This window comes from Sorex araneus, chromosome 8 (assembly GCF_027595985.1).
Source record: "Sorex araneus isolate mSorAra2 chromosome 8, mSorAra2.pri, whole genome shotgun sequence".
NCBI classification, from domain to species: domain Eukaryota; kingdom Metazoa; phylum Chordata; class Mammalia; order Eulipotyphla; family Soricidae; genus Sorex; species Sorex araneus.
In genome coordinates this window covers 14,806,955-14,951,133 of record NC_073309.1, presented here as the reverse complement: position 1 = coordinate 14,951,133, position 144,179 = coordinate 14,806,955, and positions in this window count along the sequence as shown.

The window sequence follows — 144,179 nt, the reverse complement described above, 5'->3', positions numbered from 1 at the left end:
CTGCTTCCTCACTTGCTCTCAGCTGGGCACCCACAAGCTTTGGGTTGGGCAGAGGAAATTTGACGTATTCCTTTCATGATCTGAGTCACTCACCCCTCTTTTTATGAAGATGGAAAAGATCAAACACCATTTTGTTCAATCCAAGAATTCACTCAATGAACCTTGAAAAGAAAAGCAAGACCTTGGTTTAGCTATAATCCCTGAATCCTGGTTGTTCCCCCAGGGAGATGAGGGGCAGCCAGCATGGCCAGTCCAGAGAAAGAACTTTGTGCTCAGATTTCAGAGAAGGCAAAAAAGACTTCCAGCTCATCCCCTAGGACCCTAACTTTCTGCGGTCACTCTGAAATCCAGTGCCTCCTCTAGGGTAAGGTAGCAACAATATCCATCTCAAGATTTTAAGGCTCAAAATGCAAAACTGCTTCTAAGATGTCAGATAGTCCATCAATGTTTTCCTCCTCTTTGCCCTCTTATGCAAGATCTATCTTCAAAACAGTCCTTGGATTTCCCTCCCCATCCTCTACTTCCACTTCTTCAAAGTACCACTTTCTAAATCAGAAAATGCAAATTAGTAATGCTGGCTCCCTTCTGAAGTTCAGGAGGCCAGGGATAGTTGTTCAGGCAGTGTACTGCAATTGTCCAGTTGCCCCAAACCTAAGAAGCACCCCTAGGGCTGAGCTGAGCTGCAACTATTTACCATTCAAATTACTATGAGAATTCTGTGTGTTTTGTTAGCTAGGTTTAGAAAAATCCCAGACTGTGGGGAGGTTAGCCGTCATGACAGCTAGCAAAATCACGTATTATGGCTCTCTTTTCTCTGCTAATCTTTTCTCTGTGGTCTGAGCTTTGGTAGTACTCATTGTGAGTTTAACTATTAGCTTTAACAACACAAAACACACACACACACAAGCAAACACACACACAGTGTTTGGACACTGTGTAGAGATCATAACCCCAAGGTAGCTTTTTGTCTTTACAACCCAGTATTTTTCCAATTTGCAAGTGTGTGTGAAGCTAGTGCTCTGGTAGCAGTTCACATGCTAATGAGCGAAGTAGAGGCATTTAGGGAGCAGAGGAGAAAGAGATGCACACCCTGATTGGTTTTTCTGGCCTTGTGCATACCTGGGTTCTAGCGAGGAGGATGCTGACTCACAGCTGCAGAGGCAGGAGCAAGCTTACGGGCTACAGCTCTGAGTGTTTGTAGAGGCTGTTGCTAGAAGGGTAGCCATGATTTCTCTTCATAAATGCAGTTTCCATGCCCATTCATTTACATATTACCTGCAGCCTGAACTGTGTATGTCCCCTGTGTTTACAAGATAGCCCCCCGCCCCCACCCTTTCTCTGCATCTCCCCCCCGGCTGCTGTGCTTGCCAGCTGCAGAACTGAGCAGTTTTGACGGAGACGGGAAAGCCAGGCAACGTGGAAATATTTACTCTCTGTTGGTTTAAGAAAAAGCTTTCTGACCCTTGAATGAGATGACCCAGAAGTGAAGGAAGGCACGTTCTTGCTAAGTGGGAGCAGGGGGCGCCGGGAAGAGAGAACAAGGAGAAATACACTGAATTGAACATCACACCCACTTCATCTCAGCCCCTTTGGTTTCAAAGGAGAGTCACTAACTGTTAACCCTTCTCCCCTGCACCAATTTAGTCAGTGTCCTGAGGTTTCCCTGTGGGGAGAGAAGCCACCCCAGGGAACCCTCAAGCCCTCCGTGATATCCATCACAGATGCCTCATGTGATTGATGGGCAGAAATCAGCAAATACAGAATGCGATCGATCTGGTGCCATTTATTGTGATCCAAATGTTTTGGAAAACCCAACTGGCCCAGGCTCTGCCCAGAGCTGCAGGGGGCTTCCAGACACTCAGCCACTGAGCAATGGGCCCGTGGTTCAGGGGTGGTCCACAGGTTCTAGAAACTCTGATGCTCCCTGAAGCTTCAGTTCCTGAATCTCTCCTTTGCCCAAACCCCAAACCTTAGGGGCCCCACACTCAGACCTCGCCTGGCACTCATAAATCCTCCTACTAGGAGACACTAGGTTCTCTTTGAACACATCCAGTTGATAGCAGATCAGTCGCACACACTGGCATTCTCTGTGCCTCCATCTGCAAGACTTTTCCTCTAAGTCAAGTTCAGCCCTGCTTCCTTGGAGTCCCACCATGGCTGGAGGGTTGGGTTTGGGACCGCAGAAGTCTCACTGGGATAGCACTTCCAGGACGTTGGACCTTCTCCCGTGAGACTTGGGATAGTTTCTAAGGTCTGAGAAGCCTCTATTCCCTTGCACTGAAACCAGGTACTCCTAGCTGCACCTGCAGATGGTGCATGAGGGACCAAGAAACTCAACACACACAGCTTTTCACATCCCGCACATGCCCATCCCCGGAGGTGAAAGTCACTTCCGTTTCCAAATGAGGAAACTGGTTCAGAGGAGGCACACGTGGCTCATTAGAGGAGAGGTGTGGAGGGTTTCAACTCCACACAGCCTGTACTAATCTCCTTTTTCCGGGGGGCCCATCACCCCCTCAGGAGAACAGGGCAGCCCTCTGGGGACATAGAAACCCTCAAGCCTCCCACATCTGCACTTTAGGATCTAAAGTGGGTCCCCAGAGGCTTGAAATAAATCCATTTAATCCCAAACTCTTTGTTTCAAGAGTGAAATGCTTTATCAATTCCTCCACCAGGAAATCTGATTCCCATCCTTGTTGCCGCTTTATCATTTCCCCCAGCTGCTATCGAGATCAGAGTTTCAGAGATGGCTAAATGTTGGTCACATTAAATATGACCGTCCCCATTTTTCACAGACAGGCAGTTGACTGATGCTTTTTGCAAAGGCCAGGATGCAAACTCAGTCTCTGGGGCAACCGCATGGCCTGGCTGGGGGTCCACACTGCTGTGTTCTGAAGTGTCTTTTTGGAGGCACACAAGGGTCAGGGTTCACTCAGGGGCAGGACATGCAGGAGAGAGGTTGAGCTGCCAGAGATGGCAGGGTAAAGGTGGCCATATACCTGTCCTCCACTTCCTTAAAACCCCCACCCCAACCTTCTAGTTCTGCCATCAATCACCCCATACTTTGTGGATGGCATCAACATTTCTCTTTTTTTTTCTTTTTGGGTCACACCTGGCAATGCACAGGGGTTACTCCTGGCTCTGCACTCAGGAATTACTCCTGGCAGTGCTTAGGGGACCATATTGGATGCTGGGAATCAAACCTGGGTTGGCTGCATGCAAGGCAAATGCCCTAACCGCTGTGCTATCGCTCCAGCCCCCCAATGTTTCTCTCTTGACCGTTTCACCGCCGTCCTGAGGGCAGAGCCTGGCTCCAATAACCAAGAACATTCCCCACAAGGCCCCCAACAACAGAGGCCTGCCAGCAAACCCAAGCGTGTCACATCCTTACTCATATGAGAACGGGGCAACTGGAGAGAGCCTGAGGCTAGAAGGAAGAAGCTGGTTCCCAGCTTCACCCCCTTAGCCCTCTGGAACCCATGCTGGCACCCAGCTTAATCTCATCAAGTGACTTTAATGTCAAGGAGTAGAAGACCCTCCCGCCTGAGAAGCCCTGGTGGACAGGAGTAGGAGATGTAACCAAGAGTGGCTGTCTGAAACCCTAGGTGTGGGGGCAGCTTGTCACATGACATTAGATCCTTCAAGGCTTTTTTCTCAATTTCTTTGTTGCTGGTTCATGCGCCTCCCTCAGCTCACAGCTACTTCTCGGGAAAACCTTTTAAGTTCTCCTCTGGGGCTCAGCCCCCACATCCACTGTACCTGGCTGTTCGTCCCAGACAGCGCAAGGACCCCGTGTCTCTATATCTTGGCTCTGAGTCTGCAGCAGAGACAAGAGTTGCTGCTTGATAACTATTTCATGAGTGAGAGAGTGGACGGATATGAAATCACTTGGGGATTAGCTAAGAAACCTCGAATAAGGGATGATAAGGAAAATGGGGACATGGACCCCAACTGCTGAAACCATCCCAAAATACAGGGTTAAAAGACTCATGAGCATGTGGGGAGGGAAGGGGTGGGAGGATGCCCTCCACCCCAGGGCGGCTGGCAACATAAACATGCTCTGTGACCACCAGACAGCTTAAAACATCTTCATATGTGAAAAACACTTAATAGCACTGTGGACTAAGGTAGTTGATAATTTTATACTCCCAGCACCCCAAGACCTGCCCTCACCTGAGCTCCAGACCTCATTTGATTGTTCACTCATCCCTTTCTGCTTCCACTTGCTCAAGAAGGCAAGAAGATACTAAGTGTCTCCTGTGTGACAGTTATTTTGCTGGGTGCTGGGCACACAGAACCCCAAAGCCCAGAGTAACAGGAGCTCTGGGAGCCAGACAGGAAGCACCCCATAAAGGGAGGGCTGCATCAGGCTGCCCCCTATGGTGGAAGGAAAGGCTCCAGGTAATGTCCCCAGCACCCCTAGCTGCTAAAGCCAAGTAAGCTAGTGCCGAGGCTGGTGACGATGAAATGAAAATGAACTGAGGAATAGGGGAGGAATAGCTGCTTCTTCGAAGGAACACATGCCAGGCAGTGAAGGCAAGAGCTGTGGTGCTAGAGGAAGGCTGAATCCAGTTAAAGAGGAGGGGGAAAGGGAAAAGCTCCAGGCAGAACCCAGACTGGAAGCTTAATTAGAAAACAAGCGTCTTGGGTTCACACAAATAAGCTAACTGAATCCCCCGCCCCAGCTCCTCCAGATCGTCAGCACGTAATTGCTGAAAGGCTGGGGTTTGCACTGCTTGGATGATCTTTAAATGCATGTTGATAAAAAGGAAGGAGAAGCTGAGGCGGGAATCAGGGCTCCAGGTTCACCTGGTTCCAGGGCTATCCCTGGCTGTATGACCTCCACACAGGTCACTGAGGATTCAGAAGCCTATCTTTCCTCCACACCCCAAAATATCATCAACCATGGGTACTCCGTAAATGAATCTGGACTCTCCTTGTTCTTTGTGGCCCCTTTCTAAAACTAGGAACAGCCTTTATTGACCCCTGAGGCTCACCTGTGACCTTCATTTTCTTAAAAAAAAAGATGGGTGGGATGGGAAATTGGGCCCACATATGGCAATGCTCAGGGCTTATTCCTGCCTCTATGCTCAAGGACCACTCCTCGCAGTACTTGGGGGATCATATGTGGTGCCGGAGATCAAACCAGAGTTGGCCACATGCAAGGCAAGTGCCTTGGCCACTGTACTATGTCTCCAACCTACCTCTGACATTTTCCACCAGCAGGACCTTGCATGAAGCAGGTTAGTATTTTAAGACCCTTGTTTTCCTTTGAGCCCGGGATTGAAACAGCTTGGCCGCATGTAAGGCAAGTGCCTTGATCTCTTAACTATCTCTCTATCCCCAGTGCAACATTCTTAAGGGAATCCATGAGAAAAACAGAAGGCATCTTTGCAAGGATTTAATCTAGCTTTGCAAGGAGGCTGCCCTTAGCTGTTATTGACATCTGCTTTCAAAACATTGATAAGTTCTTCTGATTTGCCAAGGCTGGATCCCTTTTCCTGCCGAGTAGCTTCCACCTATAGGATTTTCTGAGTTGCTGACCCCTGGTGTTGGCCCATACAAAGGCATGGAAAGTACTTCCTGAGGCTGTAGGACCTTAGCAACACATGAATCCAGTGTCATGGCATAGCCCAACAAAGCATTACTAATTCGTGAAAAGATATGCATCTCAAAACTGATGAATTATTTAATTAATTAATTAATTTTTTAATTAGTGAGTCGCTGTGAGGATGCAGTTACAGATTTACACATTTTCGTGCTTGTGTTTCCCTCATACAATGTTCAAGAGCCCATCCCTCCACCAGTGTCCATTCTCCACCACCAATGATCCTGTATCCCTCCCATTCCCCAAACTCATTCCCCCCACCCCACCCCACTTTTGTGGCAGGGCATTCCAATTTGTTTTCTCTCTCTCCTTTTTGGTGTTGTGGTTTGCAATAGGGGTATTGAGTGGCCATCATGTTCAGTCTCTAGTCTACTTTCAGCACACATCTCCCTTCCTGTGCAGGATCTCCAATCACATTATACTTGGTGTTTCCTTCTCTATATGGGCTGCCTTCCCCCAGTGTGTGAGGCCAGCTTCCAAGCCATGGAGCCAACCTCCTGGTATTATAAACTACTATTCTTGGGTGTTAGTCTCCTACTCTGTTATTTTATATTCCACAGATCAGTGTAATCTTTCTATGTCTGTCCCTCTATTTCTGGCTCATTTCACTTAGTATGATACTTTCCATGTTGATCCACTTATATGCAAAGTTCATGACTTCATCTTTTCTAATAGCTGCATAGTATTCCATTATATACATGTACCAAAATTTCTTTAACCAGTCATCTGTTCTCGGGCACTAGGGTTTTTTCCAGATTCTGGCTATTGTAAACAGTGCTGCAATGAACATATAAGTGCAGATGTCATTTTGACTATACTATATGTCATTTGCTTCTCCGAGAAATATTCCCAGAAGTGGTATTGCTGGATCAAATGGAAGCTCAATTTCTAATTTTTTGAGAAGTGTCCATATTGTTTTCCAAAGGGACTGGACCAGTCGGCATTCCCACCAGCAGTGTAGAAGGGTCCCTTTCTCTCCACATCCTCTCCAACAGCGGTTGCTTTTGTTCTTTTGGATGTGTGCCATTCTCTGTGGTGTGAGGTGGTATCTCATAGTTGTTTTGATCTGCATCTCCCTGATGATTAGTGATGCAGAGCATTTGTTCATGTACCTTTTAGCCATTCTTGGGAAAATTACTGTTCATTTCTTCGGCCCATTTTCTGATAGGGTTGGATGTTTTCTTCTTGTAGAGTTCAACCAGTGCTTTATATACTCTTCATATCAACCCTTTATCAGATGGGTATTGGGTGAATATCCTTTCCCATTCTGTAGATTATCTTTGTATTCTGATCACTGTATCTTTTGAGGTGCAGAAGCTTCTTAGTTTAAGGTTGTCCCATTTGTTTATCTCTATTTCTACTTGGTTGGTCAGTGGCATGTCATCTTTGAAGATACCTTTATCTTCAATATCGTGGAGGGTTTTGCCAACCTTGTCTTTGATGTACCTTATGGATTGTGGTCTGATGTTGAGGTCTTTAATCCATTTTGATCTGACTTTTATGCATGGTGTCAGGTAGAGGTCTAAGCCCATTCTTTTGCATGTGGTTGTCCAATTATGCCAGCACCATTTGTTGAAGAGGCTTACCTTCATTTCTTACCTTACATTTCTTGCCCCCTTATCAAAGATTAGATGATTATACATTTGGGGTTGTGTGTAGGGATATTCCACTCTGTTCCATTGGTCTGCTGCTCTGCCTTTGTTCCAGTACCATGCTGTTTTAATTGTCACCACTTTGTACTAAAGTTTAAGGTTGGGGAGGGTGATGCCTCCCATCATCTTTTTCCCAAGAATTGTTTTAGCTATCTGTGGGCATTTATTGTTCAATATGAATTTCAGGATTGCTTGATCCATTTGAAGAATTTCATGGGTATCTTTATAGGGATCGCGTTAAATCTGTATAATACTTTGGGGAGTATTTCCATTTTCACAATGTTGATTCTCCCTACCCATGAGCAGGGGGTATGTTTCCATTTCCTCATGTCCTCTTTTATTTCACGGAGTAACTCAAAACTAATGAATTATAGAAACTTTTTTTTCTGGAAGAATGATATCACCTCATTTTTTTTTTAATTTTTTAATTTTATTTATTTTTAATTAGAGAATCACCGTGAGGGTACAGTTACAGATTTATACACTTTTGTGCTTATACTTCCCTCATACAAAGTTCGGGAACCCATCCCTTCACCAGTGCCCATTCTCCACCACCCGTAAACCCAGCGTCCCTCCCACCCTCCCCAATCCCATCTCCCCCCCACCCCACCCTGCCACTGTGGCAAGGCATTCCCTTCTGTTCTCTCTCTCTAATTAGCTGTTGTGGTTTGCAATAAAGGTGTTGAGTGGCCGCTGTGCTCAGTCTCTAGCCCTCATTCAGCCCGCAACTCCCTTCCCCCACATGGCCTTCGACTACAATGTAGTTGGTGATCGCTTCTCTGAGTTGACCTTTCCCGGAACGTGAGGCCAGCCTCGAAGCCATGGAGTCAACCTCCTGGTACTTATTTCTACAGTTCTTGGGTGATAGTCTCCCACTCTGTTATTCTATATACCATAGATGAGTGCAATCTTTCTATGTCTGTCTCTCTCTTCCTGACTCATTTCACTCAGCATGAAACTTTTCATGCCCATCCACTTAACTACAAAATTCTTGACCTCCTTTTTTCTAACAGCTGCATAGTATTCCATTGTATAGATGTACCAAAGTTTCCTCAACCAGTCATCCGTTCTGGGGCATTCGGGTTTTTTCCAGATTCTGGCTATTGTAAACAGTGCTGCGATAAACATACATGTGCAGATGTTGTTTCGATTGTACTTTTTTGCCTCTCTGGGATATATTCCCAGCAGTGGTATTGCTGGGTCAAATGGGAATTCAATATCTAATTTTTTGAGAATCGTCCAAATTGTTTTCCAGAAGGGCTGAACCAGTCGGCATTCCCACCAGCAGTGAAGAAGGGTCCCTTTCTCCCCACATCCTCTCCAACAGCGGTTGCTTTTGTTCTTTTGGATGTGTGCTAGTCTCTGTGGTGTGAGGTGGTATCTCATGGTTGTTTTGATCTGCATCTCTCTGATGATTAGTGATGCAGAGCACTTTTTCATGTGCCTTTTGGCCATTCGTATTTCTTCCTTGGTAAAGTTTCTGTTCATTTCTTCGCCCCATTTTTTGATGGGGTTGGATGTTTTCTTCTTGTAGAGTTCAACCAGTGCTTTATATACCATTGATATCAACCCCTTATCTGATGGGTATTGTGTAAATATCCTTTCCCATTCTGTGGATAGTCTTTGGATTCTGGTCAATGTATCTCTTGCGGTGCAGAAGCTTTTTAGTTTAATGTAGTCCCATTTGTTGATCTCTGTTTTTACTAGATTGCTTAGTTCCGTGCCACCTTTGAAGATACCTTTATCTTCAATATCGTGGAGGGTTTCGCCGACCTTGTCTTCAATGTACCTTATGGTTTGTGGTCTAATGTTGAGGTCTTTAATCCATTTTGATCTGACTTTTGTGCATGGTGTCAGGTCAAGGTCTAAACCCATTTTTTTGCATGTGGTTGTCCAGTTGTGCCAGCACCATTTGTTAAAGAGGCTTTCCTTGCTCCACTTCACATCTCTTGCTCCCTTATCAAAGATTAGATGGTCATACATTTGGGGTTGTGTGTAGGGATATTCCACCCTGTTCCATTGGTCTACGGCTCTGCCTTTGTTCCAGTACCATGCTGTTTTAATTGTTACTGCTTTGTAGTAAAGTTTGAGGTTGGGGATGGTGATGCCTCCCATCATCTTTTTCCCAAGAATTGTTTTAGCTATCCTTGGACGTTTGTTATTCCATATGAATTTTAGGATTGCTTGATCCATTTCTTTGAAGAGTGTCATGGGTATATTTATAGGGATCGCATTGAATCTGTATAATGCTTTAGGGAGTATTGCCATTTTGACAACATTGATTCTCCCTATCCACGAGCAGGGTATATGTTTCCATTTCCTCATGTCCTCTTTGATTTCATGGAGTAGCGTTATGTAGTTTTCTTTGTAAAGGTCTTTTACTTCCTTGGTTAAGCTGATTCCGAGGTACTTGATTTTCTGGGGCACGATTGTGAATGGGATTGCTTTTTTCATGTCCCTTTCCTCTGCCTCATTGTTTGCATATATGAAGGCCATGGATTTTTGGGTATTGATTTTGTAGCCTGCAACTTTACTGTATAAGTCTATTGTTTCTAAGAGTTTCTTAGTAGAGGTTTTAGGCTTCTCTAGATATAGTATCATGTCGTCTGCAAATAGTGAGAGTTTGATTTCTTCCCTTCCTATCTGGATGCCCTTAATCTCTTTTTCTTGTCTAATAGCTATCGCAAGTACTTCCAGTACTATATTGAAGAGGAGTGGTGAGAGTGGGCATCCTTGTCTTGTGCCTGATCTCAGAGGAAAGGCCCTTAGTTTTTCCCCGTTGAGGATAATGCTTGCCGTAGGCTTGTGATAGATGGCTTCGACTATCTTGAGGAAAGTTCCTCCAAACCCCATTTTGGCGAGGGTTTTCATCATGAAAGGATGCTGGATCTTGTCAAATGCTTTCTCTGCATCTATTGATATGATCATATGGTTTTTATCTTTACTTTTGTTGATATGCTGGATTATGTTGATTGATTTCCGAATGTTAAACCATCCTTGCATCCCTGGGATGAATCCCACTTGGTCGTGATGTATAATCTTTTTGATGAGTTGTTGGATCCTATTTGCCAGTATTTTGTTGAGGATCTTCGCATCAGTGTTCATCAGGGATATTGGTCTGTAATTTTCTTTCTTAGTGATGTCTTTGTTTGCTTTTGGTATTAGGGAGATGTGTGCTTCATAGAAACTGTTTGGGAGATTTCCTGTTTTTTCAATTTCCTGGAAAAGTTTGAGGAAAACAGGCAGCAGGTCTTCTTTAAATGTTTGGAAGAATTCGCCAGTGAAGCCATCTGGGCCTGGGCTTTTGTTTTTGGGGAGGTTTTTGATCACAGCTTCAATTTCCTTAACATTGATGGGTCTATTCAGGTATTCCAAGTCTTCTTTGTTCAGTCTTGGGAGATTGTAAGAATCGAGGAATCCATCCATTTCTTTTAGGTTCTCCTGTTTTGTGGCATATAGACTTTCGAAGTAGTCTCTAATGATCTTTTGAATCTCACTGGTTTCTGTTATGATGTCCCCCTTTTCATTTCTGATTCGATTTATTAGGGTTCTTTCTCTTTCTTTCTTTGTGAGTCTTGCTAGCGGTTTATCAATCTTGTTTATTTTCTCGAAGAACCAGCTCTTTGTTTCATTGATCTTTCGGATTGTCTTTTTGGTTTCCATGTCATTAATTTCTGCTCTAATTTTTATTATTTCTTTCCTTCGATCTGGTTTGGGTTCCCTTTTCTGGTCCTTTTCTAAGGTCTTGAGTCGTGAAGTCAAGCTGTCTATGTGGGCCCTTTCTTCCTTCCTGAGGAATGCTTGGAGAGCTATAAATTTTCCCCTTAACACGGCTTTAGCTGCGTCCCATAGGTTTTGGCAGCTCGTGTCTTCATTCTCATTTGTTTCTAAGTATTTTTTGATTTCTTCCTTGATTTCCTTCCTGACCCACTCATTGTTCAACATTGAATTGTTTAATTTCCAAGTGTTTGACTTGATTCTCCATGTCAGTGAGTGGTTAGCTTCTATCTTCAGCGCATCGTGGTCTGAAAAGATGGTTGATACAATTTCTATTTTTCCGATTCTATTGAGGTATGTTCTGGGGCCCAGTACATGGTCTATTTTAGAAAATGTTCCGTGTGCACTGGAAAAGAATGTGTATTCTTTCTTTTGGGGGTGTAAGGCCCTGTATAGGTCTATTAGGCCTCTCTCTTCAATTTCTTCTTTCAGAGTCAGTGTTTCCTTGTTGAGTTTTGTTCTTGTCGATCTATCTAGAGGCGATAAGGCCATATTGAAGTCTCCGACTACTATTGTGCTGTTAGTGATGTCCTCTTTGAAGTCTGCTAGGAGTTGTTTTAAATATTTAGCTGGTCGCTCATTAGGTGCATATATGTTTAAGAGTGTGATTTCTTCCTGTTGAACATATCCCTTGATAAACAGAAAATGACCTTCGCTGTCCCTTTTAATCTTTTTCAACCTGAAATCTATGTTGTCGGATATTAGGATGGCCACTCCAGCTTTTTTACGGGGGTTGTTTGCTTGCAGGATTGTTTTCCATCCTTTGACTTTGAGTCTATGTTTACTCTGTTTGTTCAGGTGTGTTTCTTGCAGGCAGCAGAATGATGGGTTTAATTTCTGGATCCATTTTGCCACTCTGTGTCTCTTGATGGGTGCATTTAGGCCGTTGACGTTGAGAGAGATTATTGTGATAGGATTTTGTGTCATATTTCTGAATCACCTCATTTTTTAAAATCAAGGTAGCATGATTTACAAAAGCATTTATGTTTATGCTTTTAGCATACAAAGTTACTGTCCCCTGGCCCCACCGCTGTCCCTAGGTCCTTTCTGGTTGATCCCTCCCTCATCATCCTTTTCCCCAACTTATAACCTAAGTTCCATTGCTAGAATCCAGTGGTCACTGTCTATTTCTTACTTTTTATTCTTTATATTCTAGATACAAGAGATATCCAATATTTGTTCTCTCCCTCTGATGTATTTCACTTTACATGACCATCCCTAGGTCCAACCTATTTGTAACAAAAGCAAGATTTGTCATTTCATATAGCTGAGTAATATTCCACAGATTCTCTATCCATTCATCTGTTTTAGGACAGTTAGGTAGTTTCCATATCCGGAATATTGTGAACAACACTGCAATGAACATAGCTGTGTGTATATCCTTTTGGTTAATATTTTTCTATTTGTGAAGAGATGCCCAGAAGTGGAATTGCTGCTGGTTCTTATCATACCTTTGTGAGAAGTCTCAGTACTATTCTCCATAGAGGCTGAGCAGTTAACATTCCCACCAACTGAGTGAGGGTTCCTTTTCTTTTCACTAGACATGAGATCTAAAAATAAAAGCATGAATCTGTTGGAAAGAGTCTGGTATTATGCCCTACAGATGGTGGGAACTAAGCCTCTTTTTTCCAACCTGAAGATGTGACCTCTGGTTATAAGTCTCCTCACCATGACTGATGGGTAATGGGAAAAGAAGTTTCCATGCATAGAGTGGTGGGGAAGGGCAAAACACAACAAACAGCAGCCTGGGGTGTCCTGCTTGTAAGCCAACATTGTAATGAGCATCTGATTGATCATCTCAACTGGGACACTTTCAAAAGTACAAGAAGTCACACTTAATGATTTCACTGGGAACAGAAGTATAAAGTCAACCAACCCCTCACTATGAAGGACCAAGATGTGTAACAACCGCTGCAATCTTCTATTTCATCCAGAGAGTGATACAAATTTCTGTATGCTCAGACTCAAAGTGCCTTTGCCCGGAAGCAGGAAAGTCATGGGATAATTGATTGGCATCCAGTGCTTTTGGTTCCTCTCCTAAGAAGTCCTAACAGTAAATTCTCAAATGGGTTAAAATCTTATGCCTCTCTGTTGTGGGGAGCCCCCCTCCCCCAGCTGTTATTTATGGTGCAGAGAAAAGGAACCACATCGATGATGGATCTGCTTTTATCAGATACAAATGGGGAGAACAGCGCAAGATCATGATGAGGTATCGTGCAGAATTTCAGCAGGACACTTTAAAAACGTATATTAGAGAAAATGAATTTTTCACTGGCTAAAATGTATCCATTTACAGAGGGAGCATCCATATATTTATGAGTGTTTTTAGCCCTTAAAATAGTAACCCGAGACAGAATAACAAACAGTCTCTTAATAGCCCTAATTTATCAGACTCAGCAGTTTAAGAAAAATAAATAAAAGGGAATAGGAATGCGTGTGAGTGTGAGAAAGAGAGGGAATCTGAAATATTGGAGATGGTATGGCCCAAATAGTGACAGCACGTCTGTCTTCTCGGGAGAATGAATCTTAGAGAGACGCTGACCCAAAGAAAGATAAGAGTGGTTATAACGTTCTCACAGTGTCATGAAGGGGGTTAAAGAACTGAACAGGGTGTCAGGACCAAAGAAACTCATTTCACATTTACAACTGAATGTCGAATGTCTATTAGCATCACTGAATGTGTTTGAGGACCCCCATTCTCAGAACTCCTCATTTTCTTCATTCTCTCTTCTCTTCTCTGACACTCCCCATGCCCTGCTTAACCACTAATTTATATATCCAGCAGCCTCCTCCCTCTTCTTCCCATTCTGGATGTTGCTATATGCTTGACCAGAAAGAACCAGAATCGGAAGATGTAACAGAACACTTGTCTTATTTCTGGTACTTTCCACTGTATGATCCCTGAGAGTCACTGGTGCTCTCTGAGTCTTGGCTGACCTCTCCATAAAAATGGGGGCATCACAAAGTAAAAAATATTTTTCTGCCTAACTCTTATTTATGGCTAGAAATTTCTTCTTAACCCTCCCAGAAGCCTCTCTCCTTGAAGTATCCCTTGTTGATTGAAACATGGATTTCAGGATTTAATTCATTAGGATTTAAGTTCAGGGGTCACACACATCTGTTTCTTTAGTACATTTCGGTTTCTAAGACATTAAAACAAAAACAGAGGCCTTGGCTTTTTTTTTAATAAAATAAAATAAATGGGGTGGTGGGGGGGTGAGCAGGAAATTGACCAAAGAAATTAAAATTAAAAGAATTCAAAGAATGGTATTTAAAAATAGTTTGTAAAAAAGTGAGTTTCTTGCCCGAGCACCTGGCTGTCTTCCCTGAGGCCCCTCCGAGGAGGTGGCCTCCAGCTTCCTTCCCCACCCCAAGCAGTGCTCCCACGGCTGAAGACCTCTGGAGCCTAGCCACAGCCATGCTCAAGGCCCCTCTCCACATGTTCAGATGAGCCTCACGCATGAAGGTACCAGCAGAGGACCCAGGTGTGTGGGACTCGGGGCTGAGACCTCCAAGCCTGCTCATATCGGGACTGGGCCTCCTCCGCCCAGATTTCCCATTTTCTAGTAGCTAGGTGGTCACACCCAGGAACTGCCTCCCAGCGCCATGTAATCCCACCAACAGCTCACACCGAGAGACTTAAAACCAAGCTCCCGGAAGCATGCAGCCACACGATATCTTATTGCCTAGTTCTCCCTCTGGGAGAACCTGGCTAGCTACCGAGAGTTTCCTGCCCACATGGGAGAACCTGGCAAACTCCCCATGGTGTATTCATATGCCCAAACCAGTAACAATGCTGGGTCTCATTCCCCTGACCCAAAAGAGCCTCCAGTGCAGCATTGTTGGGAAGGACGAATAAAGAGAGGCTTCTAAAATCTCAGGGCTAGGACAAATAGAGACCTTACTGAGACTGCTCGAGAAATTCGACTACCAACGGGATGATGATGATGATGATGATGGTGATGATGATGATGATGATGATGATGATGATGATGATGATGATGATTTTTAAAAAGTAAATCACCCAAACTGGTGGTTAAAAACTAAGATTAAGATGTGCTTGTGAAAATGGAGGGGAGCGTCCTGTGCTGAGTCAGAGGGAGAAGGACTAATAGTGAATTGTGGCTCTCATATGTGGAATATAAGGAAACATACAAAGAGAATAAACAATCACCAATGGTAACAGACCCTGAGAATCAACTGCAAAACTAAGCTTGCTAAGTAAAGACTGAGAGAAGCCCTGGAGGCAGTGGCAAAGGGACACTGACACTTGTGGTAAGTGTGGAGTAGCAACACCATATAGCTGAGACATCACTATTAACAGCTTTGCAAGTTATAGTAGCACTGTAACACTGTTGTCACATTGTTCATCAATTTGCTGGAGCAGGCACCAGTAACGTCTCCATTGTGAGACTTGTTGTTACTGTTTTTGGCATATCAAATACAAGTGTGGGTGGGATACTGTCGGTAGTAAATAAGTCAAAATAAGTAAATGAAACAAGAACAGTGCCTGTGGATATACAAAGGAAGAAAATATAATATTAAATGTTGAAGATAGTTGCTTGTGGAACTGAAATTGGTGAGACTTCCCTAGGTGGCAACCTGGAATAGCTGTCAAAGGTCATAAATACCAGACAAACCTTGGATTTCACTCAAGTGATAAATCTCAAGGACTTTTGTAAAGTACATAAGATTTACGTGTAATGGTTCTATTTAAGTTACATTAAATTTAAATGTTTAAATATTTAAATATCAAATTCAAATGTGTTATTTAAGTAACAGAAAATATGGAAACATTCTTTGTGTCTGACAACAAAAGATGGGTTATGTAAAGTAAGATATAATGTAATTATTTGCAGACATTGAAAATTCAGCTTTGGAGTAAATGGAATATAGATCAAAGTGATGAAAACAATTGCATGAAGCAAATGCACAGTAGTTCTCTCTGGATAGTGGGGGTTATGGCTAACTGTTCTCTTCAAGTATTTCTGTCTCACGTAATTTTCACATTAAAGCAAGGAAGGAAGAATGGAGGTAGAAAAGGAAAAGAAAGCAGACACTAGCAAGATAACGCTTGTTCTTACATGGTCACTAATGAATATTGAACCTAATATTAGGAAGAATTAGGGAAGAGGACGGGGAGCAGGAGAAGGCTGACTTGCCACATGCTGTGCGAGTTTTTGCTTTATCCTTAACCCTTCCGTGTGGTGCCTTTCAGCTTTGTCAGATGAGGTTAAGAACTGCCAGTTCTGGTTGTGCTTTGGGTTGCTATGTTAATTCAAAGGGTTGCCAGGTGTAATAGGACTCATGACTCATGAAAGGCACAGTGGCCTCCAAGTGCTGGGTAGTGGTGGTGGTGGTGGTGGTGGCCTGATGATGGCCTTTGTTAGTGAGATCACTCACTCGGGCTCTATTATCCCAGCCCAGAGAGCTGCTAGTCAGGCTGTGAAGAACTCTCAGTATTTCCATATACACAAAGAGAAGTAGTAGTGGCTGCCCAGTCTGATGTCAATCGGATCTGGCAACAAAAGACTATCAAGCGGACATCAGAAGCAGCTGTGGTGGCAAGATGAAGGCTGCATGCATGGTTCTAGGAAAATTCACTTGACATTGGCCAAACTAGATGGGAGGTTCACCTAGACAGAGTAAAATACTCAAACTTAGAACAAGTTCTCAACCTGTCTGAGTCCTGGTCACTCCTCCTTGACATGGAAATCCTGACCCCAGGCCTAATGCTACCCCTAGGGCATTGGGAGTAGACATGCTTTGTCTGCGGTTCCTGAGGATCACCAACCCACCAAATGCACATAACATCAGAAATGCTGTGTAATCTTGATGATTGTGTATGAAATGCAAATCCTACAGAAGATTGGCATCATCTTGCCTCCAAACCCCTCACGCTCTCCGGAACCTGGCTCACCATCTCGCTCTGGTTGACGCGCAACAGCACACCAGGCATGGAATTCCGCGTGTGATCCTTGCTGGAACTCTGCATGATTCCGGCTGGACATCATTAGCTGCTTTGTGGGATTAAGATAAAATGGCGTCGGCAGGGCGAGGAAAAACTGAGGCAGCGGCCACAGCATCACCACCACCCTGGCCGGGCCTAGTCACAACACCATTGAGCATGGAACAGTGACAGTTGCGCATGCAATGGCTTATCCACTGCAGGAAGCTGTCCACCAACCACCGAGTGACTTGCGACTCGGCACAGGTGTTCGGCCTGGCACAGATCCTATGTGATGGGGTCTTGCTCTGCCAGTTATTCAATGACCTTCAGGCTCACTCCGTCCGCCTCAAGGAGATCAACCTGAGGCCACATCCTCGGAGAGAGGGTATAAAGTTTACGATGCTAAAATCTCAGGGCTGGGACAAATGGAGACACTACTGGCACCCACTCAAGTAAATGGATGATTAACGGGATAACAGTGCTACAGTGCTATAGAAGGTACTTCCCAAGGACAGTAGACACAAGGGCCAGAAAGATTGCTCCATAGTTGGAAACCTGCTTCATGAGCTGGAAGAGAAGGCAGCTGGAATAGAGAAGGGATCACTAAGACAATGATGGTCAGAGGGATAGATCGGGGATGGGAGATGTGTGCTGAAAGTAGATAAAAGACCAAACGTGATAACCTCTCAGTATCTGTATTCCAAACCATAATACCCAAAAGTAGAGAGATAGTATGGGGTAAATTATCTGCCATGGAGGAAGGGGGAGGGTTGGATGTGGGGGTGGGGGGTATACTGGGGACATTGGTGGTGGAGAATGTACACTGGTGGAGGGATGGATATTGGATCATTGTATGATTGTAACTCAAACACGAAAGCTTGTAACTGTATTCCATGGTGATTCAATTAGAAAAAGCAAAAGAAGAAGAAATATAGGCTTGGGGGCAAACTGACCAGAATCATTGGTTTTTTAATCTGTGTTATGATGATGAGAATGAGGGTGAGGATGATGATAAAACGCATTTTGTAAGACTTAACAAAGGCACTGCTAACATCTATGTATGTGAACCTCCAGGAAGAAGTTAAATTTTCTGTATATTTTCTATTATGGAAACCTGACTTTATGGAGGGTCTGGGTAATGCCACATAGTACAAATGTAGTACATGTTGACCTGAGGTAACATTAATGGCAAATGCCCCTTCAGACAGATCCCACCCTTGCTCCTGATGCTTTTCACCTCCTGCTTCTGAGCCTATGTACCTTATTTTCTAGAAAAGAGCCATGGCTCTTATCCACACATGCATGTGAATTCCAACTTGTCTTTCCATCCCATCATCACCCTTCTAATTACTGGTTCTGGATTATTAATCATTCCATGTATCCATCCATTCATTCAAGTACCCACAGTCTGTATTCATGTATACACCTCACTTAAGATAGAAAACGTGGAAAGTTAAGAAGCTGAGGTTATTTGCCTCAGACTGAGATAGAGCTTCCCTCCATCTTCATTTCGTTGAATCAGAGTCTCTTCCCCCTCCCTTCTGACTCCCCACCGTGATTGTGAGCTCTGCCTGGAAATCAAGTAAAGAAACAGCAGAGGAAATGAAGCTTCTTCAAGACTGACCTCCAAGAGCAGCTGAATCCTGGAGGAAAAAAAAATCTGAGAAAGGAAGATTGGAGCTCCCCAAGTCTGAGGGTGAGAGCTGAGCTGTCAAAGGTTGGTCAACACTCCCGTATACTGAAGTCATCCCTAGACCATAAAATTTAAAGTCAATAAAATCTAAGTTTGAAGCCATATTTCAAGTATCCTCTCCAGACTCAGTTTTCTTTATAGCAAACTATGATCATGGAACCCATTCTTTTCTTAGCCCTCGAAGAATTTAGATGCTGACATGAATCCAGTCCTAGGGATGCTCAGGGAGCAAAAGGCCTCTATTTTCTCCCACACTGATACAGCCAAGGTAAGTCTAGGTTCCCTCTCAGGGAGCTGCCACTGTCCAGACCTTAGCACCTGCCTGGGCGTTCATGGACAGAAACCAGATTCCCACTCTGGAGGAGACTGAGCCTGTGGGGTCTCACTCACCTCTGTTATTCGGACTTTACAAGCCCCGACACATCAATGGGACTTTCTGAGTCTTGCCCAGGTTTCTCGAGAGGACTGTCAGAGAGCAAGTGGATGAACTCGGAGAAAAACAACAACCAAGTTCCCTGAAATCATCACCGTCACTGTCACTGTCATCCTGTTGCTCATCGATTTGCTCGTGCGGGCACCAGTAACATCTCCGTGGTGAGACTTGTTGTTACTGTTTTTGGCATATTTAATACGCCACGGGTAGCTTGCCAGGCTCTACCGTGCATGCGGGCGTGATACTCTAGGTAGCTTGCTGGGCTCTTCGAGAGGGGTGGAGGAATCGAACACGGGTCAGCCACATGAAAGGTGAATGCCCTACCGCTATGCTATCGCTCCAGCCCCCCTGAAATCATACAACAGCTAATGCTGCCACAGCTATGAACAACAGCAACAATAGCTGCAGCCCTCACCTGAACCACAGTCACATCCTCTCATATGCCTCAGGTATGGTTGCTACCTGTTAGCTGACCCCAAACAAACTGGCGGTGGGATGCCAAGCATATGTTATTATTGCTGGCAGTGATGGTGCTGGACACAGAACCCAGAGTTTCCCATTGGCAAGGCCCTTGCTCCACCACAGAGCAGCCTTCCCAGCCTGGATGGCCTGAGCATATGTTTTCCTTTCCTCTCCTTGTTCATGGAAAGAATAAGAAGAACGCCATCCACTTGAAAAATCATCCCGTGCAGCAAAGGGCATGGGTACAAGGCCTGTGTTTCCGCGGAGGACACAGGAAGCAGAAAGGCTTGACTAATTATGTTACTAATTACTTGAAGCATCTTCGAGTTGACAATATAATTATTCCAGGGTGAGGTGAGATGTATCAATTCCCCAGAAAAGAAAGCAAGCAGCAGCCTCATTGCGTGGCTGCTTTTCTGCTAAGACTAGGTGTCTAATAATTTCTCTCTATTCACTGTTCATTTTGTTATTTTTTTTATTTATTTATGAGATGATGCTATACCTGATAGTGCTTGAGGACTAATCCTGGCCCCTTGCTCAGCACTTGTTCCCGACAGTGCTCAGGGGATCATTTGGTGCCAGCGCTTGAACTGGGGTCAACGGCATGCAAAGAGAGTGCCTTAACCCTGCACTATCTTTCTAGTTCTCAGGATTTCTTTAATTAATTAATATTACTTTTTTATGGGGGGAAGAGAGTCACACAGTGATACTCAGGGGCCAGTTCTGGCCCTCCACTCAGGAGTGACCCCTGGCTGTGCTCAGGGGACCATACGGTGCTGGGGATCAAACCAGAGTAGAGTGCATGCAAAGCAAGTACTTTAACTCCTGTGCTATCTTCCCAACCCCCAGAGACCATTTTAAAATGAGGCCCACCTGCCCTCTCTCTTCCACTGTGACTGGTCACATAAAGTCTATGTGTGCCCCCTCCCCCAGCAAGGCATATGCATTTTCATAAATAAAGAAGGCTTGTTTATAGTAAATTGACTTCTCAGTGACAGTCCACTCACCCTGTCCTCCTTGGTTCAGCTCTCATCAAGGTGTGACCACCAGTGGAAGCTTTAAGAATGTTCCAGAGAGAGCAGAAATATGTCAGCAACTAGCATGAACGTGGAATTCCATCCTGAGATGCCCAAGTGGCCCTGATGGGTCTAGGTGTGACTGACTGGGGGTAAAGAGACCGACCAGAAAAAGTCAATAGCCAAATCTGCAGAAGAAGAAGCAGCAGGCTCCTGGATCTGCTCTGAGCCCCGTGTCCACGGAGGATGAAGAAGTGCTGCCTCTTTCCCTTGTCCTCTTCAAACCAGTTTTCTGAAAAGTAAAACAGCCAGTTGAGCAAACGCTTTACTACTCTGGGTCTGTTCTGTAGGAATGGCTGCATGAGCATCACTGCAGGGCTTTTCAGTAGGGCAGAGCCCCAGACCTTTCCCCAGAAAGCTCTAAGAGTAATGCCTGCAACTCACAAAAGCATCAGAAGCCCCCAGGGTAGCATCCACTCGTAACACACTCGTGACCCTCTCTAAAGACAATCTGCGCAAATTCCTCCAGGCCTTTGCTTCCCAACACTTCTAGAAAGCCTGGCAGATGGACTCTCCGGCAGGTATGGCAAGTCCTCGTCACCTCTGATTGATTGTCTATCTCCCTGGAGTGCTGATGGATAAAGGATTATTAGGAAGCAGCATCGCATCAAGACCCAGCAGGGAAGAACTAAAGGTGATCAATTAGTGATGTCTGCCACAGGCACAGGCTAGAGAGGCCAGCAGTGTTCGCTTGTATTGTGTCTTAATGAGTTTACGACTTACAAGAGGACATAGAAGCAGGGGATAATAGGCCACAGCCCTGAGAATGAGCGATTTTGGATTCCTGGACTCCATTGTTAAGATTTCCATGGTCTTAAGTGGTTTAGAATATGAATTACAAGAGAACACTATTACCCTACTCACCTGTCTATGATCCCGTGCTTAGATACTCATATTGATACAGCAGGAGCAGAAGGGTGGAGCATCGGGTCACTTTAAATCTCGCCCATGGAACAGGTAGCCAATCAGAAATAGTCAATCAGAATAGATAATGGGATGGCTGGGGGTTAGGATATGGCAATAGACAAAAGGAGCCCCCAGCCCTCTCTCTGTCTGAGCACATACTCTCTGGACTCTCTCCTTTCTTTCTTTCTTTTTAAATTTTTTTAATAAAACACTGTGAGATAAAATTACAGACTCACACACTTTTCATGATTACATTTCAGTCATACATACAATAGTAGAGTACCCATCCCTCCACCAGTGCCCATTCTCCACCACCAATGCTCCCAGTATCCCTCCCGCCACCCTTACCCTATTCCCCCCTACTCAACTCTGTGACAGGTGCACTCTCTTTTACTCTCTCTCTCTCTCTCTCTCTCTCTCTCTCTCTCTCTCTCTCTCTCTCTCTCTCCCCTTTTGGGTGTTATGGTTTGCAATACAGGTAGTAAGTGGCCATCATGTTCAGTCTATAGTCTACTTTCAGCACACATCTCCCATCTTTTTTTTCTTTTTTTGTTTTTTGGGTCACACCCAGAAATGCACAGGGGTCACTCCTGGCTCGTGCACTCAGGAATCACCCCTGGCAGTGCTCAGGGGACCATATGGGATGCTGGGATTTGAACCCGGGTCGGCCGCGTGCAAGGCAAACGCCCTACCTGCTGTGCTATCACTCCAGCCCCTTCATCTCCCATCTTGAGTGAGCCCTCCAAGCATTCTTTGCTTGGTGGTCCCTTCTCTATCTCAGCTGCCTTTTCCCCCAGCATGCAAGGCAAGCTTCCAAGCCATGGAGGAATCCTCCTGGCCCTTACCTCCTTTATCCTGGATCTCCAGGCTCAGGCAGGGCTGTGTGCCCAGACACTTGGCCCAGCCATGTCAGCCCAGACAGGGGAAAAACATAGGCTCAGATGCCCAGGAAAGCTCAGGTTCAGACAGGGTTTGGACACTCAGATGCTGAGCACAGGTTTCTCACCCATGCACTTGTGACTGTGTCCAGAGACTAGGGAAGCCAGAACAGAACAACAGGAGCTGCTGGGTCACAGTTGGGAGCCCCCACGACAGGTACAGTGCACAGGGATCTCACCCTCACACATGTGGTCGTGGATGGAGACTGTGGAGACTGAGAAAAGTGTACACGGGACAGAGTGATGTTGAGATAGCACCCGGCCATCATTCACGGGGAATGAGTAGACGGCATGGGAAGAGACAGGGAGGTCGTTCACGGGACAGGACAGCATAGGGGACAAGACAGGTGACATCATTCCCAGGTAAAGGAGTGACATAGATACCTGGGGAGGGACCCATACCCATCTATTTTATCTTACAATAAACTCTAACTTTGAATCTTCCAAGCTTTGTGTGTAAGTCTTTGATACAATTCTCATTATCCCACCAGCACAGGAAAATCCACTTTCGCACTATCACATACGCTCACATGCCCATGAAGGAAGATTTTGTTCCTGTGTCAACTCCAGCACCCCTTCAACCAGAGCCCTCTTCTTTACAGTCAGATGGTGCTTGCAGCAGTGCGGAGGGAGAAGTCTGGGCAGGGGAGGAGAGGCTTCCAGGCATGCTGGCCTGAGACAGAAATCTAGCCCTCCACAACGAGGCATCTGTTTCCAATGAGGCTCAGGAAATTCCTACCCTCGCCCCTGCTTTCTCCCCTTGCACCCCCTCTTGTCTCCACACTGGCCCTTCCCCTGAGTGGGCTCTGAGCCAAGCCCACAGTCCCAAGGCGCTCTCGGGGGCTAGGAAACAGAACCAGGCCTATTGGCCTGATACTGCGGGCAGAGGCTAGCTGCCAGCCTTGATTCTCAGAGGCTAAAGGTGTCTACAAGGAGAGTCCAGAGTCCAGCCTTGCAGAGGGTGGAAGTCAGCCAGAGGCCAGCCAGCCAGATCTCTCTCACCCCTCAGGACTGAGAATGGGAAAGGAGTTCTAAAGTTCTAACTTGAACTCTTGGAGACGTGGCTTTTTGTCAGAACTGCTGTCCGTGGGTATGCAGAAATGACCTGCTACTCTCCAACACTATGAAATGAAGGTTAAGTGCATCTAGAAAATGAAGGGGCTGGCTTTGCCTTTGGTCATGTCTAGAGACCTTTTTGGTTGTCACAATGGAAGGTAAGGGGTGCCACCAAAGAGTCTAGATGGAATGGTACAGGATGTTGCAATTAATTATCCAGCCTCAGCTCTTGACAGGTGGGAAAGTCTTGCTGTAAGGAAACATCCCTGTTTTATAGACTAAACCTCTGCAATCTACAGAGGACACACACACACACACACACACACACACACACACACACACACACACACACATACACACTTGTTCTGAATGGTGCAGGGCTAGACCAGCTTCTCTGGCATCATTGCCCACACATATTTATGGTCATTTTCATGACTTGAGACATGACTTCAAATCAACGGGTCAGGCTGATAAAAATATTGGGAACCACTGTGCCAAATACAAAGACTGAAATGTGTGTTCATCGGACTATCTTGATAAAATGAGTGGAATAATTTTTTTCTGCTGATATTTTGGAGGTTAAGGTCTAATTCTGGTCTGAAAGCTTATATCTTACCCTATATTACAGTTTTAACCTGCAATTCTGTAATTAGCCATCAGTAGCTATTCCTTGACTTTGGAGGACGAGAACAAAGACTAAGTTATCCAATACTGTATATCCACAATCAGCATAACATTTATTATGGCATTGTGATCAATGCTTGTTTAAAATTCCAGTTTTGCTCATCAGATTTGAAACCATGGGGGGATCCACCTATCTAAAGTTCAGAAAGACCAAAGCTAAGCAAAGTTTCTGCCACATAGAGCATATTTATTTTAAAGGTTGGCAAGTTGCTATCAACAACTAAAATAAAACCTCAATAAAGTGCATAAGTTAAGGTATCACTATGATCCACCCAAGTGAAAACATGCCTAATTAATAAAGAGAGGCTGGGGCTGGAGTGATAGCACAGTGGGTAGGGCGTTTGCCTTGCACGCGGCCGACACGGGTTTGATTCCTACCATCCCATATGGTCCCCTGAGCACTGCCAGGGTAATTCCTGAGTGCAGAGCCAGAAGTGACCTTTGTGCATCGCCAGGTGTGAACCCCCCCACCAAATAAAAGCTTTGTGCCAGTCCAGGAATAAGTGGATTTTCCCATTCTCTAACAGAGAGAATGTGTTTTTTAAGGAAGTACTTAGAAGAAGATATAATTTACAGCATAGAAAGATAATAAAGAGAAGGGAGATTGTGGTACTTTAGGATTATCAGCCAAAGGATGACATTTCTCTCCTGGTTCCCAGTGCATATTTCTGGGAACAGATGAATCTACAAATGGAAATAAACGTGTGTGTCTTTCCAGGTCCCAGAAAACAGACGGTGAGAGGCAAGTTGGTTCATTTTAAAAACAGAGGGTCTGACTCTGAACTGCTTGATGGTAGATGAACCAACCTTCCCTGCAATGTCTGGCTGTGGTTTGTGTCTACAGTGAATGCCAAGGACATTTAAATGTGTGATATTTGATTTGCTGGGTGCAAAGCTCAGATGGGGCCTAGAAAATCCATCTGTACTCTCTTAGCTTTTCAAAGGAAAAATAAGGTTATTAACATTTGTACCAGCTTTAATATCATGGATCAGACAGCAGGAATGGAAGAACTGATCCAGTCACTGGGTTCCTTCCTGTGATCAGCTCTCAGAAAAGTCCAGAAGGTGATGAATGTTTGGCCAGGATAGGAAGGCACATCAGAAACAAATACTTTAACATGGAAAATGTAAGCTCCAATATCACTAGTTAGTTAGAATCTAGCCAAAGCAAACAAATGAACAAAATACCTGGTTTTCGATAATTTCCTCTCAACTTGTTTTGTCTTTTGTCTCCTTGTGTGTTTCATTTCATAGAAACATGAAAATTGGCGATAAATTAGAGCATTCATGCCTGGCTAAGCATCATTTTCTACAGGCTAAGTGACATGCTCCAAGAGGTCTTAAAAGAACAATAATATTTAAGATCTAGTAGACAATATTACAGATGATAATGATAATAATGGCAAGGGATATATTTTGGAAGAAGAAGACAATTACAATTCTGGGTATGATTTGGTTAAGTCAATTTCTAAACCTCCTTTCCTACAGCCCTGAGTAAATACCCTTATTTAGACCTTCACATATTGTACACATTCAAATTCAAGACTTCTGGGGCTGAAGTGATAGCACAGTGAGTAGGGCATTTGCCTTGGATGCGGCCGACCAGGGTTCAATTCCCAGCATCCCATAAGGTCTCCCGAGCACCGCTAGGAGTAATTCCTGAATGCATGAGCCAGGAATAACCTTGTGCAATGCCGGTGTGATCCAAAAAGGAAAAAAAAAGGCTTCTGTCTTCATGAGGTTCAAATAGAAGACAAAATCGCACCCCAAGTTTTTAAACCAAGGGGGAGCTTGTTAATAATGTAAGACTGACTGATTCATTCTCCCATACAAAGAAACTGTCTGGGGGAAGGTCCTGAGGAGTATGTATGCAAAGTAGGACAGTCGTGTATAAGCAAGCAATAGGGAAAATAAATAATACTACATGGGAGGCAAGACCAGAGAGCACCAATCCCTGTCTGCTGAGAATTCACCTTGCACCAGGCTCCTTGGGTGCACAAGCTCATTGAATGTTTGTACCAGCCTTCTGAGGTGGTGATATAATAAGGGCAGACAGAAACATAAGTTACAGGTAACTAAAGGTTCTTCTGGTTACTTATGCTTGATTCATTCAACAAATACTTCTCAAATGACTCTGGGTGACAAGCATCCGTCCATGTGCTGGGAACCAGAAGCAGATACATCATTCTTTTCCTCAAAGATCTTTCTATCACGTGTTGGAAACAGACAAACAAAACAGAGCTTTTTTCTGGTGCATTAACTTTCATACACATTTCTGCTTGAGCACCTTTCGAAAGCTAGCTTTCAGTGCTCAAGAAACTTACCAAATATCTTTAAAAAGATGACAACTCTTTCTTTTTTATTTTGTTATATTTTTAAAAACTGGATGCATCTTACAACTGATACAAGAAATTAATGAGGTCGATTTCTTCCTTAAAAACAAAAAAGCAGGTCTAACCGGATAGTCTTAAATCTAAGTAAACATAGAAAATCTATTTAATCAAGATAGTGGTACCTCCCCTTTAGAGGCCCTTTATTGAATGCTTTGGGAAAAAAGAAAAAAAGGTGGGGGTGACAAATTTACATCCCTTTTATCTGACAATAATTGATGCATGATTATTTCATAGACATGATCTTAGCCAATATCCTATGTTAGTCAATTAGTGTCACCAAGAAAAGCAAGCCAAAAATGGAAATAAGCCTTAAAATGTCACTTAAAATGTAATTCTCATTTATTTAATTTCCATTATCATGGTTTTGGGGGTGGATCAGTGGTATTTTGAGTATATTGCTGGCTCTATGCTTAGGGATCACTCCTGGAGGTGCTTGGGGGACCATACAGGGTGCTGGGGATTGAACTCAGGTCAGTCTTGTGCATGACAAATGTCCTACCTATTGGATTATCTCTCTAGCCCCCATGAAAATTCAATCATTTTTTGTTGTTATTGTTGTTTGTTTATTTATTTATTTATGGGTCACACCCAGTGATGCACAGCGGTTACCCCTGGCTCTGCTCTCAGGAATTACTCCTGGCGGTGCTCAGGGGACCATATGGGTTTCCAGGGATTGAACCCAGGGCGTTTGCCTTGCATGCAGCTGACCTGGGTTTGATTCCTCCGTCTCTCTCAGAGAGCCTGGCAAGTTACCAAGAGAATCCCACCCGCACAGCAGAGCCTGGCAAGCTACCCGTGGCATATTCGATATGCCAAAAACAGTAATAACAAGTCTCACAATGGAGACGCTACTGGTGCCCACTCGAGCAAATTGATGAACAATGGGAGGACAGTGCTACATTGTTGTTTGTTTAGAAGCCACACCTAGTGATTATCAGGGGTTATGCCTAAATGTGTGTTCAGGGATCACAGGAAGGATCAAATCCAAGTCAGACATGTGCAAGGCAAGTGACTTACTCCCTCTATTCTCTCTGGCTCCAAAAATACAATTCTTTTTTCTTTTGTTTTTTTGTTTTTGTTTGGGGCAGTGCTCAGAGCCTACTCCTGGCTGGGGGATCATATGGAATGCCAGGGATCGAGCCCGAGTACTCTGCATGCAAGGCATGCACCCTATCAGTGGTACTATCTTTCCAGCACAAAAGGAAGCTATCTTAAAAGTTGGATGACATGGCTTCATACGCTTTACATGCAAGTTTCATGTGCAAGGGACTCACCCAGGCTAGAGAGGCAGGAGATATGGGAGCTGAGAAGGTTCTTGAAGCAGAGGTCTCCCTTCTGCTTCTAAATGAGACAAGAGAAAATGTGGTTTAAAAGAGGAAAAAATTCTTAGCTCTTGGGGTCTCCAGGGGACATTTGTTTTGATGAGATTTCAGGCCTGATTATCAAGAATAAGGAGGTGCCAACTGTTTGTAAAAGCTCCTAAAACAGCATGGTCTCTGGCCCTTAGGAGATTTATCTTTTATTTATACAGAATCATTTTAAAAGCCTGTTACTGTAACAAAGAAGTAACAGAGGCATGGAGTAAAAGGCAACATGGTGTTTTTAGAGCTGGCATTTACAGAAAATAGTTCCATAATATTATAGAGCACATCAGTATTGGGGTGAGTTTCAAGGTTTCTGTCATTCCCGCAAATACTCACTTCATTCAGGCCTGTTCAACAAAAGAGAGAAGAATTTAGCATGAGATAGTATCATGGGGAAAGGCACTGTCTGAACCAGGAAGGTCGTATATAAAAAATATCTGTTTTGAGTCACACAGGGTAGCATCCAGGACCAGGACACGGCAGAAAGAAGAAGAGCTACTTCTCTGGGGAAATCAGTTCAGATTTTTCTGAGGAGGTGGTTTATGTTTGGTTTTAAAAAAAGAAAAATCTCCTGTCCTAGCATGCATACAAATACATTAGTAGTAATCTGGAACTATAGAACAAATTATCACAAAAACAAGTGGTCTAAAATAAAAATAATCACTTTGCATCCCTGATTGTTTCTGTAAGTTGGGGAGTTGGATGCAATTTTGGTCAGAGCTCTGATTTGGGGCCTCGCAAGGAGTTGTGATCAAGACAACACTAAGGCGCCATTGCCTGGTAGGCTCGACCGGGGCTGTAGGCTCTGTCTCCTCAACTCACTCACACAGACAGAGATTGGTGCTAGGGCCAGTAGGAAGCCATGATTCCTTACCATGGACAAGCCTGAAGAGCTTGTTTGAATGTTTAACAATATGGCGACCACCCTCCTCAGAGCAAGAGATGGAAGAAAGAGCAAAGTAGAAATGATGGCATCTGTGGAGACATGGTCTCCTCAAAAGTAATGTCTAATGATGGTACCTAAGATGGCAGCAGCTTCCTGACATTCTATTTGGTCTGTAGTGATGGAAGAGTCATGGAGGGAGTTTGCTCAGTGATTAGTTAAGATCAGACTACCTAATCACATAAGAGTTCATTCAAATCTGGGTTCCACCTTTTGCTCACTGAGTTCTCAACTGGATTTGGAGATAATAAAACCAGGAAAAATGGCCACAAGTTGAAACAAGCCCAGTCATGCCATGCAATTCTGGAATTCCTTTCTGTGGATGAATACGTGAGGGAAGAAATAATCTCACTGTACCGATAACATTGCATTCTAGGATTCTTTTGCTGTAAGAGCTCTGCCTATATTTAAATGTATCTATCTGTAGACACAAAAAACGTTTATCCCCTAAAACTGATTTTCCTGTCTGTAAAATGGGAATAGAAAAACTTCCAGTTTTTGAAGAAAAAGAAGTAAAAACATGAAGACAAATGAAAGAATGTGAGAAAGTGTTTATCCAGTGTCTGGCCCAGAATTCACACACTCATCATTATAACTCTTGTCCTGTTTTGAATTTATGATCAGTGTCGACAGGTCAGATGAAAGAGAAACATTCAGCAAATTCACCAAATGTGTGTATCCATCCACGGAAGGTGGTGTTCCCAGAAATGTAAAGCAATTTGCTCTGGAGACCTTTCTTATGGGAACTTGTGGAAGGGAAATAAACAAAGCAAAGGTTTTAGAGGACGATTATATAGGAACTGATTTGGAGCCAAGGTCTACCATGAATATTTTGTCTAATCCTTAACTTTTCATTCTGGACAATTTAAAGGAAAGGGGAAAAAGAAAGAAACTTAGAGAAAGAAAGGAAGAAGGAAAGAAAGAAAAGGTCAAAAATCTAATGTTTCTCAAATCCCAAGAGTTTCGGGAAGCAACCACAGTAACTGTGTTTTTCCCCACATTACTTACTTGGTTCTGCATACTATTTTGCTGAGGAAGTGTTTTACTCTACAAAAAAAAAGCCTGGAAGCCGCAAGATGGACAAGATCAACTATGCGCCGCCGTCTGGTTATGTTAATCTTTCTTAGTCCAGTTGTAGACACTCCACCTCCAGGAATTAATCTTGCTTCAAATCAAAGAATCCCCTACTTCCTGTTTTCCTAGGATCCCACACACCAATTTGTCCCAAATAAAATTGCCAAAGAGGAGCTTGTGTTTGACATGATCCAATGAGAACTTCCATAGCCCAATTTGTGCACGTGAGTCCGTCTGAGCCCTGCCATCTATTGAACAAAGCGGGCTGTGAAGGCACTTCCAGTTCAAGCACGTTTCAAGACAGAGCAAAAATCCCCCTTCTGGATGCAATGGCAATTTAAATCAAGAAGTAAAATGAGGAAATGAATTAGAACGCTAAAATGTCATCGCCATCCAATGCCCTGGGCCTGAAATCATCAAACTGTCATTTTATTTTCTCCTCTCTTAAAATGACTACTTTTAATTTCCCTACAGAAGTTTCTCTGGCCAACTCATCAAATTTTCTATCAAAATTGCCTGTGGAATTGATTTGTACACATTGGCACAAAAGAATGGGCTTACGGGATGGGATACAACCAAACTAAAATGTTAAAATACACACACACACATACACACATAAGCACGCATAATAATACCAACCCAATTTCCTAAGGAATATGGTAAGTGAAATTGTAGGGTGATTTCCAAAAATTCCTCCCCAGGTTGACGGCATTATCACATCCCTTTTCAAGGTAAGTGCTTGTATCTAAACTCTCAAGCGACTTTAAGCTCTTTCTCACAAGAGCTTTTCCCTGGAAGACAAACCAGGACCATCTCTTTGGTGGTGTCCCTGGGTGTTCCTCTGTAGCTAGAATTTGGACTATGAAGGATCACCCATTGTGGCTTTGAATGAAGAGGAATTCCCAAAGGGTATGACAACCAACAGAAAAGAGAGTGTGAAAGCACAGAGCTAAGTCCCAGATGTCCCTTCAGTTAGGACAATATACAAAGGGTCAGGTATCTCTTTCCTCAAATTAAGGAAGGACATTTCTGTACCATCAGACATAGAGTGGGCGGTGTAAGGGGTGAATAAGGATGGTCATTACCCAGGGAGATATGTAGAGGCTTCCAGAAATAATTGGGGTTGGTTTCTAGTCATTTCTAGACAGTGAGGATATGGATGACTTCAGGCCAACAACAATGTTGTTAAACCTCAGTTTCCTCGGTTTTTTGGTGTAATAAAATTTAGAACATGTGCCACGTTGGTTGTGAGGAGACATGACCGTAGCTACTATCAATCTTTTCTGGAATAGCATGAGGCTTTTAAAACAAGAGATTTTTGTCTAATCTATGTGGCTGTCCTTTCAGACTTCAACAAGTTGAAAACCCAATAAGCCATTGCCTGAGCCCAATTAACACTAAGTTAGATTTCCCTCCCTTATATAACCAGGTCCTTGCCTTTTTCCAGCAAGGAAATGAGCCTTCTGCCCTACACCCATATAAGATTTACAGCGGTGAAAACTAGGAGGAAAAGTTTCAGGCAGACATATATGGTGGGGAGGCTACTAATGAATTTTTTGTAGATTATAGAACTAAAAAGAAATTTCTTAGCACTGAAGTAGTCTGAAAACATGAGGACCACATCCTTGAGATGCAAATATCAGACTCTTTGCAGATAGAGAAACTGAAGCACCACCCAGAGAAGTGTTACAGTTCAGAGAATGAGATGTTTCAAGAGAACTAAAGGCCATAGTAGGAATATGAAAGGGTCATCAAGAGTCCAAGGCTGTTTCTCTGTGACAAAACCCAGAATAACTCTCTAACATACAGAGAACTCCTGGCCACAGCAATTTGGAAAAAGTTCTACAGTAGAACCAGACTTGTAAAGGCATGTGGGGCTCATTCTTCACCTAGGAGATTGGCCCACATCTTGCCATTAGATGTGTAATTCCTTTCTTTTTCTTTCATGACTCATTCTGTACCCTGGATATTGGCCACGTCTCAACCTGAGATGTGTATCCTAGACTATTTTTACCTCTGGAGAAGCCCACATTCTCTCTTCAACACACGAATATCTCTCTCTCTCTCTCTCTCTCTCTCTCTCTCTCTCTCTCTCTCTCTCTCTCTCTCTCTCTCTCTTTCCTCACAGTACTCTAAGTAAATTTCTTTAAATGAAACTATTTTATTTCACCAAAAATAGGACAACAGCAAGATGACAACGTAGCAGGCCTGAGACATGGCAGACACTTCGCAAATTGCCAAACCTTTCCCCTAAATGCCCTCTTTGGGCAAAATCTCTGGACTGTGAACCCCAAACTCCCCGTGAACCCCCCTTTCCACCATCCACTGCCTTAATGTCGTCATGATATTCTATTGTGTCACGCTGTGCCTGGGCATACACTCAGTAACCACTTGTAGAATTCCTGAGAAGAGGCTGTTCTTTGTGAACCTGGCCCTTATGGAGAGTTTAGTCTTTCTCTACAAAGCATCTCCATCCTCTTGGAGGTTGTTTCTTAGGCAATCATGCAGGCCATAGGCAAGCACTGTGCAAAGCTGATGAGGCGTCAGGACCCTGAAAAGTTGTTGGCTGGTTGGGAGAATATAACTGCGGAAATCAAGTTCTCCTGGGCAGGGAAGAGAGCACAGGGGTCAGGGCATGCACAGGACCCAGGTTCTATCCTTGACCTGCATATGCCCCTGAACACTGCAGAATGAAGCTCTAGAGACCCCAGAGAAGTGGTCTCTGGTCTGGCAAGGCCTCCTGAGAAACTGCAAATCGTCAGGCCTTAACATCGAGCCTGGTGGGCCAAGTATTTCCTAGTACCACTTAAGAGACCCCCAACAATTTTTAAAAAAGGTGAAGGGGGAGGAATCTTAGTACAATACCTTACGACTCTATGGTTATGGAGGACAGAGCCTGGATGGAAAGAATCCTGCTCGCAGCTAATGCAGAAAACCTTCTGGGATTGTGAGCTTTGAGAAAAGTGACACAAAAGTGTAGCTGGAAAAAGGGTTGGTCACAGAACAGACCCAGGCAGGGCAGAGTGAATGTGTCTGGCCCGCTGGGAGGAGAACTGGGAACTCAGAGGAACTGACTCAGCAAGGCAAGAAGAGAGCTGGAGGCAGACAAGACAGACAGGATGCCGAATTGGGGAGAGAGCCCCACAGGAGAGTCCAGGTGACCCACCTGCTATGTGTCCTGCTCCTGGGCAGAGAAGGGCAGCTTCCGGGGCAACTTGGGCTGAACTGCATTCCACGAGGGCTGGATCCTCAGTGTTCCGTAACAGCAGCTGAATCCATGTAAGTGTAATCCATGGACTAAGTCTGTGCCAGAGAGAGAGAGAAACTGTCAACCAATTTATACAAACTTACATCCACATGCACAAGGGTTTTAGTGGAAGAATGTGCAATCCTGAGACATTTTTTTCACCCCATGCAAAAACAAAAACAAAAACAAAAACCAAGTTACACTGCAACACTCGAATGCTTATTTCAGAGAAACTAAAGGTGACCCCCAGGGGTCTGAAGCTCTGGGTCTTGGTGAGAGAGTGAAGGGAAACGTGGTCGCTGAGTGCCTCCTCTCCAATTCAAATGGCTCACATGTGCCCCTTCCTTAGGCCTGGCGCTGGCCAGTGCACGCAGGGTCCAGCACAGGCATGGGGGTGAGGGTGGGGCTGCCACAGGCCACGTGGATTCCTGGAGCCTGAGCATTCTCTGCTTCTCAGAGAATCCATCTTGAGAAAGAGGCACATTCCTTCTGGGTTCAGCCCAAGATTAGCATTTTAGAAAAAAAAAGAAAAGAAAAACCCACCTCAGAGCTGAAATTTTTTCCTCCTGCCTCTGCCCAACTCAGCTCCAGTTGGTTTTCATTTATTTCAGTGTGTGCTTTGGAACCAGAGCCGGGCATGTTCCCAGCTAACTCCCACCACCTGGGGGTTGTTATTTTCAGGGGGGCAGGACAGTGGCTCATCCCACGCACCCGTCTCTTTCTTTGCATTGTAAAAAAGGAATGCTGGGAAAGGTGGTCTCAGCCCTTAGGGGGTGAGAGGAATGGGGGAGCCCTTTCAGCCAGACCCTGACCATTTGCAGCCAGGCATGGCACAGCCTGGAGGAGGAGGCAGGCCAGGGAACAGGTCCATGAATCCGCGCCCTCTCTTTGGATGGCTTTGGGTGGTGGGTCTAATTAAGATGGGATGTGGGCCTTCAAAACATCTGGGATGCATTACAGGTCAAAAGTTTAAATCAAATTAAGACCCATTGGAATGTGCAAGGCCGTTGTTTAGAATCTCTGTCCCTGATTCTAATCTGGTCATTGTGAAATGTGCACGCATTGACTTGGGCGAGGCTGGGGTAGACACAAGAGCCCAGGAGGGCATATGGGCAGAGGTGGCGAGTCAGAATACTGTAGTTGAGAAGACCATTGCGAATCCTTCAAACCTCTTCATTGAAAATGAGAGAGACCCAGAGAGGTATATATCTGGTCCAAAGTCACACAGCACGTAATGTCATAATGGCTCATGCAATGAAAGGATAAACCTCATTTAGATCCCTGTTCCCACTGCACTGGCTTGTGTTTACACAAGTTAAATAGAATTGTTCTAGAGGTCTTGGGAAATCTGGCTCCCGCCCACTGCTCTATGTGCTGGAACCACATCTCATTTTTCCCATCATCCTCTAGGCACGTGGGTCTTTTCTGTGCTCCACAGATTCATGAATCCTTTTTGAGTTTGGGTACTTGACATTTCTCCTTTCCAGATATATACCCCCACCCCCTATGTGAAATACTCCTTCAGCCAGTCTCCCGCATGAAGCCAATAGGGTCCACCTCCCCAGCGGCCCAGAGTCCCATCAGCTAGCCCATGTTCTGCTAGTACTTCATCTCCCATGACCCCATCTCTTTGTTACTCAGATTCTATACCTTTATTGCTAGTGGACAAGTACCTGGGTGAATACAGAGTACAAGAGGGTAGGACCTGGTCCACTTTACCATTATATCCTAGAGTATCTCACATGAGACAGAGTTCAGTATGTGACTCATTAGCAGATTCATCCACCAACCAGTTAAGACGATCTGTGGATTCAAAGACAGCTTTTTACAATCTCCTTAGTAGCTAAGCATTATGACAAGTGGTCAATTAGGTGTATCCATGGAATACCTGAGTCAGACTGGTCTATATTTCTGTCTTGATTCTCAATTCTGATTAGATTATGTGAAAAATATAATCAATGGCCTAGGCTTTTCCACAATATTTAAGTTTCTGGTAATCTGTCAGAGCCCTGACCTATGCTGAAGGGTCTGGCTACTCTGAGGTGTCTGTCATCCAGGGCAGGCCATGGGAATGAGTTCTAGTCAATAATTCCAGCTTACCTCACTCTCTCAGCAAATCCCCATAAGGCACCAAGTAAGAAGTAAGTGAATGAAAGTATTTGGGGCCCTCATCTCCCTCCCCAAAGAAACCCAAACTTACTGAAGAGCCTCAAGTGACCTTAACTAATGCCACATGAAGCAGAAGAAACACCCAGCTGAGCCCTGCCTGACCCATGCAATTATACAATATAATAAAATGGGGGTTGCTAAATTTCCAGCTGATTCATTATACAGTAAGAGATCATTGCAACGGAGCTCTCGAGCCACATGGTTTGGATTCTATCCTAATTCGACCATTTGTTAGCTAGCTGGAAAACCAGCTGTATATTGACTTATATTCTTTGCGCATTCATAAATCACCTGCAAAAGGTGTAGAGTGGGAATCACCACACAAAGCACAGTTACAGGAATAAACAAAATCCTAATCATGTGCTTAGCACAGAGCCTGGCTGGTGGTATCAAATGATCAATAGACCTTCAGCTAATAATATGTTGGCATGCTCTTTAACATTCCCTTTCAGCTAAGGAAAGTTTCTCTTTCATATGTGAGTCAGGAGAAGTATCCCAGGCATTCAGGTGACACCATTCACTTGTTCTTAATTCATCTTTGCTCCCTGTCCCCAAAGGGAAAGAAACAAAACCCATTTTAATTTGCAGAGCTCTCATCCTACTTATGCACCAAATGTTGTCTTTGGTTCTCCCTCCTCTCAAGCCCAGTTCCTAATCTGACCTTCACTACCCAACACACACACACTCACACACACACACACACACACACACACCCCTAAACAACAAGACAGAAATGAACAAACTCTCTGAAAGTGAGTTTTTCTGAGGAGGAAGAGGGAGGTTGAGGGCATGTTTGTTTACTTTCTGTGATATATATTCCAGTTTTATCTGTTTTAGTATGCGTATTTTATGTTTTGTTTTAGGACCACAACCACAAGTTCTCAGGGGTTACTCCTGGCTCTGTGCTCAAGGATCACTCCTGGCAGGGCCAGCAAAACCATACGGAATGCTGAGGATCAAACCTAGATTAGCCTCATACAAGTTCCCTACCTGCTGGACTATCATTCTGGCAATATTCTAAATCTTGTATAGCATGCACTTATTTTTCATAAAATGTAGAGAAACTTACAAAAAGAATGTAGCGACAATTTCTTCTCCTTAAAGAGCAGGTAATACCCTATTATTTTTCTCTGCCTTTCTCCTAGAATCTATAGGAATATCTCTATTATAGTGGATTAAATGAGTAAATGATTCAAAGTAGTGCAAACTCCATGTGTGTATGTAGGCAGAGAAGCCATGGTTTATACATCAAATATATTTTTTAAAAAAACATATAACGTTGAAAGCTCCTGGGTGGTTTTGTGGCTGTTGTTATTGTTGTTTTCTTGGTGGGGCGGGGGAAGTTGTTCCCACACTCAGCTTTGCATGGAGTTACTTCTAGCTTACGCTCTAGCCGTTGGAGTTATCGACCATACCCTGCAAAGTCCTGTTTTAAAATTTTGGTTTCAGTTCTGTTTTTAAATTTTGGGTTGTCATTTTATACTTTTTCAAAGATACTCAAAATGAAGCCATTTTTTAAGTGAAGAGATCCTTGTGTGATGTGAACAATCATTTTGTCATTGTTTTTAAAGACCTAAACATTTGAGTTTCTGAAAATGAGATTTTTTTCCCTTCACGATCTATGTTTTCTATGTTTATAAACAAATGACAGGCTCTTAAACATTCATCTAGCAACGAAAAAAATCCAAGGCAGTGCACTACGTCCTGGTTAGAAGAATTCAGTGGAACCAAATGTATATAAATTGCTCCTCCACCAAAGGGAGGCGAGTTCTCGGGGAAAATTCATCTGCAAAGTGTGGATTTGTGGCTGTGAATGAGTCTTTTCTGGAGATAGCAAGTGATCTGAATCCACCATGATGCCCTTGGCTTTGGGGCTGTGTCCAGGCCTGACATAGACACACTCAATTTCAGAAGTTCCTTTTCTACTTTGGTGCCTCTGAAAGATAAAAGGGCTAAGGCAGCGCCATGACAGACTCAATAAGGAACCAGGGGGCTGGAGTGATAGCACAGTGGGTAGGGCATTTGACTTGCACTCAGCCAACCCGGGTTCGATTCCCAGCATCCCATAGGGTCCCCTGAGCATTGCCAGGGGTAATTCCTGAGTACAAAGCCAGGAGTAACCCCTGTGCATCACCAGGTGTGACCCAAAAAGAAAAAAAAAAAGGAGCCAGGCCTAAGTTTCAGTTTCCTAGGCTTAAGTTATGGTTTCCCCGAGTTACAGTTTTCCCGTTTCCTGAAGTGATGTGGCCATCCAGGACAACTAAACAGAAACAACCGCCAAGACAACTAAACAGAAATAGCTACCAGGACAACCAAACAGAAACGATCAGAAAAGTCCGCAGCAACAACCTCAACCTGCCTCCAGACACTCAGAAGTTACCAAGTAGTTGGAAAGCCCCCTAGACCATTGCCAAAGACAAGCCCCCATTATGTTATGCTGGAAGATAAAAATCCTGTGCACCCATGGCAAGGGACTGCTGGCTCCAAGGAAGCTGCCGCCCACCGTGTCAGTGAGCCAAAGGGGGGCCCTAGCTAGCCAATAAAGACCCTCTGCTTATTGCATCACAACTTGTCTTCATGTGATTCCTCTGGGGAGATTTTGGCCCAGTTTAACACCTCATGCAGTGGCCTTGCTTGTTGAACGTAAAGGCCTTGTGTCTTTGATTGTGTTCATGCCTTGAATTTATGCCATCTTGTTGCTTCATCAGCTCCTTAATAACCCCAGTTATTAACCCCATCTCAGTGTGACATGGAGCCAATAAAGTTGACATTGCCTCTAACTCCAGCCCCCAATGCTCACAGAGAATCTCCCAGGATCCTGCTGGGCATTTCTTGGACATTAGCATCTAAAGACAACCTCTCTGAAAATGCTAGAACCCCCGCCCCCACCACCTCACCCTTATCTCAGGGGACTTTAGACTCTAAGTCAGCCCTACAGGCATCGCTTTTTTTGTCATTTCTCATCACTTAGCTCTATAAATATTAATTACAAGACTCATATTTTAAAACCCCTTTGAGCATAGGAACTATTTAGCCACATAAATCAATCCTAAACTAATCTGAGTGGTTCATCAGACTTTCACAAGTTCCAGAACTTTCTATTTCAGCTACTACATCCTAGATTTGGAGCTGAAGTTATTTGATACTATTTTGATACATTTGGCCTTTCTTTTAATGAAAGAAAATGGAAGGAAAATGCAGAGAAGAGAGGGAAATAAATGGGAAGATGATTCAAAGAGAAAAAATGGAGAGAAAAGGAAGGAGATGAAGAGACAGGGAGAAGGATAGTAAAACCCTACAGACTGAAACACGTAGGACCTAGTTTGGGTTCTGCAACTGTCCTCACAGAAGAGCAAACCCTTCACCTCATTGGGGTTGGTTTAGAAGATGGTGCTAGTAGGAAGCTATCTTCCTACTGGCTGTCTCTAGTCTTATAAAGTAAAATCTAACATTCTCTCTCTTCATTATCAGAATAGCTTTCTAAAAGGACACCAGGGAGCACAGAGGTTGCTTGAACCTCTTCTAAGTACTCAGCAGAGCAGATCAAAGATGTCAAGATCACTGATCAAGATGGGTCCCCAATTGTCATGACTGTCTTTGCACTGTATTTCCAGGTAGCACACTTTCAGGGTCAATTAGCTCTCAAGATGTGCCTCCTCATTCCCTGAAAACCACGTCACCTCCCCAGGAGTACCCGAAGAAATCCAAATAGCATCGATTGCTTTGTGCCAGCTGCATCCTAAGGGTATCAGAAAGTAGAGGAGGCAGTCAGGGCAGCTGGGAGCCAGGGAGAAGGGTGGAGGGAAGTGGAGTGGAGGGAGGGGGAGAAATAGTCTACAGGGCTAGAGCACACACTCGGCATGCAGAGGGCCCTGAAACTGCATGGCTTCCTGAGCACTGTGGGTGTAGCCCTGATGGCCTCCAGTGCTTCTGATGAGGTGAGGAAAGACAGAGGACTCAGACCAGTCAAGTTCAAAAAATGAACTTCGCAGTGTCGAACGTGCCACCACGTGCCTCACCTCCCTGAAATGCATTTCCTTCCTTTTCCAAGTAGAAAGTCTTCTGTGGGTTTTATCTGGTTTTATGCCAGAATAAAATAAACAATGCTACAATTCAAACTGCTCAGCATCTGACTCATAGTTAGGGTTCAATAAATGTGAGCTTTTATTATTTACCATATTTCCTCCATTCTGAGACACTATCGATTGGAAGTCAACGCATCAGTTTAATAACTTCTCAGGGGGGAAAACAATATATTAAGTGCACATTCCCATTTGAAGACATCACAATTCCAGCAATATGAAAAGGTGAAAAGAAATGTATCTCAAAAATCAATGAAATGGGGCCTTATTGTCACATTGTGGAACCATTTAAAGTCATTTGCTTATCTCCATGCGTTTTTCTCATTTTGTCTAGAGACGTACAAGTTCCATGGGAATAAAGAAACAGCTCTTCAGCACTGGAATGTCAAGTACCTAGGACAAGTGGCTTGATCAGATAGTTTAGTGCCATCTTAACACATGAGGGCTGTGAAAGAAAACCTCATGCATGCCAGCATGGAGAGCAACGAGCCACATGCAACCTGTCCTTCTGTTCCCCTTACCTCATACATCTTGGCATGTCTCCTGGCCTGGGAAAGGGTTTTGTTTATGGATTTGCTGAGGATTTGTATTTCCCCTGAACTGTGTACTCAGGGAATCAGGATGAAAGCAGACAACAATAGTAAATCATCCTCCATAACCTCTACTCAGAGGAAACACCCATGAGTCACAGTTTAAATCATACGTAGATCAAAGGTATGTATTGGTCCTAGTAGGTTTATCACATACCACTGGCTTGAAAGACATTAGGATCTACAGATAGGCAGTAGACATTAGTGAAAACTTACTTAGAAAACCAACTCAAATTTCTCTCCTTAATTGGAATTGTAAGCCAGAAAAAAATATTGAAGTAACCTCACAGTGCAAATGACTTTATGTTTCCATATATGTGCATATATATGTATTACATATATACATATATATACATCCACATATATATGTACATTTACATATACAAAGAGGGAGAGAGGTTGAAATTTCAATGGCAATCACATGAATTTTATAATGTTATAATATTACTTTTAAAAATTTTATTCAAGTACCATGGCTTACAAAGTTGTTTGTAGTACAGTTGCTATAGGCTTTTGATGTTCCAACACCAATCTTACCACCTGGGTCATGTTAATGGTGTTTGAGAACCTTCAGGGCTACACCCTGTGGATCATGGGATTAAAGGGTCATGTAGCATTATAGTATAAGCTTGGGTCTTGGAACTTGAAAATTGTTACCCCAAATCACTGAATTATCTCCCTACTCATTATGTTTATTTGTGAGGAAATGAAGAAGTGATTACACAAATAAAAGTGACTTTTAACTTACCATGCAATTTCCAGGGCTAAAGAGATAGTTCAGTGGGCAGGGCACTTGCCTATCACATGACAAACCCAGATTCATTCCCTGGCACCACGTATAGTTATCTGAGCACAGTCAGGAGTGATCCAGTAGAGCCAGGAGTAATCCCTGATTCACTTTTAGTGTGACCTATAACCAAGAAGACAAAAAGCAAGAGTATTTCCCAAATAATAGCATAAGCCAAACATTGGGTCTACTTAGCGTAATCATGAAGGATTTGTTTGTCAAGAACAGATTCCAAAGCACACTCTTCTTCAATGAGGATAAGGATGATTCATTAGAGAATCAAGTCATCTTTTGTTTGCTTAAAGGACTGTGCTGGAACACTTAACAGCGAAACTCTCCACAATGGCCACACGGAAATTACCCAACATCTACAACATGACAGAATGTGATGGGGAGAAGGAAAGATCTTAAACAGAATATTCAACAAGGGAGAAATGCACAAACAACACTTCATACACTCAGCAGAAAAACAAACAGCACAATCCAGACTGTGCCCCAGAATCATTCCACTCACAATAAGTTCAAAACCATGCAAATGAGAAATGATGATACAGGTTACACTCTGGTGGGGCAGGGTAGCAGGCTGTGATCCATGGAACACAAGCTCTGAAGAGTGAGTTTCTCTGGTGTTCCTGTTTCAAGGTCTGGTTCCTTTAGTATGTAACATCCCTCTCACTATCCACATATGATCTGTGTTCCTTTTATATTTTATATTAAGACAAATAGTCTTGAATTCAAAGTTAACACCCCACACAGAAATATCTTTATTTTTTGGGCTCCTTGTGTATAATTTAAGGAATCCCAATGCCAATAGCAATGAAAGCAAGGATGCTAATCCAGAATGCTAATCCTGTGTAGTAGAAACTACTTTGGGATGCTAGGGACCTTGTGAGATTGATATTAATGCCTCATTTTACATATAAGATGCAGAAGGATTATAAGAGCTATGAAATTGTAAGAGCTTCACAATCATTCTTGAAGAAAAAAAAACTAAAGTCTTTATTGGACTCCCTCGTGATCCCCTAAGATGGTTTCAAGGACCATGACTGAGATTTACTTCATTTTAGGCTTTGAATCTGCTCTAACCTTGTTTTATCAGAATAAGCCAGAATTGTCACCCAGAGTCTTCCAAACATTTGTGTTATCAACGAAATATTTTGTGAGTCTACATTGTTCTTATTTCCACAATCCCACATCTCTCCAACAGACATTTTCCTTATGAAATTTTCAATCAAACAAATGAATTCAACCCAGAAAAGCAAACACATTTTGGATAGAACAGTTATCTTTTTTAATCAATTTGTGTGTGTGTTACCTATATAAACCAGCAGCCCAGAGGTACCATTTCTGAAAGCATTTTGTAATGGAAAATTTTACCTGAGTGCTATTTTGTATAATCATTATTATCCTTGTTATTAATAATAATGATTTATACAGCAGTTTGAGGAGGCACTGCTATTTCAAGACTAGGGATATCAAGTTTGATTTGAAACTTAAGTCAGCCAATGCAATAGCAAAGGAGAAAGCAAGGGGGAAAATTTAAATAGACAGCTTTATCTTGGGCAGAAGTCTAGCTTCAGGGACCAATAAGCAGGTAATATGAAGGTAGGAATTCAGCAGAAACAGAACTCAAGGACAAACATTTCCTCTGCTATGTCATTGCAAGAAGAGTGGCTCACTGAGTCTCACGAGTTCATTTGTAGCACCTTGACAAATTAACTTCCCACATGGAGATGTCCCAGGTTGATTTTCAAAACAGCATCACAAACAAGATGGCACAGGGCACATGACATTGCAAGAAAGCTGGAGCGAGACACAGAGAGGCGCTGCTTCACACCTCTGCCGCTGTCCTGCTGCGGGAGGGAGAGAAACTTCCTTGCACACAGCGGCATGTGACAAAAATCACAGATTGCCACCGTGGCCCTTCTACTATGGAGAGGGACCAGAGTTCTGCTCTGGGACCCGCTTGTCAAGCAGCTCAGAGACCAGCTGAATTAATAAAGCCATTAAGGAATTCTGTCAAAGATCTGAATTCCTGGGCCTTCTAACCCAAGGGGAAGTCAGGGATTTATGTTTGAAAAATACAGTTCCCAAGGAAATAATCACAGAAGTCAAAGAAAAACCTCCTGTCTTCTGAGCCATAGGTGATCTGATAGGGGCTTCTACCTTGCTTCCTGGTAAGCACCTGCAAGAGCTAAGTTGAAGAGCTGACAGCTTAAGGAGAAGAAAGGCTTTGGCTCCTATGGGACATTCATCAGATTCTCATCCATTCTCACCCACGGAGCAAAGTATTTCAGTTCTGTACCCAGCCAACATACATGCAAGGACACTAAAGTTTCTTTTAAAAAAGAAATGCATTTTCTGTAAGGCAACAATAAAAATAGAAATATACTTCAAGGAAAGACAAGGAAATTCAAGACACATTTGTAAAAAGCAATCTGGGAAAATGCAAGGGAAAGTGGAAACTCAGAGAGGAATACTGACACTCCAGGAGGAGCCGTCAGCCCTAGCATGGGGAGGTCTGGGCCTGGCAGGTGCCTGAGGTTCAATTTTCAGAGGAGACAGAGATGCTGCTGACCCGTTTGTACAATGAAGACACCCCAGTGTCTTACTGAGACAATGAAGGAGAAGGATCTTCTTTGTCAATAAGAGAACTAACCACCAAAGTATAGACTGACTAAAGGAAAAACTAAAATACCGACTGTTTTTATATTTAATTTTGAGTTTTGGGCCACTCCTGACAGGGCTTACTCTTGGCTCTGTGCTCAGAGATCACTTCTGACAATGCTTAGGAAACTTGGGTGTGCCACACGCAAATCGAGTGCCCTGCCCACTGTACTATCGCTGACTCCCACAGCCCATTTTGAAAGAACATGTTAGGTATATGGGGGAAAGTTTTGTTCCCCCCCTGCCCCTATGCCTACACAGGGTATGCACTTAGAGGCTCAGGCTTGTGTTTCTACTCTGTGTCCACAAAGATCATGGGAGTGTAGAGAGTCACGTGGACGGAGTAGACAGAGAGAAACGGGATGAGCTGGCTCTGAGCCAAAGTTCTGAGGTCATAGACTGGTTTCATTCTGACATTTTTCAGGTCTATGGCCCTGGAAAAGTTATTTTACCTTTATGTGCCTCCATTTTCTTCTCTGTAAAATGTCCTCTATCTTGGGGCTGGAGGGATAGTAGAATAGGTAAGGCACTTGCCTTGCATGCAGCTGACCAAGATTTGATCCCTGGCATCCCACTGGTCCCCTGAGCACTGCCAGGAGTGATTCCTGAGTGCAGAACCAAGAGTGACCCCTGAACATTACCAGGTATGGCCTCAAACAAACCCAAACAAACACATGAATAAATAAAATATCATTTTATCTCATAGATCTGTTAGAGTTTTGATAAACTGCCGTATTTTTTGCACTTAGTGTGGAAATTGATTTACAGTTCCCATGCAAATAGTAGGTATTATCACATTAGTCGGTATTACACTATTAAAAGTCTAGGAAAATAGCTGATTTTCAATGAAAGCTATTATTAAAATTTGCCCCTTAACAAAACAAAGACTAAATCAAAATGAAATTATGAAATACATATAAACATCAAAATAGAGGAAAATAAACATGGTTTGCAAAACAGGAAGAGGCAGGAAGAGGTGAAGAGAAGCAGAAAAGAACTGATTATGTCCTTGAACTTAGATGGAAGTTTCTAGCTAGTGCACAAAATAGATTAACTATAAAAGAGTTTTAAGCATTAATATGATGCTGAAAACAATTTTATTTACTTGTTTCATCATTAACTAAAAATATAAGCATTATGTCTATTGTTGTAAGCATTGATGTAACTTATATTATAAATATTGATTATATATACAATGGCTAAATCATCAATTAATGTAAATGTAATTTAAAATAATAAACACTCAGCATAATCTTTGTTTTTACGCATTATCATGGACAGGTGAATCATAAAGAGAGAAAGCGAGGGAATAGAGGGGACAGTGATGACCCTTGACCTTTGGTTATTGAGTGCTTCTCAAAGAGTCACTAAACACCCTAAAAGATGACTGACGATGCTGCTGCTGTTGATCAAGATGGCGATGATGATGAGTATTTTATAAGTTGAGGAACTGAGGCAGAGCTTCTGCTCTAGTGGAATTCTAGTCAGGGAAGAGCCAATCCGAATTCCTGTCTTCTGCTCCCACCAAGCCTCCTCATCACTCACACTGGGCATGTGCAAAGCTGGGCAGACAGGGAGAATTTAGCATGAGGGGGGCAAAGGTCAGAGGGAAAACTAGCAACCGTAGTAGGATAAAGAGCACCCCACAAAAATAATGCTCTGACTCCTGAGAGCCTCAGAATTGTGGCTTTATTTGGAAATAGGTCTTCATATATCTCATAAGTTTAGTGGTGACCAAACTACGTGGGCTGGGTCCTGAGCTTACAGGGATGCCATTTCCTAGGCAGACTTTGGGGAAACAGAGATGAAGGGGGAGGAATCCATGTGCAGCTCTGAGGCAGGTTAGCAGGACAAAGCTGCAAGTCGAGATGCAGAGACTGAGATTGGGATCCTTTCCAGAGCCTGGCAGGAAGATAGTCCTGTCAGCATCCAGATTCCATATGTAGCCACCAGAACTGCCTAAGTGTCCATTTCCATGGCTGGGTATCCCCCGGTTTGTGTTAATTTGCTCTGGAATTCTTAAGGGTCCTAAATAACCATTATGAAATGGTCAAAGAGAGTGATAATGTGTTACTCTCTATGATGGATAGATGGGACCCCGTCCTCCTGGCATCCACACTAGTGTGTAATCTGCTGCTGGGGTGTGAACCCCACTGAGGGCAGGCTCCCAGTGCAAACAGGCTGTCCATGCATGGTGACTGTTCTCTTAGAGTCTCTAGCTGGTTTTTATGAAGCAGGTGACACTGGGCAAGGGATGGAGGGATATCTTGGGCCAACAGCCACCTTTTGAACTAAGATGGGTGGGGGTTGGGGTGTCTCCAAACCAGCAAGCAATAGAGACTCTCAGTTCCACCTAAAACACAGCCTTCCCAGGCCCAGCCTTGGGGGGAGGCCAGTGCCCAAGAACTACTTTGCTTGTATCCTTGGGAGACCATGACATTGTGACATGGAAGACACAACTAAACTGCACTCAGATCCCAGCACATTGACTGGAGAGATAGGGCAGGTAGGATACTTCCTTCGTACAATGGCCAGCCAGGACAACCAAGCATCTCTGGGTATGGCTCCCAAATCATAAACCAAACAAACAGAAAAACCTGATATAATAAAGTTGCGCTAAGGGTACACTTTTAAATGACTAGATTTGTGCAAACATTGTTATGCATCCAGACATAATTCATATTTGCCTATAATTAAAGGAAGTAATAATAATAATCATACCTTAGAGCTTCTCTTTTTTCCAATTAGCCACGGTTAGACACAACCAAAACTAAATCCCAGATGGCAAATGACTCTGAGGTTCAGTCAGGTCTGGGAAAAGCTCCCTAATTAAATGAATGAGGAAGCCCCGGCACCAAGAAGCAAAGCATAGTCAGTTTCTGGATTTCCAAGATTGTGGACAGCTCAGAGTGGGTGTTCGTAAGCCGAAATCTCAGCAGAAAAGCACATCCCTTTTGACTCAGTCTTTTGCACCCCATGGCCAACTGCAGAACGACAACAGGAATCAGAAATGCAAGGTAATGGCTCAAATTCAGGGCAAAGATGCCAGCTCATCCCAGATTATATTCCTGGCAAGCCCAAATCCCCAAGTGGAAACCAGCCCCACCAAGGGTAGCTGTATTAAACAGGCACTTACTAGACAATTTTCTTGACAGCTGCTGCCTTTGCAATTACTGTAGGATGATTTTTTGTCTTCTGAATAGCTCCAGATTTGTTTTTGTCTGAGCTGAGGTGGAAAATTGAGAAATAACGGATTCCACAATAATTGACTTTATTAGGAATATGAATGGATTCCACGCGCCATATATTAAAAACTCATTGCTTTTATATTGGCCGCACACTCTCTGCACTACTTTTATGGTTCCCTGGTCTCTGGCTCTCCCACTTTTGTAACTGTTCCCCTCAGTTTTATGCGCCTCATTCCCTGTCAGGAGGTGGAAATAAATGGTTAAAAATCTAAGTGCTCATCAAACGCGAGTCAGGGTTCATAAATGAAAGTAGGCAGGCTTGGGTAATTTAAGATATTGCTGTGAGCTGGTGTTGCCAAAAACTGATGCACTTATTGAACCATAAACAAAAGTGAATAAGATCTGTGGGTAACTGTGCTGAGCAGTTCCCCAATAACACAGAGAAGAGGGGTATGCAGGGCTCTTTTCTGCAAATATATCTTTGGTACCCTGGGATGTCACAGGAGGCTGCAGTAGGATCCCCCTTTGCAAAAGCACATCCTTCTGTCTCCAGGAAAGTCTCCTGAGAAAGCACCTGGAAGGAAGGACATCATCACCCTGAGCCACGGAAGACAGAAGACACAGGATACAGCCCAGTGGACAGGATCGCTGGTACCCTGAAAATCACTGTCTTGCCCAACTCGTGGGAGAATGCTGCAAACCCCAGAAAGAGACCTCTGTTTTATGGCTGCTCGCTCCCAACCGGCATTTCTGATTTGCAGCATTGTGCAACAAAGGCCTGGAGAGCTCAGGCTACCGTGGGGCTGGCTAGAGAAGTGGCCAGAGCCAGAGTAAGGACTAGGAGTCATTGCTAAAGAGGGCAGGATGCAAGGATGGTCAGAAATCTGGAAACAAGTAGATGGTGGGTCTGGATAAACACATTTCAACAGACAACCTGAACCCATAACTCCATCGCAGGCCCAGCCAGCCTTGGGCCCTCCAACTGGAGAGGCACAGACAAGCCGTGATTGCCATACATGCTTTAGGACACTCTGATGAGATGGTATCACTCTCTTGAACTCGACCATGGATGGTGATATCTGAAAAGACCGAGTCCCTTGAGATACGTATGCTCAACACCTGATTATCAAGAAACAGAGAAAACCAGACCAGTGCTGAATGGGTGAGCAGACCCAGCAAAGGAGCAAACGCCTCTTGGAGACCAAAGATCAGACCAGGACTGACATGCAGAATGGCCTGGGGAAGCGGCACATACGGGAAGAGTGAGCTGAGGCCAAGCACCCCGAGACACATCTTAAGCAACAAGCAGGAGCCAGACAGGCAGGAGAAGAAAAATGAGCGTCCAGACAGACAGATGATGTTGGGTCAACACAATCCTTCCCCTCCTGTCTGGAGAATGTCTGTAGGCACATGTGGCCGCATGCCGATCAGCTTCGGGGAGCTGTGATTGGCAGTTGTGAGCCGGCTCCAGCCAGAAGACTGACATTCAGGCAGACGGGTCCAAATGTCACCAGCCAAAGGGCACAGCTCCTCAGAGCTAGGCTGGGGCCTCTGACAGGTGAGGTGGCCCTGGGACCAAGGCTGTTCCCTGAAGGAGTCGTTTGAAAGTCACTGCCAGGGTCACTTCATGACCCAGGAGGCTTAGAGTCGGCGGGAGTGTTGATGGGGTTTATTAAGGTGTGGGCACCTGAGAAAAGAAACAGTGCTGGAGAAGTCGTCTATTGGGCAAGGCTCGCCATGAAGAGGGCAGCGCTGCTTTGTCAAGTTGTCAGCAGAACCCAAGTTCAGGTGATTAGTCCAAAGTTCAGAGACAGCAGCCCCAGTTCCTGATAATTCACCCGGGCAAGAAGAGGCAGAACCAGGATGGTATCTTGATTTCCTGAGCCGGGCCTGCTGTGTTCTTTCTCCCATTCTGCGCCTGATACAGGCAGGCAGGACCCTGCGAGATGGGAGATTTTCCATGGAAAAAGAAGCAGGGGTGGAGGAATTTCCAGAGTGTTTCTTTGAACAGTGTGGTTGCTTTTCTGTAACTAAAAGAGATGTTACTTATGAAGCCAGTGAAGAAAATGAAGCTGCGAGGATAGTGAGGAGAAGATAACCAAAGTGGGTCTGTGCTCAGTTTGGGCTCTGCCCAGAACCTTAAGACAGAGAAAATGGAGACCGAGGCCCAAGCATCATTTTGGGCAGATTGAGACTCCTGGGGCAGCTGCTCAAGGATCAAGAGCCAGGTTGGGTTACGGACAGGAGCATATGCCAGGGACTCAGGCCTGGGTTCATTCAGCGGGTATGGCTGGCTGGAACCCTGCTCCCCTCATCCATCCCAGGAGCCCTGACCGTCCAGCAATCAGAATGAAGGCAGAGACACGAGCAGGGTGATGAGACGATGTTCTCTTTAGGAGAACAATTCCAAGGCCAAGTGTGTAGACTCTGCATTTCATCCATGTATTTAATAAACACTTTATTTTGACTCTTAGAGTCACACCCAGTGATGCTCAGGGGTTACTCCTGGCTCTGCATTCAGGAATTACTCCTGGTGTTACGCAGAGAACCATATGGGATGCTGGGGACAGAACTCAGATCGGCTGCATACGAGGCTAATGCCCAACACGTTGTATTATTACTCCAGTCCCTTAATAAGCATTTATTGACGGACCCCTTTGGGACATAAATTGTGGGGGATACCTACGTGGACAAATAGATTATTTTAAAAACCTCTGGACTCCTTGGGCTTGATTGTATAGAGGCACATATTCTGTTTCTGTCCAACCTGACATCTCCCCTCCGCGGGGGAAGCAGACCACGTGAGGGAACGTGAGGTTTTTAAGCACAGGGATCTTGGATGGTCCCACTCTAACTCAGAGATCAATGAACGAAAGTTGATATGGAAGGGTGTGTGTGTGTGTGTGTGTGTGTGTGTAGGGAAAGGGGTAGGGGATCCTACCTCACAACACTGGGAATGGAAGTCTTCCTAGGGGGGATTTGGGAAGAGTCCTCTGAGTCTGCAAAATCATGTCCTACCCCAATCACACTGTGCACACATGCACAGAGGCATCGCCTTCCTTCCTCGAGACTTCCCTCCCTGAGTCTGACTTGCCGGAGCTCAGCAGAGCGCAAGCCACGTCGCTCCACTTCCCGTTTCTAACTCAGGCCTGCAGCTGCTCCCGCAGACCGCGGACATCTGCGCCGTGCGGAAATACGACCGCCGAGATGCCACCCTGGCACAGAGCTATCTCAGGATATCAACGGGAAGCGAGGGGGAGGGAAGCCCCGGAGAGACGGCGAGCCGCCCCTTCTCTGGGAGAGAGATCTGGCAGGCTGGAGCGCGTGTTGGAGAGGTTCCTGGGAAGGTCCCCGCCAGGCCAGGCCGGCGGCTGAGCCATCCGGAGGAAGCACACGGCGCCCGCGCGGCTCTGCCTGCAAGGCTCAGAGCAAGACCCGACTCAGGCTGAGCCCCTGCTCTTTGGTGGAGCGGTCTGGGCAAGGGGTCCAACTGGTGGAGCACAGGGAGGAAACTGCACTTGTTAGCACGAGAGGAAATGACATGATTGGTCAAGAGTGGAGAGAGAAAGAGGACGGCTTTGGGGGATGGAGATCAGGGAAGCAGGATGTCAAGTCCCAACCGACAGGAGGCAACAACGGCCAAGGTGTGAATACAGAAGAGGCGAGGTAAGCTGGTAAGCAAGAGAAAGAGAGCTGGCCACCAACTGTGATGTAGACCAGCTCCCTTCACTACCCCCTTGCAGGCAAATGTGTGTCCCCACAGCCCCAGAGCAACAAGCCCTTCGCCAAGGAGAGAGAGAAGACTCTGGAAACGACCAAATCTGCATGGAGCAGGAGCTAAAGAAAGGTCGCCTCAGAGGGCCACTGGCTCCAGCAAGGCTGCTCCCTAAGCAGCCAGGAACCATGATGGAAGGTTCTGAAAAGGGTTCATTTGGTTTTTCTGGGACTTTCTGGATGATTCATCCTTTCCTCTTCTGTGAGGTGGAAAGGCTTTAGAAAGAAGTCTTCCCTGCCTATAAATTCTCCTCATTCCTTCTTAACCCATCAGGCAAGATTGATGGGCCCAGCCCGTTGACACAGAAACAATTGGGAATAGCATTATTTGCTTGTATTTATCTGCATTTATGTTAATGGCTTTGTCTTGATCAGAGAAACTACTAAACTAGGGGAAGTGTTTATTGCACTCAGAGTTTTCCTGTGATGAATTATGTGGGAGGCAGAGAATAGCCAATGCACTTAAATGTGGAGGAAACAGTTCTTTTCTTTTTTTTGGAGGAGGGGAACTTATTTCACTGTTTCTCGATCTCAGCAGCATAGGCTTTCTGCATACTTGGGACTGAATCAAGTCAATCTTTCATATTCTGCTTTGTCATCAGATTGATTTAATGCATCTTGTGGTCAGACTTCGCAGAGGGAAAGAACATGCATATAATTTCCTCTATGGCAAGCTCGCTCTCTCTTTCTCTCTCTCTCTCTCCCCCCTCTCTCTCTCTTTCTCTCTCTCTCCCTCTCTCTCTCTCTCTCTTTCTCTCTCACTCATTCTTTGATGGGCAACATCAGAAAGTTACAGGACTGAGAGGATGTATGCATCTCCTCCCCCGCTGCTTTGTTCAGAAGCACTTGAGGAAAGAAAAACAGAAAGAATGAAAGAAGCAACTTTTTGGAGACCACATCAGAGCAGGCTGCATATTGGGCTGCATCCCTTGCACTACCTGTCTCCATAAACTCTGAATCCCATGTGGAAGCTAAGAGATGAATGAGTGATGAGTCTGTTGAGGCCGAGAAGATTTAAACTGTGGCTGACCAGTGACTGCTTCTAGCCCCAGACGACTTTGCCTCCATTTTTATAAGTATAAAACACAACCCAAAACTAACCATGCTCACTCAGTCATTTACATATTATCTATCACTACTTCCAAACCACTGTGGCAAAGTTGAAAGGTTGCAACCAAGCCTACAGGGTCAGAAAACTCAACATATAGTAACTGGATCTGACTCCAAACACTCAGTCTTTCTTCCTTATTAGTGCTGCAGCTATCACAGTGTCCACTCCCACAGAGGGTAGAACAAATTAAGTGTCTGCTTAGTGTTCTAGGCAAAAAAAAAAAAAAATAGTGCTCATGTGATTTGGAGAGTTACCTCAAAAATCTAGAGTACATGCCTAGCATACACAGTGTTCTTGGTTTTGATCCCCAACACTATACAATATCCAAAGCACTGGAGAGCACCCCAAAAGGTGTCGTTCATTTCATTATAAACTAGTAAGCCTCCTTGCAACAAATGGGATGAATGTGCTTAAGAAGCGTTTGAGAAACAGGAATTCAAATTCTATATGACTCTTCATGGCACAGTTGGTTTCCTTTTCGGTTTGCAGCAAAAAAGAAAAAAATTAAGATCATTTTAGTATCGTTCAATGGGGATTTTGTTATCCTTGCTACTTTTCTTTCCTAGACAAGACTTCCTGGAAGAGGTACAATCAGATCTAAGATTGCATGTCACGCCAAACATCGTGTAAGATCCTCAATGATCTTCAGGAAATGAGTGAAAACAACTCTGAGGCCTACAAGCCATTCAGAAAGGTGAGCTGAGGAGGTCAGGTAAAGTGACAGTGTGCTGGCGCCTGGAACTCTAACCAGAGTGCAGTCTCTGTCCAGGCGGGAAGACTGTCGAGTCAGGATATCTGGACATGAAGCACTAAACGAGGTGATGGGTCATCTGCTCTGACCTTCCGTCTCACTCTGATCCTCTCCCAGTACTCAGCTATATGGATACCCAGGCCTCCTGGGTGACAGGTTGAACTCTGTGAGAACCTTGAACCCACAGGCCCTCGGCAACTCTGAAAAGTGATTTCCCTGAGATTCCACTGAGCAGCCCAATTTGGTCCTCAGGGGACAATTAGAACAAACCTGCCTATTCTTTCACAGTAAATACAAAGACGGTTGCTGGATATTGTACAACTGTCTCTCCCAATTGATGGTTAAAACCATCATTTATCAATGCCATGTGCGTATGACCAAGTCATTTATGTCCCTAAGAGGTTTGCAATAGCACCTCCACTTTATGTGAGAGAAACTGAGAGTCAGAGCACAGGAGCTTGCTGACATCCTAAGGATGCAAGATAGATTTCCCTGCAGAGCCTTCTCTGAACTCCATGCGGCTCCTGACACCAGGATTCACCTCTTGAGCTTTCTGGCATCATTGTCATTGCTCTGGATTTAAAAATTATCATCATCATCATCATCATCATCATCATCATCATCATCATCATCATCATCATCATCATCCTGTTGATTGTCGAATTTCTCTAGTGGTCTCAGTAATGTCTCCATTCATCCTAGCCCTGAGATTTTAGAAGACTCTCCTTACTTGTCCTTCCCAACGATGCCACATTGGAAGCTCTTTCAGGGTCAGGGGAATGAGACCCAGCATTGTTACTGTTTTTGACATATGAATACACCACTGGGAGTTTGAGAGGCTCTCCCATATGGGCAGGAAACTCTCAGTAACCTGCTGGTTCTCCCAGAGGGAGAAGTAGGCTATAAGATATCACTTGCTTTTAAGTAAAAACTATAAAAGCAAATAAAAATTATAGAAAAGGGTAAATGGGCATGTTTTTACTTACTTTTCTATTATATTGACAAGGTGCGGGGGTGGGGACATAAGTTTTAAGTTGAGTTGACTGACCAGTAGAAGAATGTCTTTGCATGAAATACCCCCTTTTGGGGGGAGCTGAAGATAATAGAGGTTAAGGCCTTGTATGCAAGAGACCCAGTTCAATCACCAGCACCATATGATTCCCTGAGCATCACTACATGTATCCCTGGAGGCCCCAAGAACTACCATAGTGGCCCAGATAATACAGTGTTAGTTGGTTATCACAAGAATGAGTCACACTATATTCTTGGGCCCTTGCATTGAGACATTGACCTGGTTGTCCAAGAATCAATGGGGAAGAACCAACCCTGATCTCCTGTGTACCACATGGTAGACCCCAGAGAATATAAAAGCAAAAAAAAAAAATAAACAGTGTCTTGATTTTTTCTGGTTTTTACTATAATAGGTGGGGTATGTCTCGAGAAATTTAAGTAAGAAATCTATTAATTTCCCAAGAATTTCCCAGTCACTAAAATAAAATCTGGTAACATTTATCAAATAGTTTTTGTATATTTGTAGATTGCTAATCTACTTCTCTTTATCACTTAAAATAAATAACATCTTTTTAATTGAATCACCATGAGATACACAGTTACAAATTTTTCATGATTGGCTTTCAGTCATAAAATATCCCAACACCCTTCCCTTCCCCAGAGTACATTTCCCGTCATCACCAATGTCCCCAGTTTCCTTCCTGCCCCTACTCAGCCTGCCTCCTCTCCTCTCTTTCTCTCTCTCTCTCTCACCCCAGTTTTTCCTTTAAGTCCTGCAGTATGCAATCACTTGTATCACTTCTCCTCCTATTGCTCATCGATTTGCTCCAGTTGGGCTCCAGTAACGTCTCCATCCGTCCCTGTCGCATACTAGTGTAGCCCAATGGCATCTGCTCACCCCAGGAACACGAAGAGCATCAAACCATTCATTCAGGATCCAGACAAAGAGCAGTTTGCAATACTGTTACTGAAAGGTCAATAACATCTTAAAAATAGACTTTTGTGCTAATTTCCAATTAAAAAATCACAAGTGGTCAAAGAAGATAACTGTGGACAATGAGGTTAATCACAGTGAATATGTTGTCTAAATAACTTGAAGTCACAAGTCTTCAAAGCTGAAAGATGAGTTGAAGATATAGTACAGTGAATAGCCTTGCATGCTGCTGACCCAGGTTTAATCCCAATAGCCCATATAGTCCCCCAAGGCCCACCAGGAGTGATCTCAGAGCATAGAGCCAGGCGTAAGCCTTGAACACCACTGAGGATAGCCCCCAAACAAACAAATAAAAACAAAGGTGAAAGACAGAAATTAACTGTAAAATTGTGTTTTCACGGCAGAACTTGAGCCTAAGGCCCATTACAGCTGCCGTGAGGGCGAAACTGATACCATGGCAAGCTACAGCTAACATTAAGTCTCAGCTAGGCCTCAGTTTCTCTTTCCCCAAAGTAGGACTTGCAGTTGCTGGTAAACTCCCAGTTGAGTCATTTGCCAAGATAAGGAATTGGGCTGTTGGGTCTGGCCAGACCATGATCATGGAGGGTCACTGTCCCCTCCTTAGAAACTGTTACTAACCTTTGCTTAATTGCTGACCACCATTGTAATAGGGTCAATGCTAAAAATAGACCAGTATATAAATTGCCTCTGAACTCTGAACTCTATATAAATTACTTGTGATGTGGAGTTGGGGTCCTTGTCAAGACTCCAATGTGTTGGATGAGACTTGGACTCTAGCTGGCTCGGGCTAGTAATAACGTTTCTTTGCTTTCGCACTATCGTGTGCGGACTTGGTCTCTCTGCAATTGCGGATCTGAAACTTGGGTACAACACTGCTGGTTCTCTTCCCTCTGTTCTCTAACCAGGACAATAGTGAATCTGAAACTGGCCTTCTATGAGTGCCTCCGTGAAGTTGAAGCTCCCACGATTTCTTGCTCTGAAACAACCAATGCATCTGAGAAGCCAGACACAGTCACAGGAGCTGGAAATCTGATTGCCAGGGGCCCCGAGCCTGCACTGTCTGACATGCACTTTTTATTTTTCAATATTTTAAAGACAAGCAGATTAAACACTTCAAAAGTAACAGATTCTGCTTTGCATGAAAATATAATATGTTTCCATCTTAATGATGTAAAAGAATAGCTTGTTACCAGGGTGCATCTAAAAAAAAACAAATTACACGTGCAAATGTTTTTAGGCTAATTAATTCAATTCTGGAGATAAAATTGGGACAGTACAGAATTTCAAACAGATTCCTAATAAGATCTGGAATCTAGCAATTTTAAGCTAAGTTACCAGACCATCTATTTCCAGGAGATGAAGCTTCTACCAACGCCCCTCCGGGGAGTGTCTGGTTCATTGCAGGTTTGCAAAGAGCCTTAATCCACTGATGACTTATGTGTCTTGTCACTCCTGCAGTGTGAAAAAACAAATCGGACTCAATAGGTTACCTTTTTAGATGAAATAGGAAATTCTAGTTCTCTTAAACAAATTAATATACCACCCAGAACATTAGAAGTCATTTGCAGTGCCCAAGATAGCTTTCATCATTGATAAAAACATCATAAAATCTATATCAGTGATGGATAAAACCAGCATTTGAGTCTTCAGGCTCCACCCATTTTAAATTAGTAAAAAAGACCAGGGGTCTGGAATCATCCAGATCTGAATTTGAACAATGAATATGCCAGCCATTTGCTGGCACGAAAGAAACACAGTTAACATCCCTAACTCATGCCCAGTTTTTTTTTTGCTTCTGTAACGTGGGATAAAAAATGTCTGCCCTGGGCTTATTTCTTTTCTTTTAATGAGAATTAGAACCAATAATATATTTGTGTTGGAGAAAAACAAGCCCTGCTATCTTTTGCGTGCGATTTCTCTTCATATAAGAAGGATACTTTGTTTTTTGTCATTAGACCAAGATCCCTAAAAAAAAAAAAAAAAAGTTCTTAAAGAAGCCTTTGGACTTTAATCTGGCCTGGATACAAGAGGTAATGAAGCTCATCCTACTGAAAATTCTGTAATCACACAAATACTCAGGATTACACAGTAAAGAAATGATGGGATCAGGAGACTGACAATAAAACATGTTTCTTTGCATCTAGAGACATTGTTCCTGGACAATCACATCTCAATTTTTGAGAAGAACCAACAAGTTCCCTGTCTTCTTAGAATAGGCCAAATCCTATCAGATCAAGAACATAAAGAATATTTCACTCTGTACGTGGGGGAGGTTTACAGATCAAAACTCTAGAAGGAGAAACGGATGCACCATGGGGAGGTGGAGAGTATGTGTCACATAGGTAACACCCTCTCTCTGTGGTCTAGCAAGGACACTGCTGGTGTCAGCAGAACTGCACATGGAGAGGGACTGGAGTCAGGAGAAATGAAACAAATTTCCCATTATTCATGCATTCCAGTAAAAGGGGGGATTTCTGGACCCTTTGCCAAGGTCACCAGTCTGAATATCCCTGCCAGTAAGGAGCAGAAATTATTGAGGTTCAATTGGTTGAGAAACTTGCACCAGACAGACTTGTCTAGACCACAGAAGTCAAGGATTTGGCTTGAAGACAGAGGGAATAAGAACCACCTGAGCAGAAATGTCGCAGAAAATTGCTAAAAAACAAGGCGGAGAAAGACAAAAACCAAGGAATGGGTCAGTTCAAAGAAGAACCAATGATTTGTGGATGGATAGTCAAAACAGGGCATTATGCCCAGAAAGTGTCTGACAGGGGCACCGGGCCACATGTTGGAATTTCCAATATTTTCCAGCCTTTAAGCACTTGGACCAAGAAGGAGAGGCTGACAGGAAGAAACTTGAAGCAGAAGACATAAATGGAAGACGTGGGTCTGGGACACTAGGAAAGGGTCACAGACATGATCTGCCATCACTAAGAGCTTGGGCCTGGGGCAGGCCCCATGAGACTTGGGGAGGGACAAAGGAGTTTTCATCTCTAAGGAATCCCTTCGATCCTGTAAAATATCCAGGAAAATCCCAAGGACAGACCCAAATCCCTATTTCCAAGTAGTTCACTTTGATCTTCCTGTTAGTATAAATGAACCACAAATTCCTGCAAGTCGTGATGAACAAATCCAACCCAAGTACGGGACCTACATTTCCTCCTCTCCAAAACACACCATCAGCATCTTTTCTCTTAAACATGCACTAAGGTTTTCCCACTGACAATTCCTCTGAGGATCAGCCAAATCAGCTAATAGTGAGAGTAATATGTAGATGGTAGCCAGTCTGAAGAACGGATTTTAGTACAAATGAAGCAAACCCTCCTGGTTCTCTGGTTAAGAAACCACTTTCTAGAGTTAAATCTGCCTCCATGTTTTTGTCTTTTTGGTTTTGGGGCCATGGCCCAAGTGCTTAGGGTTTACTCCAGGCTCTACACTCACTCCTGGCGATGCAGTGAGTCTTATGTGGTGCAAGAGATTGAAACAGGGTTGGCCAAGTGCAAGGCAAGCACCCTACCCACTGTACTTTCTCTCCAGCTCTGCCAGTGTCTTTGTCCTTGTTTCATATTTTATGTAACTTAATAACACAGCAGGTAAAGCATTTGGCTTGCAAACTACCTGTGGCGTATTCAATATGCCAAAAACACTAACAAGTCTCAAAATGGAGACATTACTGGTGCCTGCTAGAGCAAATCAATGAACAACGGGACAACAGTGCTACGACAGTGCTACAGTACAATCTTCAAAACAACCTAATCCAGAAAAGGAGGTGACCTGTGGTTGGCCTGAATCTCCTCTTCATCGAACCCTTTTCGTCCACCATTCATGAGGAGCAGAATTACTCACACTTTTGACACCCGATGTGTGCGTGGTAGTTGAGGGGGTTGTTTTCCCACACCAACCAATTCTCTGAATACGAACTGAGAATTCTGCCATTCAGTTATGACACTAGCTACGAAGAACCCCAAACATAGAGGCTAAGGGGTCCAGTTCCACAAAACTTTCCCCACTTTCCACCTGCCCAGGTTACCCTACTTCTGTCCAACTTGCCTACAAATGGGACATTCCTGCAACCTTCTTCTCAGACTCAATAATAACATATCCCAGCTCTCCTATCTCAGGAAAGTACTATGTTCACCAATTTATTTTCAGGAATATAATCAAGAAAACAGATGTGCAGGCAAGTTCCAAGACCAAAGCTTGTGTCCCCAAGGAGTTGAAGGACCACATCCGCCCAACACATGGGCATGGTCACCATTCCAGAACTCTCCAACTCCTGTACTACAAGGATGTTAATGGTGGTTTCAGCATGACGTCATTTTTATGGTTGGCTTCATTTTCAGCCCCCTGCTCTCTAGGTTCAAGTTCCTAATGATGCCTGAGTCTTTGTGACAAATGCCCTGCAGAAGCTCAAGGAGAGTCTCCTGATTTAAACAATTGACACTACCACCCAGGAAATGTCAAAGTGTTAGGAACTCAGGATGAGGAACTGGAGTCAAAGTTTCTATATTAGAACAAAAGATGCTCCCAGTAATTCAATCACTTAGAAAATTACCTGGGTTTTAGAAATTCTATCTGAATAAAGATGCAGTCCAAATATGTATTATTATGCCACAAAGGGTAGTTGCATTGTTTCCTCTAAGTAAGTTATTGACAAAGGACTTGGGAAAATACTTGACCCCTCCCCTCCTTTCCTATCCTTTTCACTCTTCAGTATCATGACACACAGTCTCAAAGGGAATAATAATAATAAGCAGCATTCATTGAGTGTTTATAGGTAGTATAATTAAGGGTATTGGATAACTTACCTCTTTATAACAATACTATGAGATGCATCCTCTGGCTTATTCTCATTTTAATAATAAGGCAATTGAGAGACTGAGAGGGAACAGAGAGTAAGCTGGCTTGCCCAAAGGCCACATTGTTTTATAAAGTAGTAAAGCTAGTGTTTTAAAACCTAATTTTCAAAATTCAAGCTGTAAGCCTGAGTGTGTGTGTGCGTGTGTGTGTGCGTATATATATATACTATTTCCAGAATTCAATGAGATGAATGATTTTGAAAGAACTTTTCAGCAGAGGAGGGGAGGGAAACTCTATAAGCATGAGATACAAAGTTCGAACCCTTTGGGTGGAAGGAGGGTCTAACATGGTGGTGTTCAGGGCTTGTTCCTGCCTCTGCACTCAGAGAGCACTCCTGGTGATATTTGGAAGATCAAATGGGGTGCTAAGATTGAACTGGGGATGGCCCCAAGCAATTCTGGCCCCGCAATATTTTCCTTGATGCTGAAATTTGTCACTGTAATGCCAGAGGGCATGACAAATTAGAAGCATTGACTCAATGTGAATCAGACCAGTTTGTACCTTCTCAGGACTCCAGACCCCAAGAAGGAACTAGAGGAAAAAAACAGGCAGACTGAACAGTTGACAGGCAGGCCGAGTCCCCCTGTAGAGTGAGGGCTTAGATGGTCCAGCTCTCGTTCCTACACTATCAAATCGTCCATTCGTGTTGATTTTCAAATTCTAAAATCTCTACCCCCACTGCCTGGTGAAGAAAAGGAAAGCACGTCATCTTTACTTTTTAATTCTTTTTTTTCCCCCTTTTTCATCTTCTTATCAGAAGTTTCCTTGGTAATTTTCCGATTTCAAAGGAAATATTTGGAAGGGTATCTGAAGACGGGATGTGTTCATGTTTTACACAAAATGCTTTCAAGATGAGAACCCGCCCAGTCGTATCTAATAAAAATATCCTTCCTGAGCTGGTACCAGGAGGTTTCATTAAAATAGCAGTCGATAAGCAGAGCTGATTTGGCACCAAGAAGGAGGAAAAAAAAATAAAACCCATGAGCATATCAGGTCTTTGGAATTCAGGAGTATAGCGAATCCAGGCCTTTTTTTTTTAGTTGTCTTAGACCATATTCTAATTTTTGCCTCATCAGATATGGAGACAAGAGCGTACCATACTGTATTGAACTGCCACCTTGAGAAAAATATTGGAGATTTTTCTCTATCCCTCAGGCTTGCAGAAGAGAAGCCATAAATGGACCACGGCTGACGCTCAGGTGCAGCCTCTGTCCTGCCCCTGCACTGAAGAATCTTCGAGCACCCGAAGGGCTTCTACCTCAGACATTCATTTTCTTAAACTTAATTGCTTTATTAGTGAAAATTCCAAAGGGGTGCCTAGCTGTGTGGGTCCTAAAAGGTTTGTTGCTGTATCTTTAGCTGCTTGCTGTGTGTCCGCCTAGGCTAGGTGGGCTGGGTCAGGGGAAGCTCATGGCACAAGCATCCCGGCGTCCAGAGCTTTGCCATCTGATGGAGGAGGAGAGTGAGTTCACAAGCAAGAGAACAACTCACCGCCATCACCTCTACCACCACCACCACTACAACAGAAAGGAAAGGAGAAAGGATGGCTCTGACCTGAAGGGCCAGGGATTCGAGAACTGAAAATCAAAGCTCTACCAAAGATTCCCTCCCGATAGCACAGCGGGTAGGGCATTTGCCTCACGGCGCGGCCGACCCGGGTTCGATTCCCAGCATCCCATATGGTCCCTGAGCACCACCAGGAGTAATTCCTGAGTGCAGAGCCAGGAGTAACCCCTGTGCATTGCCAGGTGTGACCCAAAAAGCAAAAAAAAAAAAAAAGATTCCCTCCCGACCTTGGTTATCCCAATTCCCCTGTCTCAGGGGGAAAAAAAAAACCCATGACCCTCCTATTGTTCCAGCGCCCCCTGGTGGTGCGGGTATGGCCCACTTGGGAAAGATTAATTTGATTCTACTGATGAAATTTGGGCATTCAAGAGGGGAATTGTTATGCTTGGGATGATTTCTTTAACCGAAGGAATGCGGGACCAGGCTGTGGGTGGAGGCGGTGGCACTAGGGAATTTAGAAGTTCAGGTATCAGAGGTCGGATCGTTTCTATTTCTGTCTGTATCATCTGAGGCCGCAAATATCGGAGTGTCTGTAAGGGTGAGTGGATAAGAAACGCCTGAGCTGAACTCTGGCCTATGAAGGGACCGGAAATTCCTCTCACACGTGTCATGGCCGTCTAAGCCGATGCTTTGTACAAGGCTTTGCTGCCTGACTGCTGGCTCCATGCCCTTCCCTGCGGTTCTAGACACTCTGCCCAAATGTTGCCTCTTCCGTAACTCCAGGCTGCCCCTTCCTGGCTGTCTGCAGCATGAACTCCAGGTGACTGCTTAAGTAATAATGGCAAGAGTTCTAATCTGAGGTTCTGCCACTTTTTTAGAAAAAGAAAAAATATACAAAAAGATCATTCACTGTTTGCCCTGGAAATTGACTTTCTTCAAGTCAGCAACCAAAAAGTGTCCCCTTATTGCACCAGAAGCTACTACTGCCCCTTGGACCTGTGTGTGTGTGTGTGTGTGTGTGTGTGTGTGTGTGTGTGTGTGTGTGCGCGCGCGCGGGGGGGGGGGTGGGGAGGAAGAAGGGGGATGTTGTTATTGCCCATTTTGTTCATCCCTGGGTCTGAGGGACATGGACCTTCCCCCAAACAGTGAAGCACGTGACTGTGAATTCAGTCTGATTGTCACTTAGCTGTGTATGAACTAGAACAAGTTTTCCATCTCTCTGGGCTGAGATGTGTGGGGCACTAGCCTGACATCCAAAGAACGTCAAGACAGACATAAATCAATCTAGAGAAAAGCGAGCCCCCAAAGTGGAGGTCTAAGGATCTGCAGGGTGGGGTGCCTCGGCTTGGCACAGGGGAGATTTTCCAAACAGGGATGTTTATTTGCATGTGTTTATTTTGAAACTCCACGGTTCCCAGCATCTAGCAACTGTGTTGAACACAGAAGCCAAATCCCCCCAAGGCCCCTCCCAGGCCCAGCTGCCGTTCCAGGGCTTCAGGACAGAGCACAGAGACCTGGTTATCCCCCCCCCCCCACATCTGGGCCTCCTCCCAGAGCCGCTGAGCCTGGCACCCAGAGCACAGATGTTTCAGGTTATGCCTGAGATTTAAGAGAGCTGGAGAAACATCATCTTTCACAACATCTGACGTTCTTGTTTCTAGAACATGAATTCGGTCTTTAAACAAACAGAGGGAAAAAAAAAAAGAAGAAGAAAAGAAAAGTAACAGAAGTCTTTTGTGCCCAAGAGCCCCGTCTGATGACTCCAAACACTTAATCCGGCAGCTCTCATTGTCTGGGATCAAAGCGCCTCCCTGTGCGCCGCCTTTGTTCTGCTGGGAGCCCAGGAACTGGCTCAAAGGATTCCTCCAGACTTCCTGCCCTCCCTCCTCCCCAACTGCCAGAGAACAAAGAGATTCGCAAGGCCTGGCTCCCAGGCCTGGGGGGCTCAGGATCTGAACCACAGCCTCCGGGGCTGCAGGAGTATTCCTCAATCCCAGGAGCTCCCTGGAGGGGGGCCAGGCCCCTGGGAAGCCAGACCCCCCAGAACTCTGACTTGGCTTCTCCTCCGAATGCAACCCTCGCCTCCACAGAGGCAAAGCCTCCTGCAGGCAGGATGCCTTCTCTCCCAGAGCCCTGAGGGTGCTGAGTTTTCCAGGTACTGGCAGGCTCCCGGCAGCCCTGTCCTCTCCCTCACAGCACCACCTAGATGATGCAGTGGCATCTGGGATCAGCCAGCTAACAGGTTTGACACAACTTTGCAAAGAGAAGGAGAACAAGGGAGGGAGGAGACCAAATCTGTATTACCTCTGGGGCTGGTCAAAACACACTGGCCCCAGACTCAGAGTTCAGGGTGTCCAGGCCGGAAGGAGGAGAGTTTGCACTAACCATCAGGTCCCAGCTGCTGCCTGTTCAGACTGTCCTTTGACAGCGGCTGCGCTGCACGATTCACTCCCCAGCTGCTCTAGGATCCAGCACAATCGTGCCAGAACTATGCCAGGCTCCATCGTGTCTTCCAGGGAGGGGCTCCTTCCCCAGGACCTGGAGACTCCGTAGCTCTGGAGCTGAGAGTGTTTGCCCGCCGGCCTCACAGACCCTCTGCCCTCTTGCGGGCAACCCATCTTTTTGTTTGCAGTCTCCAAACTGGCTGGAAACATGCGTGTCCTTGCTTAAAATGTCTTAAGAGAAATCAGCACCATCCAGTAACTGCTTTCGCGGCAGCCACGCGCATGAGGCAGAGCAGGGGAGGAAGGAGGGCAGAAAGACTCCCTTTGTACAAGGTGACCGTGACCCCCACCTCACCTAAACTCCATCAGGCTGTCTCCTCCCTGCAAACAGCATAAAGGATGGCCCCTGGCAGCACTGTTAGGACTGAAGCCCCACGAAACCTCAGCTCAGACTCTGTGATGGCGTAAACGTCCTATTAAGCTGGACCGGCTGCTCTCTCCCTCCCTGGGGCTCCGCTGTTGCCTGCACCCCAGCTAGTAAAAGGTCTGGTTTCGAACTTCGCACAATAAACGCCTTCCCTCTTGACATCTCCAACAGCAGAAACTGGCTCCGAGCACTGGGATGCTAAGAGTAGATGCAGCCCTGAAGGCGCGCACGCACACACACACACACACACACACACACACACACACAAAACACACACACCCCAGGGCAGGGGCGCACGGGGAGCCCCCTAAATGTGGCCATGCCCAGGTAGTCACAGGTACTGCAGAAGGGAGTTGAGGTTGATGGCTTTTCACTGGAGGTGCTGGAAAGGCTTCATTTGGCAGAACAAATAGATTCCTGGTATTTTCTATTGGAAATGTGAAAAGTAAAAGCCAGGAAGGACTTTATTGTGTGATGCGGTGAATATTGAGAGGTGCTGCCTCGGGCTAGACACCCCATCCCAACTCAGTTCAGGGGAAATACAGAATAGACCCAAATGTTGCAGGGGATGTATGGAGGGCCAGGAAGAATGAGGGGGCAGCCGCCTTTGAGAGAGGGCCTCCTGCCTGCCCCCACACACACCCTCACAGGGGAAGCCAGCCTGGGCAGGTCGGCAGGAAGTTCTGCCTGATATGGACACAAAGGGGGCCCCCTGCTCAGCCAAGAGTGTCGGGTATTTCAGCAAAGAACACCGCAAAGAACACCGGGAGAAGAGAGCTCGTGGTGTGAAGTACTTTTATTTAGAAACTAGCAGAGAAGAAAGAGATACAGACTCCCAAAAAGTAAAAGAAAGGAATTATCACACATCCCAAGTTGAGCGTACAGGTGACCCCAGAATTGGAATGCTTACTGCTTGCTTTTGCAAAGCTGGTTTTCCAAACTACCCCAGCTTGGGGACCTACAGTAGAGGTCAGATATTGACCTTCTTTTTATGTCCTTGCCAGGATATTGTTAAAGGCATAAAAAAGTTTAAAGGGCTTAAAAGTGCCTTTGGTTCCTACAGAAGCTTCTCTTTGTACCTTCTGGGTGGCAATGGAGCGGTTCCTTCCCGGATCCTCTCCTGATTGGATCCTCTCCTGATTGGATCCTCTCCTGATTGGATCCTCTCCTCACTGGATTCCTTCCTCCAATGTACAGCCAAGGATGTGCCCCAAGTCGCCTACCTACTTCCAAATCAGACCAGATGCCGCGTGGCTGAAGCTCCCACAAGGGGCAAGGCCAGAGTGGCTGCCAGTGGTGGCTCAAAGTCCTGTTCTCAGGCAAGGCATGGCCATGGCCGTGGCCAGCAGTTTCGATGCAGTGGCGGGGAGGTGGAGAGGGGCTCCAGCCCCTGGGAGGAGGAATGTAGAACACAATAGTACAAAAGTCCCAGCTGCTCGTGTCACTCTTTCAAATGTCAGTGACATGAATGGTATTTCCAGTGGTATTTCCAAAGAAACATGTGTCTACAGCCACTTGAGGCGATCTTTCCTTTGGAGTGCCTACCCACGGGGCTATTTCAAGGGCTCAGCACCAGGCTTGGTGAGGTGGTGTGCCCCAGAGCTGGAAGGAGAGACCTATTCCCTGGGCCACACCAGTGCACACAAAATCAACCTAGAAATTTCCCTTCAGAAGGACACTAGGCACATAAGCCATTGCTTTCCACTGCCTGCCATCTCCCTCTGCCCCTGTGCTCCATATCAGAGCAGGGGACAAGCTGAGTAGGCCACAGGTGTGACAGAGTCCAAGGACACTGGGCAGCCTGTACTTCGGATCCAGCTGGAGCTTCTTGGCTGCTGCTGACAGTCTGATCATTGATTCTCACCCCTCTTCCCACAAGACATGTCGGTCCTTGGCCCAGAAGGGTGCCAATGGTGCTTTGAGTGCCCAAGGAGGAGAGTGTTGAAGATCTGATTACATTCAAAATCTTGTCGTAGGGAGATTGTCTTGGATTATGCAGACAGGCCTCAGTTTCGATCTATAATTGGAAGTGGAGAAGATTCCACTGCAGAGACCTATGGGCGTAGAAGAAACAAGATTCTGAGCTGTCAGGGCCTGAAGGTAAAGGAAGGGGCAGGAACAAAGGAAGGCCAGGCAAGAGGCTCTGGAATCTGGAGGAGGCAGGAGGAAAAATCTTTTCCCAGGGTTCTTAGGGAAGATAGCACGGAATAGGTGTGTTGCTTTGAAGCTTAAGATGATGTCAATAGGTCCAGCAGCCCCAGGGCACAAATACGCCATTGCTTCACTGCACCCTGCTTTCTCTGCTCCCACCACTCAGCCCCCTCCTGCTGCTGGTCGCTTTCCCCAGGGAAACCCCACAACCCAATGGTGCTGGGTGCACTTCCGGAGGGAGGTGTGGTTCTCAGGCTAAAGCCAGAGTTTGCTCTTTGCAGAATAAGGAAAGTGCTGATCTCCGCCTGCTGCCCAGTTTCCCCGGGATTCTTGTCTATACTCTTGGAAAGGAATTTTAGAAGACAAAGAAACCCATCCCTATGAGGCCATAAGAGAAAAGAGGCCCAGAAAGGAAAAGGAAATAATGTCACACCCCAAGTTGAGCTGTGGGTAATCGCAGAGGTAGGGCCTAAAGTAAAATTGCACCCTGGAGCAGAGTGGGTGGGTGACACCCCAGGAGAGAGGACTTGCATTTATTTTCAGAGCTGTTTTTAGAGGGCTTTTTTCCAAGCTGCTCTTCCATGCGTGACAAGGCAGGATCTAGGAGGCAGCCAAGAGCTTTTGGGCTACGACCAGGCCACATCCTCATGATGGTCCCACACAGGAGTGAGTTTTCCCTTTGCATCCCTATTTTATATTTGTATTGAGAGTCTGTGGCTTACAATACTATTAATGTTTTTCCAGGCACATAATTTTAACACCACCCCCATGATCAGTGTGCCCACCTCCCTCTCCCAAGGAGCCAACACCCCTTCTCTCAATACCCCCGATTCAGTTGTGTGGATCTGTTCTCCCCCAAACGCATTCATATTTTCAACTACAGGATTCTATACATATCTGAAGCAACAAATTACAGGACTAGGGTGAGACTCCAAGGGACTTCTCGCTGTGTGAGGGTTAGTTGTGAAGAACTCACAACTACTTCCACCCATGGTGGAGTCAGGTTTCGTGGGTCACGCTCTGACACCTTTGAGGACCGCTCAGTGAAGAGCACCCCCAGGCCTGTGCCAAAGACGCTCCCTACCAGAATGAGAAAATGGTATCTAGAAAGTGGAGGTCTGGCCCTAGGGCACCCGGCTCAGAGATTGCCTGTTAGGGCTGGAATTTCTGCCAGAAAAACCACTAATTTCCCCCTCCCCTGCCTCTGTCACACATGTTCCTCTAGAGTGACTGCTGGGGTACTGTGCCCCTGGGAATTTTACAAGAGTCTCTTTATCCAGTCCCACATGAACCCTGGATCAACTGCTAAGACCACATCTTCCCAGTTCTGCGGACATGACCTGAAAGCCACCACATGGTGTGATACTAATCACCCCCAGGTCATCTTATTTTGTTGAGTGTGCTCCTCAGCTGTGCTCAGGACACCCAGGGGCCCCACCAGCAATTCTTGGCCAGTTGGGTCATCAGTTCAAAGCAAAAGTCCACAGATATGATGCTGTTCAGGTCATGCAGTGCCAAGGACACCCAGGTTACCCCAGCGGTGCTCAGAGGCCTGTGTAGTGCCAGGTCAGTTCTGTTAGTTCAACATGGGCTCTAACACCCCTCACCCCCAGCCCCCATGGCCACTCAGGTCTCTATCATCCACACAGCGAACATCTGACAAGCCACAGACTCATGACTCGACAGAGACCAGAGGGAGCCCCAGGGTCTCTCTGAGCCTGAATCGCCTCCCTGGGTGCTGAAATCAGGTGGTGAAGAATTACCAGCCCCCCAAACTTCAGGAGCAACTTCAGTACCTGAAAGAGACCCTCAGAGCATATTTTCCCAAGTGTCATACCGATATTTCCAGCAACCACTGCCCAGGCACTGATCCCTGGTGCCCATCACTGGGACAGGATGGGGCTCCACTCGACACTGCCTCATAGGCATTCAGCCCCAAAGAGACACACAAAGCAGGACACAGACCAATGTAGGCAAAAGAACATGGGCTGGGCATGAGAGCACTTTCCTGGAGAAACTCAGAAGGGAAAGATACAATCAGTGGACCCACTGAGATTCATCAGGCAGGGACAGGAGAGAGGAGATGGTGCACAAAGGCTTAGAGATCTGCAGAAAATATCAGCTGTGCCTGCGGGGCTACAACATTGGTCTTCTGTAGGAGCTGGTGGGTGTGGGTCCACAATCTTGCAGGTGAGAGTCTGAGCTGCACCTCCAGACCACAGCCTATTAGGATCCAAGCCATATACCAGGCGGCTGCGGAAATGGCGCTTGCACTGAGGCTCCTGCCTTCTTTCCTTCTCTTGCCTCAAACTCTTGAACCTGAACTCTACTAAGTGTCACCACGATGCTCCCATGTTAATGAGCTAAAGGCATCTCATTCATATGCAAATGCTCTGACACAGACGCTGTATGAAATGAACTCAGATGGAATATGCCAGCATTCCCTAAAGAGAGAGAGAGAGAGAGAGAGAGAGAGAGAGAGAGAGAGAGAGAGAGAGAGAGAGAGAGCCTTCCTGGGAGCTATGATGTTGCTACAGAAGTTAATGAGAGAAATGGAAGAGCAAATGCGGCTCCCGAAACCTGTCAACAGACGAACTATTTAGATGGGTATTGAAGCCAGACACTGTCATATCATTTGAGAGTGTGGTTGAAGACATCGTAAGAATATTTTGTTTCTGACAATTGAATTGTAATTTTAATAGACATCTCCAAAAAGAGAAGCCGGGGTAGCAGCCATGTAATGCTTATTTAGGAGCCGGTGAGGATCTCTGAGTCAAAGTGCTGGCTGAAATGACAGAACCTGACTCTTGGAATGTCAGACCTGCCACAGGGTTTAAGTCTTATTATAGCAGTCAGTGCCCAAGATCTAGCAGCCCGGCATTATGTAAAGTGCTTTCCATAGGCTTCCCCGTTGAAACCCTATGGCAGCTTTTCAAGGTAGCAACTTTTATTATCCTCATTTTACAGCCAGATAAACTAAAGTACAAAGGGCCAGTCACAGGGCTAAAGAGCAGGGGTGTCAAGATTCCAATCTCAGAGGCTGGTAAGAGGGTCACCTACCACTCTCCTCTCCCAATGGGCAGTAAATTCCAGCACTTTTTTTCCTAAAGGTGAGGAACAGTGTGGACAAGTCAGGGGAATGGTGGTCTGCTAAGTCTCTTCTAGAAGTTTTAGAATAAACACACACACACACACACACACACACACACACACACCACGCATCCAGGAAGGAAGAGGCGGGGTGATGGAATCTTTGGAGAAGGTAAAAGCTTTTAACTTTCAGCAATAGCTGAAAGCCCTGGCAAATGTCTGAACTTTCGAAGCCATGACTGGACCATGTGTACAAAAGGGAGCCCCAATACCCACATTACAGAGCTGTTTCTGGGGAGAATTGAGACCCTAAATTAAAATCCATGCCAAAAAATCTCATCCTTTTGCAGCTGTCCTGAAGTTCCACCTCAGGGCTGTTCTGGGCTTGGGGAGAGGGTGGTGAGCATGCAACAGCTGATGCCACTGGACTTTCCCAGAAACAACCACAGGAGAATGACATGGAAGCTGTGTCCTGGCCACCCAATGGTGAGCTGTGGGAGATCCACACCCAGTGCACCGGGAGACTAAGCTACCTCTCCCCGCACTGACAAGTCCTCACAATTGAACCATCAAGAGGAAAGAGCCAGAATGAAGAGAAGACCATGGTGTAGGATCTGTTCGACAGGAAGGGCAAGAGCAGGCAAAGGCTGCCTTTGGGCAGGGAGACAGCTCAAAGGACTGAGTATTGACTTTTTAGGTGGGAGGCTTGGATTCGATTCCTAAGCACAGAGCTATGAGCTCAGGAGTAGGTGGAGAGCCCTCTTGGGTGCGGCCTCCAGCCAAACAAGAATGTTGAAGGTTTTCTAGGGTGGAAAGACAAGTAGAAACCATGAAAAGAGCTTCTTGGATGATGACGATGATGTTTGTCCATCTGGATGCTAGTGACAGAGATGTGTCAACTTTGCAAAAATGCAATACACTGGTGATATAGATACCCTTCTATATATTCCAATAAGTATATGTGTGCACATATATGTGTATGCAATGGACACAGATGTATACATTGGTTTTGAGGCCATGTCTGGTTGTGCTCGGGACTTACTCTCGGCTCTGTGGTTAGGGATCACTCCTGCTGTGGCTCTGGGGAGCATATGTGGTGCCAGGTATCAAACCCAGGTCAGAGGCACGCAAGGCAAGCACCTTATTCACTGCATTTTCTCACTGGCCCTCTAATAAAGAAACCTGAAGGATTCTAGTCACTTAAAAAACCAGCTACACACACAAAAAATAAATGATCCCATGAAGTTAAGAAGGGAACAAAACGCAGAGCTCTTGGGATGAAAGAACCATCTGAGCCACTCAAAAGAAAGGGGACTTCCCCATGGCCCTCCTCGGAGAGTCTGATTTCAGAGAAGGTGGGCTGCTGCGGGAGGTGGGGATGCAGGCCGGCAGGGAGTACCTGGGGGACAAAGAAAGAACTGGAAGTCAGGTTGGCACCCCCTTGATAGTATCTTTGCTGCAGAGGAAACTACCTTTGTGCATGCTCAGAGGCCGGACTTCATCTGGTCTAGGAGAGTCCTGAAAGGCTTTATTGTCCCTCCATAATAAAGGCACACAAGCCTCTGTGTGACAAACACGTTTGCCTAAAGGTAGCTGGTAAGCGCAGGTGCCATGCCAGTCTGTGCGATTGCGAGAGTTGCACAGTGCCCAGGGCCTTGCTCCACAAGCCATGAGAATCCTAGCTGTGTCGTCGGTCCTGAATAGGCGAGTATGGGAGCAAAGTGACCTAAGGGGCCTGGGGAGGAAGCTCAAGTGGCAGAGCATAGGCCAGGCTCACCCATGACCTTGAGCCCAAGGCTTGGTACCAAACAGCCCAGCAGCATGGCACCACCAGGCCTGAGCAGCCAACCACCAGGCCCACACCAGCAGCCCAGGCTTTCCTAGTTTAACCTCACAATCAAGAAATCAGTTTGGGGGCTGGAGCGATAGCACAGCGGGCAGGACATTTGCCTTGCACGCAGCCAATGCGGGTTTGATTCCCAGCATCCCATATGGTCCCCTGAACACCGCCAGGAGTAACTCCTGAGTGCAGAGCCAGGAGTAATCCCTGTGCAATGCTAGGTGAGACCCAAAAAGCAAAAAAATAAAATAAAAATTAAAATTAAAAAAAAAATCAGTTTGGTTTTGATGTTCATACTTTGGGAAGGAGCAGGATACTCCCACACAGTGCTCAGGGACCCCGTGCCTCCTCCCAGACAATCTTGTCCACCTGGGCCTACAACTCAGTGTGAGGGTCAGTTCGTTTGGGCCAGACAGAGCTAAGGGTCACTAGGACCATCTGGGTGCTCAGGGATTCCATGTGCCGCTAGGGGTCAAAGTTGGGTCCTTGCATATGGAAGGAATGTGCACTATCTTCCCTGCCTCCAGGAAAGCACTTGTTTCCCCCTCCGCACAGATGGAGAAGTGGGGAGCCAGGGTTGGCGAGAAGGCTGAGGAGTCTCAGAAAGGGGGCGGCAGCAGCATCCCAACAAGCCGCCCCTATTCCCGCATCTATCCCGGTGTTGACACCCCAGCTCTGTTTAGACCAGGAGCCCTCCAGTCTCTGCCTGAGAACTCTCTCATTACTTAATGAAGCCCAGGGAGCCTTTAAAAATAGTGCTGCTATTTATTGTATTTCTGGAACGTGGAGCAGCTGAGCAGAATATCTTAGTGCCACGTTCTGAGAAGGAGGCAGGCTTGAACCACCGGTGCACTTGGCAAGCCTTGACAGCACACTTGCTCGGGAGTATTTGGATAATGTTCTCTCTGCCGGCTTCTTGGAGATCTCACTAAGATCCTCCCCCACAACCCTGGTCCTGTCCAAGACCAAAGAAAGGACAAAAAGAGCTGGCTTCTCACTTCTGAGTCCACAAAGCATGAGTGAGATGGGTTATCAGCCATTCCACTCTGGTTTTAAATCATCCTCCTGGGAAACGGAACCAGTGAAGGGAGTAGGCGGGGTGGGAGGGGGGGTGTCTGAAGGTAGACTTATCCCTAGGAACATTCCAGAGAGCAGCTCATCATTAGGCACTATGGGAAGAAAGGAGAAGTGCAATATAGTACACCCTCCCATTAGAACTGCCCCAGGGAGACAGTTGAACACAGAGCACAGCCACGGGGCCACTGGGGAGAATATTATATGATAAAGAGCGAGATTTGGGGCACAAAGGGAGTTAGGACATCCCCGTGCAAATAAATTACTAAAATTCAGAATGCAGGAGCCAGGAGATAGATGGCTCCAAAGGCTGGGCTCATGTTCTGCACTCAGGAGGTTCCAGCTCAATCCCCAGCACTGCTTGGAATAATCCCCGATCGTTTTATCATCACTAGATGCTCAAAACCAAAGTGACCCCCCCAAACCAACAATTATTTTTAAACGAGGGAAATTCAAAAATGGGCCCTTAGCCCAATCTCTGAGTAACAAAGATTTAGCGTTCAGCAGTTCAGACATAAGCCAGAGATTGTCCCGCTCAGAGACAACCAGGAAGTAGATATCCCCATCGGATGTGGGGGTGACCTCCTGACTGGACCCTTTGCCTCTCAGGACTCTCTGAACCCCGGGAGATAAAGATCCAGGAATTAAAATGCCATTAAGGACTTTGCTTCCTGCTGTTTCCCACGCTCATGACGCTGCTGATTAATGGGCCCCACTGGGATTCACTTTTTATGATCTTTGTATGATTAAAAAAAAAAAAAGGTGATGTCACTGACTTCCAATTTGTACCAATCAGCATGAACCTTGACCCTGCCATGCTGTTGCCCGCCAGCAGGGGGAACAGTTCTCTCCTGCCCTCTGTGCTCTCTGCCTGGCTCCCCGCTCCCTGTGCCTTTTCAAATCTGCTTCTCACACGTGGCATCCACTGCCTCATTCACACACTAGTGCTGGAGTCTTCGAAAATACCAGGATCACTTGTCCCGAGAACCCAGTCCCTGCCTCTGGCCCAACAAACAAGCATCTGCCAGGCTCTGGGCTCCCCCCTTGTTCATTTGGATCCGATCTCCCTCTCTGATAGCTCAGAGAAGGGAAAACACAGCTTGCCATGCTCAGAGGCTGTGGAAGAATTTCCTCTAATCCTCACAGAGCACTGCAAAGAAGCCTTCAGCCAGCTCAGGTCACTTAATGTATTCTGCTCTGGAAAAGATATTAAAAATGATTAAGTTCATTAAAAAAAGAAAGCAAAGTCATCTCATTGAAGGCGGTGATCTCTGCCCGGCAGCTGTGTTAAAACAAGTACCTTTTCTTGGGCTCTGAAATGTGTTGGAAATTTCTACAAAGCTGCTTCGAGAGGCAAGACGTGCCAAGTGTGGAACTGGGCTTTCTGCTTAGTAAAGCGGCAGGAGCGGCCCAGCCATCAGAAGCACATGGACCTGGGCTCTGTGCCTACGCGGGAGCAGAGAGGGCAATGCCGTCCCTGTCTCCCAGCTTCTTACTGTCTGGGCAGTGCTGCAGATATCTCGGAAAGAAAACTAGCTGCTAGGCACACAGAGGGTCGCTGGAGTGGCATTCTATGCTAACGAGTGGGATTTGGGGGCAGAAAGGGAGTTAGGACACTCAGGTGCAAAGCAATTCTGTGGTCGTCCCCATATACCAAAATGAGGAATGCAGGGGCCGGGGAGATGACTCCAGAAGCTGGGCACATGCCCTGCATGAGGGAGGCCCTGGTTCAGTCCCCGGCACTGCTAGGAGTAACCCCTGAACACTTCAACATCCCTGGATGCTCAAAACCCAAACTGACGCCCAAACTGGTTAGTTTTAAGAAGAGGGAAGTTCAGGTTGGACCCCCCCCCCAAGGGAGAGTAGGTGACACCAATTCGGGAGTTTAGACAAACCAGGAAGTTGTGAGCTGTTCAGGACATCAGTCTGATCAGTTTTTTACATGAAAGAGGATGGGCACAGTCACGCCTTGAGGGGCTGGAGGGATATACAGTGAGTGGATAAAGCACTTGTCCTGTACGTAGCCAACCCTACAACTGGGCTTCTGGGCAATAGATTTCCTTAAGCAAATGTTTCTAAGAAAAGCAGCCTTTTCCTGACCGCTGCAAGCCCTGGTAAGGATGTGAAAAACTCTCATCATTATCTGCTCTCTTGCAGGTTGGCAGTGACACTTGCTGGCGGGATTCCCTTGGGTAGCAGCCCCTGCCATGCACCTGCTGGAGAAACTTTTGTTTCTCCCTTAAGTAAAGGGAATTCAGATTGAGTGCTAGAAATGCCATGCACATCAGCTCAGCGTTTCCAACAGCCATTTAAAGAGGAGGACAAGGAACATTCCTTCCACAAGATCCATGGGGAATGTGAGCATCCGGCCCAAGCCTTGGATGCAGACATGTTGCTCTCACTACTCTTGGCCTATCCAAGCCTGCTCATGGATGGGGTGAAAAATCTGAGACAAGAGAAGCATCAGGAAAGTTCTCAAAATGCCTGTCTCAGTCCCCTTCGTTAACCCAGCTGGCAAAGTTGCAATCAATCCACCATCACTCCACCAGGGCAAAATGCAGATCATGAAAAGTTTCAGGCGCTTCTGATTAAATGCCTCACATTTTTAGGCAGAAACCTGGGCACTGGACCATACAGTCTCTCCAGAATAGGGATTCAGAATCAGAAACCACAGATGTGCCACCCATCCGGGACAGTGTAATCAAGGGAAAGGAATCCTTGGGCACCCTGAGAAACCATGAAGTGCTCTGGGGACACCTCACATGCAAGAGAATCCATTCCTTTTTAAAAACCAGATTATTAAATGAGTGCCTGACTCCAAACAAGCTTAGAAAAGATGCCACTGTAGAATAGGATTACTCCAAAAGTAGCACTGTAGCACTGTCGCACTGTCATCCTGTTGTTCACCGATTTGCTCCAGAGGGCACCAGTAACGTCTCCATTGTGAGACTTGTGGTTACTGTTTTTGGCATATCGAATACTCCATGGGTAGCTTGCGAGGCTCTGCTATTCAGGCAGGATACTCTGGGTAGCTTGCTGGGCTCTCCGAGAGGGATGGGGGAATCCAACCCAGGTCGGCCGCATGCAAGGCAAACGCCCTACCTGCTGTGCTATCACTCCAGCCCTATTCCGAAAGTAGGAACATTAATTCCTTTCCAGCCTCAACAGGCCCTAGACATGAGTAATTTCAAGTTGTTATTCAGGGCTCTTGCTCCGCGTGCATTTAAGGAAATGGTGTTCCTCCAACTTAACGAAATATTGCTATTGGCAAATAGATCACTCTTAGAATCATTGAATCTGCCAACTGTTATATCCACCAAGGTAAAAAAAAAGACAACAAAAAATCATCATAAGATTTTGTCTTTGCATTCTCTCAACCAGCTTTAATAGCTTCTTGTCGAGGATCAAAAGGTTGTCTGGATACTGGCTGTGCATAGTTTTGTTGGTTAATTAAGATGATCATTAGCTGCTTGAGTTGGCTCTTAGCATCATGATTTGTAGGTGGAGACTCTACTTGTCTTAGACATACTTGCTCTCTGGGATGAACTCTGTGTGTGTGTGTGTGTGTGTGTGTGTGTGTGTGTGTGTTTCAAACTGACACAGAACCTCCAAGACATTGACTAGCCTGAGATCACTTCAGCAGCTTTTCATCTTTATTGTCCCTTTTTCTCCTGCATTGGGTCCATTAAGTTACTGTCATGAAAATTTTGGTCTAACCATGTATGGGGAAACCTTTCACTATTTTCATTGCCGCTTTCTAGTTTGTCTGGTAGCTTGATATCTTTTTAACTTGTGAATTTCCTTCTGGGTTGTATATATCACAATATTCTCACTCTGACCACTTATTAAGCACCTGTGGTATGCCAGACAGACTGGTAGCCAACTGACAAATAAGATAATATGCCACATTGAGTTTTCCTCTCCTGGGACTCCACACCGTCCAGCCAAATGGGAAGAAGGGGTCTATTATGATGGAGGAAAAGCTTCCATGGAGATTGGCTACCAGAGGAAATACTGGATCTTTAAGGGAGCTATTGAAATTAGACAGGTGAGTTGGCCATGGGGGAAGGAGACACTGTTTCAAAAAGAAAGAATGGTATGTGCTAGTATGGGGAAAAAGGGCCAAGAGCTACTCCTTTGCATGGTGGCACACACTGAGATAGGTTGTCAGTGGTTCATGCAAGCATGGCCGCTATCTTCTTAGAAATGTGCAGTGTCTTGGAGAGGTTAGTGGGCTCACTCCGAAGATGCTGTTATGGGCTCCGGATCTGTCTCCTCAGATTTATGTGCTGACCCCTTGCAATGATATTTTCAGGCAGGGCCTTTAGGTGGGTCAGTTAGAGGAGGAAGTCCCAGGATGGAATTGATCTTCTCCTAAGAGGGAGAGAAAGTTACCAAGGAGGTAGTGCCCAGAGAGCCCAGTCCTGGAAGGCACAGCCTTTGTGTCCTGCCTCTCGACTTACAGCCGAGTGCTGATAGAGATGAGAGGGCATTTTCTTATGAATTTATGAAATTTTGGTCATCATAACACAGCTCCTTTTGGAAAACCAAGATGACCAACAAGAGAATGGATAATGTGAAATGAGGTCTAAACTACTTATTTTGTAGTCAGACTAAATTTCTTACGACTCTCTAGGGCGCTTCTCCTGGAAGGCCTTAGAAGCCCTGACTCTAAAAGTTTATGGTATGGCTTGAAGAAGCTGGGAGCTGAAGGGTTCCAGATGGAAGACTATGTGGGAGTTCACTGGGAACACCATTACAAGATTTGGGACCATTCCTGGAGATGATCATATGTTACTCCCCTGCAGTGCTCAGGGCACCAGATGGTGCAGGGGGTCAAATCGAGGGCTTCCAGCATGCAAAGCATGCACCTTAGCCCATTATGCTCTCTCTCCAACCCTGTTGGACAGTTTACTTTAGGTTATAATAGCATTTTTCAAAGACTTGGCCTCAGTTTGGTCCCCAACTTATACCTTTCATGGTATTGTTGCTGTTTCCAGTTTTATTATACTTGGCCATAACCTGACCTAACATTCCAATGACCCTGGCTTTGGAGAACTACCTGCTTAGGAGGACCAGAACAAAGACCCACTTACACATATTCACAGATTCTTTAAGCCAACGGGAAGGGAAGCAAGTGTGTTGACAGCTGTAAGCTCTCTGTGATACATTTCCATTCCATTTTACTTTTATACTATTCTGAATTTCTAAAGCTTCTAAATTGAATATTTTTCTTCTATCACTCTGAGAGATTATTCCTTGGTTTGAAACCAAATAAAGAACTATTTATGGTGTTCAGGGACACATTTTACTCACCACTGTGGCAGTTTCTACTGGACAGTGACAAGACTGACATTACTTCATTTCTGACTGTTTGGGAGTATTTTTTAAATCATTCGAAAATACTGAGATATGGGGCTGGAGCAATAGTACAGCGGGTAGGGCACTTGTCTTGCATGTGGCCAACCTGGGTTCGATCCCCAGCATCCCATATGGTCCCCCAAGCACTGCCTGGAGTAATTCCTGAGTGCAGAGCCAGCGGTATCCCCTGAGCATTGCTGGATGTGACCCCCCAAAAAAAAGATACGAGATATGGAAAGAGAGAACCTGTAGAGTTCCTTTCCTTCCTCTCTCAGTGGTTCTCCAAGCACGGTCCCTGAGCAGCCAGTATCACCTGAGTATTTAGAAATGCAGAACGCCCCCACCATAGAACCACAGCCCTGAGTCAGAAATCAGGGTGGGGAGTGCTGGCACCCAAACACAGCAGCAGTTTGAACATCACTTGTTCAGGTTTATGGAATCTTGGTGATTTTACAGTTGGCTGATAGATCTAACTTCCCCTTTATTGCACCGCGGTACCACACAGCCCACTCCTTCCTGGTTTCGAGGCACGATGGGGAAGCAGAAGGGCCTGAGTAAATTCTTCGAGGTGTTTATCAAGACTGCTGAGTTGCCTCAACATCTTCATCAATTTCCAGCTATCTCAGCGATCAAGTCATAAGCATCTGGTACTTGGCATCTTGCTATTCAGAACACAGCACACTGCTCAGGGGTCACTCTCGGTGACGCTGGGGACCAGGCCATGCCAGAGAGTGAGCCCAGGCCTCCTGCATGTAAAGCATGCACACTAGCTTTCTGAGCTATGGAAGTTTCCAGGAAGTTCCTACCTTATGGTTGATGCCTCCTCCCCTACAGGGACCCAATCCTGCAGATCACATGAATAACGTGTGCTTCTGTGCCAGGTCCACAATCACCCAGAGAGCTCTACTCGGATCAACTTTGGGGTGGGTGGTGGTCAAGAATTTGAGCTCCCAAGACGTGAAGAAGAGTGCGTGAGCCAAACACTGAATTTCTGAATCTCTACCCCTCAATCCAAACCCCAATATGAGTGCACCCAAACAGGAGCTTCGTATTTTATGTTCTGGAAGAAATACATGTAGGAAGGAACCCATCACCACCTTATTACTGCAACAGAGAGAACATCGAGTCGAGATGCTTGTCCCTCAGTCACCACTGAAAGCAAGTGTCCCATGAAGGACAGATTGCAAATGACACCAAACAGTCTTGCAGTGAGCTCTTTTCCATGGCTGCTGTAAGGCTTCCAGGCTGCCCTTTGCTCAGATGGTTGCAATCAGCAAATCATTTTGCCCCTGGTCCTGTCCATAGCTGCCAATTCCTGATTGAGGCTGTGGGAGGTGCCGGGAAAAAGCATGGCTTCCAGCCATCACTCGCCCACTGCTCACTCACTAATGTCACCTTGCACATGCCACTGAAAATGTCTGGCCTCAGTGTCCCCACCCTAGAAGCACAGGGGTGAGGGAATGAGTTGCAAGGGCTTACAATGGGAGCATAAGGTGCACTTTATATACGTCTAAAATTGCTAACCTCAGGCAAGCAAAATTTCCACCAGCAGTCCCGCTCAGACAGTCTGATGTGTCTACGTCCCTAGCCTTCTTGTGCCCTCCACCCACCAGCATTCCCAGTCACAGGGGTCCATCTAGTTGAAGCTCTGGGGACACGGCAATCCTGACTAATTTGCCTGAAGGCGCGGCAAGCCAGCCAGCCTTGCTGGCTCATTTGGCATTCTGGTAACATTGTATCTGGCTCCAGCAGGAATTGTGCCTGCAACTCTGAATGGCCGTCTTGGAGACCATGAAATGAAAGATCAGAATAGCGCGTACTGAACCCCCTCACTCTTGTGTGAAATTTGGGTGCTCTTCTACCACTGATGGTCCTGAGGAGGCCCCGTTCCCACTTGGGCCGTCAAGTTCAATCTTAAATTACCTAAAGAGCCCAAGTGCTGATCCTGGGCTCCATTTGTTTACAAAATAGGCACTTTCAAAGGCCCTTTACTAGGGACTGGCAATTCCCAGGTCCCCTGCTATAGGCTGATGCATAATGCATAAGATGCTGGGAAATGTGTATTCATGAGGGCGGCTTGGCTTTTGTCAAAAAGAACTGTGAAATATTATGATGGAACAATTTTCATTTCTGCCACATTGTTTTTATAGTGCATTCATGGCTGGGGATTGAGGGCTTTTCGAGTTTTGTCTGGTGCAGATGTTGCGGTGCTGAAAGCTGCTTCAGACGTCCTTATTTTCCAACTTTGCTGCTGACAATTACATGGAGAAGGGGGTGGGGAGCCCTCCTGGGGAGACAAAGGATCCATGTCCTCGAGTGATCTTGTCCTGGATTCATTCTAGGAAGGGTGGGAGTGGGGTAGAAAGGGGCGTGGGATAAGGGAGAGAGAAGGAAGGAGTAAGAGGAATGAGGAGAGGAGAGAACATAGACTGGGGAGAGGAAGGAATGAGAAGGGATGGAAGGGGGAAAGAGGGAAGGAAAAATGGAGAGAAGGAGGAAGGTAGGAGGGAGAGAAGAATGAGGGAGAGGGAGCAGGAGGGAGGGAGACATGAAGGGGAGGAGCAGTGAAGGAGGGAGGAGGGAGGGTTGTGGGGCAATCTGCTCTTTGCGGTGCTCTCCTGGGTGCCCAAACTTTGGGCTGCGGCTTCGCTGGCTTCTCCAGCTCTATGTGGGAGCCCATTGCCCCCTTTCACATGACAGAAGGTGACAGCCCAGTGAGGCTGAGCCACTTCTGAAACCACACACCCATAGCGTGTGTGGTGTGTGGAGTTGGATTCCCCTCCACGGGCCAACCTGACACTCTTCCCCAGCATGACGTGCTAGAACTGAAGTGGGGGTATGCCTCCTCTCTATTCAGCTGAGGGGGGACCTGGGGAGGGAGAGGTAAGTGACCCCAGGCTCTCCCACAGTGAGGGAATACTGACAATTCTGCCACTGGCCCAGAGCCCATGTTCCAGGGAGGCCGAGGGGCATGCTCAGATGCCACAGCTCCCAGTGCAGTCTTTTCTGCTGGGTCTTCTGAACTGCAAATCCCAGACTGGTTTCTGCAGCCACGGAGCTGGCCTGATTCCCGAAATTGCCCAGAGGCCAGGAGTTTCTGGAGACAGGGATGGTGGTTGCTCTTTCCTGGGTTCCCCAGACTTACCGAGCTCCAGACAGCTCTGAGGGCGACTGTTTACAGTAACAGACGACAGCTCAGGCCTTCAGTGACTGCAAAAACTCCACCACCTGAGAGGAGCCCAGCAAAGGGCAGGGATCTGGATAGTGGCCTGAGCCCCAGTAGAGGCCAGAGAGAAGAGAGGGCGTAGCAGGGAGGTGGACCCCAAAATGAAACAGGTGCTCAGTGCTAAGTGGGTCATTCCTAGAGACAAGTGAGAGATGGAAAGGGAAGATGAGCCAGAGGCACTCGGGATGCTGAACCAAACTGACACGGACAGAGGTTCCCCCCACAGAGCCTCCTACAGAAGGAGGGGCCAGCCTTGGGCGTGCTGGCACCTGGGAACTGAAACCCCTGGGACCACCACAAGGCCACACCATCCTGTTCTAGCAGGCTACCACCAGGTTGCTTGCAGTGTTGGGAGGGCACTGGGAGGCCTGAAGACAGGTGTGCAGGGAGAAAAAGTTGTGTGTTCTACAGCCAAGAGTTCATGAGGGTTTCCAGGCGCATCCAGGCACACTTCCTTTTCCACGTTAAAGTCTTCACTGTTCCAGAAATGTGTCCACAGAGCCGTCGGCCAGGCTTCTTGTGGCCAGCAACCAGCAGGAGGGGAATCTCACACTTTCACACACTGCCCATTTCTAGAACAGGCCTGTCCTTTTCTCTCCTGAAGGTCTTTGCAAAGTCTACCCCCTCTGCCTGGACCACCACCTGCCACTTCCGGAGTCAGAGAGCTGGCCCTGCTCCCCCACATGTCGCAGGTTACAGGTTTTACTCTCACCCCTGGGTTCCTTGCCAAGCCATGTGGCAGGACTTGTCGCTATTGTTGTAGCTCCTGCCGTCATGTCTGTATCCAGCTGTTAATCAAATCCACAATGTGTGCTGTGTGACCCCTCTGACTCCAGAACCATGCCCAGGACCTAGCCACTACTCAATAGTGGCTAAATCCATCTGCAATGCATTTGCGGTGCATAGACTTTTGCAGTGAATGCAAAAGCATTCACTAAGGCGTTTGGCCTGCTGAAAGGGTTGAAATCCAGCAACTTGCTCTTCCGCTACACAGGGCCCTTCTACCTCTTTGGATAAACAAACCAGGCCAGGGGAAAGATCCCAAACAGAAGAAAGCTGATGTAAGCTCACTGTACTCCCATTGAAGGTGTTGGCCTGCCCCTGCCGACCCAACAGGCCATCTTGCAAAGGATTAGAACCAAGGGAGTTTCACACATCCACTCCTAGGTGAGAGTTGTGGGAGCATCAACCTTAGCTCTCCTTCTGCAAATTGAGAGAGAAGCAACAAGCCTGGGTCAGGCCACCATTTCCACCTATTTGCCCTCCACGGGACACCTGAAAAGTGATATTTGGGGGTGGAGGTGAGTGGTACACCTGGTGGTACTCTGAACTTAACTCTTGTCTTTATGCTCAGTTATCATTTCTGGTGGGGCTCAGGGGACTCTACGTGGTGGCAGGAATGGGAGCTGGGTCATCTCCATGCCAGGCGGGTTCCCGACCCACTGTGCTATTGCTCCAGTCCTTCCAATGGCATTTCTAGGAATTAACTCGAGGTAGAGGACAGAGCTGCTACTAACCATACTATGATGTACAAGGCATATACCCCACAACAAAGAAAGATTAACGACACAAGAAGCAGATGCACAAAAAGACTAACCCGCACCAGCACCATTGTCTTCTTCCCTTCTCCATGACCACGTCCACTAGCAGGTTTGCAGGGGCCCATCTGCCTTGTCTGAACACACTGTCCCATGCCTGGGCCCTAAAGAGAGCCCCACTGGGCACCTCTGTGAGCGCAGTCCCTAGGAACTGTCTAGCAGAAGATCCACAGTGCAGGCTGAAGCAACACACAAGTGACTTCTCTAGGAAATTCATGATCAAGTTAAAGGCAAGCAAGGTTCTGGGTCTCTCTACCCACTCCCTGTTTATCCTTCTCACTGCGCCCCCATGCGGTAGGGAGGGAGGCAGCATACTTCGAAGTCATGAAAGACTGCACCAAAGGACTCTAACTTCTAGACTTCATGGCCTCCACGAGTCCACTTCTCATTCTCATGCCTGCTTAGGGGCCTCCGGTTCCAAACAGAAATCGAGGACAGACATTCCCAGCTCATTGCACCTCTCTTGTTTTCCTATTGTTAGGAAGGTCCTATCTCACCCTTGAGTTAGAATCTCACTGCCTGTTCCCTAAACTGTTGGTCTTGTTCAGAGTCCCACACACAGCAAGGCTCCGGCATTGTCCGCCACTGAAACTTCCTCCGGAGACACTGCCCTGTCCTACCGCCGTCTTTCATCCTCAGAAGTAAATGACCCTCCTGGCTAGGCCTGGCTTAGCTTGATGAGGAGGGAGAGGACTTGGTCAGGGTGAGAGAATCCCAAGCTCTCAAACTGAAGGTGATCCTGCTCCTTGGCTCTCCAGCTTATCTCATTTGCAAAATGAGTTCCCTCGTGTCCAGGTGTCAGCGTCTCCCTGAGCATCTGTGACTCTGTGCCCTGTTGACAGAGAAGGTCTTCAAAGGCGCTGGTTTGACCAAGTAGAGTTTTGTCAGGGCCTGATGGGTTACATGCTGAGTCAAACTCTCACTCGGGGACTGGGTAGGAGTTTGGGCTTCAGGTTTCCCTGGAGTCAAAGCTATTTGTCCGGTGGAATATGAAGGAAGCTTCAAGATATGTTCAGAAGATAACGTTTACTTCCTGAGAGATCTTTCTGTTCCAGTGTTCCTCCGTCCTTAAAAGCAAAGAAGATTCTCCTTTCTGAGGTGTAACAACAGCAACATGCACCTTCCCCGGACCCATCAGACATCCTGGGCAGGAGCCTGCCACCTGCCTCTTGGCGACGCTGCCTTTGCAGGGCTGTTCCCAGCATCCCTGAAACTGTTAGCATGAAGGTGGGTTTATTCCTGAGCTAGTGGGTTCTTGAGACCTGTATGGAAGATTTGCATGCAACACTCAGAAGCTTAAGAAGTTAGAGTTTATGGCACAGTTCAAATAGGCGGGTCCAGGTCCGGGTTCTTCCCCAATGTCCAGGCCTCTCCTTTCACCCATGTCTGCCATCACATGTCCTGTCTCTCAATGACTGGTCCAAGATACATGTCCTAAGCCCTGTTCCTCCCTGTCTGCTCTCTTCTCATGTATGATGTCTTGGTCTTGTCCCTGTGCTGTTCCCTATCCAGTGCACACTTTCCCAGTCTGAAACCTGCGACTGGAACCCTGGCACCTGGGTTTCCTTGCTGTGACTTGCTGTCCCTGAGTCTCTCTAGCCTGTACCCCAGAGGCTCCCTGTCCCTTCAGCTTTCCTTCATCTCTGGTCACAGCAACATGCACGTGATTGAGATCCTGCTATACTGTCATCTGTCTGGACATAGGCGAGGGAGTAAGGGGGGGCACATTGCCCGGCTGGGGGCTTCCTTTTATCTTCAGCTATCTACTACCCCCATGAACCAGCCATCCCATTACCTATTTGACTGGAGAACTTTTAGGCAGGCAAGGTTTAAAGTGACCAATTAAATTAACTCTCTCCCCCAGAGAACCACCCTTCACTCCCACTCCATCAAAACCATTCAAGAAGGTGAGGGTTTGTGGCTGCCTGAGATGGCTCAAAGGAGCACATGTCTGGCATGCTAAAACCTTGGCTTAGGTGCCTGGCACCACATAGTCCTCCAGCACTTCTGGGAATAGCCCCTTCCTCAGACCCCCGAGCAAAATTTAAGTTCTTAAAAAAGGCATTTATAGCTCTTTAAATTCCCAGCTATAGTTGCCAGGACATCTCATGATTCCAGAAGCAGAATGTCACAGTAGGGGATGGGGTGAGCCCAACAGGGATCAAACAATTCGCCTCCAGCCCTAGCAGCAAGTGTTCCTGGTGCCTGCCTGGGGCATCAGAACAGCTACCTGCTTCATGCAAGTCACAGCCTGCTCTTCTGGGAAGTTAATGCAGAAGGATGGAGCAAGAAAGGGTGCTGGACACTCATCCCCATCGCTTTTAGTTCTTACTCTAGTCTGAATGGAGAGCGAGCAAGGATAAGATTCATCCCTCAACAAACAGGTGCTCAGAGCCGGAGCGACAGTGCAGTGGGTAAGGCTCTTGCCTCGCACACAGCCCATGTGGATTCAATTACCTACACGCCATACAATTCCCTGAGCCCTTCCAAGAGGGATCCCTGAGAACTGCTGGGTGTGGGTGTGGCCCCAAACCAAACAAAAACCAAACACAGGTCCTAAAGAGCAGAGATAGGACTTCCCAGGGCCTGGTCTGGACAACGGTGGGTTCCAGAAAGCTCCATGTCCTTTCCTTCCACCTCCAGCTTCCCGGATCTCAGGAGAGGAAGAGCCCGAATGTGGTGCTCCTCCCCTTTATCCTCCTCCCCTTCTCAGGTGACCAAAGAGAAGGTCAGGGACAGAGCCCTGTCTGCCGGATCCTTGCTGGCAGGAGTAGCTGCTCTTAGAGCAATGGCCTCAGGAGACAGCCTCTCCTGGCACAAATCAGCTCAGGTGAGCTACATCAACCGGGAGGAAGCAGGGGGCTGGAGAGACATTTCCCTGGAAGTGGGAGCAGCAATCTGAGGAGGCAGCTGACAGAGCAGCATCTGAGAAAGACTTTCATTTCAGGGATTCAGTTTTACCGCGTCTGAGACGCTAGTCAAGGCATTTAACCTGAACTATCGTGGAAAACAGAACCCCAGACTGAAAGAGAGAACAGCATCTCAGGACTAGTAGCTGTGAGGGATAGAGTTAGAGAATTCAGAAAGTGGGGCTACACCGTTTTCTTTTGGGGTGAGTCACACCCCAGCTGTACACAGGGTTTACTCCTGGGGTGCTTGAGGATCATATGTGGTGCCAGGCTTGAAACCAGTGTTGGCTGTGTGCTGCATGCAGGACAAGTGCCTCCCTCACCAACGATACTATTCCTCTGGCCCAATGGGGATAAAGTCTTAAGTATCAAAGGAAGTATGAATGCTCCTTAGCAGATCAAAGCTTTTGAGTGACTTCTTCTGGAAGTTTCTTCCATGAACTGAGATACTCAATCCCCATCTTTCCTCTTAGCACCATGAACCCTCCTTCCAAACACTTATCACCATTGTCCTGTTTGTCTATTGGAGAGTTTCACTTGTGACAGTCTTGTGGGTTAGACTGTGAACACCCTGCAGGTTGGAGCAGGCTCTTATTTTTATTTTTGTTACAACGATGTGGTTTTGTGCAAATGTACAAAAGAAGCTGCAATAAACTGCCCAGACTCACCCACTGAAATTCCATCCCCACCCTCCCCATCTCAAAGATCATCATTCTCCCCTCCTGAAATTTAGCAGATTAATAAAGGTGGCAGGTATTTATTCTGTTTCTCGGGGCTATGAAATCTTCTCTTATCTGCAAAAAAATTTGAAAATGTTGCCCAGACACCCTGAAACATTCGGCAGTTTTATTAGGTTGGCCTTTGCAGAAGGAACAACAAGGAAATGTATCTTGCACACAGAGTTTCCCAGCGAGTACATGAATAAAAACAAAGCCTGAGTCTGTTGGGTGAATTTTTCAAAGAAACTCGAATACGGTAAATTAAATACCACTTTGTGCTGGTGGCACAATGCTTGGCAATTATTAATCCTTAATTATGTGGAAATCTAAAGATCCATGGCCCTTTAATTAAGAGCCCAGCGGTTTCCGGCAAGCCTGCGCACTGTGGTTAACTGCATCCACTGGAGAACGGCAGCAAACGGGGCTTTCCACACAGCTGCCTTTGCTCTGGCCAGCTCTCCCTTCTCCAGATTCGGGGGAAGGAGTGGGGAGAAAGTTGACAAAACAGAACTTTTTTCCTTTTCGTGCACCTTGTCCCAGCTGAAACCCCCTCTTTTTGCCGAGAGTTTGGATAATGGCATCATTAACTTGGTTACATACCCATTGGGCAAGGGAACAGGTGGGCAGCTCTGAGGTAATGTGCTAGAAAGAAGAGAACAGCAAGAAGTGAATGGTTTAAAGGCCCCAGATGATTAAGCAATTACTCTCTTTGTAGATCATATATTGGAGGAAATAGCATTTACCCGAGACTGAAATAGCATTTTTTTTTCATCATGGAAACTCATCTGCCTCTGCTGGCAGTGGGTCGGGCCCCTTCCTGCCCGATGAAATTTCATCTCTCCAACAACTTTCTTGAGCAGGAGTTGCTGGTGTCTGGCCAGATGTAAAAAGGTCTGCACCCTCTGCTCCCCGGTCTGTAGGGGACCCTCATTTCCAAACACAGCACCCTTTCCCCGGATAAATTGCCATTCTCCCTTGTTTATCTGAGCACAGTCATTCAAAGATTATAACTCCTGCACTTTGTTACACACACCAAGGGTCTCCCACCGGAAATAGATTTCCAGTGTTCAGAGGCCCAGTATTCAGTGTCACACTCAGACATCCACATTCTCTCAGCTTTTGTGGATTGGAGATCACGAAGTCACAGTGCACTGACCTGAGGCCGAGTTTCCCTAAGCTACACGTGTGGGATATGCTTAAATCCTAGCACAGAACTGCAGGTCTGGGGGGTTGAGAACTCCATGGGTGCATCCTCAGCCCACACACTCCTTAGAGGTTGTTAAAGTGTTAACTTGAAACGATGCACATAATCTACATGCATGTAAGTAAGAGCACCGACACTCATAGTCTTGGGGAAAATAAGGGGGGAGGCGGATCACCACAAAAGGAGTTAGTTGCAGATGGGACCTGCTTCTAATGGTATAATGTGCCAAATTCCATCAATTTGGGCCAAGTTCAAGTTCAAAACAATGAAAGTATTTCCCCTTTCCTCCCCCCAATCAATCCAGCCCAAGTAGAATATTTACTGGCAGTGAGGCCTGTTCCCACGATCTGCTCTACTCCAAGCAAAAGAGTCTGACTCTGGGACTCAGCTGGCTACCTCCCCGAGGTCTCTATCTACGGAGAGGGGAGCTTTATCTCTAGCCTCAGCCTCCAGATGATGAATGGATTTATTGAGTGTGCTGAAGTTCATGCTCTGGAAGGAGAACTTGATTCATGTTGCTCCACAATCTGAAATAAATAGACCAAATAGAAAATGAGCTGAGCTCCAAGCTTCACGTGTGAGGTGGGGGGTGGGCGGCAGAATTAGCCCCCAGAGACTTGAGAGAAGGGTCAAGGCTTGGGACTTAGCACAGATTTGCTGAAGCAAAATCTGCATTTTAACTAGGTCCCAGCTAGACAAATGCTACTCTGAAGATGTCTGCGCATCTTCAGTTCAGCTTCCAAACAGTCGAAATGTCTGAGTTTCCGGCCTGTTTGAAGCCCAGCCTGTGTGGGAATTATATGTGTAAGTTAACCCATCTGAACGCACAAATTGAGGGGCATAACTGCTTTGTACAACAATGATGACCTCAACATGATCCCTGGGCTACCCTCTGCTTTGACTCTTCCCTTCCTCCCTTCCTCCCTTCCTCCCTTCCTCCCTTCCTCCCTTCCTCCCTCCCTCCCTCCCTCCCTCCCTTCCTTCCTTCCTTCCTTCCTTCCTTCCTTCCTTCCTTCCTTCCTTCCTTCCTTCCTTCCTTCCTTCCTTCCTTTCCTTTATTTTTCTAGAAAACTGTTCAGGATTGGGTTTCAGTCATACAATGTTCCAACACCCATTCCTCCACCAGTGCAATTTCCCAGCACCAGTGTCCCCAGTTTCCCTCCCATCCCTCCAAGCCACCCCTGTCTGTCTCTATGGCAGGCACCTCTCTTCTCTTTTTTTTAAATTGGCATTAATCTTTTTATTTTTTTTTTCAGATTTTTTTAATGAATCACCGTGAGATACAGTTACAGACTTACAAACTTCAGTTATTACATTTCAGTCATACAATGATCGAGTTCTCATCCCTCTACCAGTGCCCATTCTCCACCACCAATGTTCCCAGTATCCCTCCTGACACCTCCCCCCAGCCTCTGTGGCAGGCACATTCACTATTTCTCTCTCTCTCCTCTGGGGTATTATGGTTTGCAATACAGGTACTAAGTGGCCATCATGCCTGGTCCATAGTCTACTTACAGCATGCATCTCCCATCCCAAGTGAGACCTCCAAGCATCATTCACTGAGTGGTCCCTCTTCTATCCCAGCTGAATTTTCCCCCGGCATGTGAGGCCAGCTTCCAAGCCATGTAACAATCCTGCTGGCCCTTATGTCTACTAGCCTTAGTTGTTAATCTCCCATTATGTTACTTTATATTTCACAAATGAGTGCAGTCATTCTATGTCTGTCCTTCTCTTACTCATTTCACTTAGCATGATACTCTCCATGCTGGTCCACTTATATGCAAATTTCATGACCAAGCAAGTGGAAACAGAGATTTAAAAAAAAAATGGGACTATCTTAAACTAAGAAGCTTCTGTACCTCAAAAGATACAGTGACCAGAATACAAAGACAGTCTACAGAATGAGAAAGGATATTCAGCCAATACCCTTCTGATAAGGGTTTAATATCAAGGATATACAAAGCACTGGTTGAACTCTACAAGAAGAAAACATTCAATTCGATCAGAAAATGGGGCAATGAAATGAACAGAAGCTTTCTCAAAGAAGAAATCCAAATGGCCAAAAGGCACATGAAAAAATGCTCTTCATCACCAATCATCAGGGAGATGCAGATCAAAACAAGGATATATCATCTCACTGAACAGAGACTGGCACACATCCAAAAGAACAAAAGCAACCAGTGTTGGCATGGATGTGGAGAGAAGGGGATTCTCCTTCACTGTTGTGGGAAAGCCGACTGGTTCAGCCTTTAGGGAAAACAATATGGACATTTTTCAAAAAAACAGAAATTGGGCTCCCATTTGACCCAGCAATACCACTCCTGAGAATATATCCTGGAGATGCAATAAAAATAAAATACAATAGAAATGACATCTGCACTTGTATTTTTATTGCTGCACTATTTACAATAACCAGGATCTGGGGAAAAAAAACCCAAGTGCCCAAGAACAGATAACTGGTTAAAGAAACTTTGGTACATCTACATAATGGAATACTATGCAGCTATTAGAAAAGATGAAACCTCTCTTCTCTTTTTCTCTTTCTCTTTTTCTCCCACTTTTGACTCCATTCTTGTGTATCTCTAAACCCCCTTCTGTAGCAGAAGTCACTTTCTGTTTGTTATGGCAAAGTCCACGTTGCAGAGCCAGCTACATCCTAGGTAATGCTATGAAACTTCCCAAAGGGTCTTTGGCCTTGCTTGTGCAATATAAAGTTCCTTTTACACCATTTTCTGAAAACCTGACAGTCCAAACATCAATGAGGGCAAAACACTGAATAAACTCCTGCTTCCTCAGTCACTTTTTTTTTTTTACTTTTTGTACATTAAAATTCATTAATCTAGGGGCTGGAGTGATAGCATAGCGGGTGGGGCATTTGCCTTGCACACGGCCGACCCGGGTTCAAATCCCAGCATCCCATATGGCCCCCTGAGCACCGCCAGGAGTAATTCCTGAGTACAGAGCCAGGAGTAACCCTTGTGCATCGCCAGGTGTGACCCAAAAACCAAAAAAAATAAAATTCATTAATCTAGCTTTTGCTTTATTCCCCTTTTTAATTGAATCACCATGAGACACAGAGTTACAAAACTGTTTATGGTCAGGTTTCAGTCATATAGTGTTCCAACACCCAACCCTCCACCAGTGTACACTTCACACCACCAATATCCTCAGTTTCCCTGCCCCCAGCCTCCTCCCACCTGTCTCTATGACAGGCACTTTCTCTCTCTGTTTGTGTGTCTCTCTCTGTCTCTGCCTCTCTGTCTGTCTCTCTCACTCTCACTCACTCGCTCTCTCTCCTTTAGGGGCATTATGATTTGCAGCACATATACTGAGAGGCTATCATGCTTGTTCCTTTACCGATTTTCAGCACGCAGTTCTTATCCGAAGTGATCATTTCCAACTATCTTTGTCATAGGGGTTCCTTCTCTATCCTAACTGTCTCTGTCACAGCACTTGAGGGAGGCTTCCAACTGTGGACCAATCCTCAGTCACTTCTTAAAGGAGCATTTATCTGACAAACCAATCTGAGCTTTATTGTAGGTCATCATTAAACAAAAAATAGAGCACACAAAAACTCTGCCTCCATCCACACACCATCATCACCATCACCACTGCATCAGCCCTATCACACCCCCATCATCACCATAGCCACCGCCATCACCACCACCATCACCACCACCTCTCACCACAGTCACCACCACCATCATCATCGTCACTACCACCATTCTCCAACATGACCACTCTTACTGACACCACCACTTCCACTATCACCACCACCACCATCACCACCAGAATCATCTTTACCACCAGTCACCAACACCATCAGACTGAAAATATCAGAAGGAATGATGAGAACATGAAGGGGGGAGGCTACGTAGGGCAAATATGATGTTCATCTTTAGAATTCCATGTATTGAGTGCATGAGAATCTCAGAGACATTACCCATTCATTAGTTCATCCCCCTCGCCCCCCACCTAATGCCCCATTTGGAGGGAAAAAAGACCTCTGTGCTCTCCATTCTGAATCTGAAAGTTAGCTTTCTTCCCCTCCTAGGGAAATTTTAAGAGTTCATTCAACACAGACTGGCACCGTCAAAACTGTCTCTGCTCCTCCCTAAGATCCATATCCTGGGCCTTGACCCTGACTCCTTCATATGGTATGGACTTGCCCCCTGCTGTCCTCTCCTCAAATGTAACTGCTCATGTTATCATCCTTTCTTATTCACATTCCCTTGGAACATCCTTTCCTCTCCCGTTGACCCCTAATTAGAAGTCTTGGCGACCTAATCGAAAAGTATGGATTAGGGAGTTAGATGCCAATGGTTTCAAATCCCTGCCCTATCTCCTGGTTTTCAACTGCTATTGGGGAGCTCATTTATCACTGCTCCACTGCTGCTTCATCCTCAGTAAAACTAACTGCACACCACATGGGGCTGTTATGCAAGTCTACACAGGGAGCCCTCAGAAGCATAAGGTCGAATGGCTAGCACAGGTCCACTCCCATTCTCTCTGCCAAGCCCTGAGACATCTTTATTAATCCAGCTTGTCAAAAGAAGGGCATGAGGGGTGAAAGGGAGCCACCTTACCTCATATGTCAGATTTGATCTAACTCTTTCTCAGCCCTTTCTCTTTCCAATTGTCACAGAAAATGTTCCAACACCAGCCATCTTAAAAACTATGTGGGGAATAGGAAAAGCTCTGACACAAGGAATTGCAATGACAGACACTGACTCCCCACCCAGACAAATCAAGATATGCCTCTGAGTAGCTGGGTGACCTGGGGCAGGTCACTGGAGCTCTCTGAGCTTCACTTTTCTGTTCTGTAGAATAGGGGCAAGCGAGACTCCATGCAGTGATTGCTGTGGTCTTAAGAAATGTGATCAAACATCTTGAAGACAAGTTCTATTTTAGGGATAAACAGGGGGTTTGTCCTCTCTCTTGCCTTTTCATAAAAGGCCAAGGAGCACTGACATCAAGGCAGCTCAGACAGTCGTCTGCCCCTCAAGCGTGGACAGCTACTCCTGAGCCACCAGCAGAAGCGAGCACTAGAGCCATTCATTAGCATAAATATTCCACAACAATGTCATTTTTATGCTCCCAAAAGAGCACCTGTTATCTCGCCCGCAAATTGGACCCTCTGGGGCGTCAATCATTCAGAGCATTTTCCGTGCGTCTGGCAGGAAGGAGTGTCATTCCCACCAATAAGGCAAATATTAAAGCAAACAAACGCAGACCAAGCACAGAGACACCCCATGCTGGGACTTAAATAGTTGATCAATTGTGGATCAAGAGCTTTAATTTCTTCTCAGCTCTGGATTTGACAGCAGGAGCTGGGTTCCCACTCTGTGAGGAGAAGATTATTTTGTTTTTTCTTTTTTAAATAAAGAAACAGAAAGAAGGAAAAGAAGGAAGGAAGGAAGGAAGGAAGGAAGGAAGAAAGAAAGAAAGAAAGAAAGAAAGAAAGAAAGAAAGAAAGAAAGAAAGAAAGAAAGAAAGAAAGAAAGAAAGAAAGAAAGAAAGAAAGAAAGAAAGAAAGAAAGAAAGAAATGGGGCTGGAGCAGTAGCACAGTAGGTAGGGCGTTTGCCTTGAACTCAGCCGACCCGGGTTCGAATCCCAGCATCCCATATGGTCCCCTGAGAACCGCCAGGAGTAATTCCTGAGTGTAGAACCAGGAGTAACCCCTGTGCATCGCCGGGTGTGACCCAAAAAGCAAAAAAAAAAAAAAAGAAAGGAAGGAAGGAAGGAAGGAAGGAAGGAAGGAAGGAAGGAAGGAAGGAAGGAAGGAAGGAAGGAAGAAGAAAGGAAGAAGAAAGAAAGAAAGAAAGAAAGAAAGAAAGAAAGAAAGAAAGAAAGAAAGAAAGAAAGAAAGAAAGAAAGAAAGAAAGAAAGAAAGAAAGAAAGAAAGAAAGAAAGAAAGATGGGGCTGGAGCAGTAGCACAGTAGGTAGGGCGTTTGCCTTGAACTCAGCCGACCCGGGTTCGAATCCCAGCATCCCATATGGTCCCCTGAGAACCGCCAGGAGTAATTCCTGAGTGTAGAACCAGGAGTAACCCCTGTGCATCGCCGGGTGTGACCCAAAAAGCAAAAAAAAAAAAAAAGAAAGGAAGGAAGGAAGGAAGGAAGGAAGGAAGGAAGGAAGGAAGGAAGGAAGAAGAAAGGAAGAAGAAAGAAAGAAAGAAAGAAAGAAAGAAAGAAAGAAAGAAAGAAAGAAAGAAAGAAAGAAAGAAAGAAAGAAAGAAAGAAAGAAAGAAAGAAAGAAAGAAAGAAAGAAAGAAAGGGAGGAAGGGAGGAAGGGAGGGAGGAAGGAAGAAAGAAAGAAAGAAAGAAAGAAAGAAAGAAAGAAAGAAAGAAAGAAAGAAAGAAAGAAAGAAAGAAAGAAAGAAAGAAAGAAAGAAAGAAAGAAAGAAAGAAAGAAAGAAAAGAAAAGAAAAGAAAAGAAAAGAAAAACACAAAGGCTCCACTCATCAGACATTGGTCAGCAAACACCCCTACTACTGAGACTCTCCCTAGATAAATATGTCCAGATAATCCTGACAACATTCCAGTTAATGACCAGAAAGGCCACCTCTATTCTGAAGGAATTCTGTACAATGGGCTCTGAGGGCCTATTTATGGGGCTGGTCTGTTTCCCTGAGTTATCTAACGGTACCAGGCACATTTTGTCCAATCTAGATGCCAGGCCCAGCCTATGAATTCAGTGTAAGTCATTCACTTGCTCCATCCTGCCTCTGCAGACCAGTGGAAGAATCCTTTGATGATTATTTGAAGGTTCCAAATACCTACTCTATGGCTCAGCAAATTGCCATGTTTTCCTGGAAATTTTGCAGAAAAACATCAGCATAATCATGGTGATGATAGTAATTGCCATCCTGAAAAAGTTTGGAACGTTTTTCTGGCTCACACTCATGGCTTCTCTGATGGAACAGCATTTGTGCATAGTGTTACCATGGAAGGTCAAGAGGGAGGGAGGTCTCCCCTAAAGTCGTAGAGCTAGGGTCTGAAGCAGGGCTTTTCCGGGTAGTAGCCAAATGGTGTTTGATTAGTGAAAAAACTTCTGTCTTAACTGGTTCAGTACTGACTGAGTCTCTGGCTGCTCAGTCATTACTTCTACAAGTACTGTGGAGTGCTGAATTTGCTCCTCACTTCTCTACGGACTAGGGTGGAGACAGTGAGCAAACAGACCTGATCCCTGCTCCCATTCAAGCAAAGTGGAGAGAAGTCAGGTCTCCAAGCATTGCTCATTCATGAAAGTTGCTCAAGCAAGAGGCACTTGCTTCATTTGTAATGCTCCACGTCGTGCCTGGGTACCACACTTGCTCCATCAACAATGAACAAATTAATTATTGTTTCTAAATGAGTTGGGGCCAGATCCAGCGCCCTTTAAGCTAGGTAATCATTTCTCTTCCTCATTAAGTCTAGCTCAGTCCAGCAGGCACGTCCCGTGGGGGCCCTCCACAGGCCCACCCTCAGTCCTGGGTGGAAGAACACCAAGAATGACTCCATTCTGCTGCGACATAAACAACTTAAGTCCAATTCACATCACCGGCACGTGCAAAGTTCTTCACAGGAAGGTGTGGGCTTTGATTTGAAGTGACCTCCCCAAAGCCACCTCACCTGAATGATGTAGCAAAGGGGTCAGCTTGGTAGTGGATGTTCATCTTTACCCGCTGCTTTGGTACGCATGCCCTCAGGGTTACTGTGTCCAGTCTGCGCTGCCACCCCCAGGCAGGCAGGATACCAAGGACCCATCCTGCACAGTAGACACCCACAGGGTCTCGTCTCTAGGCCTGACCGAGGGGGAGCTGCAAGAGCTCTGTGAGGCTCAGAATAGGTTAGAGAGAATAGTCCAGGAGCGGGGGCGGGGGGGGGGGGCTCTTAGCAGAGTGCATGTACGAACCATAAAGGCAAAATGAGAGGAAACAAGAGGAGGGGCGACGGGCTGGGATAAGCGGTGCCCTGCTGCTGCTGTTCTCCATTGTCTGGAGCTTCCCTTTGAGGCAAGATCCCTCCAGCCTGGCTTCCATAGAAGCACAGTGTTAGGGGGCCACCCTCTGCCCAGCCACATGTGTGTCTACCTGGACTAGGATGGACAAGTAGAAAGACCCTAAGACACAGCCTTCCTTCCTGCTGCACAAAGTCCATGGGCCTGACAGGCCAGGGTTTGAGGGGGATGGGAAGGTGGGACACAGAGAGGAACAATGAAAGGTCCTGGCTGGGAAAGCTGGTGGGGGAAGGGCAGGGGGCAGGTCCGACCTCCCTTCCTGACTCTAGAGCATTAATGACAAGCTGCCTGACTAATGACTGGTGAGCTAACTGATAATGGTCTCCACACAACGCGGAGCTGAGCCAAGCAAGCATCCTGGGCTGGCCTCTGAACTGCAGCCTTCCCATGCTCCTCCTCTGTCTGAGCCCTTACTGCTCACAGAAGTGGGGTGCCTCAAGGGTCAAAATTGCAAAACCAGAGGCTGGGGCGATATTACAGTGGGTAGGGCATTTGCCTTGCATGTGGCTGGCTGACCCAGGTTTGATCCCCAGCATCACCATTGTCAGCTAAATCATGTGCCCCAAACTAGGGAGTCAGGGTTGAAGCCCCAGTGGTCCGGACATGGGAACACTGTAACTGGAAACAGGGTTTTCAGAGTGTTTAGGCCAGAAATAAGGCCACAAGTCCACACAGTGGGCCCTAATCCACTATGACCGGTGACTTAAGGAGAAGCAGGAGATGAGGACCCAACCACAGCATTAAGCATGTGCACAAAGAAGGTCACGTGAGGCTCCAGGGCAAAGGGGTCATCTGCAAATCAAGGAGTGAGATCTCAGGAGAAACAAGTCCTGCTGCCATCCTGATCTTGGACTTCCAGCCTCCAGCCCTGGAAGAGAAGCATTGCTGGGGCTTAGGTCACTGGGCCTGCTATAATTTGTGCCAGTGGTCCCTGCCAACTAATGCAGCAGCCCATGGCTACCTCTGAGATAGTGTCTGGGACCAGCTCAGGGTCACAAGCATGTGGCATGCCAAAAGCACCCATGTCCCAGAAGTTCACCTGCACCCACACCCCCCTGTGACCCAATCGCTCACGTAGCTCTGTGAAGAAAGCATGGGCCTCTGGTTTTCCCGGGGTCCTGGCCCCTTTTGCAGCAAACCAATCGTCATTCAGTGTCTTGGGGATGGCGTGGGGGTGCTGCCTTAGCAAACTTTTATCCTCTGTCACTTTAGTGCTTTAGTGAACAAAACTCTGTTTGACTCACAAAAACACTTGCTCAATTTCACCTACTAGTCAAGTTGGCATGTTTAAAGATTGTTCCCAATTGGAGTGGGGTGAGGGAACCTGCTCTAAACAAGGAAGTTTACCCTTCAGGGCATGAGGGAGCCCCATAAAAGTGACACAGATGCATGGCCACTTTTCCTATCATTGAGCTCAGCTGTCTCTGAGAGCTTGGGATCCGTGTGTGACATCTGTGGTACTGCTAGGACAATTCCCCACATCCCTCTGTAACCTGATGCCTTTGTCATACTGCAGAGCTCCAACCAGGAGGAAAGGCACTAATTGAAGGCATGTGGGTTTCACCCCTTCAGGGAGGAAAATCCATTTGATGGCTTCCTACATCTCTGTCAATCAAGGGCTCCTATGGGCAGCCAATGAAGAGCTGGGCACCGTGGTGGTAGTAGAAAAATACAGAGAACTTGAAGGAATAAATATCTTACAGGGAACATGATTGTGAATCACCTGAATGGAAGGAGATCAGGGCAAAGAAGGAATATACCTTCTAGGTAATGTTAAAATGCAATTTACTCCACACAAATACAGCTCTTTACTCCCTAATGCCAAGTGTACAACTTCTGTTAATTCAGACCTCACTACTTTCAGCCTTTACTTCTCGCCTCCTTGCTACTAGGGATTTAATTCTGATGCACCACACTGAGCACAGGCAGGGCCCCCTCCTGCCCCACCAAGCACATACATCTACCTAAAGGAACTTCCCCAGCAGTGGCTGGGTTATTGTCAGCAACCCTCTTTCCAATCTTCTCTTCAGTTGCCACAAAGCATACAGTTGAGTGCTTGACATTTTCTTTGAATTAAGGCTGCAAGTTAAGTGGACATTTTTCCTTAGATAGATGGCTGTTCCCAGCTTCCCTATAGCTAATCACACCATGGAATGTGAATTTCACCTGCTCCTTTCATATGTACACGCTAGGCTTGGAATTTTGCAGCTGGTCCTCAATAAAGAAATAGCCCGAGTTGCTTATTAAAAGCAAGAGAGAAAGCAATTAAAATACAAAAGGCAGTGCCAACTTTAAAACTTGGACTTTAAAAGTTGAGCAAGTATTGTTAAAGGCTGGAAAGCAACAGTGGGGAGAGAATCAAAAACACTACTCAGCAAAATTACAAGGCAAACAGATTGTAGGAGGAGGGTCAGGAGAACTGACCTCTGCAGGACCCGGTACTAAGCATTCTTCCTTTACCATTGTATTTCATTCACATTCAGAGTCAAACACAAAATAAAATTTCCTTTCAAAAAGTTGTGAAACTCCAACCTGTAGGAATTGCTCAGTGACTTAGAACATCTGCCTTGCAAGCATATGGCCACAAGTTCAAATCTCTGATGTCCTACATGCACTCCAGGCAACGCTCCTGTATGAGCCTGGCAGCTCTGAGGCCAGTGACCCTCAGTACCACAAGCAATAGTTGGCAGCAACTGCATCCTAGTGTGTGTGAGTGCCACAAGAAGTGGTGCAAGCCCCAGTGAGCACAGAAATTTTAAAAGATATCCAAGCATCATGGCCTGGAAGTGTGACCCCCCCCTGGCAAGCAGTGAGTGAGAACTAAGGCAAGTAATACCGTAATTCATGTGCCACAACTACAGAGTGTGATCCCCAGTGAGCACACGTGTGCCAGCCCCAAAACTAAAAAAGTGCCAACCTCAGTGAGCACCACAGCTGAAAATGTGTGAGCACCATAACCCAGCATGTACAACAACCCCAGACATTGCAATGCCAAACTCCTCAAGTAAGGGCAAGGCACGAAGGAAAAAAAAATCAAGAAGTGCCCTCTTCTTCTTTCCCTACAAAGCTCTTATTTGCCAGACAGGCTGGGCTTCATGCACATGTCACCTGTGCAGGTGGGCAGAGTCCACCCTCACAAGCTTTAAAGCTCCACATTTGCTTCACTGTTCTGCTATTGCTACAACATGATTTCTCAATGAGAGACCCTGCACTTCCATTAGGCACTGGGACCAGCCAATGATGCATCCTGCTCCTGGACGAAAAGCGTATCTAACAATGGAATACTATGCAGCTTTCAAAAGATGAAATAAATGGCATGAGAACTGGTCCTCAGTAGGAAGCTTGCCACTGGGGGAGGGGAGGGAGGAGTGGGTAGTTCAGAGAAGGGAACACTATGACAATGATGGAGGAAGTGGTCCTTTTGGGGGAGAATGAGGTGCTGAAATGAGTTAAAAGGGCCCACCCTGGAGGCAGGCTGGAGGTAGAAGGGGCAGGAGAGTAACTGGGAACATCAGTGGAGGGAAAAGGACACTGATGAAGGGATTAGTGCTGGAGAATTGTACATCTGAAACTTAATCCTTAATAACTTTGCAACTTTGTAACTCATTGTTATTGAATTAAAATGGAAATGTATATAATTATGTATTTATAAAATTATGTATAATATATATAAATTTTTTTAAGCATGAGATCATGCAGTTCTCTGAAACATGGAGGACATCATGATCAGTGAAATAAATAAGAGAAAGAATGACAAATATCAGATGAGCTCACCCATCCTTGGTATAGGGAGAAATTAAAACATGGAAACAGACAGAACTGAACCACGATAAACTCTTGGCCTTGGATTACAAAACTAAGACTATCCAAAAGGCTATGAGGGGGAAGGATGGGTGGACTAGAAATGACATTTGGTCATTGGTGGAGGGTCCTGGGCATGGTGGTGGTGGTGGTGAGGTATGGTAGCAGTACATAGCAAGGTCATGAATATGTACCATACTACATTAACATATCAGCTAAGCTATAATAATAAAAACAAATTTTTCAAAGAGGAAAAAATGAGTCTCCAACCCAGATAGCCCCCCCTTTTTTGTTTGCTTTTTGGGTCACACCCGGCAGTGCTCAGGGGTTACTCCTAACTCAGGAATTACTCCTGGTGGTGCTCAGGGAACCATATGGGATGCTGGGAATTGAATCTGGGTCGGCCACATGCAAGGCAAATGCCCAACCCACTGTACTATGACTCCAGCCCCTATAGTCCATTTAAAACCTTTTTTGAACCCCAATACAACTTTCCCTTCCCCTATCCCTTCTCTGCCCCATGCAGTGATGCTTCTGATTAAAACAAGAATCCTGGATTAAAGTAGATCTTTGGGTTAGCCTGAAATGTTTGTGGGCAAAAGATTCTCCCTTCGAATTGTTCTGCTCCTGGGGGAGTGGCAGAGAACTACTATCACCAAAGCACAATTGTCCCAGGCAATGAAAATTCATCCTAGGTGTTAATTAGCTCAATATTTATCTCATCTAATATGCAAATTAAGACACTGCGGTCTCATTAGCGTCATCTGTGTTTCCTTTAAGCAAAACTAAATCTCTTGCCAATGCAAGAAAATAAAGAAGAGGAAAAAAAAATCCAAGCATCAGTATTTCTCTTTGAAGCTAATGAGGGTGTGATTTGGCGCTTCCTTTGTTATGAGGTAGCAAGTTAGGAAAAACACATTTAAAATATGCCAAGTGCGGCCTGACCTCTTCGATCAGAGGCATGAGCACAGCCTTGATGCATGGTGATTGGACTTTCTGCAGCTTGCTCGTCCAAAGAATTGGGGTCCTGGTGGGAGAATTTGCATTGAACCTCAGATGCGGAAGTGAATGAAGAACAGAAGAAATGAAGAAACCACCCTGTGGAGTGCACTCAGCAAACAGATATGTATCCCCTCAGCCCCAGAGAGTGGAGGCACAGATATTTAATGCCTCGCACCTCAAAAACGTGGCTCCAGTTGAGAAAGAACAAAGAGGTTCTAACTGAAAATACCTACACCTTCCCATTTATGATTTTAAAATTTCTCCCAGCAGTCCAGAGATACCCACCGTGTGCCCCCAGAGGCAGGCTTTGTGCGCCAGCGGTGTGGCATTGCTACAGAACTAGGACTTCAGGAGTTCCTGGAAGGTTCTGGGCATTTGACAGACTGCTGAGAACTGCATCTGCATTAGCTCTGTCTTCCGGAGAATTCAGCAAGCATCATTGCTCCCTGTTACAGACAATGACATTGTGATCCAAGGTCATGCAGTTAAATCCAGGCTTCAGGGGAAGGAGCAGATCAAAGGAAAAGGATGATCATGGGGGCCGCAGCCCAATTAGCGAGGTGTCCTCTCAGATGTGCTGAGAGAGTGCACGGGGGCCTGACCTCCTTGCACTCAGGGCTCTTGCCCGTGGGAGCTCCGTGGATCCTGAGACGGCAGTCCAGCACGGCCTTTCATCCTTCCCAGGTCTGACGAGTGAGTTGAAAGCTGTTTTGTGAACCTTCAGCATCCCTGGCCGGAAGGAGACCTGTCCGCATTGCTGACACCTTCTGGGCCCGACAGCTTCAAGCCACTCCCCCAGCAGGTGGAGGGGTGGGGGTGGGGCGCTTGTTTCCATATGCTGCAAACATTTTGTTTTTCTGCTTGGGGGTCACACCCAGCCCTGCTCAGGGGTTCCTTCCCGCTCTGTCCTGCAAATTGTTCAAAGCGTCACTGCCCATCTGTCAAAACCTCAGGCTCGGGACAGCCCTCCTCTACTTCCAGGGGAAACTGAGGAAGAAGCATGTCTTCCTGCCCCACCTCCCCAGGACATTCCCGGTGGTGAATGTGACCACTACTCTGAAGCTCAGAAGCCCAGCCACCCAAGACAAGGGACAAAAGAAGAACGTGGAGGGGGTCCAGGCGTCACGTGAACCACTGCCTTCGCACCCAGAGGCTCCATCACGAACAAGCTACGCGCAGACAGCAGTGATACTCGCACTCGACAGGACAGCTAGGGAAACAAGCCCCTCCTCCCAAAAGCAAAGCAACGCGCTCATGTGCAACAGCTGACGGGGAAAACTAGCCTGAGTCTGGGCTGTCTCCTTTCTCCCAGCTCCAGGAAGGGCTGTCCCCTGCCAATGTCACAATGTCCCTCTCAAGGAGGCATTGATGAGCATCCAATAGAAAGGAACATTCCGAGCTTCGGCCGACAGTTACAACACGGCCACTGCTCGACAGACACAAAGCCAGAGGGATGAGGCATCCTGGGACCTGCTAGGAGACATAGGCCCCCACCTCTCAGACAGCTTCCATGGGTTGGGGTCCCTGCCCCTCCTGGTGTCTCAGCAGCCTCTGGCTCTGTGGCCAGAGACTGAGCCCAGATGGCTCTGCTAACTTCGCAGCCATTCAGAAAACTCTTCTCGAGGAGACATTGTCAGCTGCAAGGGGCCTAGAGGAGATCACACCCGGCTCCCTGCACTGAGTCACACATCAGCGGGGTTCAGCCTTCCTACCCCTTGCAGGCACCGTGTGTTGCACCCCACTCCCCAGGATGGCAGTGAGAGTCCAGGTGGCAGATGAATGGTTTTCAACCTTTCTATTTTTAAAAAATTTTTATTTATTTATTTTATTTTTTGCTTTTTGGGTCACACCTGGAGATGCACAGGGGTTAACTCCCTGTCTCTGCATTCAGGAATAACTCCTCGCAGTGCTCGGGGGACCAGGCGGGATGCTGGGAATCAAACCCGCATGCAAGGCAAATGCCCTACCCACTGTGCTATCGCTCCAGCTCCGGTTTTCAACCTTTCTATGTCCACAGCCGGCCCTATACTGTGGGCCAGAGATTGAAGACACTGCGTTAGACAGCCTGCCACGGGGTAGGGCGCCCGGCATTGAAGGGGTAAATAAACCCAGATAAAGCACAGGCTTCTTCCTTTTTTTTTCCTCAGGAACGTCTACTCTGGAGTAAAGGCCCTGCTTGCTTCTTCTCTGCAAGCATCCGATTGCCTTAGTAAATTTCTTATGCCTGTAATTCTCTTGGCGAATTCTTCTACAAACCTATGCACCTGCTCATGGCCCCCAACAATTCAGGGATTGAGAAAGTGAGAGGGAACGTGACAATAAGAGAGAGGAAATGAGGATTTTCTGTGTGCCTAGTGAGTAAAAGGAAAGACAATTAAAATAAGAATGGGTGGAGGAGGGAAAGTGGGGGCGTTCCAGGTGCAGGAAGATCTTCCCCCAAGAGGATAAGGGGGCTACTCTGCTTGGGTAGATGGAAAAAAAGGAAAGAGGTAGAAAATCAGGCAAGGACTTCCAAATAAAATAGTCTCTATCCACCCCAACAATGAAAGTACTCCCCACATCCACCCCAAGAGGAAGAGGCACAGGACAACTGGAAGGAAGACCAAAGGGGAGAGGAACACAGAGCCCATTCCAGTCAGAGCGCCTGAGGAGGGCAGAGAGATGGCCACACTGGCATAGGAGGGGGACAAAAGGGAGTTGGAACCGGCTTAATGCACCAGGAGAGTCCAACTATCTCTGCAGTTCCATGTGATCACTGGAGAAGAGTTTTTGTAGGATAACCTTTGGTTTGTCCTTTCTCCCTGGCCTCGGGGAGCTTAGGTTTGTTGGGTTACACCCATCACAGTGCTCCCAAGGCACTCCCATTCCTCTGTGTTTATCTTTAACCTCTTCTCTGTGCTCTCTTCCCCAACCCATTAATCACCTTTATCCCCAAAGCAGTACCTGTGACTTGCAAAGTCAAACTCCTCAGAAATCTCTGGATTTGTATTTATAAGTGAAATATTGCTTTTCCCCTTCCCTGGTATGTCCTTTCGCATAGTTCACTTCAGAGCAATGTCCTTTTATAACTTGGGAGTTAATTGACTCTGAATAATATTCACTCCTGAGCATCTTTTTTTTCTCGACTTTAGGCCTCAGTTGCCCTTTATTCCTAGTACCCCAAAAGCAGGGTCCCGACAAGGGACTGGATGGACCCAAGGCAAGTTGTGAGCTACCCTGACATCAAAATGGGCCAGGTCAAGCGCCATAATACTATAAGAGCACAGTCATGGACAAATTCTGTCATGATCCAAAGAATAACAACTGGATTAGGACCCTGCTAGCGTTAGGAAAGACTAATCTGGCCTGAGCACTGTAGTGTGGATCTATAGCAAGATGTCCCCAGGAAAGCCACCTATAAGCTTAATGTATCTCTTACTGTGTCCATACAAAATGACTAATATTATTTTTTTTCTTTTTGGGTCACACCCAGCGATGTTCAGGGGTTACTCCTGGCTTTGCACTCAGGAATTGCTCCTGGCAGTGCTTGGAGGACCATATGGGATGCTGGGGATTGAACCCGGGTCGGCCACGTGCAAGGCAAACACCCTACCCACTGTGCTATCGCTCCGGCCCTGAAAATGACTAATATTATTAAAAAGTAGAATTAAGACGAATGTTTAAATGGTTGTTGGACTAAGGAAAGGAGAAATGCCCCTCTAGGTGGTATTTCGCTCTTGAGCAGATTTACTGGCTGCAGGAGATCTTTGTCTTCCCTCTGAAGGAAGGGTTTTCATGTGTTGATTGTGCTACGTGACTTGGGTGCAGTTGCTACCCCCAATGGCTGGTGGTTGGGCTCAAGACCAAGGTGGCTAGACAGAGAGTGGGGAGACTAGCATGGGGGACAGGAAGAGACAGAAATGAGGAGCAGTGTGAGACTCTAGCCCCATTCTAATGGGGTGCTTAATAAGACTGGAACAGTGTGTGGGGAGAATGGAATAGACAGCAATTGATCACCAACCTGTTCCTTCCTTCATGTTGTCAGCGGCTGCAGGTCAGGATGGGGAAGTGGCTCATGGCCATCGAACACAAGTGGCGGGCAAGAGAGACCACACTGCAACGGCTCACTTATTCATTTTGTGATTACACAAGTTTTGGAATTTTTCTCCTGTCACATAAGCCTCTTCCAAATTTGTCGCATGGAGGTTCTCTAAATGATGCCATACGAAATGTACAGAGACTGGAGGTGAGCTAGAGAACAAGGCATCAGATCTGGTACCCGGGAAACTGAGTGATGCTAAGAAGGCACTAAGACCTTCCAGAGCTCTAGTCCCGTGGAAACGAGTCCTTGTAAGTATAGTGTCTAGTGGGGCCTCTTTGTGGACTTGACCCCAGGGGAAGCATTTGCACTTCTCTTTACCATGGATCCTGTTTTTTGTATGCCCCCCATGCCAGGACAGGGAAACTTCAACCTAGCAACATATCCTCCCAAACTGTAGCACTGTAGCACTGTCATCCCGTTGTTCATTGATTTGCTCAAGTGGGCACCAGTAACGTCTCCATTGTGAGACTTGTTGTTACTGTTTTTGGCATATTGAACATGCCATGGTAGCTTGCCAGGCTCTGCCGTGCAGGCAAAATACTCTCAGTAGCTTGCCGGGCTCTCTGAGAGGGACGGAGGGATCAAACCCAGGTTGGCAGCGTGCAAGGCAAATGCCCTACCTGCTGTGCTATCTCTCCAGCCCTAATTTCATTTATTTATATTTACTTTGATGGGGGGGAGGATGACACACCTGGCAGTGCTCAGGGCTTTGTTTTATTCCTGGCTCTGTGCTTCAGGATCACTCCTGGCGGGGCTCGGCACCGGAGCTGCTGGGGATCGAACCCGGGTCAGCCATGCCTAAGGCAAACACCCTACCCACTCTCCTATATTTTGGGCCCCTCCAAAACTAATTTTAGTATGATTTCATGAAAAATATTATATTGCACAGGGTGCTATAGGTCTTCAATACCTATGAACCCTGCCCCCGGTTTGGGAATAAATGAGCTTGTCTCAGCTCAGCACATAATGTGGGAACCAGGCAGTGACACCTCTGGCCTGCCCAGCGCCCCCTGGCGGTGATACATGGCACAAGGCAAGACCCTGGATGCTGCTCTGAGGAGAGGGTCCTGGCCAGGCTGCTGCTTTCATCAATTTGATTTGTGCCCAGCCTGGGCTGATATTCAAACCTCTGCCAGGCTGTGTGGCTGCCTCTTAAGGAACTCGACGCTGCCAGTTTTATTTGTTTTATCTCCTGTTATCCGATTTGTGACAGTGAGCCTACTCAAAATTCCTTTCAACTCACATGTTCCTCCCCATGCAATATCATCCTGGGGGGAAAAAAAATCACTTTCTGCATTACTGACTGAGAAAGCCTCTCATCCGCCTGATTGTCCCGAGCACCCGGAAAGAAAGCCACCCCCGAGTGATATGACAATGTGGAAGAGGACGGGGAGGAACTCCAAATGAGATTTCAGCTGTAAGCCAGCGTGCTTCGCTGCTGTCTTCATGTGAATGGGAATGAGCAGCCCGCCAGGGCGAGGGGAGGGAGAAGGGATGGTGTTTCTTGAGCTCTGACAGCACACGGGTACTGAAAGGCATGCTTCCCTCCCATGTTACCGTGACCCAGCACCTTGGCAGCCCCGGGAGAGGGCACACTTTCATTCATTTTACAGATGAGCAAACTGAGTCTCAGAGACATTCAAGGTCATGCCCAAGGACCACTGCTGGCCAGTTTGTTGACCTCCAATCCAAATGAGTTACTTCTCACCTGAGCTTTGCGTGCTGTGATCATCATAGCTTTATGACTTATGTCTCCTAAAGGCAAGCCTCATGAGACCTCTATTGACTGTGAACTTTGCAGGTGCTCTGAGATCTGAAGAGAGTGTGTCACCGTCTCCAGGACTGGAGAAGAGGCCCTGTACGAGAGTGCATGTCTCCCAAGTGTTGGGCCTGGCCTCAAAGCCTGGTGCCCAAGCAAATAAACAAAATAGACCATCACCTCCAACATGTGGAAAGGGCTTCGGAAAGAATGAGAATCCAAATCCAAATTGGGAGGACCCCTCTTTTTTTTTCAGAATCAAACTAACGACTAGCCTCAATACTGCCCCAGACATGATAGATGAGAAATTAAAAACAGCTTAAGTTGATCTCTGAATAATTTCAAAACATTTCAAAGGCAAGTTAATAAAGATGGGTGATAAAGATGAGTAAGGTGGGGAATGTGGGTTTATGTACCTGTCACCTGCTCTTTTCAGGCTAATATCTTGCAGATGACGGGAGAGTGCAAATTCCCAGAGTGATGCTGAAGTGTTCTTGATACCCCAGACAGATGGATATAAACCTCCCGCGTCTGAGCACATTTCATAAACAAGAAAACCAATCACTCAAGAAGTGTTGGACAGACCACGAAACGTGTGAGTCCCACTAGCTTTTCATTTGCTACCAAGCAGACTGCTGCCTCCCCACTACCTACAATCATTCACAAAAATGAGTTCCAAAAGTATCCACATGTCAAACGTGGAATGAGAAACACTCATATCACCATATTACTGTATCACTGTCATCCCGTTGTTCATCTATTTGCTTGAGCAGGCGCCAGTAACATCTCCATTTGTTCTAGCCCTGAGATTTTAGCAGTCTTTCTGTACTTGTCCATCCCAAAGGTGCTGCAATGGAGGCTCTTTCAGAGTCAGGGGAATGAGACCCATCATTGTTACTGTTTTGAGCATATCAAATATGCCACAGGGAGCTTGCCAGGTTCTGCCGTGTGGGCAGGATACTCTCGATAGCTTGCTGAGTTCTCCGAGACAGAGAACTAGACAATGAGAGATCACCAACACTTCTTGTTCAAAAAAAAAGAACTTTGAACACTCACATAATTGGAAGAAAATTCACAACTGTATTTTGAATATTGGGTGGGAGGGGGCTGGGGGCAGTGTCCATTAGAACTTCTAAAGCCAGACACAGAAGAGGAAAAAATACCCACAGGATTCCAAGGCAGCGTAAAACAGATTCTTCCAGCATATCTCATAGAGGAAAAAATTCCTAGTGATGAGCAAAAAAGATTAATGACTAGAACAAATAAAAAAGGCCTACAAATCAATAGAGAAATGCTCTAAGGACTGGAATCGGCCATTCACAGACACAGTACTGCCGACTGCCCACACCCAGCATGCCAGAGGTCTCCCTGCTAAGTCATCTAGGAGCAGATGGAAAGCTGGGTCACAGTCACCCCCTGGGTAACTCGAGTGAGTCAGTGTGTGTCCACAGCGAGCGTGCATGCGGTGGGGAGGAGCGTGCTGGGACAGCCTTACACACAAATGCTTTGACCAGCAAATGCAAAGCACACATCTGCGTTGCAGTTCTCACTTCTAAGCTGGGCTGTGGTGCAGGTGGGGGCTCACTACCTAAGAGTGGGACCTGAAGAGAAATTTCAGCCTGAGATCAGGGCACCAGGATCTCTGGCCAAGGGAGGAACTTGGCTTTTCTCCAGGGGCAGCAAGATCAGTTCAGGTAAACATGGCAATGTCCCTTGAACTTGGCTGAGTCCAGTGAGCCCTGGGTCAACTTTACCACCATGCCCTCCTCAAACTCACCTGCCCAAATCTGCTCCTAGAAATGCCAAGAGAGTATGACAAGGTGGCAGCTCAAGGCCTCAAGAGACACTGCTGGCTACTTGCTCAGACAGGTCAAATTTGGGAATTCACTGGAGGCATTTGAGCATGTCTCGGGAGAGTTTATTCCCCACCCTCCTCCAGGGAGCCCAAGGCTCCTCAGGAAGTACCTCTAGAGATCTTTCTGGAAAGATGTCCACACCAGCTCCCCCTGTCCCACTCCATTTGCCACAAGGTTCTATTTTGTCATGATGGGAGCTCTCTAAAAGTCTCCACACTCTGCAAATTCTGGAACCGAACAATTAGCGGGATGGGGTGTGTCAGGGGCTAGTGAAAGCTTTGAAAGTGTTCTTGAGGGACTGGTGGTAGTAATGGCATCAGGGAGCAGGTCTCCAGCCCAGGTTTGATTCTCAGAAGCACATAGTCCCCTAAGAATCCTCATATTTAGCCCTAGTGGCCCTCTAGCACCACTGGGGTGGCCCTGGTGGTCCCCAGATGGGCTAGCAGAAAAGAACTGGTAGCAGAAGCAAGAGCAGGCAAGCCTTTTTCTGAGAGATCATGCATTTCCCCAAATGAGCCTGGAAGAATGCAGGATTACGAAGGAGGTTGGCGAGGGCTGGAGGCCCATGAGACCGCTTTGTTCATTCCATTTGCAGGACTCCTCAGCTTCTAATAAGCAAAAAGGCAGAGTAAAGACACTGGGAGTCATTGGTTATAGAACACAGAGCACAACACAGCCCAGACTCATGTGGGCGTGGATGCTTTCCTTGCCTTTGACAGACACTCTCCTAGGACCCAGGTTCTGACAAAAACCTTTGCAGAAATTCCCGTAGATCAGAATGCAGCATAGATCTGAGGCAAATCCTGGCATAGGAAGTGAGTGAGTGTGGGTGCACTGGAAACTTAGTTTCTATGGGTGGAAACAGCACATCATCATTTCTAACGGGAGCCATATTTCTTTCCTTCTTTTCTTTCTCACCCTCCATATTTCTAAAGAAATATTTTAATGATTACTTATTTTTTTTTCTTTTTGGGTCATACCTGGCAATGCACAGGGATTACTTCTGGCTCATGCACTCAGGAATTACTCCTGGCAGTGCTTGTGTGACCCTATGGGGTGCTGGGAATCGAACCTGGGTTCACAGCCTTCAAGACAAACGCCCTACCCACTGTGCTATCGCTCCAGCCCCATAAATGATAGCTTCTTAATGTAAGAGTAAGATGTCTGAAGAGATAAAATGGACATTCAAAGTCTTCTACACACACACACACACACATACACAGAAAAGAAAACAGGTTAACACTTGTTTTACAGACTCTTTTCAAACTCCAATGTGCTTTTAAAATAAACCATACTTTACTTTCAAATTAGGGTACAGATGGGTTCCAACTATGGTGGATGCTTGAAGGAAGATGAGGGTGCTCTGAGTGGGAACAAGCTTGTCACCTAAGGGACACCCCCCAAATCTTAGCTGAAAGCAAGTTCCTGTTTGAGATGAAACCATATACTTAGGGGCCCTAAGCTGGCTGCACTCAGAAGTTGCTTCCAGTATAAATTCAGAAAGTCATACACACCTCCCTAGCTTCAGCCTTGAGCCTCTGAGAGCAAATCACTGGGTTGGAGCTATGGGGGAAGAGACAGCAGGGGCAGCTTCCTTGCATATTCCACTTGGGAATGGGCTGAGAACCTGATGCGGTCAAAACACTTTTCTGATGCAGGTGTCAATATGCCATGAGAAACGGCTTTGCCTGGGGTGAGGAGTGGAGAGTCGAAGGCGGGAAAGGGGGACTGCAGGCTAAAGCATTACCGCCCCATCCACAGAGTTTGCTCCTGGCCCTCTTCTGAATTTTCTTCATGGTCAAATGACTCATTTATAAAACCGCGGCTGCAGATGGCTGAGCCACCACGAGCCCGTGCCAGGGACTCCGGGGCAGATCCCGCAGCTTGGCATAATGAGGCTCTAGCTCCCGCGGAACAAGGGCATTGGGCTTGCCAGAGGCCCGCTTTTAATGAACTTCACCATCCAAAATGGGCCCAGAGAAGGCAAGTGCAATTTTGCCAATCAATCAAAATTGATTCCTTCTCAAAAGCGGGGGCTCGGCAAGCAGAAAACGCACACCCCATCTTTGGAGGTTCCTTGGGATGCTGGGAGATACAGGAGTTCTTGGCAGCCTGAGGTACTGAGAGGTCAACCTTTTAGAGATCCCAGGACTTGGTGTTTCATAGTTTTGGGCAGAGAGCAGGGCTTTGGGTATGCGAGCGCCTTAACTCCTGGACTCCATCTCCGGCTCCAGGGCTGGGTATTCCTTGAGGAAACAGGTGACAACTCTCAGAGCTTGAGCCCTTCCTGGGGTCCCTTCCTTTTTTGGGATGCACCTAACCACCTGAAGCCACGGATCAGAGCTCAAGAGCACTGTGGATGTACTGGGCCCAGGTCCCAGCACCCAGAGGCACACGCCCCACCCAAGCTGCAGTCTGATCTACCCCTTCCTCTCATCTTTAGTTCCCCTTTACCTGGAATATTCTGCACCACGACAGGTGCCCTGTGCTGAGACACACTGCGTGGCTTGTTCCAGACAGCACAGGCACAACCCCAGCTCATAGGAGGTGCTGGTCGGGCCTGAGAGGGACATGGACAGAGCAGATGCTCATCAATGGTCAAAGGGATGAAGGTGGGAAAACACAGGGAGATGCTTGGACATCCAGAGCAGTGGACTCTCAGAAGCCCAGAAGCACCTCAGAGGTGGGGACAAAGGCAGGGAGAATGTAGATGGGCCAGGATGGAGCCCACCCAGCCTGGCCCCTCAGCCCTGCAGCCTCTTCCTCACTTCAGAGCCCCCAGACCCCCCTCATCAGCACTTCTAGGCAGGAAGCACCTCCCAGAGCTCAAAGGGCGGGGGAGCAGCAGCAGCCAAGCCCAGGAGGTAGGTCCGGCCTCAGGAGCTGGGCCTGGTCTTCAGGCTGAAGCCCCTGGACTAGAGCTCCAGGAGAAGGTACAGGCCACAGAGCTGCTGCTGTGGGGAAGCCAGAGGAGAGGATGGAGTTAGGAAGGGCAAGGGCTGGAGAGGTAGCACAGTGTGTGGAGCATTGGCACACCGCCGACCCGGGTTCGATTCCTAAGTACCAAATATGGTACCATGCTACCCTGAATAGTGCCAGGAGTGATGCCAGAGTTCAGAGACAGCCCTGATTAAGGGAAGGAGGGATAGGACAGGAAATGAGCAGAGAGGCAGTATGGAAGGGAAGCTCTCGGTGAGTGGGATGGAAGGGGCCAAGGGGGACCGAGGGTATCTTTGGGCTCTACTGCCCTGGGTGTCCAGCATCTCCTTATGCTTTTCCAGCAGCATCCCTTTGACCATTGACAAGCACTCCCTCAGTCCACAGCTGGTCAGCCCCCACCTAGCACCTCTTGTGAGTTGGGGTTCTACATGGGCTGTCAGGTCTCCTGCAGGCTGGGGAACAGAGAGCAGAGAGAAAGAGAGACAGAGACAGAGACAGAGACAGAGATACAGAGACAGGGAGAGGGAGACAGAGAGACAGAGAGACAGACAGAGAGACAGAAAGACTGAGAGAGAGAGAAAGGGAGAGAGAGAGAGAGAGAGAGAGAGAGAGAGAGAGAGATAGAGAGATGACGGGAAATAGGAGCAGGAGCAGGAAGGTGGGCGTGAGCACCAACGGAGCCACCTGGCCCTGGGCCTCTCCCTCTCCTGCTCCCGCAGCCATGCACAGATGCAGACCAGGCCGTCACTCCTCATACTCCTGTCTCACCCACGACTCCACTTCCCGGCACCCATCCAGAAGCCTCAAAATGTTATTTGGAAAAGATGTGTGCACCCTTATGTTCACTGCAGTTCTCTTCACAATAGCTACGATCTGGAAAGAACACAGTGCCAAAGAACAAGTGGGTGGAGAAAGAAAGTTGGAATATTCAGCTACAGGAAAAGATGAAGTGGTCAGGTCAGGCTATGTGGATGGTGCAGCAGAGGACCAGGAAGAGCGAGAGAGTCAGAGGGAGAGGACAAACACAGAACGATGCTCCTCATGGGCAGAGAGCAGAGAAACACAGTAAGGGAATAAACAGTGACCAAGGCTAGCAGACCCCGGAGTCAGTCTATAGAACTAGGGTAATAATGGGGGTGGGGGGGGTTGAGGGCAGGAGAAAGGGGGGTGTGGGCTTGGTGGTGAAGGGAGGCTGACACTCTGGTAGTGGGTTTGGTCTAGCAGCACTTAGTCCTGAAATATTACTATTCGCACTGTTATAACTCAGTGTCTGAAAATCAAAATGAATGAAGACCAGGGTAAGGTCTCAGACAGAGAGAGAGAGAGAGAGAGAGAGAGAGAGAGAGAGAGAGAGAGATAGATAGAGAGAGAGAGATAGAGAGAGAGAGGGGGAGAGAGAGGGAGAGAGAGGGAGAGAGAGAGAGAGATAGAGAGAGAGAGAGGGAGAGAGAGGGAGAGAGAGGGAGAGAGAGGGAGAGAGAGAGAGAGAGCTTAAATCCTGCCATTTTTTGAGGCGTGTCCTTTCTGTTTTTCATTGATGTCGTGGTTCTCCATTTGAGGGTAAGCCCGACCTGGACCAACATGAATTGCCCAGACCTTTACTCAGGGCTCAAGGGCTGGACCCAGAGCCCCTCTGACCCAAATCTGGCTGGGTGACAAGCTGAGTTCCTCCACTTCTTGGAGCCTCTGCATTGAGTGTGATCCAAAAGATGGCCAGGGGCTGGAGCAGTAGCACAGCGGGGAGGGCGTTTGCCTTGCACACGACCGACCTAGGTTAGATTCCCAGCATCCTATCTCATCCCCTGAGCACCACTAGGAGTGATTCTTGAGTGCAAAGCCAGGAGGTAACCCCTGTGCATTGCCGGGTGCGACCCAAAAAGAAAAAAAAAGGCCCAGAAATGTGGGTTTTCTGGGTCCCTGCACCCAATTCCGTTTTCCTGCTGGACTAGCTAACGTGTCCCACCTATGCTCCCCAAGGTCAATGTGAACACTGTCCTTCCTTCCTGTCTGGGCTCCTCACTGAGCTCAGCCTGGCACTGTCCCACACAGGGCGGCGAGTCTTACTTACTACTCATCCTCCCAGTTACTCTTCCCCTAAGCAGGGAAGCCTGTCATCCCCCGCTTCTATTTAACCTGTACCCATCTATATGAGTTCTCCAGAGCCTGCCAGGAGAGCCCCCTTTCAATTAACTTTTGATTCTTTCTTAATGAGCAGCAGTCAGATTAGACCAACAGGTGGAGTTGGGAGGGGCCCGTGAGAGCTCCTGAGTCTCAGGTGCTTGAATATGTTCCACTCATGAACACTCTACACTGAAGGTTTCAGAGAAGCTCAGGTATATAGGGGTATAAAATAGGAGTGAAACTCAAACATGCACTGATAGTAAATTAGAAAGAAATGTCTTTCAGTTTTTTTATTTTATGCTAGTCCCATGATTTGAGAAGCAAGGTTAATTTAATCCAAAAATCCAGAGTTCAGGAAGCCGAGTTCAGGCAGTAGAGGCTAAAATTTCCTAAATATCTCATCACCACTATGATTTAATTCAATTCATCCTAATCCCAGCTCTTACTTCAGCACAGGTGGGATGGTCCCCAAGAATGAGAGAGGAAGAAAGAAAGAAAGAAAGAAAGAAAGAAAGAAAGAAAGAAAGAAAGAAAGAAAGAAAGAAAGAAAGAAAGAAAGAAAGAAAGAAAGGAAGGAAGGAAGGAAGGAAGGAAGGAAGGAAGGAAGGAAGGAAGGAAGGAAGGAAGGAAGGAAGGAAGGAAAAAAGGAATGAAGGGAGCAAGGAAGGAAGGAAAAAAGGAATGAAGGGAGGAAAGAAGGAAGGAAGGAAGGAAGGAAGGAAGGAAGGAAGGAAGGAAGGAAGGAAGGAAGGAAGGAAGGAAGGGAAAAAGGAAGGAAGGAAGGGAAAAAGGAAGGAAGGAAGGAAGGAAGGAAGGAAGGAAGGAAGGAAGGAAGGAAGGAAGGAAGGAAGGAAGGAAGGAAGGAAGGAAGGAAGGAAGGAAGGAAGGAAGGAAGGAAGGAAGGAAGGAAGGAGAGAGCAAGCAAGTACAAACAGTTCCACGGACCTAGTCTCATGAAACCCAACCATTTGACTGGCAAATTCGCTAAGGCTTTGAGAGGTGAGACTTTTGCCCTAAGTCAAAAGCCAATGACACAGTATCTCATCATAAAATCATCACAAATTTTATAATACTATTTCAGCGGGTAGAGCTTTTGCCTGCACGCTGCCAACCTGGGTTCGATTCCTTCGTCCCTCTCAGAGAGCCTGGCAAGCTACCGAGAGTATCCTGCCTGCACAGCAGAGCCTGGCAAGCTACCCATGGCATATTCGATATACCAAAAACAATGACAATAAGTCTCACAATGGAGTCATTACTGGTGCCCACTCGAGCAAATTGATGAACAATGGGATGACAGTGCTACAGTGCTATGGGGCATTTTCTAAAAAGCAAAGTGTGACTATTATGTGTCAGGATGACTGAAAGGAACAAATAAAGTACGACAAATACACCATGAAACATGCCCAAGAACGATGGCCAGATCAATGGCAAGGTCGGAAGGAGGATCCCTCCCGTTCCACACTCGCTGTTCTGCGGGAGTTTCAAGTACAGGGAACAGTGGGAACTCAAAGACACTTCACTGACATAACCAGTGAAGTGTGTCTCTGCTGGGAAGAGGAACATGAACAGCAAGCTCATTCTCATGGGGAATGTAAGCTGAGAGCTTCTTCCTGGTGGAACAGGGAAGGCACTTTCGCTGCTGTGAAGAATGTGGACCTTGCTTCTTGTACATGTGGTGAATTGTACCTTGAAGACAGAGCCAAGTGAATGAGGTTCTCAAACTGAATGAAGAAAACCATCAAAGGCCACGCCCACTGCTCTATGTGACGTCACTTCCTAGTTCATTGGCCTCGCCCATAGTAGGAGTGACACTATGCAGGTTAAGCACTTGCCTTGCACATGACCACTCTGGGTTGAACCCCTGATGCTGCATACAGCCCCCCCCCAAGTCCCACCAGGCATGACTCCTGAGAATAGAGCCAGAAGCGAGGCCTGAACACTGCTGGATATGGCAACCGCCAAAAAAAAAAAAAAATACAAAAACATCACATATCCCTCACTGCAAAGAGGTGCTTCTGTGTTCAGCAGCGACCATGATCAAAACCTTCCAGAAGTTTCTGTTCAGAGTCCTCTGTTTCTCTCGTCTCTTTGGCCCTCTCTCTCTGCTTCTCTCTGTTCAATTCCTGCCAGTGGCCCTGGGAGTTTTGAGTCTGAGTTGTCGGGTGATGTGAGGAGACGGAAACGCAGGCAGGCACCCCATCTGTATTCCAGAGAGCCTCCCAGCAGCGGCATTACTTAAAAAGGCGTTCTGCAACCTTTTGCTGCTGCTTTCTTTAAAGACTTGAGCAATTTCGATATTTTGGTTCAGTGTCACTATAGAAAAGCTTGACAATTCTAGCTCGGGAATTAGAAGATATATTTGTAATAAGAATTGCTAACCACTGTCAGCTGGCCAGTCCGTGTCCGTGCATGAAAATGATGCCATTAGCTTCCGTGACGGCGGGCGAAACATAAAGATCATGGATCCTATAAGAGACTGAAGAGCAAAAGCAGTCAGCGCATCACACTCAGCGGAGGGCTGGCATCCAGGGTGAGCCCGTAACGGGCGTGCACAGTGCCCCTGGTAGGGCAGAAAGTTCAGCACTACTTGTCTTTGCAAACACTGGGCTTCTCCTTTATTTTATCTAACTGCCTTCTCCTGTAATGTTGATGAATCACACGGTCGCATTTTAATGAGGGGAGCGGAAAGTCTGGCAGGAGAAAAAGAGAAGAACCAGAAGCAAGCCCAGAGCTCACACATGTCCACACAGATCCAGTGTTGCCCAGTATTACCCAGCCTGTCCGGGCCCCAGGAGCTGGGCCACCCACAGGCACAGCTCAAGAGGGCGGCAGCTGAGAGCCTGGTGGAGCGCATGGCTGCTGCTTCCAGGGCACGTGACCTCGGGCGGTTTGCTGATGTTCTCAATTTCTAGTAGGATCCAGAGTGCCCAGCCCAGTGTTGCTGGATGAAGCCCTTGTTCTCTGAGACACGAATGGGCTGAGGGTCTCAGAGAACCCCGGAGAGTGCCCCAATTCAGACCATGATTTCCTGTTCATGACCAGAAGCAAAAAAAGATGGGAAAAGAGAATTCCTGGAAAAGCCAGGGGCGGTGTCACACTGCAACTCTGTGGCCGCCCCAAATGCCCTAGAGCTCTCTTTCTGGGAGGGGCCAGACGTGAGGTTCAGGGGAAAGGTGCTCCGCCTCCCTGGGAGCCCTATTTGAGCAGCGGGGAGCAGCAGGTTCTGAGATTCTGAGATTGAAAAATGGCCTTTAACGAGAAAAGGGACTCAAACAAGTTCAGCAACTCTTTTATTTTTTTTGGTTTTTGGATCACACCCGGTCATGCACAGGGGTTACTCCTGGCTCTTCACTCAGGAATTACCCCTGGCGGTGCTCAGGGGACCATATGGGATGCTGGGATTAGAACCCGGGTCTGCCGCGTGCAAGGCAAACGCCCTACCCGCTGTGCTATCGCTCCAGCCCCAAGTTCAGCAACTCTTGAGCAATGTCAAGTCTTGAATCCTGTTTGCCCCCAGCAGTTACTGGTCTCTGCGGACAGTGGTTCTGGGCTGGGCGTGCCCCAGGGGAAGAAAAAACAGCTTCCAAGGGGGCCTGCTGGACATACCTTGAGCCCTTGCTGGCAGGAACATGGGGACCCCGGGAGGCAGAAAAGCAGGAAATCCAGAGGGACACCTACAGCTGATGAGTGACGGAAGTTTAACTGGAGGTGGGTTGCCCTGTCTTTAATAGGGGTTCCCTCACCTCTAATGGGGAATACAGGGACAGGCAGGGTCACAGGCCAGAGCCCGGCTGGTGAACCTTTTCATCATCCCAGACAGCAGCTTCTGGTGTATTAGTTTATTGGGGGGGTAGGGGGACACACCCCGCAGTGCTTGAGGGTGACTCCTGGTTCAGTGCTCAGAGGCTACTCCTTGGCAGTGCTCGTGAGTCTTTGTGCTGCTGGGGTTTCAAATCTGGGCATCCCGAATGCAAAGCATGTGCTCCTGTCCTCTCAGGCCCTCCAGCACCAATGTTTTCGCCTAACCTTTGAAATGTTTACTGAATGACTTCTTCAAGCCTCCTCTCAGGCAGCGTGTATAACCAACCCAGAATTAATATTCAGGACATTAAAAATCATACAGATCAATCAGAAAAAAAAAAGACAGCTCAATACAGATGCAGGCAGAAGAGGGGCAGAAGCAAATCTCTAAAGGGAAAAAAGGCCAATAAGACACAAAGGAAATAGGCTCATCTTGCACATAATCAGTGGAATGCAAATTAAAACAAGGTACTTGTTTGTTTTTCATCAGACTGACAAAAATTTAGATTTGATATTACTGAAGACTGGGATTAATGTAAAATTAATCTGGTTATTTTGAAGAGCAAGCTGACTTCTTTGTTTAACTTGGGGGGGAGGGGAGGGACTTATACCCGGTGCTGCTTGGAGGACAGTCCAGCCAGTGTTTGGGGGGGACCATGCAGTGCAGGAGATCAAACCTAGGGTTCCCACATGCACAGCACGTGCTCAGCCTTTTGAACCATTTCCCTGGTTCTCTGCCTGGAACTTTCTATTAGAATCCAAAATATACTCTGCCTCAACAATCTCCCCTTCTCCCATCCACTTTGGTAAGTGCACAATGAGGTGTATATGTCTGTTCCTCGCAGCCCACTTGAGAGTCCCAAACTGAAAATTAGCGAAGCTGCTATTCCATAGGGTGACAGTGGCAATGGAAGAGAAGAAACCAATGCTGCATGTATAACAGTAGAGGCAGGGAATAAAAACCCTCGTGGACACATTCAAGATACACACATGCATGTTGATGTGCCCATAGAATGGGGGGGAGAGGGAAACTTGAGGAAAATGAGAAGGAAACTTCATTGTGATGTCAGGGGCATTGCCTTTGGGAATAGGCTTGACTTTGGGTGAAAGTCAAGGAAGCTCAAAGCTTGATGAAGTTGATCTGTGGGGTTTAAAGTTTGGCTACGTGCCTGTATTTGTCTGCACTTTCCATTTTGGTTTTTGTGGGGGCAGGGGTTTTGACCCACCCCCAGCAGTAGTCTTGGCTCTGTGCTCACTTCTGCCAGTGCTCAAAGGGCACCAAATATAGTGCCAGGAATGAAACAAGACTTGGCAGCAGGCAAGACAAGCGTTGTAGCCCTCCTACTGTCTCTATTTTTGTTTTTTAGAGAAAAGACGTTTCACATAAAACAAGAAATTGGTTTGTGGTATGATACACAGACAATAATCCAAATCAGAGAAACAGGGCCCAAAGCAGAGACACATCTGTCCATAGACGAAATGACGTTTCCTGTTCCAGGATGGCCAACACCAACTCAGTTCGTCCTTAGTTTCTGCAGCGGGGAGGAAAGAACTTTCTGAGGAAACTGATTTCCAGGCTCAGTGTAGGAAATATTTTGGCAAGTATATGTTCTTCTACTCTTCTCCCAACCAAACGGGGCTCTCAAGATGAAGAAAAACCATTTCAGATATCTTTTGATAAAGGCTGAAATAAAATCCAGATGCACCTAAAGGCATGTCACACGGAGTGACAGTCTGTCCACATTAATGGACAAAGGGAGGCCCAGAGAGCTGTAACAACATGCTCTGTGGGTGCCCCCCAAAGCAATTAGCATTTGAAGTGGTAGATCCAGTCAAATCTCACCCTATCTGCCAGAGTCTAAGAAAGACTGAGAGATGGAGAGAGGGTGAATTTGTTTCTTTTTCCTGCATGCCAACATTCATATCTTGGGCCTCTATGGCCCCAGATCTTGTGCCTCCGGATTTGAAATCTCTACATTGCTAGCTGGAGCGATAGCACAGCGAGTAGGGCATTTGCCTTACACGAGGCCGACCTGGGTTCGATTCCTCTATCCCTCTCGGAGAGCCTGGCAGCTACTGAGAGTGCCCCGTCCACACAGCAGAGCCTGCTAGCAAGCTACCCATGGTGTATTCGATACCCAAAAACACTAACAACAAGTCTCACAATGGAGACGTTACCGGTGCCCACTCGAGCAAATCAATGAACAACGGGATGGCAGTGATACATTTCTAGCTTAGAAGTGTCAGGTCATGGAGGTAAATATAGTTGAATTTTCTAAAGAAGCCTTTCCAAAGTTTCTCTTAACCATATTATTAAATTCTGGAGACCTAGACCCTGCTAATTTTTCTACAGTCTCATCTTTTAACATTTTCCTCTATGACCATACAGAGTCATGTTTATACCACTGTTTCTCAGAGATGTTTCTGCTTCCCAGGGACACAGGGCTGGAACTAGGTCTGCTCCTGACATCGGGCAGGTCCAGACCAAATATGGGGCAAAATATGCTCCATCACAAGAGTGTTCCCCATGGCTCAAAGAGTCAAGGGTCTGTGCAGGTCTGTTTCTCTAAATTTGCTTAAAATCCTGACTTCCTAGGGAAGCCCTGTCAGATCCTGTGAAACGGTCAACTTTGCTCTTTTCTAACCTCAAGTTTGGTTGGTCCCCAGCACCGGCTATGAAGTGGCCATGAGAATTTCTCAGTAGCTGCTTGGGAAACCAAATAGAAGAGCCGTGGGGTGTCACCCCGTCAAAGATAATGCAGCTGAAACATGGGAAAGGTTGAAAAACAGGTGAAAATAGTCCATTTTGATTTTTCTCACTGAAAAAAAAGCACTTCTGAAAGTCCTAATCCATTAGAACAGGCAAATGCCAAGAATATTAATAAGTCAACAGAAATACCCCATGCTGTGCTTAGATTCTACCTTTGGTCATTATCAGATAGTGTTTGACGTGAAGATGTGTTTAGATAGCTAAAGTGTTTGTAAGTATTTATCAACTCTCATTTCAGTATAAATTCTTCCCACTTTCTGTCTTTTAAAGTCCACTTCCAATGGTGAAAAGGTGCCAGTAATAATTAAAACCTAATTCTGTCCTCTCATTCATTACCAAAAAAATAGAATATGATCTCCTGCAAAGTTCTTAGAAATAATCAAGTCTCCTATCTGCCCAGAATAACAGTGATTTCAAATGAATACAATTTAGAAAAGAACTCAGAAATGCAGTGAAATTAATTGCTGTTTTTCAAGAATCAGCTTTAAAATGCAGCAATTAATTGACCTACCCATCGGAGACAATTTCCCCATCGTTAATAAGCATCTTCCCAAGACATGAGAAAGACAGATTGCTTCCATCTGAAAAATTTCCACTAAGGCCAAGTGATGGAGAACTGAGTTTTCTGGTCCTCACTCCAATAATAAAGGATGCTTCATGAGTTCCATCTTGTTGCCCAACAAGAACAGGACATTTCTAGTCTGGCACAAGGTGCTTCTGGGTTTTCCTGAGCCCGAAGTATCTACAAGGCCTCCAGTGGATGTGGATCTGGGAGGACCTTTTGACTGGGACTGCCTTGTTCTTGGGGAGGTGGCATGAGGCCAAGGCAAAGAGCAGAGCAGGAAAGAAAATCGAATACCACCTCTTTCCGCTCTCTGCTGGAAGGGTGTGATGGTGCTGGGAGACAGCTGTGGGGTGGGGGTGAGGGGTCAAAATAGTAGGACTCATCTTGACTCCTCCACCTACTTCCACATGGGGGCTGCCACTCATAAAGGCAGTGCATGGCACCTATCACAGTGTCCTCGCATTTGTACCCTTTCTTCGGCCTTCAGGCTGGGGCAGACAAATGCTCCCTGTGTCTGCTCTGAGCTCTGGCACTGCACCTGCCCACCCTTCACTCGTATCTTTATGGAGCAGATCTTCATTAACCCCCCAAGGAGGCATTCTGAGCATACTGTCTCCTATTGCAATGGATTTTATCTCTTCTCTCTTACCAGGATCTTGAGGTGGGGGAAGGACTTGCTTTATTGCAGCCTCCACAGTCACTACACTGAATCCCCACACTCAGACTGCACTCGGGACTGACTTCCTTTCAAAGGACTGCTGCAGACCCCAGGAATGGGACATTGATCATGTCAATAGATGCAGAGAAAGCATTTGACAAGATTCAGCACCCGTTTATGACGAAAACTCTCATAATGGGCATCAAAGGAACTTTCCTCAATATAGTCAAAGCAACCTACCAAAAGCCCACGGCAAGTATCATTCTCCATGGGGAAAAACTGAAAGTCTTCCCTCTAAGATCGGGCACAAGGCAAGGTTGCTGGCTTTCACCACTCCTATTCAATATGGTACTGGAAGACCTGGCCACAGCAGTTAGACAAGAAAAAGATATCAAGGGCATACAGATAGGAAAGGAAGAGATCAAGTTACCACTATTTGCAGATGATATGATACTATACTTGGAAAACCCTAAAGACTCTACAGAAAAGCTTCTAGAAACAATAAGTCCATATAGTGAAGTGGCAGGCTACAAAATCAACACCCAAAAGTCCATGGCTCTCTTGTATACAAATAATGAAAGAGAAGAAAGAGACAATAAAAAAAAATCCCGTTCACACTTTTTTCCCTCCAGAAAAGTGCTCAGGACACCTGGGCACTTCTCTCACCAGTGATTCTCAGCCATTGGATCAGCACAAGGACCCAAGGATATGACGCTGCTCTAGCCCTGCAAAGCCAGGGCCTTGAGGGCCACACTCAGAGATACTTTGGGGCCTCCAGGTCTACACTCAGTGGTACTCGGGGGACTAGGTGGTTCTAAGTGTCGAACCCAGATCTGAAACATGCCTTAACGGCTCTACTATCTCCCAGTCCTGATATTCAAATGTATTTTTGCTTATTTTGGAAAATATTATCTACAGAGAGAAACACATTTCTTCTGAGTCTCCAGTGCAATGGTTCTGTTCTTTTAGATGCTGTTCTTCACTTCGGGCAGTTTTAAAAATTGTTTGTTTTGTTTATTCCAAATTGGGAAGTGCTAAGTCCACACTTTCTCAGAATCAGGGCTTAAGAGTGTCCAGATTCACCAACCAGCCTCCCTGGAGTGGTGGCCATAGTCATTAATCCAATGGATGGAGATTGAATTTTCTGCTGCTCCGGTGACTGACATTGCAGCCGTTAGTTATGGCATCTTTTCTCATGCAAATAAATATTCCAGAAAAAAAACACTCCTCTTGCTGCCAATTTTATTTCAACATCTCTCTGGGTTATTATTGCACATCTTTAAAAGTAGTAATGGAAAGTTAATAGAAGCCCAAGCAATGAGCAGAGAGCTCTGGAACTATTGGTTTCATAATGAACTTCTCATAATATTTGTGGATGGTCCCATTATTCTCACCAGTAAAATTTTCAGGCTATGGTTAGATAGCAAGAGTTGATCTCAAAGTTGTATGTGTGTGCGTATGTGTGTACACACACTCGGGTGCCTCTGTGTGTGTATGTGTGTGCGCCTCTGTGTGTGTGTGTGTGTATGAGAGTGGGAGAGAGAGAGAGATTCAGCAAATTCACCATGTATTGCAATAAGAATATGCATAAGCATACACAAATAGAGAAAAGAGAAGCAGGAAACTGGAGAGAAATGCTTAGATTCACAGGCATTTTTTCTAGATTCTCTGAGTTGTAGAGATACTTAGTTTTGAGAATTCATTTCGCAGTCTTGTCCATGAACCCAGCAGCATATAGTCTTATACTTAGTCTTTTTTTTTGCATTGGCAAAGTCATTTTAATATGTAGGCATATCAAATATATAGCATGCAATGTTCCTAAGAAGCACATATTCACATTTTGCTTATGCTGTGGAAGAATTTATCAATCAGAAATTATCTGATCCTTAATAGTTTGAGAGAAATTGAAACTCCCGAATGAAACTGCCTACCAAATTAGACAGCAAACTTTCATTTCCTTCTGTGGTTACTGGCCTATGCAATTAATTAATAGGGAGAAGGAGTGAGTCAGTTTCAGTTATCTCTATTTCCTTGCTAAATAGTAAATTTTATCAATGTTATCAATGAATTAATCCAAAGTTGTGCATTATAACTGTGCTCTCTTATTTTTAAAACTTCTCTCTATCTGAAGTTATCCTGTCTCATAAATTTTATTTGAGCGTATTTTTTTTAAATAGATGACCTGAATTTAATCTTGTTGATCTTTTTTATTTGTTTTTCCTGTGGTGGAGAACTGAGACTCGCAGAGAGCGCAAGACTGAGCACCATTTCACCAGTACCAAAAACAATTGATTTCTAAAATAATTATTTTATATTTCAATTTATTTCTGATCTTATTTTCCACATTCACATTTCCCTAGTTTCCCTCTGTTCATTTTGTCCTGTCAGTCTGCCATTGAAAGCCACTACTTCCCTGCCTTTGCGTTGCTGAACCATGGGAATTCAGATATGACTGACATGCAGTGCTGAGTAGGGGGAAGGCAGGGGTGGGGTGGAGGGATGATGGGGGTGAAGTCCTGAGAAATATGACCTGAGACAAAGATGTGTTTGCAAGAGACTCTCAGGAGTGGCCTCAAACTCACTGGCAAGAAATGACGGGAGGAGGACAGATCAGAGACACCGAGAGTGTCTGCAGAATGAGACGAGTGTCTCCTTATAGAGTCTATGGGAAAGTGGATCTGACATGGTTGGAGGTAAGTGCTGGGCTTTTGTTATCCCTACGTAGACTGGGTATCTTAAGCTGAGAAGCAGATCTCTCCAGCTAGACACAGTTCCCAGGAAGGGGCTCTGTTGGGAGCCTTCTTCCACTAACCTTCCTGGAACTAATTTGGAGGGGATCTGGGGGATGTGCTGCTTAATTGTTTTTCTGTTGGGTTGGGCCATATCTGGCAGTGCTCAGGGGATCCTTCTGCTCTCTGCTCAGGGGTAACTCCTGGAAGCCCTGGAGGTAAGGGGACATCACTCTCACTGTCGTTGTCACTGTCATCCCATTGTTCATCGATTTGCTCGAGAGGGCACCGGTAACATCTCCATTGTGAGACTTGTTGTTACTGTTTCTGGCATATCGAATATGCCACGGGTAATTTGCCGGGATCTGCCATGTGGGCAGGATACTCTCGGTAGCTTGCCGGGATCTCCAAGAGGGACGGAGGAATCGAACCCGGGTCGGCTGCGTGCAAGGCAAGCGCCCTACCCGCTGTGCTATCGCTCCAGCCCATAGGCAGGGCCAATACAAGGTTGGTCACATGCAAGGCAAGTGCCTTAATGCTTGCACTATGTTTCTGGCCTTTGACAATTTTTAGTTATCAAAGTTCAATGTTCTTAAAAAAAAAAAGCTAAAGACCTGTTTACTTTTACTGCTTCCGATTTGATAACAATTATGAATTTACCTTAGAGAAAACTTGGGCAGTTAAAGACATGTTTACAATAACAAAATATTACTTTCATTTCTAATAATTTAGTAACAATGATCCTATTGTTCTTTAACTCAAAGATATTATTTCTAGGATTGTTTTCCCTTTGGTTTTACATGTGTATTTATCTGGTGTTAACTTTGGAGAGTTGATCTTATAAAATATCAGCTTTAAGGAATTTGTTACATTTATTGTTGCAGTTCAGAATAGGATAAGATTTTATACATCTGCATGGGAGCTTACAAAGCACATTTTTATCCTAATATGTGAGCATTCTCATTAATTATTTATATAAACTTATCTACACACATATTTATTTTTAGTCTAGCATATTGCCAAGGGTAAGAGTTATGTCTCTGTCACTTCAAACAAACCTGTTTCTGTAATCTTCCCATTTTATTTCTAACATTTTTAGCTATATGTGTCTTCAGACATAAATTTTCATGACTACTTCTTTAAGCCTTACAGGGGATTATAAAATGATACTCCATCTTCTCTAATACTATTCAGTCCAGGAATAAAGTTTGTGGGAACCTAATGTCATTGGCCTTACCCTGTTTTGCATTTCCCAGCTTATATATATATATGTATATATACATATACATATATATGTATATATATTGACATTTTGGGGTCACACCTGGCCATGCACAGGGGTTATTCCTGGCTTTGCACTCAGGAATTACTCCTGGCGGTGCTCGGGGGACTATATGGGATGCTGGGAATTGAACCTCAGTCAGCTGTGTGCAAGGCAAATGCCCTACTCACTTTACTATATCGCTCCAGCCCCCTCCCAGGTCGTATTCTTAACCAGTTTTGTTTCTTCTCATGGAGCACCAAGTGGGGATTGACTAAAACTAATCAGAAAAGTGAGTCTTTTCAATTAATGGGAAGCACTAAATATGTTGGTGAAACAACGTATTTGGAAATGCTGGTGAGAACACCACAGATCCTGCCCTGAGCAGGCAGCTCACCTTTGTGGAATGTTCTCTGGGGGGCAGAGCAGGGGGTGGCCTGCTTTTCCCTAAGCAGCAGGCCTCCAGGCTGAACTCTGAGCAGCCTTCTGAGAAAGCCAGTACAAGGAGGAATGTAACTAAGGGGTGGCCAGCATGGAAAAGCTCTGTGTTTACAACAATGATTTTGCCTGTTAGCCTCTTCTCCCTGTATTGTCTGCCCACACCATCTTCCATAACCTGGAACTATCGCGGTTGTACAGGTCCTAGGTCTGAGGCTAAAACTGCAGGAAATGTGTCAGGAAGATGTTAAAGAACAGCCACTCAAGGACTCTCTCTGCCCGCACTGCTCTGGGGCATTTGAAGGTGCATCCTATGCATTGAAAAATCTTCTCTTAGCACTGAGCTTCAGTTTCAGTTTACTCATCCATAAAATAAAATTTTAGAAAAGAATCGAATGAGGCAACAAGATGCATGTCCAGTGTGATGAGGGGGTCCCTCGGCAGATAGTCATAGACAGAAAAGAATTAGCAAACATGCTTTAGCAATTACTTGGCCATCTTATTCTACATCTACTGTTCAAGAGACTTTTGACAGAGGCAGTGTGGCTGGATAAGATATCATATTTGGGAGTACCATCTCATTCTTCTCCAAATGTATGTTTCAACTTTTCATTCTATTTCCCAGACTCCTTATTTTATTTTTTTTTAAGTCTTTGTCGACAGGTTTTTTTTTTCTCATGTTGTTCCCCTCAGTAGTTCTGAAGGCGCTCACACGTCTGAAAATTTCTCTTCAGTTAACATTTACATATTTGAATCACTTTTTCTCTGATCTGCAAGATTTGATGTGAACTCTCACACCCTTGTGAGATGAGCAATTTAGGGCTTTTATGTTTTCCAGTTCCCCTTTCCAAGTCTATTTTCTATTAGATTAGTACTGTATAATTGAGAACCAGCTCCTCTGAGGATTAGATTGGCATTTGCATTCAAATTGGAAAGATATTTACAGTTTGGGGCCTTATATTAATTGTTTGCTTTTCTCACACTCTTCGTTAATGCCACGTCTCCCCATTCCTCTATCACTAATTTCAAGTCAATTCTCAGTTGTATGGGGGCCACACTTCAGTTCCTTTACCCTCAAAACTGTATTTATGGAAAACAGACATTGAAAGTATTTCAGCATGTTTTGTGTTTTTGTGTGAGTGTGAGTGTGTGTGTGAGTGTGTGTGTGTGTGTGTGTGTGTGTGTGTGTGTGTGTGTATTACCTAGGAATGATCTTGAGACCAGTTCTAACATTCTTAGGTGACAGTTTCGTTTTCTCCACAAGCACTGTAATAAGGTATTCCATTCTCTGGCACTGACCACACTTTCTACACCTTTATGTTTCCCTATTATCTTTCCTTACAATACAGAGAGAATTTTGATCTCCATATTTAGATCCTTTCAGCTTCAGAAAATTGTATCTAATTATACCCTTGATAATTATTTTCTTTCCTTTGCTCTTTTAACCTTTTGAAATCTCAAACTGGAGAGATGGTACAACTGGTAAGGCACTTGCCTTGCATACAAGGGACCTGGGTTCAATCGCCAGCACTGCATGTGGTCCCCCAAACCCTGTCTCTGGTGATCAGTGAGCAGGAACTATGAGTAAGTCGTAAGTACAGCCAGGTATGCCCCAAAACGCAAACAGATCTTAGAATGTGTGTTTGTTGTATTCATTCATTGAACACTTGTCATCCTCTTCTTTCTCTTTGTATTGTCCCAACACATATTGGATACTCAATAAATAGGCCTTAAGTGAAGGAAGGAAGAAAAGAAAGAAAAATGGAAATAAAATAAAGAGAGGGAGGGATCCATTGGGGGCAATGCATGTTTGGGTTTATCCTACTCAGCTTTGATTTGCCTTTAGGACCATTTTGGCGTCTTTCCTAGGATTACTTAGGTACTTGCTCATCTCCTATGGCTGAATCTCTCTGCATCCTGTTTTCTATCACTCTCAGCTCCTTCATTTCATGTGATTTCTATTATTTGGTTTCAAACTTAAGTTCAAAGGCTTTCTCAGGACCTTAGTTTCTTGTATGGTACACATTCCCATCATGCCCAACTGCTATAACAAAGCATTTTTTAAGATGATGTTATTTTCCTTCATTCTTCCATATTTTCTAGTCATGAACAAGGATTTTGTGTTTGTCATAAACATTCTTGGGAGACACCTCACTGAATTGTTCACCTGTACCAGGTGTTCTGCCTCTTTGGTCTGGTGGACTGTGGTGAGATCATCTTCTAATTCACCTGTTTTATTTTAGGACACTGTGAACCAGTGACAGTGAAGCAGGGTTCAAGTCACCTTCACTGAATGAACTGTTAACAGGTTCTTCCCTGCCTCTGCCCCAGGATAACCCTTTCCCTGAAGAGCACTGGCCCCTGAGGTGGAAGGGGTTCTATTCGCCTCCCCAATGGTCTTTAATTTCATAAGAGACACTAAAGGGACAGGAGAAATATGCGAGTCAAAGGCCCCTTTAAAGAACACATAGATTAAAAAATGACTAATTATATTTATATCTGGTATAAATCCAGGGTCTCTGAGCCTAATAGACACATGAGGATATATGAATGATGGTGAGTATATGGGTGTGTGTGTGTATGTGTGTGTGTGTGTGTGTGTGTGTGTATGTGCACAGGTGTTTAGGTACTGAAGAAAGTGAACAACATATTTTCTCCACTTTTATTTTTATATATAAATAAATATATTTATTTTGATTCACCTAGACAACAACCTCCTTGAGGGCAGGGTCTATGCGTTTGACTCTCCTATGAATCCGAAGGCTTAGTTTATCATTCATGTTGAATCCATAAATAAATGATTAAATAAAGGTTGGGATATGTTGAAACTGACCCATATTTTTAATGCCAAAACTATTTATTATAGTGTTCATGTTGTAGTTCTATGTATCCTATTTGTTTTGGTTTACAAATATGTTTTTCACATTTTTAAATTAGAAACTTCCTCGTATCAGCCAAGAGCATATGGTAAGTAGTTTAATGGCAATTTTTATTAGTCCTGTTATAAATTTCAATATTTCAGTTTCACATGCTTAATTACAGAAGTGTTGAGATTAACCAAATGAGCTCAGATGATATTAGGAGTTTTGGTACGCCCCCAAAAGGGCAATTATTACTACAATTTTCTTAAAAAAAAGTTTTAGGGGTTAAACTCATTAAAAGACATTTGGAAAACAAGGGAAGAAAATATTCTGAATATTCTGAGATTCAGTCACTCCTAACATCTCTCGGCTTTCTCCCTAGCCTCTCTCTTGGAATGGAGCTTCTGTGACAGGGACAGTGAGTCCCAGCTCTGTTCCAGTGGAAGAGGTGAGTTAAGGTGTCTAGAAAGAAACACACACAGTATGACCTCACTGATATGCAGGATATAAAGAAACATAGTAGGGAATAACTAAAGCCCAATAGTATCAAGTTTTCCACTGAGGATAGAGGGTGGGAGGGTGGTAGGATAGGGAAGGGACCACCACGACAGTAATACAGGGAGGTGGTCCCTTTGGACTAGGTACTGAAAAGAGGAAAAGTGGCAAGTGGCATGCATGATACCCTATCAGTAACAGTAAACCACAGTGCCTAAAAGGAAAACAAAACAAAAAAGAAAGGGATGAAAGGAAAAGAAAATAGTGCCTGCCAAGAGGCAGGCAGGGGAACAGAAGGAAAATGGGGACATTGGTGGAGGGAAGTGGTGGAGAGAAGGGAGATTGGTGTTGGAACACTGTACACCTAAACCCAATCATGAATAACTTTGCAACTTTGTAATTCATGGTGGTTCAATAAAAATTGTTTTTTAAAAAGAAAGAAATGTGAAGTGTATAATTCTATAGCAGAGAGATTCGTTTTCACTCTTTGTATCTTCCAGTTTTGAAAAATAATTGAAAACTTCCAAACACCCTTCACAAGACCACACCCCATGTCAATAGTTGAAATGGGAGACTGCTCACTAGCCGAATTCCTTGAGTGGGCCCTGCAAAGTGAGTGGCCCCCTGGTAAAGCCTGCTGTAGGTCGGAAGGGCGTGACTTTATGAACCTTACCATTTGCCACCCACACAGAGAACAGTTTCTAGTAACAGAAACGCTTCAAAATAAAAATATGTGCTTTATTATCCTGGACCTAAGCCATTGAAATGTTATGCCGGGGAGTAGTCACACCTGAGTCCAGGATGACCTGAGAAGAAATGGATGGCCAACATGATCAAGGCAAGAAGAAACACTTCTCTATAAATACAAGTTATGCATTTCACCAAATCATGGCAAGAAGGAATTGGAACTTTTTATTAAAGTCCTGCTTTATAATATTCAGAGGTTACATGAATTATGAACATGGGAGCTACCTAGAAAACCCTATAAAGATTTTATTTCAGATTGGGCTCAACCATGCTAAGCCATATTTTTATCGCCTTTGTGAAATACTAAATTAGATCCCACCCTTCACTCCACCTCCCCATACAGCCTCCTCTGTTAATTACAGAAATCCAAGCCAGACCTAAACCAATGGGATCTGGAGTGAAGATTCCTGCAGCAGAGCAGAAGCAAAGATGCTCTTTTCAGGCATATTCTTCTGCTAAGGCACTGCATTCTACACATCATGAGACAGTTTGTACTTTCCCTTCTAGTCTTGTTGAAAATTTTGTTATTATGTGAAATATCACCTTTTTTCCCCCTTTGTTTTCACCTAAGATGATAGAATCTACTCACTTCACGTCTATCAGCAATCTTCATTGCCATCATTTTAGTAATTATGTGAGACCCCATGTGATGTGCACACCATTATGTAGCTCTTCAGTTCTTGGCTAGCTAGATTGAGGAGGCAACCTGATAAAATTCTAGCATGGACCATTTTCTGGAAAAGCTTAATGACTATCACCCATGGTTTAAATTTGTTGATATTGTATGAAGACCAATGTATCCATTGAGAAGGGCTATGTACTATTCTAAGTTTGGAGGGGTTGTTGCTCTTTTTAGGGTTTTCCTTTGAGCACAACTAACCAATCCTCTCTGCTTCTCTGCCCTAATATCTACATTGATACAGAACAGATATAAACATACATAGATATGCTATAGCTACTTATATATGTTTATTTACATAAAGAGCCTAGAGGATCATTTCATTAGGGCATGTGGAATCATAGAAACTCAGCCCCAGCTGCACACATGTCTCCTGTAGCCAGCTGCTAGTTATTTTGATTCCTTACTTCCAGCCTGATGTCTTTGCTGGATGGAGGGACTGAGTGTATTTGGGAAAGGAAGCCCTGAAAATCTCAGGCCTCTTCATTTCAAAACAACAGTAAACGATGCCCCTTCTCTATCATACATAATTTAGCAGTGAGGTTTGGCAAAGTTGGAGTGAAATAAATAAAAAATAAAGATGTGCAGTCATGTGAGATACCTTCGCTTAAGCTGTCACTGAGAGTGACTACACTCAGGTTGTGAGAGTTGAGAGAAGGAAGGGCAGAGATGGAGGACTTGTGTTTAACATGCACAAGAGAAAGAAAAAGAGTGCTTTTTCCATTCCAGACACAGCTCAACAGGACAGTTCATCTGCACTGAGGAGCAGGAGAATTCTACCCCTGGCATCATTAAAAAGCAACGTATTATTGTAGCACTGTCACTGTCATCCTATTGTTCATCGATTTGCTTGAGTGGGCACCAGTAACATCTTCATTTTGAGACTTGTTGTTACTATTTTTGGCATATTGAATACGCCACGGGGAGCTTGCCAGGCTTTGCCATGCGGGTGGGATACTCTCAGTAGCTTGCCTCTGAGGGACAGAGGAATCGAACACAGGTTGGCTGCGTGCAAGGCAAACACCCTATCCACTGTGCTATTGCTCCAGTCCAACGTGTCATTACCTTTATTTATTTATTTATTTACTAGGTTTTGAAGCCACACCCAATGGTGCTCAGGGACTCCACTTGAGTTGGGCCACCAGCTCTGTGCTCTTGAGTTGTTCCTAGTAAACTACTCAGGGGATCGTGCAGTGTCAGGATCAAATCTGACCCTCTCACTGGCCACACATGTGTCCAGCCCATTGAGCTGGCTCTCTGACCACTTATCCTTACATTCTCCATCAACCATACACCCCACCAGACCTGTGGCCTGTTCTCAGGCAGGACTTCTCTCTTAACCAGGCCCCTGGGGTGCAGTTGGCTTTCCCATAAGGCACCTTGTTAGCCTTCTAACTCCCCCTGGGTGGGTTGTTACTAAACTATGCTTTATTTACTTTTTTTTGAGTATTTTAAAAAAAATTTTTTTTATTGAATCACCATGTGGAAAGTTACAAAGCTTTCAGGTTTAAGTCTCAGTTATACAATGCTCGAACACCATCCCTTCACCAGTGCACATATTCCACCACCAAGAATCACAGCATACCACCCCCCACCCCCCCCCGCCCCCCACCCCACCTGTGGGGGGTGGGGCTATAAAGTGAAATTTATAGCTGATAAATTTCACTTTACTTTCACTTTACTTTGATTACATTCAATATTCAACTATATTTAAGGACAAGAAATATCTGTTAAAAACAGAAAGTGCTGGCACTAACATGACATAGACACATGCTTGGTCAGATAGCTAATATGAGGGAGGTCAGCATAGAACTTGAACTCAGAGCATGCTCATTGCAAATTCTGTTCTATTAGATACGCTTACTTCAAAGAAATATTGAATGGACTTTTATTCAGAGAAATTGAAAAGAATAATAAGACTGGATGGAGGTTTACTTCATTGAACATGATGTTTTCTGGTTCCATCCAAGTTGCCACAAATCGCATGATTTCATCATTCCTTACAGCTGTGTCATATTCCACTGTGTATTTATACCACCCCATGATATAGGGAGGAGAAGAAAAGAAAGAGTGGAGGGAAGGGGGAGAGGAGACAGATAAAAAGCAACTGAGACCAGGCCAGGGGATTAAGATACAAAGGTGGTATTAAGAAATGATGGAGCCAAGTATTCAAACCACAGAATCAACGAAACTGAAATCAAGAGACCCAAACTTTAACAACTAAACTTATAAAGGTGCCTGTCAAGAGAGCAGGCTGGAGGCAGAGAGGATATGGAAGAGAACCTGGGAACATTGGTGGAAGGAAGCGGACACTGGTGGAGGGATTGATGCTACAATATTGTATGTCTAAAAACAACTATGATCAACTTTGTAAACCATAGCGCTTTAATAAAATGTTTAAATGCAAATAAATTAATTACAATTTAAAAAAGAGTGGATGGGGTATTGGAAATAAGTAAAAAAGAGAGAACAAAATAGAGAGGGAAAGGAAGAAAGGGGAGAAAGAGGGAATGAAAGAGAGCAAAGTATATAGAGTGGTTGCTTTAGTTTTTAAATAAGTCTAATACCCAGAGATGCAGGAAGGCAGGTAGCATGTAGTGCTGGGGATTAAATTTGGGGATTTGAACTATGCCCCCAGGTCCCAGAGAAACTTCTGGGGCTTTGAGCTATAAAACATTTTCTCCTCACATCATCATATGTTAGTATTTTTCTTAAAACATGTTTTGTAGCTAGAGCAGATAGGGCATTTCCCTGCATAAGGCCGACCCAAGTTCGATCCCTGGCACCCTGTATGGTCCCTAGAGCATCACCAGAAATGAACCCTATGCAGAGGCAGGAGTACACCCTGAGTACCACTGGGTACGGCCCCACAACAAACAAAAAAGTAGAAATAAAACATTTATTTTAATCTGTTGTCATTGTGTGGATTGAATTGTATACCTCTGAAATGCATATATATGTATGGGGCCTAACCATCAGAATTGGACAGTATTGGACATAGGGTCTTTAAAGCAGCCCTGAAATTAGGATGAGGTCCCTGGGTGATTCCAAATCTGATGCATGGTGTCTACATTATTATTCATTATTTTCATGCAGAGCCGAGGATTGGGTCCAGTACCTCAGGCATGCAAGGTATGCCCTGTCCCACTGGGCCACCTTTCCAGCCCAGTGTCTGTTAAAACAGAAAATGTTGACACTAACATTACACAGAAAAACAACATGTGAAGACACGGGAGAGCATGCCACGAACATGTCCAAGCCCAGGACAGAGTCTCTGGGCACCATGTTCATACACTTCCCAGACTCCAAAACCAGTGGGATGGAAGTTTCCTGGGAATTAAGCACCCCCTCCAGGTCCGATGTATTTGGTGTATCAGCCCTGGAAGGGGTTTTTCACCATAACTACAGGAAGGACACCTGTTTGGGGCTCAGCCCCCACAGTGAAACCCAACAAAGTCACTCACGTCCAAAGACTGGTTTTCAGTATTTGGGTGCCTTTTGCCCCTAGCTCTAGATGATCAGGGCCAAGCTCAAGACTTCCTGACCTGCATCCACAGCAGAGACAGGTTCTGGTGCTAGATCCCTATCCCTGAAGACAATAACTGCATGTTGTTCCGTCTTTGATATGCAGATATTTGCCAGAGAGTTGTATTAAGCATGCCCTGGCCGCCTTTGGCAGAGAAGACCTCCCCTCAATTCCCTGTGCCTCCATTTGGGCGCCACTGAATCAGGGCCTTAACCAAACGTGAAATGACAGAACTGTTTCCAGTGGAGAATTAATTGAGCCAATTCAAGGCAAACACAACGTATTTTGGCATTGCTTTTGACAGATGGAAATAAAACAAACATTAGCAACCGGATTGCAGCTAACAATATGCAAAATTAAAGAAGGTACCTTTTTAACTTCGTCTGGGAGCCCACTGGCTTTTCTTATAAAATCTGTAGAAGAAAAAAAGACAGAGCTGTTAATCTCATTACACAACCAGTTAGCACATGCAGACAAGGGGAATTAAAAGTCTTTGCATTCAGGGGAGGAAACAGATATTTGACACATATATTTATTAAGGAGACTGGACTGGAAAATAGCACCGCTGTATTAATCAGAAATGGTGTAGAAAATACTTAATACAACAGAATGTGCACCGGCAGCATAAGCTGCTTACAAATGGAAACCTAGGGTCTAAGTATTTTTATTTGAAGGTTAAATTTTCAATTAATTTCTTCAGCTTGTTGCCATCTCTTCGAAGCATCACTGTTAATTGCTATAAAGCAATGTCTCTCTCTGTTTGAATTCTGGACATGGCTACCAGAAGCTGTCAACCAGCTAATGGGCACCAGAGAATTGGGGCAGAAATCAAAACTAGTGTAAAAGCTGAACCAAAATGTCAGGCTTGGAGCAGTCGACTAGTTTGTTCAAGTCCCTCTCCACCCTCTGGCTTTTTTTTTTTTAATCTTTTTCATCTGCTCAGTTTTTCCAGAGTTATGTTTCTAAGTCCTAGCCTGTCACTGAAAAGTGTAAATAGACCATGCCCGTCATGGAATTTCCAAATATCCCAACCTCAGATTGCTAGTGACAGACAAGGTCTCTGTGGATCAGCAGACAGGGACTCTTGGCATTCTTCTCTAGAAGGGAACAAGATTTATGGTCCTGACTGGGAATGAGCTTAACCACTTCTGTGGGGTTAACCAGCACTGGGATGCCTTCTGGCAGTTAAGCCCTCATCAAGATGATAGGAAATAAAATTTAGAAAAGAAATCAGAGGGTTGAGATTCAGAGTTGGAAATAAGGTTAAATCTTGAGATGAAAACAGGATTCTAACAAAGGTTTGGGGTGTAGATATACTCACCTATTGCATTGGGCAATATAAGGGTGGCTGCATGTCCATAACCTAGGGTGGCACCCTTTTGGAGAAACCATGACATCATTAGATTCTGCACTCACAACTCACTCTCAGAAACTTAGGGCTACATAAACAGCCCAATGTTTCAAGAAGACAGCACTGCAAGGTTATCATACATGAGAATGAAGAATCTTCCAACAGGGACAGGTGTCCCAGTTGGGGAAAAATTCCTCAAGGGCTGGAGAGCTGATAAAGGGGCGAAGGCACTTGCCTTGTACCCCACCAACTGCCATTTGATTCTGGCACTACGTATGGTCTCTCTAAGCACCTCTAGGGGGCACTTCTGAGCAGAGAGAGGAGTAACCTAAAGACTAATGAGTGCAGGCCTAAACTCCACCTTCACAAAGCAAAGCAACCTTGAAATAAAAAAGATAGCTCAAGCAGAAAAGGAGTTGTCTGAATAGAGAAGAGGACAGAAGAAGGAACCACTGTGACAACAAATTCTCTGCAAATCCCGGCCAAGAATTATGGACCCTGGACTCATTCTCCAGTTGCTCCTGACCTGAGACCTCCTCAAGTCACTGGTTTGGCTCATAGGCCTTGTGAGTGACTGGTGTGACTGTCACTTTATGTCCATTCTACACCCAGACACTCAGCTCAGGGAGTGTGGAATCAGATGAGCATTTCCCATCCTGGGAAGATCCATTTCTACCTAGAAACATAGAACGTGGGATTCTATTGAGACATGTCTCTTAAATCTGGTTTCCAGAGCAATCACCCATGGGGTAGATAATCTCCAGATGTTCTGCCAAAATTCTTTAGTGAGAAAAGAAGTGATAGACTGAATCACACAGGCCTTGCTGGCATTCCCAGTTTTAGGTTCCCGAAGTAAACAAACAAACAAACAAACAAACAAAAGCCATTTCTAGAAAGAGAAAATGACATGACTTAGTCCGGTGTTTCTTAACCAAGGACCATCTGGCCTCCTGTGGGCCCCCAAGATAATCAAAGGGGGCCACCAGTGAAAATTGTATCAATAGGAGTCCACAGTATAGGATTAGGGGGTCAGCCATTAAGATGTGGAGAGGGGAAGCATAGGAAGGAAGGGTGCCACAATCAGAAAAAGACAGAGAAATACTGTAACCTAATCTCTACCCATATTAAGTACAGTTTATTTTCTAGTCAACTAATATAAAGAAGGGTGTAATTAGCTCCAAATCCATTTTATTGTATTTATTTTCATTTTTTTGTTTGTTTTTGTTCCACACCAGCTGTAGGCTGGACTAACTTGGCATACTCCTGGCTCTAATCTCACGGCTTACTCCTGGCAGGGCTCAGGGACCCTGTAGGGTGTCAAGGATCAAACCTGGGTCAGTATCATGCAAGAGGATAGGACTGTACCTGCTGTACTATTCTCCAGCCTCATAATTTCATTTAGAACATTTATATCGGCTCAAAAAACTAAATTCATGTACTCACTTCCAATGTTTCTGCCTCCTGGCCCCAGGCAAACACTGATCTGATTTCTGTCTCTCAAGAGTTACCTTTTCTGAAGACTTCATGGGAATAGAATGAAGGATTATGGTGCCTTCTGCATCTAACTTTCACTTGACAGTGAGGGATATTTTGAATTTCTCCTCTGCTGTAGTATGTATCAGTACTTCATGCCTTTCTATGTTCAGGTAATGTTCTACACCAACTACCACATTCTAACTATGCATCTGTTCTAGGTAAGATACCACTGCTGTTTCCACTGGAAGACTGTAATAGATAATGCTGCCATGATCTTTCCTGTCCGGTGTTCCTGTGGCTGTACACTTCTCCTTTTTTGGCCAGGTTCCAAGAGTATAATTGCTAGGTCACTTTGGAAACTTGTTTTCTTCTTGTGGGATGTAGGCACATCATACAGGATGATCATGGGATGACATAGGGATTTACATACTCTGTGCACATGCAATTTAATCCATAAGAGATTTCCTACTAAAACTTCTAAAACTCCACACAACTAAGAATTTAAATTGAGGATAGGCTGGGACTACCCAAGAATGAGATGTTGATAATAGAACTCTCTGAAACTATGAAGATGTAAATGTTTCTTGAAGAGTAGACAATACAGAGGATGAAAATGGAAGCCTATCATTAGGGTTGGTTACTTCATCACTGGCCATTGGATAGAATAGAGCTTTAAGTTCCGTATCACTTGTATCACTTGTCATCCCATTGATCTTCGATTTGCTCGAGTGGGTGCCAGTAATGTCTCCATTCGTCCCTGTGGCATGCTAGTGTAGCCCAATGATATCTGCTCGTTCCAGGAACAGGAAGAGCCTCAAACCATTCATTCAGGGTTTTGACAAAGAACTAGGACCATCTCATAGGTGGGTGGTCTTTTGCGTCCTGTGGAATCCAGTCAGTAACAGCTCTAGTCCAGAGGTCCTCTCTGAATCGCATTACGTGTCTGGCCCATTGATTTTGATGCCTTGGCAAACAAGACAGCGTCCCTGATATTTGACCATCGACAGAGGTCGGAACTCCAGATTGATTCCTTCTCTCACTTGAGTGAAATGTGATACTCCAGGCATAGCTCTTTCGATTCCTCTTTGGGATACATGAATAGCATTCTCATCTTGTTTTTGTAGGGCCCAGGTCTCTGAGGCGTATGTTAGTGCAGGAAGAATGGTGGAGTCGAAAAGATGTGCCCAGAACCAGAGGTTGTTCTTCCTCTTAACCACTTTTTCGATGCTTGAAGGCGTTCCACACTGCTCTCTTCCTCCTGTGCAGTTCTGGTGCCAAGTTATTCCTCATGTTGAGTTCTCGACCCAGGTACACATAGCAGCTGCATTCAGAGATGTTCGTTTCATTGAGAGCAAATGGAACATCAGGGACTAGTTCATTTTCAATGAACATCGTTTTGCTGAGATTCAGCTGCAGTCTGACCTTTCCATACTCACGGTCGAAGTCGGCCAGCATATGTGCTGCTTGGCTAATGTTTGGCGTTATGAGAACGATGTCATCAGTGAAGTGGACGTGGTATAGTTGCCGACCATCTATCTTCACTCCCATTCCTTCCCATTCCAGTCGTTGCATGACATTCTCGAGGGTGGCATTGAAGAGTTTCGGTGAAATGGTGTCACCCTGCCAAACTCCTCTCTTTACATCAATGATCGCCTCCTTGTAGAATGGTGAGATCCTGGTGGTAAATCCGTAATACAGCTCTCGAAGGATCTTGATGTACTGAGTTTGAACGCCCTGTTTAGCTAAGGCTTCGATGACCGCTTCAGTCTCAACAGAATTGAAGGCCTTCTTTAAATCTATAAACATTAGACAGAGTGGCATCTTGAACTATCTCGAAACTTCGATGAGCTTGGTCACTGTGGATATGGTCAATCGTGCCGAATCCTTTTCCGTATAATAATAGGAATTAGGTCTTTGTATTAGACCAACGTTTGTTATCACACTTCCCCTTTCAAATTATGAGGACTTCCCTATAGTGCTTTACTTCCCCCCCAACTTTAATTACTTCACTTAAAAGTGGTGGTGTGGAATGGGGTGTGTGTGATGGGGGGCGGGGGTTGCACACACCACACACCTCATCTCACAGAGTTTCCAAAGGATTAAGCAAATCTGGCAGCAAACTTAATCTTGTCACCTGGGACTTTTGTGAGGTCCTGACCTTAATTTCATCTGACCCTAATTTCAAATTAGAGAGATGGTATATCTCAAGGGAAACCTCTAAGATCCAAAATATGTTGCAGGGTAGGTGCCTTGGATGCCAAGACCAATTTAATGTGTGTGTGAATGCATTTGTGGGTGCTTGTGTGCATGGCTCCTATATCAAGCAAATATTCGACACCGGATCCTGTCATTTAACTCAGTTCAGACACTATCTACTGGGCAAGAAACTCAGGACAAAGTCTCAGCAATAGTATAGGGATTATAGTTTAGGTGGCACACCACATCACCACGCCCTCAGATCAGGCCAAATTATCAGGAGGGGACCTGGGCCTCCTAAGCAATTTTTGGAAGGTTCTCTTGCAATTATTGTTTTAAATAAGGGCTTGGTCCTATAGGACACCTCCTCCTCCAGTTGCAAATCCAGGTTGTCAGCTTGTGCTTCTGTTGGGTACTTTTTGTTTATTTGGGTTTGGGCCACATACAACTCTGCTCAGGGCTTACTATTGGCTCTTCACTCAAGGGTCACTCCTGGAAGTGCCAAGATTCTATGAGGGGTCAGCTACATGCAAGCCAGCACCCTACACACTGTACTTTCTCTCTAACTCCACCAGTGCTTCTGACCAGTGGGCTACAGATCAACCACCTATAGAGAAAAGAGTCCAAAGATATTCTTCTTTCACTTGTATGTGAAAGTGACTCATAGGACTCAGAGACACATTTTTCTTACTAGGTTCCCAGTTTTTATAAAAGAAGGGGTCAAGAACAAGCAGCTGGGAGCAAGGCATGACACCACCACGGGCCACCAGAAAGCAGCAGAATGACCAGGGCCCTCTCTGAACCACAACTCCCTTTCTGCCCAACTCCAGTGACCACCCACCTGAATGCCCTCCAAAATTTGTCCTTTCCGTTTTCATGGACACTTCCTTACATGAGATGGCTGAAAGCACTGGCCATTGGTCAAATAGTCCTCCAGCCCTTCTCTCCACCCAGGAGATCAGGAGAGGCACCAAAACTTCCAAGTCTCTGATCACATGCTAGACTCACTTGCCAGCTTTAAGGATGGGGGTTCCCCAACAAAACTCACTAGTCACTGAAAGAATACTATAGTGAGTACCATGACATCTTTCACCTTTTAGGACCCAGTACAATTTCAGGAAATACAGACACAAAACAAATAGTGGCACAGAAGTTCCTTCCATTGTGTTCACAGTGTTCCCCGGGGCTGTGGGGAGTCTGTGTCAGAAAGGGGAAAAGGTAAGTAGAGTTCTGACTCTGAGCCACAGTAGCCTGATGCTTTATTTTACTCACTTGCTTATTTTCTTTCTCTTGGGATTGATTTGTCCATAATGTTTCATATCTCCCTTTTAAATAGAATTAACAAAAATCATAGCACAAGATGGATATGGATGGCCCTTTTGAATGATGTGTTCACATTGATGATTTCATTTAGAAAACACCGAGATGAAGAGGGTGTTTGCTTGTTAGAATCATCTGGAGAGTATTGAATAATTCTCCCTGCCTGGGCACCAATCTAAGGCTCAGATCCAACAGATCCCGAAGGGTTTGATGTTTTTTCTTTATTGTTTTGTTGGTTTGGAGAGGGAGGCACATACCCAGGGTTGCTCAGGTTCCCAAAGAAAACATTTGCAGTGCTGGGAATCCAACCTGGGTCAGCCCACTACAGAGCAAGTGCTGTAGCCCCAGTTCTATCTCTGTGGCCCCAAATTAATTTTTTTAAACCTCCCAGTTTATTGCAATGGAGACCAGTGCTGAGGAGCACCCAAAGGCCTTGGAGAGGAGGGCAGGGGCTCCCTTAACTGCTGGTTTTCTTTGGTAAGCTAGCATAAGTGCCCAGGACCTGCCTGAGACCATGCCACCCAGTTGGGCTAGCACCGGGATTGACTCTAGCTCTCTAGCCTCAGGCCAGCATTCTGTATAATACAGAATCTTTTCTAGGAGAAAAATTGAACTGCAATGGTCAGAGGTCCTGAAGTGCAGAAGGGGCCACTGGCATAACTGGACAAGTGATTGGCCGTTATACAGTCTCCTGGAGTAGTCTTCAGACAGGGTGTATGTCGAAATCAGGAGAGAGTTTGTTCTAAAAACTGCTTACTGTGAAGAAGTTCAGGGAAAGGTGGAGATTCTAGAGGGATAGATAAATCTATAAGCAGAACTACTGTGTTGGTAAAATGCCCAGCTCAGCAGTTCAGAGCCCAAAACAGAATGGCTTTGTGAGCAAGTGGGTACCTTTATTATGGTAATCAACTCCCAGGCCCTACAAGCCATGAGGTCATCAGATTCCAGGGAAGTTCAGAATCCTGGGAAGTCCTGCGGAGCACTCAGAAATATTTCCTGTAGCCTGGGTAGGACTGCCAGCACCCCTGGCCTGTCTGTGCCCAAGGCCTGAGCAAGTTTCAGCCAACTCGTGGATCATGGTGGACGGGCAGGGAACATGCTGAACCGGAACGCATCATGAAATTCAAGAATAAAACAACAATTCAAAATCATCAAGCATGGCCCTCATTTAACATATCTAATCAAGTCCAGAGAAGGATTATGAGGCCACAGTGCTAAGGGGGTGGTAAGTCCAAGTCCTTCCTGTGGTTTTTTCACGGTTCAATCTAAATAAGAAAATTTGAGCAATACACACACACACACACACACACACACACACACACACACACACACACACCCCTTCACACACACACCCCTACCACCCCTACACACATGTGCACATGCACGCACACACATATACACCTATACACACACACACACACATACACATACATGCTCATACACATGCCCCAGTAATTGTCAGAGAATAGAGGTAAAGGTGCTGGAATATCAGTCTCTGCACAGTTTCTCTCTGCCCGTGGAGGGATCTCCACCTGACTTTTACTTTGTAATAAGGGGTTCTAGGAGTCTCTTGAAACTCTGGGTTACAGTTCTGGCTTTGCTGTGTGCATGTGCTGACTTAAGTCACTTCATCTCTCTTGCAGCAAGGCGATGAGCATGCAAATGCAGTTCTAACAACACCCCCACCTGGTCTCCTCTGTAACACGGGAGCTGGGCAGCATTGTGCAGGTTGGATCTACCATGTGTTTCTGTAAATAAAGTCTCATGGGAACACAACCACATCCCATCATTAAAGCATTGTCCATGGATGCCTTTGACCCTCCATTGACAGCATGAAGTAGATACAACAGTGACTACAGTATGGCCTAAACATATTTTTTTTTCACAAAGTTGCTGACCCAGTAAAAGAACATACCTGCTCTGAGGCTGCCTGTGAAACACCCATTTGCCCTGAATTTGAGTATTTCCTGGTCCATCTAATGGTTTTGTTTGTTTTAACTAGGAAAACATTTCCAAAAAATAGAAAACTGCAGAAATGAATGCAATAAATGATCCTCTCTCCTCCTAATTTTCACAGATATGAATATTCAGTTTGATTTTGCTTCAAAATCCTTCATCATAGTAATTGATATTTCTTTAGGAGGAATCTTGACTTCTCAGAGAAGGAGGAGGGCAGCCAAGGGTGCGTATGTGCAGAGCACACGACTGCAAGGGCTCAACGCCGCTGCATCTGGTATCCTGGCATTTCATTTGGGGATTTTCAGATGAGTAACAGGCCCTCGCTTATGTGCTTGATGGTCTAAATGACAAGATGTGCATTTTACCAGAGATTCAGAAAATAATCATGTTTTTAATTTAAGTATATATATATATTTATGTGTATATATACATATGTATCAAGATAAAATTGTGATTTGGGTTTTAGTATGAATTCCTGTTTACTCACTGGACTTGAGATTCTGATTAAGTTCTAAAACATATAGGGCAAGATTTCAAAAAATAAAGATATCTGAGCTTGAGCAACTTTTCCTACCCATTCCTTTTGTAGGACGGGGATCACAACCAGTGCTTGTGGGCATGTAGAGGCCATTCACAATGTTTGGCCAAGTTGACCAAGTGGTTGAATGCTGAGGTCCAAGGATCTGATGTTGCGTATGCACTGTGGTGCTGGGGAATACCAGGGCTGCCCATGCAGTTCAGGGCGCCATGCAATTGCACTGTTTGACCCCCGTCCCGGTGCATACAAAGCATATACCCCTAGCCACTGAGCTATCTCTCTCCCCTTTATCTATTCTTATTCTGGACCCACTTGGTGAAATCTTAGCCTCAGGAACTGATCACACGGCTCATGTACTTACTTTCTCATCATGACTCCATCTCTTAGGAATATTAGGAGCTTTGGGACTTCTCTGGACCCTACAGGTTTGTTTGGATTTTTATTTTTAATTTTTCAATTGAATCATTGTAAGATGCACAGGTACAAAGACGTTCATGGATCTGGTTTCATCATACAATGTTGCAACACCCATCCTTCCACCAGTGTACATTTCCCACCACAAATGTCATCAGTTTCCCTCCCGTCACTCTCTGCCCCCCACCATGTCCCGAGCCTGCCTTTATGGCAGGCCTCTCTCTCTCTCTCTCTCTCTCTCTCTCTCTCTCTCTCTCTCTCTCTCTCTCTCTCTCTCTCTCTCTCTCTCTCTCTCTCTCTCCCCACCCACGCTCTCGGCACTATGGTTTACAATACAGGTACTGGGAGGTTATCATGTTTGTGGATCCCACATTATCACAATTTCCTTTGAACTCAAATGCCTGAGAGCCATTCTGTTCTCTTGCAACCTGGGTCTAACTCACAAGCAAGAGACTAACGACAAGTTTGGGTTTCATCCTCTTTAGACAGGATAGAGACCCAACAAGAAATTTCTGCCGCCCTTGTTTGGCTTCAGCTGTAGCAATACTAATATCCATATCCCTGCACTATTTCTTCACCATATGCACGAGTTCTCCCTGCAAGGCACCTCCATGCTCATGTGTGTGGGTGTATGTGCATATATGCACACAGGGAAGCACACATCAGACTAATCCTCTCTCACTCCTCCCAATCAATAATGGGGCTAGAGATGAGATGAGCATAAATAGGCCTTAAGGGCTCACTTTGAAGTTTCTCTCATCCATCTCCCAGTCATACAGAATTTGGAGTTAAAGATGTATCTGATAAAGTCAGAGAATGTTTCTGAAAAGGCTGAAAAAGTCTCCAAAGCTAGCACATGCTTAGTTCAACAGTCATGGAAAGCGATCTGGAGACAACAATCAGGAATGTACTTTGTTTACAACAGATCTTTTCTTGGTGCTATTGACTCAGTGAAGGAAGGAGGATGATGTGGTGAATATGTCTGCCTGTCTCTGGCTCAGCGGGGATTGTGCATGCCCCACCTATGCTGTCCTAGCTCCAGGTTGAAGATACCCTATTTTTTCAAGCTTGGAGATTTCTTGTTTCTGCATTAGCTTTTAGAACTACCAGTCTCCTTAAAGCCAGGGACAGGGGCTGGAGCGAAAGTATAGTCAGTTAGAAATTTGCCTTGTACATGGCTGATCCGAGTTCAATCCCAGCTTTGAATTGGTCCCCTGAGCACCACCAGGAGTAATTTCTAAGTACAGAGCCAGGAGTAACCCCTAAGCATCTCCAGGTGTGACCCAAAAAGCAAAAAAAAAAAAAAAAAGCAAACAAACAAAAAAAAATCAGGGACAGAATTCCATCTACCAGCACCAGCCCAAGCTGGAAACTAGAAACACGCTCTGAGTAGAACATGGCATTCAGGCATGGTTTCTCATGGAAGGTTCTCAAATATCTACTACCAGCAAGCTCAGTCATCATACGGATGCCTTTTCCTCAGTCCAACACAGTTCTCTTGATACTCTAGCTACCTGCATAGAAGTTAAAACAGTCACCTTAGTGGGAAGCTATTCAGATGCCTGAATAGGAAACTGATAATTAAAATTACTTCCCTGGAGAGTCAAAAAAAATGACACTTTCTGCCTCCTAAAAATTGTGGAAATATAATAGCAAAATAACTCAAACAGCTTTAACAATAATAATAATCCTGCAAGTCTGACCTCCCTTTAAAAAGGCACAATGGTGGGGCTGGAGCAATAATACAGCGGGTAGGACGTTTGCCTTGCACTCGGCTAACTCGGGTTCAATTCCCAGCATCCTATATGGTCCCTCAAGCACCTCCAGGAGTGATTCCTGAGTGCAGAGCCAGGTGTCATCCCTGAGCATCGCCAGGTGTGACCCAAAAAGAAAAAAAAAAAAGAGGCACAATGGTATAGTTTCAACAAGCAACTGATACTTAGGGAATTTACAGCAAATGCAGGTCTCCAGGTACAACTCAAATAACTTGATATTTGGGACCAGTCTCTGACTTGTATCCTTTAAGGCTACAAGCACAGGGGTGTTGGACACTTGTCCTGTTCATTGCAGGTGTTTAGCCGA